The sequence below is a fragment of the Ictidomys tridecemlineatus genome, chromosome 5 (genome assembly GCF_052094955.1).
Source record: "Ictidomys tridecemlineatus isolate mIctTri1 chromosome 5, mIctTri1.hap1, whole genome shotgun sequence".
Classification (NCBI taxonomy): domain Eukaryota; kingdom Metazoa; phylum Chordata; class Mammalia; order Rodentia; family Sciuridae; genus Ictidomys; species Ictidomys tridecemlineatus.
The window spans coordinates 106,575,254-106,719,432 of NC_135481.1; the positions used below are offsets into that span (position 1 = coordinate 106,575,254).

Here is a 144,179-nt window from a genome sequence, read left to right on the forward strand (position 1 = left end):
TGTTTCTCTTTCTACACTTTGCTGCTAGCACTTTCCATACTTTCATGTCCTTCCTCAAGCAGGATTACATTTTAACGTTAAAGCAGTATGGTGGAGAAAGCAGAGAAAGCTAGACTGTTTGGAAACAGAACCAGATTTAGAACCTGAGGTTCTCTCCTCCAGCTTGGTCACGGTTCACACAAAGCATCTGTACGCAACAAGTCAGGTTCCCATGAGCTAATGTATCAATGTGTCTGTTCAAGTCCATATCTGTATCCATTGATTCTCCGAGTATTTTTCATGATTTCCCAAGCTCAAGAAGATCTTCTTAATGGATCATAAAGTGATGGGAGCTTTTAAGTTCCATTTTCTGGTTTTATAGTCAAAGCGTAGATGATTGACAGAGTGTTTAACTGAAAGGCACCGTCTATTTGTCTTGAGCTTCTTCATGTACCATTTTTGTTGTGCTCTCTGTTTTCTTTATGAAGAGCAAAGTTAGCCGTATCACTGTCAATTTAGTTTTCTGTGGTTTTGGTTATCCTTAAAGAACACAATGAGGGATAATATTTGTATGCAAGATAGTTTTGCTTATAATTTTCCAATAACTAAAAGTTAAAATGTATGCAGATTGCAATTCAAATGTGACTCACACCTAAGGTCATTGCAAAGCAAATTACTTAGAAAGTATATTTCCACATCTATTATTTCTTTAGATGATGGAGTGAGCATTTTCAACTCTGAGTTCCATTCTGTCACACATACTCTTGAACATTTTATAGGTAAAGCAGAATACAACAACAAAAAAAATGTTATGTTCTTTTTTATTAAGAGTGAGAGACAGAGGAATTTTTTTAATGTTTATTTTTTAGTTTTCGGCGGACACAACATTTTTTTGTTTGTATGTGGTGCTGAGGATTGAACCCTGGCCACAGGCATGCCAGGCAAGCACGTTACCGCTTGAGCCACATCCCCAGCCCAAATTGTTATGTTCTTTGTGGTCCACAACACTTCTAGGAATCCCAGATGTTCTTAGCATTTGCTTGTATGTCAGTATGTCAGTGTAAATAGGTGTTGGGAATTACCTCATACAAAATTGAGTTGTTACAGTATTTTAGATGGAAGATATCTGTTAATGTAGATTAAATCAGTTATATTGAAGGCAATACAAATCTAAAAAATGACCACTGGCCTTTTTTATATGCAATTCACTTAAATATTCTATATCTTTGTTTAGAGAATTAATCTAGTAGTTTCTAATGTGAGTTTATAAGAGAAATAGCACATAGAAGTAGCAAACAATGGAACAGAATCAATTGCTCTGGGCAATTCTCTTGATTGTTATACTCCAGTGCTTTTTATACACAAATGTAAAATGTCAGCAACCCATGTCTGCCTCTGCCCTCCCAGTCAAATCTTCCTCTGACCCAAAGCAGATCAGTCCATTTTCTTAAAGGCTCAACTAACCAATTGTATAATGTTGAATCCTTCCCAGAACAGACTTATTGGAAAAAGGGAAAAATTGAGAATTTCAACTGGGGCAATATTCAGAATTATGGGAAAATAAATCTAAAAAATTATACTTTTTTTTTCTTGTCAGCCTCTCCAAAAATCTAGGCATGCCTTGCCTTGATCTTACACTAAAACTCTTTTTACTATAAAAGCTTATTCTCTTTATCCCATTTCCTCTTCCAAAATAAAAAAAAGATAAAGAGCATAATGACTCTGTAATTTTAATATAATCCTACCTTTCAGGCTATCATGTTGTATTTTAAGAATTTATAGAAGAATCAGAGTTTTTCATTTTTCTGTAACAAGACATTTGGGTTATACTATTTCAGCAATTAGATTATGTGCTAGATTTCTCTGCCCTTTTCAGTGATTCTATTAGGTCTAGGAGGAGTCACATAGTCTTGGCACATATATAGATAAGTAAAGATATATAGATATATAGATATGCATAGAGGTATATGTATGTTCATTGACCATTACCCTTGACATTGATTACTAAATCAAAAGTTCATTATAGTAGTGAGGTTCTAGATCTTAACTGTATCATCTTACAAACAAAGTAAATAAAGAATTCAATCATCTTCTCAGAAATCAATTGCTACCAAATATTTTTCTGTTTCTTTCACTGGGTTCATCCAAAGTATAAATGTCTCTGAACTGAAGATTTCTTTCATTTTATTCATTTATTTATTGATGCTGGGCTTCAACCCACCCTGCCCCTAGTCCCAAGAATATTTAGTTTAGCTTTGTTTTAATTTAGCAGGATCTTTGTTTGGAACTCAAGGATCATGAAATCTTAATCTCTGATGTAGCTCAGAGAAAGGTGATGGACAGATCTACTTCTAAGTTTTTTGACTTCCTTAGAAAGTCCAACTCATACACATAATGAAAATAGCCATTGCATAAGCTGTCAATTCATAAATTATGGGGCATTCCTTCTGATCATTCTCCAGGCTCCATTTAGGCATAGTTCCTAATGTTATTTAAAATTAATAATATAATTACATTAGATGTCTGTGATAATAAATTAGTATTAGTGTTGATAGTTTAAAGCACAAAAGTTATAACTGAAGGTATTTATTATAAACTTTCATTCAGTTTGAAGACTCGAAACTGATTCATGTGGGCTTTTATTGATTAAATAAGGTATATGTAGCATATTTGAACATCAATAATGCTATTTTGTGAGAGTTTTACAGTATATAAAGCATTTCTGTATGGATTAACTAATCAAATCAGTATTGACACATGTCACATATTTGGTAGATATGGAATTTCTTTTAACAGGGAAGTTGAAAATAGTCCATGAAATTGAACTCAGATACAAAGAAAGAAAAAGCAAGCAAGAGAATTTCTGGAATAAATACAGAGTCAGCTATGGGTAAAGACATAGGCAAAAGAAAAAGAATCAAGTCTAAGTGGGAACCAGAAATTAAGGCATGATCTGAGGGCAAACCAAAAATTAATAGAGGCAAGCCTGACTCTCCTGGTCATTAGCCAACAACCCTGCAGACTGCTGCTTAAACAGTGAGGCGCTTCAGTTTCCTCATCTGCAAAATGTCAATAAAAATAAGAGTCATGCTCATTGGAAAGGACTCTTCTCCATTGGCTTGGGGGAAGCATTATTTTATATGAAGACACGAATGGTGTGACTCCACTTTGTATACAACCAGATAAATGAAAAATTTTGCTCCATTTATGTACTTTGAATCAAAATGCATTCTTCTGTTGTGTATAACAAATTAAAACAAATAAATAGTTTTTTTTTTTTTTAAAAAAAAAATTTAACCACTGGTTTCAAAGTTTCTCTCTTGGAGAGGTCTATGTTTAGAGAAAGTCCTTAACAGACTGCTTTCATGGGCGCTGACGGGAGTCCCCAGGGGATGATCTGGAATCAGATGGTCAAACAAGAGAGAGTTATGTGGCTTTGAAAATTACTTTAACAGGCCTTGGGGAGGAAGATCAGAGATAAGAAAGAGGAGCGGAGGTCAGAGAAGAAAGAGAGCTGAAGACCACAAAGGAGGCTGAGCCTGAAGAAAAAGGCAGCCCCCGAGATACTCCTAGTGGTAATAAGGATAAAAGACTGCTCAACAAGTGTGGAAAATATTATGTTTTGAACTGTTTATAGTTCTACGATTTAAAGCCCTCATGTTATTCTGATCTTGGGAACCTGGTACACACATTTTAGTTTATGAAGGGTTCTATTTGGAGTATAAAAAGGGAGAAAAAAGATTTTTCCTTTTTAAATTTTTTTTTTCTTTTCACTCTCCGACACTTTTTTATTTTTTATTTTTGTGTGTGTGCTGGGGATGAAACCTGAGGCCCGACATGTGCATGGCAAGTACTCTACCACTGAGCTACCACTAGGCAAAGAAAGGTTTTAAATATGGGCTTAAGAGTGAAAAACTTAATTATTGAGTCCACAATCTTGTCACTAGGATTCCATATTAAGAAACTAATTTCTTAACCAGCTATGTTGAGGGGGTTAAAAAAAACTTTTAAGAATTTCATAATTGTTCTCAAGGATAATGATACTGATTCTGTCCTAGTAGAAGTAAGACTAGTTGTTGAATAATTTCTATCAGACTCAGTATGAGTGTCCTCCTCTAGCATTTGAGATAAAGTATGTGTTTTTCACCCTCTCTGGGTTATAATTAATTAGCATATGGTAAATTATAGCAATCATAATGATGATAATAAGTTTTTTATTAAGTGCTGTTTATGTTCAAAATCATTTCATTTTACAGAAAGTTGGCTTCCTAACAATTCTGAAAAATCAAGTCTTCAATACTAACACAATATTCAAGTCACCTTTGCTATAGAGGTATATTACATATGTTTTAAAAAGCACTTGGAACTAGAGTTGAAGTTTCCTAATTCTTGGCTCTTCTTTGGAATTTTTTATGCCTTCAAAAAACATTAGAATGTTTTTTGAAGGCATAAAAAATTAGCTATTTGCATCTATCTCTAAAAACTGAAAAACCCCTATTGGAGAAATTCAGCTATTTAAGTGATATAAAAGCAAGTATCCTATAGGTTTGTTTGTTCTCATACAAAAATACAAAATAAAACCAATATTTAACCATCATGGAATAGTTTTCATAATCCTAGTTAACCATGGGTTAGTCAAATGGATGAAGGCATTCAAGGGCATACCTACAATCCAGACCATTAAAGATATCCTTATTGGTGATAAGTTCTGGAAAATGTAACTGTGTGATGCCATATTTTAGAAAATGAAGGATTTTCCTTAGTTTTCACTGGACTATTTTATTTATAAAGGGTCAAATTTCTTCAAATGAACTATATTTCCACCAGATTAATAGAATTTAAAGATATCTTTAGTTTATCAATACAATACCAAAAAATACTGAATGGTTTTTCAGTTACTATTTTGTGAAAAATGAGAGCATTATAGAATGGAAATTTTATTTTCAAAGAAATTAACTCTAAAAACATGGTTATATTGTTTGAGGAAAAATGAAAAGCAAAGTATCATGAAGAACAGCATGAAATGCTATTAAAGTGGCTTTCACTGATGTAGTTTTACCACATAAAATTGCTTTTCACTTCAACCATTGTCATGTTTGTCTAAGTTTATTTTGTTTTGTTCACAGAATTCATGAATTTGATCTTTCTCCCAACTGTGAGTGAGAGTATATCTGGTAAACTCATTGTCTCAGTTTCCTCAGTACAAACATAAAATTATATTCTCATGTTATTTTGCATTTAATGGTGTTTTAGAAGTTAAAGTTCATTAAAAAGTGCATAGCAGCATAAAAGGGAGAAGTGATAATGATTCTGATAATGGTGCATGCTCATAACATATTAACGATGTATGCACGTAGCACTTGTAAGCAACATTCCAGATGCACAGGAGCAGCGTGACCAACCTTGCAGGGACTAGGAAGTCAGAAAACAATACCCTTCACAAGCTGTCCAGCACTGATCTTTTAAAAGGGGAGTCATTTGCTGGGTGTCAGTGATTGTGGTGCTTGTTTCACTGGAAAGGACAAAGGGGTGTGCTTCATTTGTCCACGTTGCTGTAAAATTAAGAAACAAACCTGCATCTTAGAATTCAATATAAACAAATACAAGCAATCTCACCAGAATCACAAACAAGACGCAGAAACATTTACTCATAGAGAAAAAAATATATATATATATACATACACATATATACATATATATTTTTAATTAATATAAATGATTAAGTTGAATGACTCGTTATTTTGACAAAGAATAAGACAGATGTTTAATTTTGATATTTTTTGCAATAAGACGCATTGATGTTTTAATTGTTGTTTCCACATTCTCTTTTAAGAGCTAGATTTCAGTGTGTCTAAATGAGGCTGATGTAGACTAATTTCCCTGCAGGGGTTTGTGGTTGTGGATGAATTCCCAATGGGGGACACTTCAACTGATTACACTTATTTCTTTCACATTTAAGGGAAACACAGGAATTGCTCTCTTCCTGTTTCATTTTACTGTAATACCCTGAACAGCAATAACACATCTTAGAGATAGCTGATTTCAATGCATGAGTATTAATGCCCCAAATCATCATCATAGGTGGTCTAAGACATTTAAGCATAAGACATAATTGAAGTTGGATTTTAAATGAAAATTATAAAAAGTATTTTAACAGACAACATAATTTTTTTAGAATTGATAATAGACCTAGTTCATAAGTTCCAAAGCTTAATGGAAAGGACAAATCAGGAGAATATACTTTTCTAAAATATTATCATAAAATAATTATAATTTTAAAAACTTCTAGCTCTATAGAATTATTGGATATAAAATTCAGAGCATCCAAATTTCTTGTTAAGTTAAAATATACCTACTTGTGTACAAGAAGACATGTGTGTGTATATATGTATACACACACACATACATATATAAATATATATATATACATGTAAATATGTATATATGGACATGTATACACATTTTCAGATTTTCTAAAATTATGTGCCATTCTTTTAAAATTGGAATACTATAAATATAACTTTAAAACTCTACAGATAATTTATATCTATTAACATTATTCTCTGTTATAATACAATTTTGCCATAAAGGCCAACAAGGCTTAAATGATGGTTTCCTCCATGTGCTCAGTCATTCAAAAAACAATTTATTAGTTCCAGCCCTCATGATCATACATTGTAGGATTATTAAATAATCCTAGATATGTTTAATACAAAAAAAAAAGAAATGAAAAGGTACAGGTGCCTCAGCTTTTTAAATGGTATGTCCCTCATTTATATTTTTGGTTTCAACTTCCTAAGATGTTTTTCTGAGTTTTAAGTTTCTATTCTCCCATGCTTAAAGATTGAAACACGTGTAACGGTATTGTGTGGATTTGGGAATGCAATAAGAGAAAAAAAGCACAAATCTGATTTTATCTCCCAGCTTTTTAATGCTACTCAGTGCTTTCCTTTCATCTTCAGTATCAAAGTTAAAATTCTTCTTGTTGCTTACAGGGCCCTTCATGATGCAGGCCCAGTTTCTATATCTAGATTTATTTCCAACACTTTACCCATTCTGCGCTTCCATTTCACACAAGTTCTTTCCCTTCTAGTGTACTTGAATATGCTGTTACTCACTGATTTTGAACATGACCTTCCCTTGCTGGATGTTCCATGACTCACTTCATCCTCTCCTAACTTTATGTCTGTCTCCTTCCCTTTCCTGCCTTCCTCCTTCCTCCATCTTTAAGATCACAATCTCAATGTCACTCTTTTCATAAACATTTGGAATCATCTCCCTCTCTTCATGTCTAATTAGCTGGTCCTCCCTTGTGTGCCTTTGAAACTTACTAGGGAGCTCCCATACTTTGCACTTAGGAGCCTTCTCACTTATCTTACACTACAGCAACTGCTAGGTTACACCTGACAGGTGACCATGTACCAAGACTTGTTCAAAGATCAATCCCCACGCCAGAGTATGTGATCAGCATATAATGGCACTCAGTAATTAGTTGTGAAATAGAAGCACCAGAAATCTAGAATGACACTGTCTTATCATCGTATTTCCCATCCCCAAGCAGATAGTGGATATTCAATTGGTATTTGTTGAATGTATGGATATACAAGTAGAATAGAAGTAAAACTTTTTAGGATCTCTGTGAATAATGATAATGTCTGTGGTCTATGAAGTTTTGTTTTTGTTTTTGTTTTGTTTTGTTTCATTTTTAATGACCAGGAACTTGAGGAACTTTTCTTATATGTTTCTGAATTTCTGGCTATATTATATTATAGATGAGGATGACAAGTGCCATAAAAAGGAACCTTAATTTTTATTCATATCTGCTAATGACATTTATTCTCATCAATATTTTTGAGAATGTTAGCTCTTGCACTATTCAGAATAGCCCTAAGAGATAGATGCTTCTAAAGCATTTTAGCGGATGAAGAAATTAGAGTCCCCTTAGATGAATAGCATAGCAGGGATTTTCACCCAGGTCCAGAAGTGCAAAGCTTCTTTCTTTGGAACCAAACAATATACTGTTGATTTACTGCTAATTCAAATTAAATACACTTTACTAGAATGTGGCCAATTGAGAAGCTGTGATGAAGAGAGCTGTGTGGTGCAGGGTTATTAGAGGTCCATTATCACAACATATCCCTTTATAAAAATAGCACTAGATTTCAAGGTGGAATACTTAAGAACCAGTCTCACCTGCACAAGTTCTGTACTTTCACCCTCCAAAACTGCAAACTAAATAAATATTTTTTTTCTTCACAAAATTATCTTGCCTCAGACATTATTGTTTCCCATAATTTCTTCCACAACAGGATTTGTCTGTTTATATTTTCCCTGTGTACCTGAGGTTTAGAAATCAGAATTGATTTTTTTCAAATTAAGTATGCTTAAATATTTTAATTAGCATCATCAGTTTTAGAAGCAGGAAAGAATACAATAGGTTTGGTCCTGCCAATTCTCACATGTCATAGACTCAAGGTGATAAATGCAGAAGATTTTGATTGATGTGTACACATGTGTCAGCATTACCTGAGAATTCATGGTGAGTGAAAATCAACATATTGGTTAAAAAAAAGGGAACAGGTACCCTTTTATAAATTTTTATTTTAAAATAAAAATATGTTCATCAAAAATTGCCAAAAATGAGCATGGAAGTCTTATGTACCCTTAATCCAGTCTCTACATATATAGTATGTCCCCAAGGACTCATGTGTTAGAGAGTTGGTTCTGTGTGGCCATGTTAAGAGGTAATGGGATCTTTAAGAAGTGGAACCTAAGAGGGAATTAATAGATCATTGAGTGCCCTAACCTGGAAAGGAACTAACTCAGTTCTCACAACAGCCAGTCTTTCAAAGAGTAAGACCTACTGTTGAATGGTGTTCTGACTTTCTGTTTTGACTGTAATCTCTCCCTCCTACATTTGTTCCCAGTGTTGTGACACCATCCGTCACAGACCTTTGCCAAAGGTCAAACCAATGGGGCTGTCCAATCTTGTACTTTCACCCTCCAAAACTACAAACTAAATAAATATTTTTTTTTCTTCACAAAATTAGCTGGCCTCAGACATTTTGTTATGGTAAAAGAAAATTTATCAGTACAGTAATGAAATATTAAAAAAAAAGAATTAGCCCTGGGATAGACCAAAGTATGTCCTAATTTTATCAGTTATGCATGTCCTCATTTTTGTGTGTGTGTACCTATATTCAATGTTTTGGCATGTACAGATTCATGCAGCCACTACATGATCAAGACATGTCACCCACTGTATCATCCCATAGAATCCTTTCTACTATCCCTCTATGGTCACACTCACTACTCTCCTGCCACCCCTAATATCTAAAAAACACTAACCTTTCTCCTCTCTCTAATGAGAGGAAAATGAAAAGCAGTGAGGGTGGTAAGCTCATTGTGGGAATAAGGAGAAGAGAAAAGCTATCTTAAAAAAAAAGAGAATTCCATTTCTAAAGTCAAAGTCCAATATGAAATGTCATTCTTTTCCTCATTTTTCTCTCAACTCATCAGTCAATTACTCTTCATGGATCAAGTACAGGACAGCATTTTGAGCCAGACTGACTTGCTCTTTTCAGAGTAGTTATGTTTCAGAGGGATTCATTACCCTTTCATGACACATGTCCAAAAGAAAACCATAAAGAAATTATATCTCCAGATCTTTCCTCAAGATTATATGTAGGGCTTTAATTGTTAACTTACCTATTTATCTATCCATCATCTATCTATCATTTTAATCTGGGTATAAATACACAAATTCATGTACATATGCTTTTCACCTCTTGTTTTGCTTCAGAGACACTACATTCTTTTAACAAATAGAAAGTTCATGGCAACCCTGCATTGAGAATATCTATCCTCTCCATTTTTCTAACAGAATGTGCTGAATTCATGTGTTTGTACAGCATTTTGGTAATTTTCATAATGTTTCAAATATTTTAAATATTATCCTGTCTGTTAAGGTGATTTGTGATCAGTGATTTTTTTTACCTCCACATTGTAACTGTTTGGGGATTCCATGAAATATTACTACACCAGAAGACAAACTTAATCAATTAATGTGTGTCCTGACTGCTCTACTGTCCAAGTATCGCCCCGGTCATTTCCTTCCCCTCAGCTTTTCTGTCCACTGAAACACATCAATATTGAAGGTAGACAAATCAAATCACCTCCCAGTTGTCTCTGAATGTCCAAGGGAGGGGATATAATCATGTAACTCTCGCTTTAAATCAAGGGGTTTAAATTAGTGAAGAGCACATGTTGGGAGCAAAGAGAGGCTGAAAACCAGGGCTTTAGCACCAGTTGACCAAACTGTGATTGCAAAAGAGAAGTTCTTGAAGGAAATTGGAAGTGTCATCCAATGGACATACAAATAACGAGAAAGCAAACTAGCCTTATTCCTGATATCCAGAAAGTTTTAGTCATTTGGATAAAAGATCAAACTAGCCACTACATTCCCTTAAACCCAAGCCTAATCCAGAGTAAAGCTGTTGTGATTTGGATGTGAGGTATTCCCTGAAAATTCCTGTGGGAGGCAATGCAGGAATGTTCATAGGTGAAATGATTAGATTAGGAGATTTGTACCCCAGGTGAGTGGATTAACCCGTTTGATGGATAAACAGTTAAAATAACTACCATGCTGGGTCATAACTGGAGGCTGGTAGGTTATGAATAGAAAAGGGAGGTCACTGAGGGTACGTCTTTGGGGATTACATCTTGTCCCTGGAACTTCAATTGCTCTCTTTGCTTCCTGACTGCTATTACCTAAGCATCTTTTCTCTGCCATTCCCTTCTAACATGAAGTTCTGCCTCCCTCAGGCCCAGAACTATGGAGTCAGCCAACTACAGACTAAACCTCTGAAACTATGAGCCAAAATAAACTTCTCCCCCTCTAAGTTGTCCTCATTGGATATTTTGGTCACAGTGCAAAAAAAGAAAAAAATGACTAACACAAAGGCTCTAACTCTCTTTAATTCTGGGAAGCCTGAGAGAGGTGAGGGAGCTTCAAGAGAAAAACCTAAACCTTGAAGAGGTTGGTTTATGAGACTTCAGGAAAAGAAGTCATCTCCATAACTTGAGGGTATGGGATGAAGTATCAGATCCTGGCATGGAAGCTTCAATAAGATACCCAGAAGAGCCAGCTAAGATCATTGATGAAGATAATGGCACAATTCAACAGGTTTTCAAGGTCAAAGAAACAGTCATATACTGGAAGACTATGCCATAGTTAGAGAAGAGAAGTCAATACCTGCTTCAAAGCTTCAAATCTCTTGGTAGGACCTCATGAAATTGGTGACTATAGGTTGAAACTCATTTTCACTTATAACTTCAAACATCCTAAAGCACTTAATGGTTACACTAAATCTACTTTTTCTGTGCCTGAGTCACAGAACATCTGTTCATAGTAGAAGTTTCCTAAAATTTTTAAGTGGTTAAGACCCATTGCTCACAAAACAAATATTCCTTCCAAAACATGACGATTCACTGGCAATGTACCTGATCACTAAAGAACTCTGATGGAGATTTACAGTTAGACTCATGTTGTTTTCATGCTTCATAGCAAAACATTCATTGTACAGCCCATGGATAAAGGAGAAATTTTGATTTGTAAGTCTTGTTATTTAACACGTACACTTTTAAGGTTATCATGTTATAGATAATGATTACTAAATGATAGATAATGATTCCAAAGTAAATTGAAAAATTTCTTGAAGGGATTCACCATTCTAGATGCCACTAAAACCATTTGTGATTCATGGAAGAAGTTCAACATATCAACATTAACAGCTTGAAACAAGTAGATTCTAGCTCCCATGGATGACTTTGAAGGGTTCAAGACTTCAGTGAAAGAACTAAATGTACTTATGATGTAAAGAGCCAGATAAATAAAATTAGATGTGAAAGATGCCACTGAATTACTCTAATAAAAGCAATGCATGAAGAGTTACTTCTTATAGATAAGCAAGGAAAGTGTTTTCTTTAGGTGGAATCTACTCCTGGTGAAGATGCAGTGAACACTGTTCAAATGACTACAAAGTATTTGGGATATTGTGTGAACTTACTTGATGAAGCAATGGCTGAGGTTGAGAGAACTGATTCTAAAATTGAAGGAATAGTAAAATTCTATCAAACACCATTACATGTTAAGAGGAGTATTTCATTAAAAAAAGAGCCCGTTGGTGTGGCAAACTTCATTATTGTCTTATTTTAAGTCAATCTACCTTCAGGAACCACCACGATGATCAGTCAGCAGTCAGCAGTATTGAAGAAAAGCCTTCCACCAACAAAAATACTCTATCTCACCAAAGGATCAGATCATTCTCACTTTTGAGCAAGGAAGTGTTGTTAAGGTACAGACATTGATTTTTAGAGATAATGTCATTATACACTCAATACACTTCAGAATTGTGCAAATATAACTTCTATGTGCACTTAGAAACCAAAAATTCATGTGACTCTATTACAGTATTAATTGTGTTGGTCTAGATACAAACCTTCACAATATCTCTCTGTGTGTATAGATATACACAAACACAGACACACAAAGACATCCATAGACTGTAACTGTAAAAAAAATATATATAATTATATATATACAATCTACATAATATTTCAATATATGTATTCATAGCTACATACTAAATGACTGTATGGTTTGGAACAATAAAAAAATTATAGGTTTTAGAGCTCATGAACACTACATAAGAATTTCAATTCTATTCCCCACAACCTAATAAAAAATCTGAAAACTTAATTTCTTTGAATCTACTCCCTCCCCTCTAAAGTGAAAATAACAGCATTCCCTCTTATTATGAGGATTAAATGAGATGGTGCCTGTAAACTGCTAGCTAATGTAGAAATTCAAAAGAGAGCAGCCATCATAATTTTATTGTAGGAGATTCACATAGTGCCTTTGATTTCTAGCACATTTTCACAGAAGCACAGATATGAAAACATAGGCGCTAAAAATTCAATAGAATTTATGTTCATTGAGATCTGGTTTATATGGCAAATATAATGATAAAACAACGAGCCCACCATACTTGGATCACAGACAGAGCACCCTAGGATACTTACTGAAGTGCATATGCAGCATACAAAGGGGAAACCAGACAGGTTAGAGGGGGAAGAAAGAGAGAGAGAGGGAGAGAGAGATAGGGAAGGAGGGAGGGAGGGAGGGAGGAAGCCAAATGCAACAGATGAGAATTGAGCTGAACTATAAAACTCTCTTCCAGAAGTCACATTTGGTAAAATTTATCTAGGAAGTAAAGGAACCAGATCTATGCAAAGCAATGCAGAGCTTCCATGCACTTGTAGCAAAGGAGGAATCTACCCTTTGGCTTTCACTCAGTATCTAAGCACCCCAGTGATGGTTTGAAATGCAGTGCATGTACTTATCTAGTTTCCCAGTATACAGAAGATTAGAAGTAGAATTTTCATGCAGGATAACTTTTATTGCTAGTGGCCAAGGTTTTGAGAGCAAAAGAAAAGAGGACCCATTAAAATCAACTGTTAGAATCCCCAAATAAAATAAGCTGGGGCGGTTTTGTGTAACAGTAGCTACACATAACATAACCCTTTCTTCTTAAGTCATCAGCATATTAGAAACAACCCAGTAACTTCTTGAAATGGTGGGTTGAGTCATCCCAAAACAAGTTACATTATGCTTACTATCTCTTTTGACAAAATCTAAGTGTAAAATGCATTGTTGGATGATACCATTAAAATAATCAGCATTTCTTGAAAAGACTTAGAGTTGAATAGTTGCATAGTGGGGGATTACTTAACCTTTATGAGCTAAACTTCCTTATTTTTTTTACATCCACATGATAATATGTACCCAGTGAGCTAGTGGTAAGTTCTAAATAATATAATAATTATAAACATTTCTGGTACCTGTCTGGCACATAAGATTGTAATTGGTTAAGTTCTGGTTTTAATTGGTTAATTCCTGCTTTAAAAGGATTTGTCTCAGTTCTTTGGAACATTCACTTCTCATAAATTTACTATGGTGAAAATTACATTAGCAATTATTTCTTTTTTTTCTTTAAAAGGCAAATAGTTTAGTGTGAAGACATTAACATATGTTTTAGTCTGCTAAACTATAGTATGTCACTCTGACACAGGGGTTCTTTCAAAATTCACAATTCCTTTAAGAGTTGAAGAACAGCACATGGAGAAAAGCACCATTTATTTTTCATGAATACAAGATGTGTGCTGGATTTATCAGAGAACTGTGGAACTCAGATTCTCTCGTTGTTAATTCATCAAGCCTTAGTAGCGGGAGTTTTATCCCACAAAACAAATAAATATATAATGTGCATGTGACTGCGCATTATTGTCTCACTTTGTGTGATGCACTTTGGGAATGAACATTTATTAGGAAAGAATAGGATTGATATTGATGTTCTTGGGAAGCATATATTTTATTTTGGATATTGAAACTTCTAACTTCATGTATAGAACTTCATTCATGAATGCTATTGACTCTCTCACTGAAAGTAATCTTTCTTTTTTGAAAATGAAAAATAATTTCCACTTCCATTATATCCTTTCAATTCTACTGCAACACAGTGTTGCTAAAGCACATCTTTATTTTTACCCATTGCCCTATCAACATCGAGTTTCTGCAATATCTTTCACACCAAAGGAATGCAAAGTATTTGAGTGAACTTATCAATGACTTAAATTCCTCCTTCTGTTCTGGTGAAAATGAGGCAGGAGAACTTGCTGTTGGTAGTTAAAGAAAGTTCAACCTGCACAGCTTTTTGCAAGGAATCAATCTCTCAGCTCAGTCAATGAACAAGTCAGGTCGCTGAACCTGTCTGCCTCTCCCAGGCTCTCAGACTGATCAGAAGACTGATTCATAGATAGTTGGCAGCCCATCTCCTTTATGTTCAGTCATGTCCTACCACTTCTATTTACACAGCATACACACGTGCATGCACACACATATACAGTTATTGCTCTTCCTGAGCATCATATACAGTTTAGAAATATGCCTTTCACTAGTACCTATTCAAGAAACTCTATTTGACTGTCTATTGATACTGTTAAGAGATAATCAAGTGACTGTAGAACTTTCTTCCTTTTTTATGGATTACAAAAAAAATATGAATTATTTTTAAATATCCAAAAAAAAAAAGGTACATTAGGAGATCTAGCCAACAGACTAAAGCCAAACTGGAGCTTGGGAGTCAAGGATAATCTTTACAGAGAGGACCTGGAATGCTCAGAAGCAAAGAGAGAAGTACAGAGCCCAACATATTTTAGACTCAATAGCATGCCAAGGATTAAAGCTACTAAGGCAAAATCTTCTTTAGCAATAAGGAGCAAGCATAAAGCCAGGAAAATGTTTTTAAAAGCCCGGGAGTTAAGAATTGAGGGTGAAGTGTTAAAGTAGAAATAAAATAAATGTGCAGAGGACCTTTGATATAGGCAAAGCTGAGAGTCTCTGTGTTGAGTGCAATGAGTTTTATGACACCTTGATATTTGAGAAACCACCAAAGCAGGAAGGTCTCTGTACCAGGTAACTTTCTGTTCCTGTAATACAATGAGAAAATCAACTTATAAAAGAAAAGACATATTTTGGCTCTCAGTTTTGGAAGCTTCAATTCACAGCAAATTGGTTCCTGTGCTTATGGGCCTGTGGCAAGGCTGCACATCATGGTGGTGACTGTGGTGGGCAAAACCTTACAACTTGTGTCCAGGACACAAAAAAGAAAGCAGAGGCTGGGGGAAATCAGTGTCCCATACTTCCCTTTGAATAAGCACCCTCAGTAACCTGAAACCTCCTACTAAGGCCTGCCTCTTAAAATTGTACCACCTCCCCATAGTGCCAAGGACTGGGAACCAAGCATTTAACACATGAGACTCTAGGAAATGTTGTATCTCAAACTATAGCTGTCAATTCTAGCTTGTCTTCACTTTGCTCCTCTGAAGTAAGTCACGAGATCCCCATTATAGAAGAACACTTCATATTTCTAAGGAAAAGAATTAACGCTGGGAAAATTAATCTAAACCAACAGACCTCAGTGAGTTCCCTTCGGCGTCTTATCCTTAGACCCTACCCCTTTTTGTCTAATCATACTCCCCAGCAGTTGCGTACTTTTCATTAATCCAAGGTATAAAAATATACAAAATTCCATGTTTCTTTGCTTCTTCATTTCTGAAGTGCCCCCCAATAATGTGAAACATACATTAAGTAAACTTGTGTACTTCCCTCTCGCTTATCTATCTTTGTTATGGGAACCTCAGACATGAACCTAGAGATGGGTGAAAAGGAATTTTTCTTCTTCTGCAGATGACACCCGTGTAGAGCTCTGTGAATGTCTATATAAAGAATCCTGAAGTTCCCTGATTGTTCAATAGGCAAAACACACAAGCATAGCACATATCCTAAGAGCACACAGCTCAATGTCAGCACATTACATTAAGCTCATTTTTTTACATTATTCCTCTGAACTTTGAATATTCCTCCGCCTAGGAATTATTTTGCATTGTTAGAGATTGAACTCAGGAATATGTACATGGCAGGCAAGCTCTGCTCTCAGAAGGTCTGCATTTATTTTCTCATTCATCTAATACTCCTGTCAAAATGTGAACTTCAAGGGAAAATGTTCAATGCTGTCTTTAAAATCCAGTTGAGGACACAGAAGGTTGCTGAAGTGGCTTTTAGTGTAGCGAGATGATCATCTGGAAAAGATTTACAAACCCTGAGCCAACAGCAGAGCTAAGTGACCTGACAGTATAAGACCAAGTCAGGGAACTGAAATCATGGGAGGTGAAGGGACCTAATTGTACCACTTGATAAAATCCAGCTGCTATCCTTCAGCAAATATTTACTGTACACCCAGTTATTTTCAGGTAGATGAGGAAATAGAACTTGTTGTGTTTTCATGCTGGTGGTTGGTACATTCTTCCTTTTATATTGTGTGTTCCTAAAGAGAGAGACCCAACTTAACCTAGCACTCTTAGCACCATTTATAATGAATATCATGTCATACATTCCAATTTTCAAGGTGGTGCTTTCAGGAAAAAAAAAAACTTTTTTTTTTAATCAAACACATAAAAAAACCTTTTAAGTGGATCACTAATATCATTTTAAAATTATCATTTGGGACTTAAAAAGAACAGATTATAGAAGAACATAAAAATGCTTGGCATTAAATATCTGAACTACAGTAAAGCATATGTTCAAAATTGTTAAGTTAAGCAATAATTAAGTATAGAATGACACATATATTTTAGTCAGGAGATTTTACTAATCCCATATTTTTTTCAAAATAACTTAGGGGTGGGGCAGGACTAGCATAAGACAGTGCAGGTCTGAGAGTCTGGAATGTGCCAAATCTAGACTTGTCTTTATTTATACATCCTTATCCACCTACCAACTGCTTCTTAGCTCCTGATCACAAAAAAAGATGCTCGAGAGATGTGTTTTCTTCCGGTCCCACTATCACTGAAGCCTCTCCCTGAATGGGTGAGGGACTCAAGCTTTCCTGCATCCCGTTCTTTTCCCAACCCTCTTGAAATGGCTTTGTCCTCCCTCCACTGAGAAGGCTCCTAAAGAGGCCAATGACTGCTTGTGTTTTGCCGAACACCCGTTATTCACAGCAAAGAACCAGGATCTCAAACCAGATTCTACCCATAACTTCGAATACCCAAAGTTGTACCTAAAACAGGTTGCTGAAAAATGGGACTCCTTTCCATTTCCAATGTTATAATGTTATAAATAGCACATAGATGCACTGACAATTACATATTGGTGATTGAATTCTAAAGCAAGACCAGTCTGTACCCGCTAGGGGTACCCCCATAGAGTAAACAGAGCCTGAGGATGAATTTGGGAGAATAGGTAATATTTCTTCACATTCAAATGCAAAATATTGATGATTCCAAAGGATAAAAATGAAAAACATAGGCAAGCGATAAATTATACCTTCTATAGGAGGCAGAGCGCTAAGATTCATATAAAGAAGACTTGGGAAAAAATTAGCAAAAATCTCAATTGGAAGATTGGCAAAACACATAAATAATTAATACACAAAATCAATAAAAAAAAACTCTTGTTCAGACTTACTAGTAAAAAATGAAAAATAGGGCTGGGGAAATAGCTGAGTTGTTAAGAGTACTTGCCTCACATGCACGAGGTCCTGGGTTCATTTCTCAGCACTGTGAAAAATAAAAAAGAAAAGAAAAAATAGGATGGCTTATTACATTGGCAGTGATCTTAAACTTTTTAAAACTTCATGTAGTGAGGAGAATGGGGAAAGAGCACCTAGAAAGTAGCAGAAATCTCATAATTAGAAATTTGAAATACATACCCGAAACTCTTAACATTATCCATTTCCATTAATATCAAATTTTACTTTCTGGGAATATATCATAAGAAAATTAATTATAAATGTACACAAATAGAGAAGTGGAAGGAAATTTGTGGTAGCACCTTTTTATTTTCTTTTTTTTTTTTTTTCACAGCTGTTGGCCACCCAGGTTGCTGGGAACACTGACAAGACATGGATCACCATCTCCAGGGAGACCCTGACCCACAACACTTAGGTCCTTTAGTTGCTGGCTCTAAAGTTTTACCCTCTAGGTGACCTGAACTTGCCCACTTGCTGCTTCCCTCCAACACTGTGAGTGCCACACATGGTAAGCTGCTAGGCTCTCTTTCAGAGCAAGAGGAAAATAAATGCTCAGCCTCTCCATACAACCATCAGGTTTCCATCTTATCTAGGTTACATCTAAATTCTGTGTAACTAATCAATATTCCTAGAATCTGCACTCTAGCTCACAGTCACTACCCAGACTCTAAGTCCATTCCATCACCTATGATGCACTGAGCGTTCTTACTCTGATGCATTCTCTAATATCTAATTTTTCTTTCAGATCATTTCATCAAGACATTGAAATATTCACCCCAAATCAGACAACTTTATGTCTCCAAACTCCACTTCAATTTAAACTGACTATAAGTCCACAATGCCTCTCCTGCAGTTTTTCCAACACAGTCTGACCTTTCTCCCACATTTTAGGTATTCTGGATTGGCAGGTGGTAGGTGGAACATCCTCTTTCTGGTGTAGCTCCTTATCTTACTCCTGATGGGACAATGCTCAGTCTTTGATAGGATTTTTCTATATTCCTCTTTATTATTCTTCGGGTTGTGCTCTAAAAGCTGGACTCTGGAAGCAATGGATTCAAATTCTAACTGCACCATTTAGTATATCCGTAACTTTGAGCCTCAGTTTTCTCAACTGTAAAAGAATAAACATGGAGTTACTACATTGCCAGGGAAATTTTAGGGAATCAATGAGACCATGCACATGAAGTACCCAGTGTACTCTATGCTCTCACAAATGTGTAGTAAATATTATTTACAATTGTCATTTGTAGTCAAACTTCCACAAACAGTTGTTTACACTTGGTATCTCCCTGGTCTTACATCTCTTTTGTTCTTCAATGACCTATATCATATATTCTACTCCAACATTCTACTAAAACTCCCCTTAAGATTGCCTGAGACCTTTGACTAATTAACTCCCTTAATTCAGTGATTATTCTCAATTTTTATCTAATTTGATCTCTCAGATGTCTTGAAAATATTCCTTCTTTTTCTTTTTCTAATATTATCTTGCTTTGTCTTGTATTATTACTAAACCTTTCTATTCCTCAATGTCCCTGACCAGAAATGGAGATGTTACTTAAAAGGTGATTTTTATCTCACTACCCTACTAAGAGCTTATAGTTCTAGAAAATAATTAATAATAATTTTAAATGGAGCTACCCAACTGACTACCTCTTCAGACTCTGATGAAATAAGCATAAAGCCAGAGGGCCAGGAAAAGAGCATCTGCTGAGGGCACATTTCTTCATTTTCAGGACCATGGGCACAGTGAGTTGTGAGATAAGAGTCAAGAGTTTTTAATTGTGCAATGATGTATAATAAAGCATACAAATGTAGTGGCACAAAACATCAGGTCTTTATTTGTTCAAGACAGTGTGGGTTGGCAATCTGGGCTTTGCTCAGCTGGCAGACCTTCTGCTGGTCTCACCTGGGGTTCACCATGTTGTGGTGTCATCAAGATGCTGGATGGCATGTGATGGTTGAGAGAGCCTTGCTCAGATTCCTGGTGTTAGTTCTAGTCTTCTTCAGGTCATGTTACTCTGCATGGTTTTGCATCCTCAAGAAGACAAGCCCTGACTTCTGAACATGACAGGACTTGGGCAGCAAGAGTAGGAGAGCTAAAGATATGGGTTTTCACAGGCTGAGGCTCAGACATACCATCACATCTGTAGGATTCTATTTATCAAAGCATGACTCAAGGACAGACCAGACCCAGGGGGATTAAATATTGTTCCTGGTTTGTAGAAGTGACAAGGTAAATTGCAAAGAAATGCATCCACAAGGACAGGAGGAATTGTTTTGGGCTACTGTTGCATACAATCTATGTCAATGCCATTTGATGGAGCAAATTTTTTTAAAGCATAAAATAAAAGGCAGAGAATTAGAAAGAAAACCAATTATTATAATAACTCAGTTATCAAAAGAGCTAAATATTTTATAGTCATACCAGTTCATTATTGTAACCATTATGGAAACGATACTTAGGAGTGACTCTAATAACTACCATAATTTCAAATTAGTAATGAGCACTATATATTTTGAAATATTGGCAACAACTGTAATGTAGTTTTTGCTTTATGATTTTTATTGATTACAAAGGCACAGTACTAACACTATGATGGCTTGTTTCCTGCATTCATAATGGCAGAAAATGTAAATTTTCATTGAGAAGTTAGAGAAAATGAAAAAAAGGAGTTTTCTTTTTCTCCATACATGAACCTCTGATATCTAAGGACCCCAGTGAATTGGCTTGCTTTACATACTTATTCTTATGTATGTGCAATGTTCTGTGTTCCTTCATTAGTAAATAAATATTGAGAATACCAAAATCTTCCTTGTGTGAGATTGACACTCAACCCATTCACTCCTGCCTCCAACAAATATTGCTTGGATTTTCATCATGTGCCAGGCTCTATTTGTTTTCTACCTGAACATGTGGGGGAGGAGCAGTGGGCTAGGCAAAGCCCTGGCTCTTCAGCACACACTCTTTAGCAATTGTGATCTTATGGTGAATGAACAAATTTATCCTGCTATTAGAGCTATTATTTAAGGATTGATTACAGAAGTTATTATTTAGTGCTAAAATAGGAGTTACACATTACTTAGAACAAAGCCTTCTACCTAGAAGATGCTTTTTTTCACTTTTTGCATGAATGAAGAGCTTTTCTTTATATCATAATAGTCATAATATTAACATTTCCTAAAGTGCTGTTGTGGTTCTTCTTCCTTCTCTATATAAAATAATTCAAATTATTTTTCTATGTGATGTCTTGATCAGCAAAAAAAATAAACAGAATATATTAAGTGGTTAAAGTTCTTCTAGACAGAGATATTTTCAATGAATACTTGGTGATTAAGCATAATGTAAGCATACCCTATGATGTTTATCAGTAAAAATATATCTAAAGAGATTATTTATATAGGTGATAGGAACGCAATACTAGTCATGAAACCAATTTTTAAATCACTGTTGAATGTAAGATTGCACCTGTTAAAATAGCAATTTTCTGTAAGGCAGTTTCTGTGTTTACCATAAAATAGCAGTAGCTTGATCTTTGATAGAAGATGAAATTGGATTTTCATCCAAAGAGACAATAAATAGTATCATGCTCATTTTCAGCAGGTCCCTCTAGTTGACCTCATTCCTACACACTATTCCTGTAGAGTAATAATAGGAAGACTTTTTATCATTAATCTTGTCTTTTTTCTTAGAAGACAGTAAATCCCATTTTCTTGTGTACAGTCTCACCCACAGTCCTATACTTTGGTTAAAAGTTGCACAACTTGGCAAGGTTGGTGGACAGAGCATGTATGAGGCTAAAGTAGTCAGTCTCTGTTAACTCTCAATTGCGTAGTCAGACCCACCCTTTAATTCAGACTTCATGGCCCTCTTATTGACCTCTTCCTTTTAATTCAATCCATTTGCCTTTTTCTAAATTTGTTGTCTTCCATCCCTTCATGATTCTGTGGTCCATAACCCCACTTAAACCCTTAATAGCATAAAGCACTGGATTTCACTGCTATTTTTTCAACATATACATTTTAGATTGTCTTTATTCCTGCTGAGTCCTGACAGGTGAATTATGGATGTATAATAGATAGAATGTACAATATTGTACAATCTGAATTACAAATTCTTTAGTAGAGTAGATGAGTTCTAGCTTCTGCTGACTCTTTAGTGCCTCTTTCCCATTCTACTGAAGTTATTCAACTTCTGTCATGCTCATCCAACCTACACTTCCTGTTGTGATGCTAAGCATCTAAACATCTTCCCTAAGACATAAAGACAACAGATTCATTAGTCAACAACTCCCATCAGATCCCTGCAAAGACTTCTTGGAAAGCTCTCTTTTATACTTCTACCCATTGGACAACCAAGGATAAGAATGAGGTTTCGCCTCTTCTAGCTCCCAGACCCATCACTTTGGGTCTAGATTTACAGCATCTCTAGACTTTTGTGGGGAATGTCCTCCCCCATTGATTTTCTCTTTCCTGCAGCTGCAACCTTTCTCTCTCCACAGGAAGCTCTCCCTTCACTATGAACAGAATAATTCAAAATTATTCAAAAGCAAAAGCAAAAACAAAAACAAAGAAAAATCAAGCAAAATAAATAATAAATAAATAAAAGACCAAATAAACCAAATTTTTTCTTGCCTCATAGTCCAACAGCCTTCTCACAAACTCATTCCTGTCCCATGTCCACCACTATTCCATTCAACTATTCAATAATGTCACCAACATGCTGACTTCTCAACTTCTACTCTTTTTATTCCTCATCTTCTTTAAACTGCCTTCCACATGGAATACTTTTAAGCACCCTGAATTATTCCAATATTCTCTCCACACCTTGTTTTCTCACATGTTCCTATCAGATCTTGGCTTCTACATTTACACTTACACCCTAGTCTTTACTTCTCTTTCTCTTAGCTGACTTCTCTTTGTACACTTATTGAATGCTGTTATGCCATGTTCACTCCTTTTTCATCTATCTCTGAGTTTTTGATCCCATATAAGATGACATAACTCTTGCCCAATGCTAACAGGTTCCAAATATTTTTTTTCCTATTTACCTTCCTATCTTGGGTTTCTCATGGATTACCTTAACTGGTATATTACAGAAATGCCAATATCAACCCATCCAGGAAGAATCCAATATCTTACTTCTCATTCCCATTCATGTGTCATGTTCCTAAGGTGCTTCTTTTCCATTCTATCCCCATCTTACCCACAAGCAAGGTCTACCACCCCAGAAGTCCAGCATTTCTTTCAACATTTTGCCTATTCTCAACTCACAGTCACACCATTTCTCCTCTTTTCTGGAACTTATCTCTTCTTCTCTATCACCACTGTGTTGCTTTAGTTCAAGTCCCACTATCTCTTCCTTAAATTACACAAACGTTAAAGTCTCAATTCTGACAGTATAATTTCTGATCTCATTATTTCTCTTCTCTCACACTTATGTTACCCTGGAGTCTTTCCAAACCATTTGAAGTAAACACTACCAACAAGTCTATCTGCCCAGAATCACCATCCCCTTGTACTTACTACTCGGTCTTCTAAGAATTACTTATGCTTTAGTCTAGACTCTAGGAAGAAAGAAAGGAAAGAAGGAAAGGAAACCAAGCTAAAGAGGGAAGGAAATATTACCTCCTATTAAAGCCACTCTTTGCTTCATTAAGCAAACTACGAAACTTACAGTATTAAAAAAACAACATTTAAAATGGCTATTTAAGACTTCTTATTGATTTTAAATTTATCACATCCACAAAACTCTGAGCAAAATGAGAAAAGTTGTGTCTTATTAATCTTATTTTTCACAATGTTTAACACAGTGTCTGAACCATATTAAATATGCAAATTGTTACAAATAAAGAAAAGAAAGAAGAAGAAATTTGGGAGAAGTACCATGGCATGTATGTTTCAAAACCAATGGCAGCAATTTTATAATACGGTTTCCTATTTAACAGACCTCTGTATGTTACTGGAGTATCCAAAGTCTAGATTTAATTTGGGTGAGTGGAAACCAACACTTTTGGAAGAAGGTGATTGGGATAGTTGAATAAATTTTTCTCAAATTATTTCCTATGCCTGGGCACTGGTACAGTCATTAGTCCTCTGATGATGGACTTGGATTCTATTTAATTAATAAAAGAATGGGGGGGTAACCAAAATTATTTTCCAATAAAAAGTTTTTAAAACGTGTCACCTTGACCTTATTTATAGAGATCATTTTATGGAAATGTTACCCCAATGAAGAAACAAATTACTAAGTTCTCATCCTCATTACATATTTATAATCTGAAAATAAACATCAGTGAATACAAAGGCTTATAGATACTCAGACCAGCTTTATACCTTTTAATAAGGAAACATTAGTTTACATTTGTTCCAGTGTTTCTACCTGGCCATGGTGGGGAATGAGAATGAAATGCCAGAAGATAAAATTGATTTTTCACTTCTGCTAGATAATAATGCCTAACATCTATCTTACTTTTAAGATCAAGGCCAGAAACTAAGGCACAGCCTGGAGGGCAAGAAGAAAAAAAACAAACAGAAATGAAATCAAAATCAATATTAAACATTATATCCTAGCCACATATGATTCATGCTGAAGTTAATATTATAGATATAGAACAAAGTTAGTAATATCAACTTAGAATTATTTTCAAGATTAGAGATTTTGATCATTCCCATGTGCCAAGATTACATTTCTCCCTTTCTGGGAGAGTTCCAATACATTACATTGTGTGTGTGTGTGTGTGTGTGTGTGTGTGTGTGTGTGTGTGTGCACGCGCGCGTGCGTGCGTATGTGCATGTTAGAGATTAAACCAGAAATAAAAATCACATATAGGAGATGTGAAAAGTGGTTTTGTTTTAAGGTCACCTTCACATAAGTGTTAGGAAAATAATAATGATCATGCATTAAGTATCTATTGTTTGCTTAGAAAAATAAATTAAAAAGAAAGATATCTCATAATATAGAATTCAAAACTGTATGGAACATTATACCAAAATAATGATCTATTTTTCTTTGCTTTATATAAAACAAAATTCACAATGACATTAGTAGCATTGAAGAATGAACAGGGAATGAAAAATGTACATTATTTCCCTTTATGCCCTGTCCTTATAGAATCTTCCCGATTTAGATGCAGTCATATGCTTCACAGCCTTAAAGCAAGCATTATGGCCTCAGGAATACTTGTGTCAGAGCCTGTCCTAAAATGATGTAAGACTTCTCAGTGTGCTTGTATTTTAGATGGGAAATAATACAATTATAATGCTCATTGTGAACTTTAGAATTGTGAACATTTAATGTACTTTTATATTCAAAGAAAAAAATTAAACCCCTTCTCAAAATCACAGTTGGCAAACTTCCAGAAATATGACTGCAAGATCTGACTTTGAAGGGGTTATAACACAACATAAAATTCTCAATAATCACTCCTAGTATCCCCTCATACTTTCTACATGTGAAGCATTGTGCTGCAGTCTTGGGTACTTCCTGTCAATAATATGCTGCAAAACCATGATTAGCAACCCCCTTGGTTACCAAGCATTCCCATGGAGACACCAAGTCTGAGTGATGTAAAGTAAGTGGCCCAATGTTCAATAGACAGTAAGAGAACCTGTGGTTCAAATAAGGCAGTCAGAGTCTAGAGTCCACATTTCTAATCACCCCTGTGAATAATGCTTCCTTCTTATATCAATGATTTAGTTAGGATGGCAGAATTCCTTTGCATCTTAAAAAAATAAACAAGTAGTTCTCACTATTTGAATGGTGCTTTATTTTTTTCCTACAAAAGACATAACTTTACACTGCATTTTCCCTAGTTCTTTAACCTGTCTTAGTAAATTTTTTTTTTATTTTTTTACCATTAAAAAATAGAACTAAATGCTTAAGTCATAAAATGGGAAATGCACTAAAGAAAGACTGATCATTACAATTGGAAGCAAAAATAATAAGTTCTGAGGCTGAGCATGGACTCCTTCTCCTGGGTGTAAAGTGCTACACAGTTGTTCCTTGATAATCTGAGGGATATTGGTTTCAGGAACCCCTGTGGGCCCTGAAATCACAGACACTCAAGTCCCTTATATTAAATGGTGTAGTATTTGCACATAACCTATTCAATCCTCTCATATTTTTTTTAATCATCTCTAGATTACTTCTAATACCTAATACAATATAAATACTATGGAAACAGTTGTACTGATATTTTGTTTGGGGAATAGTCATAAGGAAAAATAATCCGTTGCATGTTCATACAGACATGCTTTTCCCAAATATTTTTTATCTGTTTTTAGTGGAATCAACAAAGGTGGAATCTGTGGATTCAGAAGACTGACTGCACTTGAGAATTTAGGATCATGGATGTAGTTGCCAACATATCCAGTAAGAAGCTGCTACAAACTTTAGGGTGCTCCCTGCTGAAACACCCTGATGAAGGTAAAATGCACTGCCCCAAACAAAAGGAGGAGATCAAGATGAAGAAGATTTTAAGCAGAAAATAATCACAGAAATTTCAGTAGAAATGTGAGTGCTATAATTTGAATCTAGAATGTCCCCAAAGGCCAATGTGCTAAAGGCTTGTTTCCAACAGTGGCACTATTGGAAGGCTATATAGTACCTGTTATGGTTTAGATATTATGTGTCCTCAAAAAGCTTATGTGTGAGACAATGTAAGAATTGTTAGAGGAGAAAGAAATGACTGTGTGATCAGAGCCTTAACCCAATCAGTGAATTAATCCCCTAATAGGATTAACTGAGTGGTAACTGAAAGCTGATAGGGTGTGGCTGGAGGAGGTGGGGCACTGGGAGCTTGACTTTGGGGTATATCTTTTGTATCTGGCAAGTAGAGTCTCTCTCTGTTTCCTGATTATCATGTGAGCTGCTTCCCTTTACCACATTCTTCCACCATGATGTTCTGACTCATCTTGAGCCCCAAGGAATGGAGCCTGCTGTCATTGACACCTCAGAAACCCTGAGCCCCCAAATAAACTTTTCCTCCGCTACAATTGTTTTGATTAGATCTTTTAGTTACACAGCAAAAAATAAAGCTGACTAAAACAGTACCTTTAAGAGGTGGGAGCTGGTGGGAAGGCTTTCAGTCTTTGGATGTGAGCCTTGAAGGGTATCCTGGGACTCCCTGACCCTTTTTCTTACTCTCCTTTTTGCATCTTGGTCACAAAGTGACATATGTTGACAAGAACTGCCACCATGATTATGAGGCCTCAACCAAAAGACACAAGAAATAGGGCTGATCTATCATGAGCTAAAACCTCCAAAATCATGAGCTAAATTAAACCTCTTCCCTTTATAAGTTGATTGTCTCTGGTACTTTTTACAGTAACAGAAAACTAACAGGAATAAATGGAAACAGAATACCTTGTCAGGAAGCTCTTCCAGTAGGGCTAGAATCCGTGAGCATCCTCACCAGGCTGCCCATTGCACTCCAGGTCTTGACTTCACATCATAGAGCAGTACCTTCCCCGAATGGCACTCTGGCTCATGGAACAAAAGTGCTCATTATTGAGTAAATGTGAAATAATTAATAGGCAATCAGAATCACTGAGAAACAGCTCAGAAAATTGAAAACTTTGCCACTTAACTTTAAAAGTCCTCTGTTTCTTCTACAAGCCGAGTTTGCTCAGCTGTTGCTCTGAACCACTCATCTATGCACCCCACCCTCACCCAAGTTTATATACAGAAACCTAAACCCCATGGGGATGGTACCAGGAGTTGGGGTCTTGGTGAGGTCATGAGGGTGAAGCCTGTAAATTGAGATTAGTGCTCTTACAAGAAAAGAGAACAGAGAACTTGCTTCCTCTCTCCCTGAAGCCCAGGAGAGAGTTTCTCAACAGATAGGGGATCTGTTAGTATCTCAACCTGATGTATTCTCACAAGAGTAATATATATTCTCATATTTTCCTATAAGAGTGATTTCCCACTTTCCAGAACTGTGAGAAATAGATGTTTACTGTTAAAGCATTCTATGACAGCAGCCCAAACTGAGGAAGACAGGTGGCCATCTGAACTGTCTTTGTCTACAACTACAGTGTGGTCACGTTGGTCATTTTAAGTGCTACTATGAGCACACTCAAAGAGAAAAAGGGAAATCAACTGCCTTTCCCTTTAAGGTAGGAGCTCTTCCTCAAAAAATTTTAGTTCAATTGCGTGCTCTGTGACATTTTACATGACAAGTATACCCCCTCCCAAAAAAAAGAGGCTGCAAAGAGGGGAAAATGTAGATTCCAGTACTATATAGGCCTCCCCGATCCTGATGCTGTTATTTATAGCAGCATTTTGTTGAAATTCCCTAAGCTGCTTCTCTTTCTGTGAAACTGGTATTTGAGAAGCGCTCCAGGGAGAGGCTCCCAGGCACCTCAGAGCTGGCTGGGAGATTTGCACAGACAGCTCCCACTGGTGTCAAAGCCCCCATCTGGGTGCACAGTGTGGATGCGTCCTCTGCTCATCCGCCCAGTCTGGATGTGAATGTGTGGAATCTGGAACACACATGTCAGCTTTTCCTCTCAGAGGGGAAGCACAACCTGCGGGGAATGATGAGGAGGGTGTGTGAGAGTGTGTGTGTGTGTGTGTGTGTGTGTGTGTGTGTGTGTGTGTGTGGAAGAGCTGATGAAGAAAGATCCTAGTCAATTTTCCTGTTTCAGTTGTATCCAAATGATGTTGCTCTTCCTTGTTACCTTATCTTGATGGTGGATACCAGTTCCCTATTGAACATGGTTCTTTGCTATTGCTGCTGCTGCAATTTCAACTGATATTCTACTGGACAACACACCTCACTTTCATTTTCATTTTCACAGACTCCCATGCCCTGATTATAGAGAGAGAAGGGGCTTCAGAACCTCACACACAAGGGTTCAGACACTGATGCCCCGTGGTCCATCATTTAACCATATTTATTGAGTCCCTCCTATGTATCATACACTGAAAAGACATGACTATGTGAGTCTTGTTTTTTTTTTGGCATTGAAGTTATAATGAAGTAACAGAAAATACCCAAGTGAAGACACAGCAAGGTGCAAGGGAGAGCTCAGGGCTCTGAAGGAAAGTAACCTAGGATGAACAGGGAGGCTACTGAGAGGATGACCCTTGAGCAGGGACCTGAGAAGAAGGTGGGCCAGGGGAGCTCTGAGCAGATTGTGCATCAGATGAAGTTGATGGTCCCTTCCTGTACCAGGAGTGGGGTATTCCTGATGAGGAAGAGTGAAGAGATCAACGAAGGTGAACAGATGGAGTAGGAGGCACCGTGAGATTAGGTCACTTTGGCAAATCACCTTTGAGCTTTAATTTTTAACTAAACAATAAAAGTACTAATACATAATTTGGAAGAATTTACTTTAAGATCTACAGCAAATTTTTCCATGGGCTTATTATATGCCTGGTTCAACATAAGAGAGCTAGTTATTTTTCATGGTTATCCTCCCTCTCTACCCTCTGTGCCTAGTTCTGTACCTCCCTAGGCACCTGACATGAACTGCACTTACCAGCTTCCTCTGCAGACTGACCACAGGCTTGGGAAGGAAGTGGAACATTTCTTTTCACCTCCAGTATTGCTGCTGCATTTCTGGCAATAGCTGCACTTTCCCAAGTACCAGACTCTTAGAGGAAGTCCTTCCTCCATGGTTTCAGTTTTTTGGATCTTTCAACACTCTTTCCCCTGGTCAGTCAACTTTATGGATGGCAATTGCTTTCTACAGTTGACCATCTCTGAGAAGCACCTTTCTTTGTGTTTGCTTTGTTTGCGTCACAAGCTCTGATCTCAATTCTGTAGGTAACATTACCATTACATTTTCTTAATTTGACAAAATTATAATTAACCTAAATATTACTTCATGTACTTATCTCTTTTTTTGTAATGTAAAATTTCTCCTCTCAGTGATTTTCAAAACGAACATACATTATTATTAACTAGCTACCACATTCTGCTGTAGAGCTGTGTGACTTCCTCATAAGAATACAGATTGTTAAATTTAGGGCAAGACAAGGTAAGCACTTTCCTTCAAAATCATTAATTTAATTATACCTTTTGCCAGCTAATGTGAGATTCACAGGTTTCAGGAATTAGGTATGAACCCATATTTTGACGGGTTCACCATTCAACCCACCATACAATGTCATGAATTTGGGTTCTGATTTATCTCCAAAACTTTAAGAGAATAAGGCTCAGTCTGAAGATCAGGATTAAATGTTGACAAAGATAAGCAGAACATAGTTTGCTTTTCATAGGAAATAAGGCAAATTAATATTGTATAGTCCCTAAACTTCCATGTGTTTATCTTTTCAGGTGATGGAGCAAGACACTGTGTTATGTATAGCTGGTTTAACACTGAACAACCCTGCTTTTGTATCCTAACCTTGACCTTCTTACCTTTTCTTCCATTCTAATCCCTTTTAATCCCATCTCAATCTAGGTGTTAGATTGAGATGCATTTGTTCATTTCTTCAATTTCTAAAAAAAAAAAAAAAAAAAAAAAAAAAAAAAAACCAGCCACACCATAGAATCCAAGAATGAACTCTTTCTACTTCTTTACTCCCAAAGAGTTTTTGCCTAGCAATGTAAAGCATATTCAAGTCATTTTCAGAATTTTCTGGGGAAAAAAAATAGGAGGGGACTAGAGAAAATGTCTTGCTTTATCACCTGAAAAAGTAAATACATGGAAGTTCAGGGACTATACAATATTAATTTATATCCTATGTAAAGCAAACTATGTTCTGCTTATCTTTGTCAGTATTTAATCCTGATCTTCAGACTAAGCCTTATTCATTTAAAGTTCTGGAGAAAAATCAGAACCCCAATTTCATGATGACACTTCACACATCATCAAAATTAAAAAAATACAAATTTTCTAAAATATCTATACTTCTATTCTGAAGAACCCTATCCAGTAGTCCTCTTTTATTTTCAATCATACCATGAGAAATGTATTTGCATGACATGGTAAAAAGAGAAGGATCTGATTTTTCAGCATTTCTTCTTCCTCAAAGGAGGTAAAGGAAGATAAAGAAAGCAGTTTAACCAAAGCTTTTCTGGCCCTCCACTTCCTGTTCTGTTAAATGTAGGGAAAAGGAGCTGTTGTCTTTCTCCCAAATAGAAAGCTTTTATTCTATACTGACCTCAGTTTGAATGCTGTATCTCAAACAAGTAAATGATACTTTTCTTGAAAAAAAAAGGCTTTTATAAAAGTTCAAAATATTAAATTGCTCTAAAATTGATTTTTAAAAAATCTGAAGAAATAGCTCTACTATCTTCAGGCCAACATTTGTAAATTACTTTACCTCTTCTTTAAGAATTCAAAGGAGACTAGTGTTGTTTGTCTCCTTTCATTTGGCTTCATTTCGATCTCCCACTGTGCACTGTAGGGGTAAAGAGCACCATAAAAAAAGGAAGAGAAAATAAACCAGATGATCAATCAGAGAACTGAAGCAGAGGGTGGCTTATTTATTTATTTATTTTTCCCTTTAACCCAAAAATCCAGGTGCTAATTATTCTGCAAACCTTCCTGCACGTGGCAAAGGGATAAAGATTGAACAAAGCTTGATACGGTGAGTGGATGAATGAATGAACAAACAAACAAACCAACAAAATTATTTGTTTGAAAGTTTCTTCATGATTTCATCCTCAGCTGCACAGGAAACTTTTAAAAATTTTTCTGATGCAACATCATCTTTTACAATTGCTTTTGAACAAGTCCTCAACTTTCTCATTTCAGTTCTGTCTGCCCTCTGTTCCCAGTGCTACTTCTTGTAAGAACTGTTACTTCTCCAGAACCCAGAAAATTATGTTCCCTGTACAAGTTTTCAAAATAACATCTCTCTGGATGCTTAGGTTTTTGGTCAGGCTGCTGGTAGCCTTCTGGGTTTAAGACCCTGTCACGGTAATTTCTCCACAGAAAACAGGTTTTGAACTGAAATATCCTGAAGCCTAATTGATTTGGTTTTTTGCTGCACAAGTGAGCAGCCCTAGGGAAAGTCATTTCATTACTACATTTAAAACTGCAATGATGATACCTACCTCCTCTCCAAAAAGATGGCATTTCAGTAAAGACCTGAAGAAAAGGAAGGAGTAAGTAGTACAAACCTATTCAATTATGAATCTGTTCATACCAGGGAAAATATAGAAAGCAGTAATATTTATTTTGAATTGCTTTCTTACTTCGCCAACTACCTCTGGCAAGCTAGAGGAGCTATGGGCAGGAGTAGCTGATCCCAGTCTGCAGTTCAGACCCTCCAGGGAGCCTGACTTCATCCACTGCATGGCTCTGCAGTCTTAGCTCTCCAGTGCTAGAGTGCTTGCTGGAGATAACCACTGTTACCCTCAGCAAGACCTTGTCTCAAAATTTTAAAAAAATAAAATAAAATAAAAGGACTGGGGATGTAGCTCAGTGGTAGAGCACACTGGATTCAATTCCCATAGTAGTAGGAATAATAATAAAAATAATTGTTCACTCTGACATGGATGACAGTATGTCTTGAATCAGGAAAGAATATTTGTATGCTCAAGTTGAGTCTGTAGAAAATATAAAAATAAGTATAAGGAGTGACTTTCGTGTTATATTTGAAATACTATAAATGTTCCTTGGAGAATTATCTACTTTCCTATGTAAGATTTCTTCTCAGAGGTGGTCTCTTGTTGCCTGTCAAATCTCCAGGGCCAAGGAAGTGTCAGAACATAGTAAACCATCAACATATTGTTCATTCATAAATCATTTATTGGCTGTCTATTACGCAACAATTTTTTTTCCTCGGCCTTAGGATATAATAGTATAATAACAAAAAAACAAAGATCAGAGACAATGCCCTTGTGAGGCCCATACTCCAGTTCATAAGAGTATAAGGGTAAAGCTGGGTGCAGGGGCACACACCCATACTTCTAGTGATGTAGGAGACCGAGGCAGGAGGATGGCAAGTTCAAGGCCAGCATAGGCAATTTAATTAGACTATGTCTCAAAATAAAAATAAAAATAAAAAACAGGAATGTAGCTTAGTGGTAGAGCATCCTAGGTTCAAACTCCAGTACCACAAAAGGAAAAACCAAGAAAAAAAAGTAAGTGTGAATATTAAATTCTCCTTTTCCTTAGTTCGAGGCACCTTATGACCATTGTTTATTCTGAACTTATCACATATGACCATTGTTTATTCTGAACTCATACCTCTGGTACCCACATTTGCTGATAATGTCTTCCCCCTGCCTTCCCATTAGCTGTGTACTGTGCTCTTACAAAGTCAATGTTCTAATAGAGGAAGACAAATAAGAAACAAACAGATATATTTAATGTGATAGTTCTATGAAGAATAGCAAATAAGGTTGAGTGACAGATCCTACTTCCGAGGCAATGGCTAAGAAGTCCTCTCCAAAAAGATGGCTTTTCAGTAAAGACCTGAAGAAAAGGAAGGAGTAAGTAATACAAGCATTTGGGAACAAAGCAACAGTAAACTCACAACCTCATAGGCACTAGCATGTGTGAGACTATCAGTCAAGAGCAAGAAGATATCCATTCTTCCAAAATGAAATGGCTTTACACAGGGAAATTGTAGTATGAAAATAATTTCTAAAAAGCATTTCCAGATTAGGATTGGTTCATGTCTCACAGTGACTGTATAATAAATGCATTTTATTATTGCTAAAGCATAATTTCCCAAAAAGTAAATTCCTGACTCCCAAGCAAGTATGAAATGAACCTTTGTCAGAGACAGTATTCAATTCCTTAATTAATAAGATAATCATAGTTAAGAGATTAAGATTGATTTAAAGAGTATTTATGGAGCCAGGTATTCATAGTTAATTTAATTTAAAGAAATAAGGATATGATAGCTGGAGTAGATACAAAACTGGTTATTGTTCTACAAGGCAATAAACTGAAATTTGGGATACTTTTTTTCTGCTAGAGAAAAATTCTTTTTTTATCTCTACTGAAAATCTGCATGTTAACATAGAATTTCACTAAATTGAGATCTTTAATAAATTCTAAACAAGGCATTGGGTAGGTTCATTTGACTTTATAACACTGGATGATATGCCATGCACCATTTGCCTTACTTACGTCAAAGCTTTGGATAGATTTTTCTTAATACAATCTAATTTTCAGGGAAATATCTTTAAAAGAATAAAGACAATATGTGCACGATTATGTTATATGTATTAGTTTCAGCCATCAATAAAGTTTGAGCAATGTGAAGGTTCATATTCATAAAACTTAGTTGAATAAAGTTCTCCTTATCCCCCAATAATTCTACTGATGCAGTAATCTTTTTTGTTTGTTTAAACAAGTTTCGGTTGGAATTTGTCTCTTCTGCTGAAAGCACAGTCTTCATTGGTAGCAAACCAAAGCTCAGAGGGACAGCTACTTGAGTTCATTTTGTTCCAGACTTTGACCCAGTTCTTACTTAACAATTCACTTCTTATCCCAAACACACTACTTGACCAGGAGTTTTTTTTATTGCTTAGGACTAATTAATTCTACACTGACCCATTCATTTCTTATAGACCCAGATTCTCTGTAAAGAAGTGCATAGGAATTCTGCTCTTCTCATTGAGGATTGTCTAGGTCCCAGGTCTTCCTAACTGTGCAAAGGAAGTTAAGAGAATGAAAGAGAGCTAAGCTTTTGTATATTTCTGATTTTTTTTTTTAATGCAAGCACATTTCCCTTTCCAGCTGGTAGCATCCGCCCTTTGGTTGCTTCCTGGACAGTAGTACACACGCTAGGAATGAAAAACATTTCCCAACTTTTTCTTGCAAGGGATTGGTAGAGGTCACAGGTCTTCAGTGACTTTTATCATATCACTGAGAGCACTTCCTTTCTCCCTGTCTTCTCTTACTTCATCAAATGCCTGCCTCCTCCTTCATTGTTTACATATCAAAGACATGAAGGATCATAAGGAAACAATTACCCTCTCATGTCAAGGGGGTGGGTGGAAAGCGTTACACCATTAAAAGTGAGGGTAATCATTAACAATTACTCTATATGAATTGAGATGCAATTTTATTAATGTCTATCCACCACAGAGATTTATAAGCTTCTGCAAACTCCCCAAATAAAGGATAATAACTAGCTTCAGCAACACAATAAATTCCATCACCAAAAGTAACTAACTCCTCTCTTTAGACACAGCTACTCTGTTCAATCCAGGGCTAGATTTGTGCCCTGCAGCAAAAGAGCTATTCCTCAGGCAACATTATAAACTAGGCCTATTCCTTTGACCAGGCTGCTCTGTGAAGTCATTTGCAATCCATTTTCTTTTAATTGGAAACAAATTAGTACTGTCTGGAGAGAACAATGTGAACATTGAACCACAATCTTTTGGTGGAACACACTACAAACGGAATGAGGAATTTTTTTTTTAACACTTCCTTTTTAGCTACAACTTTCGAGCCTCCTATTATTTTATGTGGCCTCTAGGGTTCCACTACAAGCAAGCCATTAATGCTAATGTGAAAATCTTGCAATGTTTGGAATAAATTAAGTGCATGCCCTACCATAATTATTTTACAGGTATTACCTCTTTGCTGGCTGGGCTGTGAGCAGAGGCCAACAGGAAACTTTTTTAATCATCTGGTAGACATTAAGCTGAAAGCATCCCTGTCTGTGCCCATTGCTTAAACTCTGTTTAGTAAACAGAGCTAACTGCTCTGACTCCTCTTTGAAATAAGTATATAAATAAAAGGCTGCCACCGCTGTGTGTATTTTCATTTATGAAGCTTCTAACCACTGGGTTGTGCCACCATTAAATGTGTGGGCTTTGGAAGTGACTTGTGCTGAGGATAAATGTCAATTAGTGCCCATGGGACAGAGGACCAGCCAGCTACCTACTGCTTCAAGAACATGACGATCCCTTTATAGCTTCTACCATTCAAAGGTTAGTTTTCAAAGGAAGCTGGGGTTAGGTAAGACATCAAAGCTTTCTTTTACTTAAAGACCCTGGCGTCAGAATAACCAAAAGTCCTTCTTAGACATTCAGATTCCTAAACTTCATCTTGCCCCTGACCTTCTGAATCAGCATAACTGGATATGGACCCCAGATTTGACATTCTTAAGCACCCCAGGGTGATTCTGATTCACAGGGGTGATTAGAATCACTCACTGATGAATCCTTAAGCACTTGGAATCACTGGGTGATGTCTCTTATTCACCTCTTTCTCCCCAGCCACAGTCCCCCGAGTCTTAACTCATTTCCCAGACTTGCTCTGGAACAAGGAGAAGGAAACTTTATGGTCACATTCAAGGCATATATTTAAAGGTTGCTTTATTACAAATAATAGTTTAGCCAGTTTTGTGTGTTAATCTGGAAATATCAAAGCCAGGTTGGTAAATCATTTAGAAAGAATTAAAAGATTTATCTCCCCTACTAGAGAGCAGTTGTAGTATCATACACAGTAGTCTGAGTGGATTAACACCTTAGGGGGACATAAGACACAAAAATAGTAATACTTATGTGATTCTCAGAAATGCTATCATATCTTGCTTTATCAGAATACATCAGAACTCTGAAAGTGCCTTCTGAATCAGCTTGTAACACCCTGAAATTTCTGATCCAGGCCTTGGGAGCTGTGTACCTTCACAGAAGGAGAGCATGACCCTGCTAAGCATGCTGAGCACTAACTACTGGTTTCCACCTCTATTAAGTGCTAACTATCCCTACCTTTAGGATCTGAAAATTAGGTTGGCCAAATTATAACATATGCATGTATGAGTATATCATAAAGCATTTCAATTTTATATATAACTACAATGTACCAATTTAAAAATAAATAAATAAATAAATAGAAGGAAATCCAACAGAATAGAGGAAGGGGCTTGCGGGAGGTGTTAGAGGGAGGCAAAGGAAGAAGGTAGTACTGGGGCTTAAATGGGGAAACCTTTGTTATATGCATTCATGAATAGATCAAAATGAACTCCACTATTATGCATAACTACAATGCACTGAAGATAAAAATAATATGCAAAATTTCCCCCAAAGGCTCACGTTTAGAGAGATATCATTTAATCCAGGACAGTAGCTTTTGTTTTAAAATCTAAGCATGTAAAAAATAATGCAATGTGTTCTTCACCTGCTACAGCAAAATGGGATCATTTCTCAATTATCACCTAGGATATATATCTTATATATTTCAAATAATTTTCATTATATTTATTACTAAATTAGTGTTTTGTGTGGTTTTAACCCATACTCTGGTATGATTTTCTGACACATTTTAAAATACATAACTGATTATTCTGGAAGATTAGGTGGAGTTGCTGATATGGGTTCAAATTTTATTTAGCTTTTTAAATTCTTAGAAATTTACTGTGACACTGTAAATTTAAGGGTGCATAAAACATCAAAAGATCACTGGACTTACAAAATCAACAAAGTACCTACATATTTCAACTCACATTAATTCTAATAAAGCAAAGAAACAAGAGGCAAAAGTAGTTTTTTTTTTTAAGGGTAGGGCAACAAGTTTTGCTTAATGTATTTTTAACTGCTTTTGTAGAACAGTTACTAAGAGAGAGCCTTTTATGAACTAACACAACACTTTCATTTCTGCTTTCCAGAAGCAGGAGGATGTGGACTCTTTTGCTGAACTTGACTTTGGAATTCAGCCTTGGCGAAACTAGAACTCTCACCCTCCATATCATCCATGACAATGATTTCTGAATGAAGAACATGAGTCATTGCAGAGATTATGAAGATTTACTCTGCATTTTCTTGTTGTAACCTAAATCTAATTCCTGAATTCATGAATACTAAAAAGGGCAGTGACTTTAACTAGTACCTGTTGTGTTATAGCTATGAATTGAGCTCACCAAGAGACTGTAGTCAAAATTTCATGCTACTCTTTGGAGAACATAAAAATAATGTATTTGGATGTTGAAATTTTTGTGTACATTTATGTAAATAAGGTCATTCCAAAAATTAATCCCCCCCTCCCCTCAAATCACTTCATTTGGCAAAAAAAAAAAAAAAAAAAAAAAAAAAATCCTTTCTAAAGTAATACAACCTGTTTTGGAAGATAGATTCTTGTCTTTACCAGGTTTAAAAACATCAAATAAAAGAATGGTTATTATACAATATGCAAATGGTAGGGAATGCCATTTATTCTTAGGGTTACTGAATTGATCTCATCATTTACAAAGATTATAGTAAAAAGATAATACATTAAATTTGAATGAATCAGCTTGGTATTACAGTTATAAGAGTGGGCAGAACTTTCTCTTTCATAAAAAAATTTTCCACTGATTCATTTTTTTTTCCGATTCCCAAAGTAAAGGGGCAAAGAAACATCAGGAAAGGAAACACCCAGCCCATTGCACTGACATTTGTTTGTGTTTTTCCTGCGTTGTGATCTCCCTTTGCTTGGGGAAACTCAGGGCTACACGTCTCTTGACCCCTGCCTGGCCAGCCAACCGGGAAGGGAGCTGGCCCTCATACTGTTGGTGCCAGGGTTTCAAACACTGTCTCTTCTCTTTCCCATGAGTCCAATAAGTGCTGTCTTGTTGAGTCATTTGCCCACTCTCACAAAAGAGGCCTGGTTTCCTTTGAGAGAGATATATACCCTGATGTCCCCAGCAAAGTCAGATTTGGTTCACAGACTATGACTCTTAGGACTGCGTACCCACACACACATACCTACCTAACTCACAAATGTTCTTTCTTCCCGACTCTTGCTGTCTTGACTTTCAGTTTATTGTTGCTGTCAAAAGGAGATAAGCTTATGTTTGTTAAGATTACTTCCTGAAAGCGATCCCATTTTGAACTCATTAAATAAATTGTAACTTTGAAAAAATATAAGACAAAGATTATTTTTGTTTCTCCCTTCCTCCTGAAGTGGTTTGCATTAGTAGAGTTAATAAAATTTCTTTGGTCAAAGTTGTATGTGACTTTTTTTTTTTATCTTCTGTGATTTATATGATAAAGCCACTTCTGTATTACACTTCCTCCTGGTGTCCAGACTTCTCATTACCTTTGAATCACGGTACAATCTCCTAACAAGTCTGAAATTTAATTAGAAACACGACTTGCTTCATTATGAGCAGCTCTGAGGTCCAGCTCTTTTCTTTTATATCTGATAGTAGCTGCCATTAGACTTTAGCCTATTTCATTTATGGGCAAGTATTTCAATTGTTGGTACAAAGGTTCAAATCCATCAACCAAAATATTTCTTAAGAATCTACTGGGTATCCAGAAATCTATTAGCTGATAAGAGAGCAAAGGAGTATAAAAGACTTATTCATTGACCTTGAGGATATTAAAATTAAATAGATAAAACTATTGAAATACTTAAAAGATGGATTTTTGAGTATTTTTTTCTCTAAATGTCATAGCAGTTTTGAGATTTTATAAATTCACACTGGGAGAGCAAAAGAAGAATTTGCAAAGATTTGAGTATTAAGTTGAATTTCAAGATGCTGGGATTTGAATGCATCAAGTTGTGAGGGACAGAAATAGGATGTGAAGCACAGGTTTCAGGTGGCCTCACCATCCTGTGTTGGAATCTGCTTGTCTGTGAAGGAAAGTTGTGCAGGAAACATTGAGAACCCAGGCTGAACAGGCAGTGTTGGTCTAGTTTATGGTGACTTTAAAACCTGGAAAACCACCTTCAATCACGGCCCCTTTCACAGCTGAGTCCTACAGAAGCAGATGTCAAGACAGAGAAGTGTCAGGCATTTGTTGAAGACAGTGCCTTTGAAAGATAAAGAGGGTGAGAGAGCAATAAATAGCAAGAAGATTTTGCAACCACTGTGGAGCTGACACTTGCGGAAAACGAAGGAGGAGGGAAGCTTGTTTAAGAGGAGCCCCTGACTACAGCACACTTCTGAATGTCCCAGGTATCTGTGGAAGATCCCACCTCCCAAACATTCGGAATAGCAGTGTCTGGGTGCACGTTCATTGTCAGAGAGCTGCCGGGCCTCAGCTCCAATGCTGATGCAGACCCTGGAGGAACTGGAATCTGCCCACTGTCAGCTGGCTGTGTCTCCATGGCAAGTTCTCTAATAAGGGCCATCCTCCTGGGGCAGCCAAGGGCTGTTGCTACCCTTAACTGCTATTAAAAACAGGTCTAATCATAGTAGGTGGGATTACAGCCTCTGCACACTGTCTCCAATTTACTTTCCTGAACACCAGACACACTAATCTCTCCCAGCACAAAGGGTTTAAAAATGTCCCTGTTCCCACGGTTCTGGATAGACCCCTTCTCCATAACTGATAGAGGCCAGGAAAAAAAAAAATCTGATGAAAAACTTAATGGATCCAGAATACAAAATTTACAGCATTGGCTTGACATTAATAAATATTTCATTAAATGTCTATTCTATATAAAATTGTTTCATCCATGTGAAAAGTTTAGTATCTCTGAACCTATCATTATGTCTAAAAAGTTTATAGGTTAGACTCCCTCATTCTTTTAAAATTTCCATAAAATGCGCAACAAATTAATGAGAAGTCAAATTCAAAGTTAACCAGCTACTCTTAGCCAATTAATTCCAAAATCAAAATTTTACAGCAAAAAAAAAAATGTATGATTAATGTGGTTAACTGGTACATTTTAATATTTTTATATAATGAGTGAAGGGACTTCCAAAGTGCCTACAGATTAAAAGATTCTAAAATAGCCCAGTTTCAGCAAAGAAGATTCTGGGACAGATAGGAGGCTGTAAGCCACTGTTTTCAGGCATCTGTCTCTTTCACTGAGGGAGTTCCTCTTTATTCATTTATATATTGGGATGTGAGACATATATCTGTGTAGCAAGAAGCAGGCACTCTTTAGGAAGTGCAGAGATAGCAGTAAACTATGAAAACAATTTTTAAAATTTTTCAAAAAGGAAATTTCTGCAGGTAACTTAAGGATAGTTACTGGTTACAAATAAACTAGTATAATAGTCTTGAGACAGTGATAAGTACAACTGAGAAAAATAAAGCAAAGGAGTGAGGGAGAGAGCTAGACTATTTTAAACAAGGAAGCCAGGGGAGGACTCACTGTAGGAGATGGAAGAGAGAGACTAGGAGGTGTCATGAGAAAGCCTTGGGTATGCTATAATGAGATTCCTGATAAATCCAAGAGGAATATGGAGATGCATGTAAAGCAGTTGATGTATACCTGCTTGGAGTTCAGGGCAAGGTCTATGCTAGAGATATAAACTTGAGAGTCATGTATATATAGTACTGAAAACCATTCATTGGATACCTGTGTATTGAACATCAACTGTGGCATTTGGGATGTATGGTAATGAACTATCATGGAGTGGAATACATTAAAATATACACGTTATTTACCTACTGTGATGGTAAATTTTGTATGTTGGCTTGGCTGAGCTACAATGTCCAGGTATTTGGTCAATAATTGTACAAATCTTCATTATTTTGTTTTTGTTTTTTCCGGTACCAGAGATTGAACCCAGGGGTGCTTAACCACTGAGCCACAACCCAACCCTCGTTATATTTGTTATTTTGAGACAGGGTCTGGCTAAGTTTCTTAGGACCTCCCTAAGTTGCTGAGACTGGCTTTGAGCTTGTAATTCCCCTGCCTCAGCTTCCTTAGATACTGGGATTACAGGTGTGTGCCATCTTGTCCTGAGTAACTCTTCCTTCAGTCTCCAGCCTCTTGGTCTTCCCTGCAGATTTTGGACTTGCCACATTTCATTGTCCTAGATAGATAGATGATAGATGATAGATAGGAAGATAGATAGATAGACAGATAGATAGGGACACACACATGCACACACTTGCTCTGTTTCTCTGGAGAACCCTGACTAGAGATAAGGAATAAAAATTAAAACTGGGAATAGGGTACAGTGAATGTATCAAACCTTTATGTGCAGTGGGGGCCAAGAGAAGTTTACTGTATTGACATTTTTAAAAACCTGAAGGAGATCCTTTCATCTTTGGAGATGTGTTTACATTACCCAGAGCAGGGGTCAGCAATAATTATTGTAATGGATAAGATAACAAATATTTTTGGTTTTGCAGCCCATGAGGTCTCTATCACAATTACTCAACACTGTGATTGTAGCACAAAAGTAGCACAGACAATACAAATAAGTGTAACTGTGTTCCAATAAAACTTTATTTACAAAGCAGGCAAAGGGCAAAATTTGAGCTATGAGTACAGGACCAAAATGCTTGGGACCATAAATATTTTTGGAGATTTTCAGATTTGAGAATATGTGCTTATCCATAAAGCTATTTTGGAGATGAGAAACAAATCTAAATTCATTTATGTTTTATGTACCTGTTAAACATATAAGCTGAAGGGTTTTTTTTTTTTTTTTTTTTGTGTGTGTGTGTGTATATGTGTGTATGCTGCTAGAGACAAAACCCAGGGCCTCATGCAAGCTAGGTAAGTAGTCTTCCACCGAGCTATACCCCCAGCCATTGAAATTTAATACAATATTTTTAGAGTACATGCATTTTGACTGCTACCTGTTGCATGAGGTCAAGTGTGGCATTTTTTACTTGTGTACCAGGTTGGTGATTTAAGTTTTAGATTTTAGACCACTTTGGACTTTAAATTTTTGGATTAGGAAGGCTCAATCCATAGTACTTTGCAGTCCTTTCCCTGAGAGTCAGCAGAGTGAAAGACAGAGCTCTGGGCTACAGAAGAAGTTACCAACCAAAGAAATGAGCTGGCATAACAAAGGAGGGGAAAGCCAGTGGGAGAATCAGAAAACCAGGAGAGAGTGTATCTAGAAGAGAAGAAATGTAACATTCTTCAAGAAAGAGTGAATGCTCGCCCAGCTCAAAGACAGCTGCAAAGGCAAGTAAAATGTGACCTGACACTTGATCACTGAATTTAACTTAAGATCTAGCTAACATTGGTAGGATGCCCACATCTTCTAGTGTAGAGATAATCATGCGCTCCACATAGATCTTTCTTCAGGACTGACATAACTGCCCTTCTGCTATGGAGAATTTCCACTATTTATGGTTCATAGCTGCATCCCTCAATAGAAATGCTTGTCTCTGTAAGAAAGTTTGTCTACTAAAGCCATGTCACCACCTAATAGGGAGGCACAGCTGTAGTGTGGACACAAAGGCTATCCTCTGGCTGAATTTGGGATGGCAAGGAAGGTCCAACCCAGCTATGGAGATTTCCCATAGAATTGGTTGAATGTCCCACATACCCACATGGAGCACCCCCAGCTGCTCAACCTGGCGTTCTTCTATGTCTTACAGCTGTGTGTCCTGGAGCATTCTCCAATACCATCAACCTTCTGTAGGAAATTTCCCATTTCAATGTCTGTTTCTCTGGAATCCAATCTGTGACATAGTGTTTGTCATGGTGGGTTCGTTCTTACTATCCTAATATAATTGTACCCATTTCACTAGCAGATAAACTATGCACAGATAAACTATGCACAAGCTAGATAGGAGCTATCTTCACAAGAGAAATTTGGTGGCATACCAGACTGGTTGGGAGCTTGGGAAGATTTGAAAAAGAGGAACCAGAGGACAGGAATTGTATATGAGAGTATAGATCATTCTTTAAAGAATCTTTTCTCAATATAGAACAAAATAAATCAGAGGGTCAGTGCAGTCAAAGGAGACTTTTGTTTGTTAAAATGAGCAGATATATGATGTATACTTTTACTAATAGGAATGATCTAGTGAGGAAGGGAAAATAAATTCTGTAGTAAGGAGTGGACATTAGTTATGATAATTCCCTTGAGAAGGTGGTAAGTATAGGAGAGAATTCACAGGTAGAGGAGTTGGACCAAGATGGGTTCATAGCCAGTTCTCCACTATGGAGAGCAGGTACAAGGCACCACCTTGGGGATGCAGGTAGATGGGACTGTGGGGACATTGTTCACATCTCTTTCTCAGTGTATTAGGAAGAATGATACTGCTGTGCTCCAGAATTATAGAATAATCCTGCATTATTTTAATCCACCAAGTTTGTAGTAATTTGGTGGAGCAGAAATGAGCACCCCGACTTTCCTAATCCTATAGTCCCAGAAGCAGAGATGCAGTAAACACATGATCTTATTCATATTCCTACAAGTGGTTTCACAGTTGTTAAAATTATTTTTAAAATATTAACTTTATTTAAAAATAAACCAAACCAACAGAAATCAGTGGTTTGAATATTCACTTCTTTTGTATAATTCCTCTTGCTCATCATTCCAGTTTCCTGAATTTCCTCCAAACCAGGAAAGGAAATAACCTTAAGCTCACGTGTTTGGGAATCAGTCATTGCTTGAATTTGATTTCTGAACTGGATTTCAGGGTCTTTGCTCAAAAAAAAAAAATGAGCCACCAGTTCTCATGGATTCTTAATGAGGTAATTTATAAAAATGACTTAGTCCAATATATCTAATGCACACAGTGAGCACCACTGCTGTTGGTCCCCTGGTGTTTCCTGTGTAAGCAATTGGCTAAAAGCATTGGTGATCGACTAAAACTACTACAGGATTCTACAATGAATTTTTATAGATTTCCCCCCAGAAAATACACCAAATATTGTAGTCTCAGCGTATTCAAAATCTATCTCATCTCTTTTCCCTAAATCATGGATTTACCCAACTGATAAAGCAGGATGAGACCAACCTCCTCTCCCAAGTACCCACATTGTGATGTCCAGAATATGTGTGAATATGTTATGGTAGCTTCAAAAGGGAAGAGGAGGCAGCAGATAGAATTAAAGTTGCTAACTAGCTGATCTTAAAATAGTGATATTATTTTGGATTATCTGAGTGGGCCTGATGTAATCAAACAGATCCATGGGAAAAGAAGAATAAGGCAAAAAAGGAGAGTCTGAGTCTGAGAGATGGCAGAGTGAGGAGGCTCCAGTGGACCTTGCTAGCTTTGAAGGCAAAGAAAAAGGGCCTTGAGCCCCAGAAAGCCAGTGGCCCCCAGAAGCTTCAAAAGGCAAAAGAAAATATTCTGCTCAGAGTCTCCACTAAGAAACTCAGCCCTGCAGACATGGGATTTTACCCAGGTTAGATAGTAACTGACTTCCAGAATTGTAGGACAACCCTGCATTATTTTAATCCACCAAGTTTGTAGTAATTGGGTGGAGCAGAAATGAGCAACCTGACTTTCCTAATGCTGCTGCTGCCATCTCTGGAATGGAAGGAGTGAAAGATTTAGCAAGGGAGATCTCTCCCAATCTCTTCTTTTTCCTCCCATAGCTTAGAGTTACCTGGGTAGAGTATTAATCACCTTCCAAAGTTTCCAGGTCTCTGACCTGGCACTCAGAGTCTTGAGATTCCTGCAACAACTGATTTCCCCCCATTTTTTACTCCTGATATTTTATCTGACTGGGATAATTTCCCCCCATCTCTCCGCCATCAAAATTCCATCTCTCTTGAAATTTGTCATTTTTTGAATATTCTTTGTCCTCATCCTCACTCTTAAAGAGGAATCCCCTCCCAAAGTGCACTGAATATTTAAATAACCACTTAATAAATAAAGGTTGAATGCATTAATACCCAGTTTGCTTAAAAACGAGCTGTGTCTACAAATCCACTAGAGGTTACAAGTCTCAAGAGTTTCTAAGATATTTTAACAAGGAGCACAATGATTATGTGTGTGCTTTTCCAGCTGGTATTTGAGCTGAAAATATATAAGATGAGGTGATTTTCAGCATCATCTGGTCTACAAGTGATGATATTTAGGTTTTATTTAATATCTTTGTTTAAAGGCTTAAACACCATGCATTATAAAAGACTCACAAGTAGAAACTAAGATAGTTAAAAGAAAGAAGTATAAGGATTTTTTTTTTAATCAGTGAACCCTGAATCAGTAGAGGAACAGCAATGTGGAGGAGGGTAGTTAAAGAAACAAAGTAAACAATTAAAGTATGCAAAATGTTGAGATTAATCTCTGCAGAGGCCCATTTTTCATGTCAGCAACTCAAATAGCTTTCTTTCCCTCCCTGTTTGCAAAAACTATACTTCCTAGGATGGTTAATAGAAATTCAATTATCATGATTGAGTTTAAATTTGTAGACATTCTGCTACTCTGAACTCAGATGTTAATTTGTGTACTTCAATGTATTTGGCTTAAGTGTGAGATGATGTAGAACTTCCTGGATTTGGATATCTGAGAGGGAGCATAATTAGACCAAATGTCATCATAGGATGTTTGAAGAGATTGACTAGTTTGGCTGTGCTGGGAACTGAGATTAATCTGCTAATGGAGGATGCCCTGTTGTGTATTCTTCACACCTTGGTGCTTAGGGGACTGGCCCACCTATCTTGTTAGACTACTGGGGAAAGACACTGGTTATCCATCATTTCCTTAATTAGTTGATAATTAGGGAAGCCACAAGATAAATACACTGTCTTATTCTGGGAGCAGAGAGCAGAGACTTTGGACAATAATGGGAAATGAGAACTAGCTACTGAGTATCTTGCTCATTAGGACCTGTGTTCACAAACTCCCCCTGGTTCTATCCCTCTGCATTTTCATGTACTATCCCCGCAGTGCTCAGGAGTAAGCAAGCTTAGAGCTCAACCTTTCCTTAACTAAGCCGTCCCCTACTAAAGGTAGCCAGTTTGTTCTTCTGATCATCATTATCATAAAAACTGCCATCATGGTCATTGCCAATGTCAGGATTTGCAGAGTACATGCCATCTGCATGCCAAGCCCTGCTCCCAAAGTTAGCTGAAGTCTGAATAATTTATTCTAACAAGAAGATATCAAACTGTACCAGGAACTGTCTGGCAGCAAAGAGGTAAATGGCACACTTAGTCAAACGTTGCTAAATAAAGTTCAGATCCTGATATTTACCTCCTATTATTTAGAAAATCAATTAACTTCTTAATGGCTCAATTTTCTCATCTATACAATGGAATAAATGATATAATCTACCTCGTAGGCTTCCTGAGAGTTTAAAGAAAGAGTTGAACAAATAATCAGATTTCCTAGCAAATATCTAACGGTCTATAAGTATAGGGTAGTTTTCTTATTGTTACGTGCAGGAACAAGGTCTCACCCATTTTTGTATCATTGAATCCAGATTCCTTTCATTCTAAGAATCCTTGATATTTGTAAATAGAAAGAAGGAATAATTGTAAATACTAATAGATATCAATTGACTATGATGGGATTCTGAATAATGGCTCTTGAAAGATGTTCATAGCCTAATCCATGGCAACCAAATATGTTAGTTTATGTGGTGAAAGTAACTTCATAAATGCAATTACATGAAGGACCTGGTGATTAAAATTATTTAGCATTCATTTAGAGATTATCCAGGTGGACCAAATGAAATCCCAAAGATCCTTACAAAAGAAAGGCAAGAAATCACAGTCAGAGAAAGAGAGGATAGGAGAAGTAGAAATTGGAGGATGAGTTTTGGAGATGAACAAGGGCAAGCAACCAAGTATTGAGAGCAAGTTAAAGAAGCTAGAAAAGGAAAGAAAACTGATTCCCCTCCAGGGCTCCCTGAAGAAGTACAGTCTCGCCAGTGTCCTGATATCAGAATGTGTGACTTCCAGAATAGTAAGATAATTAACCTGTGCTGTTAAGCCAGGAAGTTTGCAGTGATTTGTCACAGTACCAATAGGAAATGAATACTATCAGGTTTTAGGAATCATGTAGAGTTAAAAAGGAGAAAAGAACTTTCATTTCCAACTCTCTCTGAGTAATTGTTAGTCTTCTCATGCATCTTCTGGCCCAGCCCACTCAAATTAAAGCTACTGCTGAAAATCTGATTTAATCATTGTTTATGGCCTGGAAAATAATATGTGTTGTTGCATCTTATCTTTTAGATAGCTATTTATATTCACATGGACTTACTTCTTTAAAAATTTATGATGGCATTTGGATTCAAGTCTTTATAGTCTTCAAAGGGAGTCCTCATTGTGAGAACAAAGGTGTTGTTTAAGGGCGGTGTTTTTGGTGGAGCAACTCTCTAGGGATTGGTTTGACAGGCAGTCTCAGGGAGGAAGATTGCTGTGAATGACAAAAATGATTAAAAAATAAACACTTCATTCAACTAGTCACAGGGTCTGTATGAAGAGACTTATAATTTGCAGGTATTTGATAGCAGGGTTCCACCCTTCTACCAAAGCAATCTACAAACTGGCATGTGTCTGGTTGGCATGGTGCTTAACCGAATTGAGAGGATTACTCCAGAAACATCTCTCAAGAAAATTATTTCCGTGTGGGTACAAATCTTGTCTCTCAGTGTGCCTTTAGAATGAACTGCTAAAGAATCTTAAGTGATTTGTTTCAGCACAGACCCCCCACACACCCATCCCAGCCTATTCTTGACTCTGAACATGCAGTAAAATTGGTGGATTGGTCCCTAGACCAAGCACAATAGGATAGATATCAACTCTGTCCCCTGTGATCCCAACTCCTAGTATGTACTTTTCCAACACCTTGGGAACAAACAAGTTCAAATAATCCCAGATTTTTCCTATTACTTGCAGTCTGATTTCCCCACACCTTTCTTACTTAAACATGATTAAAGAAGCAATTTCTCACATAGTTATGTTAGCAGTTACAGGAGTATAGGACTCATTTTAAAATGGCAGCACTCAAGTTTTGCTGCAACTAGAAAAATGGGAATCCAAAGAAAGGAATTGGAAAGTATGACATAAATATTATTTCTGTTTTAAAGATGAATGAACTAAGAGCTCAAGAACTCAGAGCTTCTGAGGTCAAAGTCAAGATTCAAACTCTGGGTGATATGATTCTCAAACGTTAGTATGCAGCCCAACAGTCCATGTTGTAATTCCCTTCTCCATGACACCAAAGGGCAAAGTAACCTGACTTGGATGACCATTACAAGGGGAGGATATGGTGTGCATTGACCAGACCCCACAGAACCCACTAGACAGATGCTTATAGCCAAGTGAGGTTAAAAGTATTAAAAGTGAGCTTTTCAGAGGAGAGCTATTGTCTTAGTTTATTTGGTGTTGCTAATTTTAAAAAGACATATAATTGGAAACTTTATAAGGAATAAAGGTTTGTTTCCGCTCACATTTTTGAAACTGAAAATTCTAGGTTCCTGTGGTCACATTTGGCAAAGACTTCATGGTCCATCAGAACATGCAGATGTCATTACATGCCAGAAGCGTGTGCCAGAGCGGTGAGTGGTATAGGCAGAAAAAGTCAAATAAGTGACATGACATTGTGTCCTAATAACTCAGTCTCACAGTAACTACTCAAGTCCCGTGAAACCCAATCCACTTCCACAAGACCAACAATAACCTCTCCAGAGGGTGGTGCTCCCACAGCTGAAATACCTCCTCCTAGGCCCCACCCTCCTAATGTTTTGAACACTCTCAATTCCATTTCACTATGACCAGCTTTCCAGCACGGGGATCTTTGTAGGAGAAAGCACAACCAAACCAAGGTGCAGACCAAGGCTGTGTTGGTAATGTGTTTTATTTAATAATAGAATAAAATAGGTGAAGATCCCAGAGATAAAGGTCAAATTCCAGTGCTATTCTTGGGAGCAGTGAACCCTGGAACCACTTCAGACCCAGAGCTGGATTTGAAAATCAGCTGTGTCTCTTGGTAGCACTGTGTTGTGAAACAATGTATTCAACCATCTTGCTGGCTCCATTCTCTCATCTGCAAGGCAGGATCATGGGGTACATCCTTTAGGTTTATTAGGTGGAGTAACAAAGGGAGATACTTTAGCACAAGAACTAAGATACTTTAGCACAAGAACTAAGCGCAAGAACTCTCTGGCATTCCCACCAGCAAAAATATGCACACAGGGTCCTGGAAGGGACAACAGTGCTAGTCTGCCCCTGGGCCAATTCCTGGGCCTTCTGACCATCCTAACTTAATCTCACTTTAGTACTGAGGACCCTGTGGGGGAGGTTCTCATTTCCTTTACTTCTCCTTCACAAAACCTGGAGGACCTCAGAGTGTCAATTTTATACCTTTGTGAAACTCTGGATGCATTTAAAAACAACTCCAAAACCAAGAGAAATCACAGAAATGTGTAAACTGCAAACCCCCAGTCTGTCTGTCTACACTGTGATGACAGGAACAGATCAATACTGTCTTAACTGGGTTGCTGAGTTCCCTGGGCTCCAAGAACACAGTTCACAAATGGAAACTGAAAACATTACATCTGGTCTTTTCTCCCAGTATCTCCCCTTACTTCTTTGAAAAGATTACATCTAATTTTGAGACATAAATAACCTGGACAGCACAGCAGTGAAAAAATAATGAACTTAGCTCAGTCCCAGTTCACCTAAGGCTCACTGCACACATTATGTTAAACTCATAAAATATCATTTTATGGTCTAACTTTAACATTCTGCTCCCAGAATCTGAGTGAGGGGTGTCAGTAAATAAGAGGAAAACTATTCAATATGAAGGCAAAGACATAAACATCAATAGCATTTGATTTATAAATCTCATGTTAGGCAGGTATATTTAAAGCCAAGAGTTCTAACATCACAATAGACAATTACTTTTACCAATATTATTACAAATTGTAACTCATTATTGATTCTCTATTTACATGTCCAAAGAAAGAAGTTTTCTTCTTTCTGATATAGAAGTTTGAGGTCTAATCATATAAGAATGTGTAATATCCAATTGAATTAATAGTATTAATAGACTTGCTTAATGTATAGACTCAGGCATATTGTGGCAATTTATTTTAATTTTTCTTGTTTCATTGCCTGTTTATTGTCAATGCGCATATACAATATTTCCAGGAGCTCAAGAAAGAAATGTAAACATAATTAGGTAGAATTGAAGAATGATCAATCATGAGAAGAGCAACTCAGGATTCATAATTTTCTCTATATAACAAATGAATTCAGATTAAAATGTCTTTCGGAAGAAATCTTGTGTGATATTGGAAGCAGTTATATTGTATTTAAATGTTGTATTTAAAAAATTCAACATTGATATTCTTCATTCTCTTTTTTTTCACATAAATAATATAGTTGGTGAAGACTACTGTTGAAATACAGTAATGAATTCTGAGCTACCTTGCGAAACAAATGTTATATAACTTATATAACTTATGTGTTATTTAAATTACCAGTTAGATATAAATTAAAAATGCTTAAGGCTTTTGTAATTCCTTTAATACTACTAAGTGAGTTAAAGCTGACCAATAATTCAATTTAACAAACATTTATTGAGTGCTTACTATGTGCCAGTCTGAGGGAATACTCTGATGAATCAAAAGATACTAAGAGTCAAGAAGGTAACAGAGAGCTGGATGGTCCAAAGAAAAGTTAGCATAAAATAATATATCTAGTTTGGGTTATTCTGCCTTCTAAGTAATATATTAAGTTTTATAGAAATAAGTAATGACAACCACTCACTTACAGTTATCTAATCTATTTGACAAAACATTATTCAAAAAAAAATCAGTCAACAGACCCAGATAGTATATGTCAAATAAGCATTATACTAATGAAGTATTTTAAAAACTGATTGTTAGGAACAGAGAAAGGAATACAAATTTGACCCAGTACAGAAACAATAAACTGTAGGATTTTGAAATAGTCACACACCTAATATTTCACTTAAGCATCCATTTATAGGAATATAGTTTCTAAAAGGTATGTTTGTCCTTAAACAAGTACTCATATTCATTGGAAAAATTCCTTTCTCTTGTAAAATCCCATCTTTTTTTCCCATGTGGATAACAGCTAATTTTCAGAGTGGTTTCTTAAACCCCTTAACAAAGTTATCAAAGCAGATACATTACATTTCCTTGATGTTTGCTATTCAAAGATTGTTCAGTGATAGAATTACAGTCTCCTTCTCTTCCAGACATGAAAAAACATTCTTGCAAGCTGGATTAAAAATCCAGATAAAATAATAATACTAATAATATTTTCTGCATCACATTAGTCTCCCAGCTGTTCTGTTGGTTATCTGGCCTGAATGACAGCAAACAAAGATGAAATGCACTTGAAATGAATAACACATGTTGGGTGTTTATCTCATGCAAAGTGGGCCAGAAGCACTGGGGTTTATTGCTATGACTTTAATAGAGAATTCTTTACATAATGTTACATGAAGTGGCTGGGCTAGCATATACAGTAATTGGAAGAAGGATACATGTAAAAATAAACTCTCCTGATGTTATATATTAGATTCCACAGTGGTCTCGGGGCATGTCTGATGATCTTAATTCATTTAGTGTGCTGGGGCAATTCATTGCTTAAGCTTATATCCTTTCAGTGTATATAAGCTCACTACTGGCTCACATTAAAAAGGAGCTTTGTAAAATGTTTCTTACAAAAATAAATAATTTGAGTACCCAGATATGTAAGAGCTTAATTCTCAAGATCCGGTATATTTAAGATTCACATTCTTTGGGCTTTCAGTCTGAAGCAGAGGAAAAAAAAAAAACCTTCATTATGGTTAAGATATCTGGATTTATAACCAATGGGAAGTGTTTTAAGATTTCTCTGTGCATGCTGACCATGGTGATTAGAATTAGTGGATGGCAGAAAAATCACTGGAAATATGAGCCATTCAAATTAAACATCATTTCCGGATATTTGAAATGACTCATATATGAGGCCATGCTTTATATCTGCAGGCTATGTATGCATTTTTTATTGCTTTCTCTGATTTCAATTTGATTCCAAATTCTGTTTCCATCAGGATGAGTACAAGAACACACACCAAAAAGCCATTTCAAGTAGGCTGGAATTTGTCCTGGTGTGTCAAGAATTGTTCACTGAAAATTTTAATTCTCCTGAGTAGATAAAACAAATGCTGCTATTAACAGTCTAGGCTGTAATCTGAATTTAAAGAAAAATATTTGGATTTCTTTCACAAGGTTTAAATTTTTGTTTCCATGATGTTCATGGTTTATAGAGTCAGTCTTTTCCTTTGTGAGTAAATAAACCTCTTGGGAAGTTTCTATTAGTGTAGCAGACCAAAATGAAGAGAAAAATGAGAAAGCAATTATTTGATAATTATACCTACATCTGGCCCTTGGAAAAACTAAAAAGCAAACACAACCTACTGTCCATCTATTACTCAGTTTTCTCTTCTTACTCTTCTCCAAAACACTCTGTTCACTTGAATCCTCCCTTGTTCCTCTTCCCTAGGGCTCTCATCAGCTAATAGAGGATTTGGGCAAATTCTTCAAGAAATCTTTTGAAAAGGCAGAGCTTATTGTAAACTCTTGGCTCCTGCAGTTATGACCTATGAGCCATAATCAACTTGTAAAATTAACCACAATAATGTAACCCATTAGAACTCAATTAAAGAGCAGTATGTTCTATCTAGATAAACTACCTATCAATTGCATTTCTGGGCTGGGAATTAAGAAAAAGGGAGAGAAATTGTGAGTGATAAAAATTGTTGATGTAGCTCAAAGAACATGAAATGCTTGTCAATGTTATTATACAGAAGGAGACAGCTGTATTTTTCAGAGCCCAAGACTCTTAAATACCACTGACCTGCTCAAAAAGTGGCTTCAGTCTGGCAGTTTATCTTCAGGATGAAAGTGGTCAGCGTGATGTGTTAGCAAAGGTCACTAAGAGTGTTTTTATATCTGTCATACATATGTAGAGCATGTTCTCAGGTTTACACTTGCCCTTTAACTCCCAGTACAGGAAATCTGCTGCTAGGAAAGACTTGTAAAATGTTTATGACATTTAAGCCATGCACAAGATTTCTTATTCAGGAAGAGTGAGCTATAAAATTTGCATATGGCATCCAACATTTGGACCCCAAGTCCCATATTTGACCTAAAATCTGTGCTAATCAGTTGCTACATCCCAGAAACATTTGATTATGCATGCAATGTTTCTCTTTGATACCAAATGCCATATTGGTTAGGTCATCGTTGTTCTCTGTTGTCGAGTTAGATAAATTATAAATTATATAATCACCCTATCTTCTTGAAGTCCATCTTGTCATTAACATGTATAAAGGGCTTTTTACTCTGGAACATAAAAAGTTTTGTTGCTTAGAACTGCAAACTTACTTCCAGAAGAAACTATATGAAAATATCAAAAGAACAAGACTATGCTGGGTGCTATGCCAAAACATCATACTTGTATTTCATGGGCTTGTATTTCATTTCCATTAATGTTTGGCAATCACATTTATATTTATTTGAAACCAAACACTATTATATAGTAAAAAAGTGATGGTGAAATCTTTAGAGGAAGAGACTAGTGGGAAGACATGTGCATGAAACAACTCTCAAATATCCCTTGAGTTCTCACAAGAGGAGCACTATAAAAGGAACAAGCCTTGCCCCTCTCATCCACTCTGCTTCTGATTGCAGATATAATCACTTCCTTGCTTTCCCACATACTTCTAAAATTGCTACCCATGACATAAAATGAGGCAGCCTCTCTCATCACAGAGCCCGTACTATGCCATTTGGACTTTGTACTTTCAAAACTTGTGAGCTAAATAAACCTTATTCATAAGAAGCCTCTGTTAGGTATTTCATTGTAGTGATGCCAGGCTATTATGACCATCTTCAGAAACAGGGAACCCAGGAATAAATATCAAAAATATCAATAACTCATTTCAAATCATAAAATGTGATGTTGAAAAAAATACATCAAATATTAGATAGTAACAGGGATATGAGGAAGAGGAGGTGCTCCCTCTAATTAATTTCCTGAGTAAATTCTCCCAAGTTGTCTCTTTTCAATTATGTGATTAAGAGAAAAATCTACCAGAGGAAGCAAAGTGAAAAGAGGGAGTCAGTGCTCCAAATTGTCGCCACCTAGAGGAATGGTTCCTTGTATAAATGCCTGGCCACTAAGATTCTATTGTCCTCAAGTCATTTAGGTTTCCTGGACCTGTTGGCCCTGATGATAAAATCTGGGTGATGAAATTGGATGGTGCACAGTTTATGAATATTAGAAAATAGAACATTTTTAAAAATCTCACTTAGAATAGGGCTGAAGGTTTTTGATCTTCTGGATTCCATTTCATATGTAAATACTAATTAGAAGCATAGATTTCAGTGTCTCTGGTAGTCAGGACAATAGAAGACAGACTAGAAAGAAAAACATAGATAAACAAAGTTAAAATTGGCCTGCATAGGAGGGTCTACCTTCAATGATTGTACTATCTATTAAACATGACATATTCAAATATGCAACACTACCAAAGAAATCCTAAGGAAGTGCACAATGAATTTCCAAAGTGTGAGAAACAACTCCATCAATTGAAGAGCATATCTCTGAAACTTAAAGATTTTGATGAGATTCTTAAAGGAAGACCAAAATAGAACTGAAAACTTTGAATAGCTCAAGCTCTGGATACAGTCTGCCAGGTTCTAATCTGAACGTGACTGCTCTGAGTCTCAGTTGTATCTTCTGCATTTAGTTACACAGTGGCAGTTGCACAGGATTCAAGGACTTAGCAGATACACAGAAATTTCAATAGAAAATTTCTTATAAATAGAAATATTGACCATTATATTGATATTGTAATTCCGGCTTTAGAAAAAGTTGTAAGCAAAGTATGTACTAATTCTTGCAATGTAAACAAAGTTCAAGGTGTTTCAGAAAGCAAGAATTGCTTTCCTAGAACTTGAAGGAACAAAGCATGCACTTCTACTCAACATCTGGGGACTCAGACATACTTGGAAGATTTACATTCTTATATCTCTCTGTTATTTCTCCTCCCATCCAACACATATATACTTAAAAAATAGCCACTTAGTTGTTATTGATGGGAGTGTGGGGATGTTAATGCATTCTTTATGCATATTTGAAAAGAGCAAAGAGTTGAGAAAGAGTGCTCCCAGCATTGTATACTACCATTGGCATGAACGAAAGTTACATTCATAGGAAAATACAGATTTTATGAGGGACACAATAATCAGTGAAGAAACATGGTTCAATTTTTACCATTCATTCAATTTTATATTCATTCCAGGTGTTCATTCCAACCCAGGATCTGGTACATAATAAACACCCAGGAAAAAAAACAATAATGTTTGCTTCTGCTCTGGATTTATGAACCCCCCATTTGAATTCCAAGCACTGATGGCTGTCAAGTAGAACAGACATCCCCAAATTCACTTAAGTAGTTGACAATTACAGAAGCTTGATCTGTAAGGTTCTGAATTGGCACGAGGAGTCCTGTTAGCATTCAGGCTTTAAGCTTCTGAGTGCAATAAGGGAGGATGTTTGGGGAGATATATAACTGGGTTACTCTGTTTTTCGTACTCACCTTTGCAAGAATAAATGTCAAAAGACATGCTTTCCAGTTCCACCAGAGTCTGTGCATGTATGTGTGCCAGCATCTGTACCGTCTGGCAGGGAATGTGACACAGATGACCCTTGCTTGGACAGCCAATCATGAGAGCTGGATGTTCCAATTAGGGGTCTCCTTCAGCTACTAAGATTTGCTCTGACTTGGAGACTGAGCTTTTCAAAATTTAACCACATATATTAGCCTCTGGGTTAGGAGCCTCAGAATTCCTCCAAACCATGGCTTTTTTGACTTTGACACCTCTGATATTTTAGACCAGAGAGCCCTTAGTCATGGACGTGTCCTGTGCACTCTGTTTGGCAGCCTCCATGACCTCTCCTCTCTAGACATCAGCAGCACTCACTTGTGGTAGCCCAGTGTGCCTTTGGACATTATCAAGTGTCTCCTAAGACACAATATTGCCCTCCTTCCCTGCTCGGAGCTGCTTCTCTGGGTTGTTGAGCTCTGAACTTCTGCAGCGAGGTGACCTAGTAAAAGTTCCGAAGCCACAGCTGGCAGCTTCAAGAGGGTGTTTAGAAGAGATGTTGACAAAGACAGCAAGAGTATCAATGATGAATGTCAAGTGTGTTCAAAGAGCAACTAGAAAGATGTGTGTCTAGAGTCAATTTAGGATTAAAAGCAGATTAATTGAACTCACCAGGAAAAGCGTGGGAGTGGGATGTTGCATCTTCCTCCCCAAGAAGGGAGAACCCAAGTCTTTTGATGGGAGTGGAGATGAATCCTTATTTAGGATAACCAACAAGATGATTGAATCAGGAAACTGGGTGCTATATCAGCCTCTCTGCTTTACCTTCTACCTCATACCTTATTGAAAACTGTCTGCTTTGTGTAGCTCCCTTCACTTTTCAGTCCATGAGACAGTGAGTATTTGCCAGTAGGCTGTAAAAATATGAGCTAAATCAATCTTTTTTTTTTTTAATTTGGAGCATAATTTAGAAAAAGAAACTGAATTTGACAACTGGAAACTGAACAATGTGGAGTCCATAAACGGTTGGGTCAACTCAATGGCAAAGTTATAAGGTAAAAATTCTATCCTGTTTTATTTAGTGTAGACCATGAGCCTTTTGGATTTCTGAAAACAAAGTGCCCAGCCTCTCCTAGTTTGCATGTGCTTGTGGCCTTGCAATAATTCCTGTTGCATGTGTTAACTTGGGTGTGTTCCTGTTCTTTATAGTTTAAAAAAAAGTGTCTATCTTAGAAACTATACTTTTATCCTCTTCATGGAGAGTCTGCTTAAGGAATTGGTAAGCAAAGCTCACAAAGGTTTTGCTTGAATAATTTTACTGATGTCAGCATTAGCATGAACACGTTCCTCCCTGTTATATCACCTTCATCACTTTAAAACTGTCAGTGTTGATGCTAAAAAGGCAAGTATGACACATATTTGTCAAAGGCACTTATTTAATGGTGACCATAAAGTATATGTATAACATTAATTTTTGTATGTGTGTTTCCTTAGTAAATTGAGTTGGAAATAAATACTAAATTATGTGAGTACACTGCAGTGAAATGTTATTCCAAAGAATTGCTTTTATTTCACCTGCAACCTTCTGCCACCATGACTTAACAAATTAAATTAGTCATGGTGATGTGAGGTAGAACTGCCTTTTATAGGATTGTCAATACCTAAAGCTGGTGGTTAATGGGACATTTGTGACCACCTTGTTTGTTGTGACAAATACGTCACTGTCTTTTCCATTCTGGCTTCTGGACTGTTCCATCAGCTGCCATTTAAAAATATCCATTTACAGGAGAGTGTGAGTGGTGATGTGTTCCTCATGTGGGGGCTCAAATTAGAAATGTTCTCTCAGCACTGGAAGAGTATGGGTTTAAGGAGGGTTCTGCATAACCCAAGTTGTGCAAATGTTTCCTCTTCTAAGGGAACATATGCTGCTACTGTGGATTGATTTATCTGAATTGCTGTACGGCATCCAGAGGCGACTCACCATCTGGGACAACACAGATATCCTTCTGAAAAATAAATGTGGTCATATTATTGCAACTGTTTCATATTGGAAAAACAACCAGAAACCTATAATGGGAAAAATATCATAGAACTTCACATGCCAAAAATAAATAAATATATTAACTAATCAAACAAAACATTCAAAGGGGACCCCTATGTGTTCATAGCCTTATGATTACAGTCTGCCTATTTCCTTCCTTTAAGAATATTAAGAAATTAGGAAAAACAGCCATAGTTATATGAATTGGAAATTGAAGTTTTTAGTGTGTGGTATGTATTTTAAAATAAGGCTGGTTGAAGCCTTCCATGAAGAGAACTGGGTAAATTGTTCCACTGATTAAGAATTACTAGAAGAGAGTTGAGAGAATTTCTTCCTGTCATCCCCCTGAAATGTGTCTGTCCACTTAAGTTCACTGTAATGTTATAAAGGAGAGACCTGACATAACAGTAATATAACTGCCTTATACATAACAATACAGTTGAACATTGCATTGATTGGTGTGAACAAATGAACCAAGATAAAGGAACTGCACCTACTATTTTTGAGTCTGCCTTGGGTACTTCTATGTGGATTGCTACCAAAGGGAAGAAAATGTCCTTAAGCACTAAATCTTTGATGTGGCTCAGAGGTTTATAAAGTAGCTGGTATCCCAGGGAACATGCAAGTTGATCACAGAGTTTGAGAAATTATGTATCAGAGTTTCAATTTGTATTTACTTACTCATATTCTTTTAACATTCTTAATTTCTTTTCTTGTATTTAATATACTGTATTTCCCTCATCCGTGGTTAAGCTTTATGTGGTTTCAATCAACTGTGCTCTGAAAATATAAGATGGAAACTCTCAGAAATTATTTCTAAATTTGAAACTCTGGGTAGCTCTGAGTAGGTGACGAAATCTTATGGTGTTTTGCTCTGCCAGACCTGAGATATCAGTCATCGCTTTATCCCCATATCTATGTTGTATACTCTATCTACCTGCTAGGCACTGATGACTTCTAGGCTGTTAGATAGACTGGCTTGGTACCACAATGCTTATGTTAAAATAAGCTTTATTTTATTTAGTAATGGCTTCAAAACACAGGGTCATGATTCCTTCAAGGCAGCAAGGCATAAGACATGGCAGGACACATTAACTCTAGTACTATGTGGCAAAGCTACTGGGTGTCTAGATAATCACAGTGTACACAGGGTCCATTACTATTCACTCTTTCAGGCATCCATTGTGGGGCTTGGATCATATCCTCTGTATATAAGGGAGGACTCCTATAATACATTGTAATGTGGGTGCTTTCTCTCAATGATGGCTTGAGTGTATATAGCACCAAATGGTCTATCCAGAACACTGTTATAGACAGTCATATGATGACCCTACTAACTCAGAATATGAATGTATCTAGAGATAGGGTCTTTAAAGAAGTACTTAAGGTTAAATGAGGTCATTGGGATGAACCCTAGTTAAATTTAACTGGTGTCTTTGAGAAGAAGATTTACATTAAACAGGGATGAGAAAAGGGGAGGGGAGGGGAGGGGAGGGGAGGGGGGATAGTAGAGAAAAGGACAGACAGCAGAATACATCAGACACTAGAAAGGCAATATGTCAATCAATGGAAGGGTAACTGATGTGATACAGCAATTTGTATACGGGGTAAAGTTGGGAGTTCATAACCCACTTGAATCAAACTGTGAAAGATGATGTATTAAGAACTGTGTAATGTTTTGAACGACCAACAATAAAGTAAAAAAAATAAATAAATAAATAAAAATAAAATATATATATATAAAAAAAAAAGAAGTGGAGAGTAGAATAAAGATGCAGATATGCATGGAGAAAAGATGAGATGAAAGCAAAGAGATAAGGCCATTGTCCATGAACCATAGAGAGGTGCTTCAGAATGGATAAACCTGGCTGGAACCTTGATCTCAGATTTTCAGCCTCCAGAACTTATAAAAAAAAAAAAGAATTTCTGCTGTTTAAACTACCTGGTATGAGTACTTTGTTATGGCAGCCCTCACTGACTAATACATATTTGTTGAACATATGTTTTAAAAGCCACTCCAAAATGTAACCACACCAGAGAAGCACCACCTCAGAGAATTTAAATTCTTTTAGTGCAAAAAGTAATAGGAAATAACAGCCATCAACATTTTAGTGAATTTCCTTCTGGTCATTTAATATTACATTTTAGTATTTTTCCTATTATTAAACAATCTTATTAAAAACATTATTAAGGCTGTAAAGAATCCTTCCATAAATGCATTTGAACATAATCCCTGGTTTAGACTTAAACTTTTTTAAATGTCTTGTTACAATTACAGCCTCAGCTATAGTGAACTACTTATTGTATAAATTCTTACCAAAGTGCTTTATGTATTTAGAATGGAATCCAAAGCAAATATTTACTAGAACAAAGATTATGAAATAAATTTATATAAATTTTCAGCTTTTCTATTGCTTTCTAAAAAGTTTTCTATTAATTTCTACTTACCACAGCAGCCTTTGATAATACCTGCCACAGTCACAGAAAAATTAGGTTCATAAATGTCCTTAAAATGCAATTATTTATGAGTGAAAACCAGTGTCTTATTTTATTTATAAGATTAGCCAATTTTATTTTTTAGTTATTCAGATTCACTTTGTCTATAATCCAATTTCTAATTATATTTTTAACACTTGCCCTATACATAATGCTGCCATCTAGAAATTACTCCAGTTTTATTTTCTTTACAATATCATTTCCTTTTTTCTTATCATATTATAATAGTTAGACCGTTCACAATAATATTGAGAAGTGATGGATGACAGCCACCTTTGCTTTATTCATTATTTTTATTAATACTTTTATTATGATCTCCTATAAATTTCTTTTGATGTATCATTATTAAAACTCTGAATTAATTTAGGCCATAACTGACTTTTATTCTTTTAAAAATTTTTTTGATAACTGTAGATTCAAATGCAGCTATACAATATAATACAAAGAGATCCCTCATGTCCTTCAGGTTTCCCCAGTAGTAACATCTTGTATAACTATAATGCAATATCACAATCAAGAAAGCAATATTGATAGAAATCACTAAACTTGCATGACTACTTTTTTTTAAAGTAAAGGAATACTATAGAATAGAACAGAATAGAAACTCACAGATTGCTTTGCATATAACAAGAGTAAATCTTTTCACCCATTACTTATGATTCTATTTGTTGGTCTAGTAGTAATATTTTGTACCATATTGAGGAAATACAGATAAATTAGGGCTGAATTGAAATTTCATTCCTCAGATATACAGGTATGTAGTTATTTCAATATGTTTAAGTGATTACATATGTTAGATAATTTGCAGTTAAAAAAAAAAACTTTCAGTAACAAGCCACTTACGATTAAACTGATGTGAACCACACACAAATCATTAATAATCTGCTAGAGGGATCTGGTCTACTCAACACCTTTTATCATTGAATCTAATGAATATTTAGAAGGAATGATACCATATTTCATTAAAACCCTAATAGTTTAATACTAAATTAATGGCTATAATTCATTAGACAAAAATGCAACAGTAAAATAATCAGTCTTAAATTTAGCTGGGAAATTAATCAAACATGGTCAGAGGGTCAGGAAGGTAATGGGGCTGTGACCAGATCAGCCCCTTCCCCAAAAGCAGGAGTGTAACACTTGTGTCATTTATTTCACGCCCAATTTCATGTGAGTTAATGCTCAAAAGAGGAAATGGGATCAGGAATGTGGATTGAAAGTCTACAATTCAAATACTCTAAGTAATAGTTGTAGGAAGCTTATTTGTTTGACCAAAAGAGAGTTAAATAGTCAACGGGATTTCTGTTTGAATTCTGGATCTGTGAACATGGACAAATTCAAGACAGTAAATTTGAGGTACAAAAGAGGATACTACTGGGAAATTATATGCGAGAGTTCTTTGCTTGCAGGCAATGGGAACACAGTGGTTGACAGAAGCAAAAGAAGGAATTGGAAAGATATCAAGAGACTGGATTCAAGGAAGCCTGGGGTCCAGCGGCAACTGCAGGAACTATCTACTTAGCACACCTGCTCAAAAGTGACTCAAAAACCCCCTAATTATCTGCTTTATTGTTTCGTCTTTGTTATCTCATTTCATATGATTTAAATTCCTGAGACAGAGAGTCCAATGGACACAGCACGTGTGTGTCTCTGAGCAGGGAGAGGAAGCACCTGGTGAATAGGCCTGCTGCAGCCTCTGCAGAGGGAATGAGGAGCTCTTGGCTCCCTGCAGCACCATGCCTGTGGACAAGAGGAGAGAAAAAAAAATACTTTCTATTAGGAAAGGATAACTGGCAGACCAGAAAAACAATGGATGTCCATCTCAGAAAAAAATAAATAAATAAATTTCCAATATGTAAGAATACCCCCAAATAGAAGGACCTGCCAACATTTTACTCAAGTGAGTCACTGAATCATCTGCCCCAGTTCAGCTGAACATAAAGTACATCACATATGTGAATGCTGTGATCTGACTTAGATGGTGTATATTATGGTTTCTTGGGTAAACGATTCACTCAATGATTGAATGACCTCTGGGATCAGTTCCAAATCAAGCTTTCATGATTAATAGAAGGCAGCAATTAAGCACCTAATTTGCATAACAGTTATACCGTTTTCTCTTGATAACATATTGGAAAATAATTTGTCCTTTGAGGCTGAGAATATGTTTTTTGCAACCAGGCCTTAGGAGGAGTCCAAAGATTCAGCATAGAAAAGAAAGTAAATTACCAAAGCAATCACTTTGGAGGCCACTTACAGAATTTCTTTGGGCTTTGAAGTAACTAAACTTCTAATATCAAATACTGGCTATACAACCATATTTGATATCCCCAACTTTGTATGGACTACTTTTAAAAAGAAAAACTCAATTTATAAAAATAAGAATTGTCGTAAGTAGCATGGTCAGAATATCTAAAAAGTTTATTACAAGTTTTAAGGAAATGACTTAAATATCTATTTCCTAAACTGGTAAAAGTCATTGCATCCAATAATACAGCTTTATAGAACATGTGTACTGCTGTCCATCTAAATTGCATCTGAATGCTTTATTTAAGGAAAATAAGACCTCATGATCCCCTTTTTATGAGCTAGATGCTTGTGGATTTTGAGATGTGCTTTTTTGAATAAATAAATCAGGAAAAGAGGTCTCTCAAGTAGATTATATTACGTATCAACTTTCTATGACCATCATTCAGTTAAATGAATTTTTATTAGCAGGGATCTATCTCAAGCAAAGGTGAACGTGTGTATGTCTCTCTGTGTATTTTCAGTTCAGATATGAAATTTAAAACACAGGTTATTATTTGTTTCTGGTTGAGTAAAGCAACTGGTTGGATTTTTTTGTTTTGGAAAATTTAAGTTAATAATTCCACTTTCAGTGGTGCATCATGAATACTTTGTAATCAATTCTAAAAGAGTAGCCCCAAGGCACTCATAATGGATATTCTTTAATACTACAGATGGCAAAACAGCCTGTGGGAACGAGTCTGGTGGGCATTCTGTGAAAGCCGTTTCTGTCTAAATGAATCCAACATGACAGGCTGGACAACTATAACATTGAGGGCTTCTGGAAAATTTCTCACATTTATGTCTCCTTTTTGCTCCCTTTACTGATAGTTTCATAGATTGAGTCGACAATGTGTGTCTTTCTAGCTCAAGGGGAATGGTCAAGGATAGTCTGCATTTACAATGAAATTCGATTACGATGCAAAGGGCTCAAATGAGTAGTAATTTGCTTAACAGAGTGTAGCAAATTCAGAAAGAAAGATGGTTTTCAAAAAAAAAATCAGTTCTGAATACATAACTGTGTCCTGCTACAGTTAATTCCTATACATAAAACTCCTAAAGCTATTTGACGAATGACACAAGTGGGGTTAATTCAATCAATGTATTCAGGAAGCATGGCTGTAATACACCTTGTTCTACAGTCTATACTTCTTTTAAGAATTATTAACTTCATTGACTCTTATGAACTCAAAACAAAACCACTACCACAGATAGGTTCTTATAGATAGCACTGAAGTATTTAAAATCCAACAAGCCTTGAGAATTATGATATTCTGTTTTGGATATCATGGATCAATTTGATGCTATTACATATGATAAGAGGAGCAGTGATTGATTGGTGTAAGAATCCAAGCTATAGTAGGGAGTCACCCCAGATCTGAAATAGATTGGCTCTATTAAAGGGTCGTACTCTCATTGAGATTTAGTAAAAAGACACATGAGAGTAAGTATGAAATCTTACTCATCTCTCAATCTAGATATCCCAGCCTGTTTGGCACAGAACCTTTGTTCATAAGTGTAAGGGGTATTAGAACTGAAATTACTCTCAATTAAAGACATGCATTTCAACTCTAAGTAATCTTCTCCTGAAAGCACCAATTTAGACTAGCATAGAAAACCTGAAGGTATTTCCTTGTGGCCATTATGTGCTTATAAATGGAAAACAGTTTAAAAATAGGGAATCCAGCCAGACTTAAAAGTGCTTCTGATTTTGCCCAAATAAACAGCCGACAAGACCACACATGCTTTTCTCTCTTGTTGTAGGCCTTGGCTTTTGTGTCTAAAGTCTACTGCTAATCAGGTACAGTAAAATTTCATTAAGTCAACGAATGTTTATCCTAAAATAATAATTAGAAAGAGTTCTTATCTTTTAATCAAATTGAAACCCCAATAAAAATATTAGATCATATAAACCTGGCTAGCCTGTAGTATTTTTTTTCAACTCACCTGGTTTGAATTAATACTTTTTTTCTTAAGCTGATAAAATGCTTCATAGAATATTTCATAGAAACTGACATTATGATTACAGTAGTTCTTACCAAATTATAATATTAGCAGTAGAATATCTCCTATGTTTGGCACGGATGGGTCACTGAAATAAGCACATTGGTACATTTCTTTGTCTTAGAATTTTCATAAGTCTCAGAGGAAATAACACAGGTACATAATATTTTATATAAAGTATTATAATTGTCTTTGGTTATAGTATTTTATAAGATAAATGTTTATCCCTGAATGAAAATCTGGAAAATTCACTGAGATTTTTCTGATTTCTAGACCATATGTTACATATTGCTTTAGGATACCATTATATTTGCCTAATTTTTCTACCCCTATGCAATCCAGGAAAATAGTCGATCCCATATAATCTCTTTTTAGTATTGAAATAATTATTGCAGTTTTCAGAAGAACCTTAAATACAGAGGAGAAAATTGCTTTATGAAAATTAATGAAATATTTAATCTTAAATTTTTCTAGCTTGATTCTCATCGGAGCACTTGAATCTCCCAGGGAACTTTTTAACAACAAAGACCCCTTGGCCTAGGGCTGGGGTTGTGGCTAAGTGATAGAGCACTTGCCTGCCTAGCACGCGTGCGGCACCAGGTTCAGTCCTCCACACCACATAAAAACAAATAAATAAAGTAAAAGATATTGTGTCCATCTACAACAATAACAAAAAAAGACCTCTGGACCTTACTCAAAGCAGACAAATTCTTGAAGGGTTGGTTGCAGACTTTCATATTATTTGAACCCCTTCAGAAACTGCTGATGACTATCTAGGGTGAGAAAATCAGCACATTTTCGGCCCAAAGAAACCAATCTGAGGATGAAACATGATGGTGATGGCTACCAGGATTTTTGCTCCTATTTCAACACAGTTGAAGTTCCTAACAACATTTAGTAGGAAAATAATAATTCTCTCCTGAGGATAAATGCCCAAAATGAAAAAAAAATTGTTTCAATTGGATGCCAATTTGTATCTGTCTTCAAAATTTAGAAGAATGAACAAAGGATCAGTCTTGGTAAATAACAGATCCAGGGATGAAAAGTGAGTTTTTAAAGAAGGAAAACTTGAATCTGACTCAGTATAAGAATGATCATGCTAACAGGTCTCAGTGAAAATAGGCTTTGCTGATTATAGCACATTCTCCATCACGCCCAGTCTGTTTGGGTATATTCCTGTGTGGATGTTATAAAGGCTCAAATTCAGAGCATGGATTTATTTTCTGATCTAGAATTCCTTACTTAGCTCTGATTTTCATAGTGATAGATTTCAGAGCACACACAGTTTCTTCTTACCTTCCAGTGTTCTTCTAGATCCCAAGAAGCCATGCTTTTGGAGGGGTTGCCTAGAGGCTGAACATTCCTAATGTTTGTGGAGAAACCGATACAATAGAATGAAATTCTTGAGATCTTGAGTATTTATTTGATGTCTTTGAGATAAACAGAATCATCTGGGCAGGCACATGTTCAGATTAGATGACCTAGACTAGCAAGGCACAAGCCACCAGGACAAAACTTAAGAGACTCCCAGAACTCAATAATCCAAACAAATATTTTAATATAATATTCAAAAACTCAAAAAGCAATGCAAGAAAAAAGATCCCTGATGATGAACATATCAACATTTCAAGTACAAACAGGATGGGTATTACTGCTGTTTCCTTTCTACCTCAGATGCCGGTGTGGCAGAGTGGGCAGCATTACTGCTCCTCACGTTCATTGTGGAGCTTTGTTGTCTCCCCTTAAATACTGCACCCAGACTGAGTGTCTCCTCATCTCACACTAGTGCTGGATCCTGGAGAAGACGGCGTAGGCAGTGAGGCATGCCCTTAACCTCTGAGTGTATTTCTGTATGTATTTGTGCAGATTTCCGTGTGCTCAAGGAGGAGACTCAAGAAGTGTGTGACCTTTTCTTCATGATTACAGCCATTTTCCTTCTGAAAGAGAATGAGCTGCAACTGTGTAACACATAAAATATGAGTCTGACTTTTAAAAATTTCATCTTTAAAAACGACTCCATTATAGCCACTTGGATGGCAGTAAATTATCACCTGTCCGTGCTTGCACAGAAGGAAGTTCATGATTGCTGAAATTCTAGTGGACAACTTCAGTCAGACCGGCTATATGCTCCCAGAAGTCAAGCAGTTAGGGAGCAAGTGGCGTCCTTTTGTGTCAATCCTTAATCTGAAGGTTCCTGCATAGCAAGCTGATTTCCAAGTCTTACAATTTACTGTTGGCTGAGTTCAATTTTGAAAAACAAAAAGTTTTTTTTTGTAAAAGATAGAACTGCTATTTTGCATTGATTGATAGAAAATGAACTTTCTACACATGTTCTGCCACTGTATGAAGGGGCCACGTTTATCATACTTCCTTTTCCCCTTAAAATGGATAATTTAGAGTCTTGTAATTTAAAGATTCGGAATATGATTTAGTAAGTGGAATTTCATAAGAACCAGAATTTCAGAACACATGTCCCTATAAAGGTACCTTTAACCTAATTGATGGAGGACTAGGTCGTTTTATGAAAAGTAGCAATTTAGGTTTCACTTTCTTTCTGCATGATTTAAATTATTTGTTCTTACCAGTAATCACACCACTTTCCTTTTCTCTTACTTGGAGGAGAATCCTTTCACAGATGCTTTATGTCTTCCTTTATCTGTCTTTAAAAGCCTACACTGTGATTTTTTTTTTAATTATGAAATGCAAATATAACATGAAAGAGCCTCCACCCTCATCCCAGCCAAAGCAGACCTGTAACCCAGGAGGCACTGTGAGCCTTACTGGGTTTCTGGGTTTCACTGACATTAAGCAAGGAACAATCTACTCACTCATTCATTTAGTGGAAGTACACTGAGTGTCTTGTGTGTGCCAGGTCCTGTGGGAGACTGAGGATGCGGATGTGATGAAACAGATTCCCCTCCATGTGGCTCTGTGAGCTTCTTATTTGAGATCCCAGGCTGTGGATTTGCACTTCCCCAGCAGGAGAGGGAAATGGGAAGTTCACACATTGCCCCTTTACACCTGTCCTCACACAGCTGTGGAGAGATGCCAGTGTGAATCCAAATGGGAAACACGTATTTTTAATGGTATAGTGTGTGTGAGGGTAGGGGTGGGGAACAACACCAACAATAAATTTTAAAGTGACCCTCATTATATTAGAATGATATAAAGATATAAATAGTTAAAAGAGTTCTCTGCTTTTCAATCCCAATATTGAAATTAATTGATCATATGACATTAGGTAAATTGCTTATGTCCCATGTTCCTCATTTATTCCATCTGTCAAGTGGGTAGATGTCAAGAAGGAAGATTAAGTCATCTCCATTGATTTTTCCAGGTATAGAATACTAAATCATATCATGTTATACCATTTGAGACTTATCAGTCTCCTATGTGGAAAAGGACAAGTGCTGAAAAAAAATTTGGGGAGTAATTTATCAGCATTTAGTTTGCAAGACGCATCCAGTGTTTATGGAATGAACAGTCATTTTGAAAGAGTCTAATTTTCCCCATTAGTAAAATCTTTCATTTTGACCCTGCTAGAGATTCAAGAGAAATGTGTTGAGTCTTTGACTACCCTAGGGTCTGTGCTATTGATATCCATTATATTGATTCTTGTGTTTATATTGGAAGACAAAATACTGATAAATCCAATATAATTTGGGATCAACATTTGAATATATATCTATAAATAGCTGGAAATTTTAGAAATAAATTTACTTCATTTTATAAATAATTTGAACTTTTTTCCTCTTTTTTTGCTTCTTTCTTTTCTGCTGGGAGAACTTGCCAAGCCTTACTTTGATAATCTGAGTCATATTAAAAAAATATTATTCCAAACCTTCATCGTATCATCTTCTTTTTAAAATCTTTACACTTCTCAACATTGTGTCAGTACCTCTGTAGGTCATTGAAATCCCTTTTGTTTTAAACAGTCTTCTTTTTGTGGATAGTAGAGCTTGTGTCCTTTCTAATCTTAAATGAGCATGGGTTCTGCTTTGGGGCCCTCTCATTCTATACCTTTGGAGCTCTTGTCCTGGATCACTTTTACCTCTTCAGCACCACTTTTGTGATTAAAGGAAACAACCGTCAGCTATCTTCAAATGGGAGATCCATTTCCTTTACTCTTCTCCCACCTCACTCCTGCCACCCTAGACAAAGCATAACAGCAGTTACCTGGCTTGCTACACAAGCCACCAGCTCAGCTTACTGCTCCTGACTTCCTTTACTTTCAATCTTTTCTGAGCACAGCAACAGCATGATCCCAATAAGTGCCTACTGAAACCCCCCAAAACCCCCAAAGGCTTAAATGACCTATGCTCACACCTCCATGTCTTGATTCTATACCAGCTTCCTAGTTTTCTCTCCTTGTATACTCTGCTCCAATTCCATTGCTGTTTTTCCAAAGTGGCTATACAAGTGCATGTCTCTGAACCACTGTGTGCACTTGCTGGTCCCTGAACCTGAATTGCAGTTTCTCCAGATCTGGGTCTCGTGCTTCCACCAGGTTTTTACTCAATAGTCACCTGCTCAATAAGATCATCCCTGAGTAGTGAATTTCCCCCCATTCCCCTTCATCCTTGCTTAATTCTTTATCCTTAGCTCTTAACAACATCTAGTCTACTATGTATTTTATTAATTTATCCTGTTTGATGTCTATCTTCCTCATTAGAATTTAAACTCTTTGTGCATAGAGATTTTTCTTTGCCCTATTCAACACTGTGTCTCAGCCCCTTCCATAGAACCTAGCACATGGAAGTACAACTAATGTTTGTGTAATAAACGAATCAAACAGTATACGATTTGTTGAGCATTTTGGAAAGTGAAATGAAACAAAAATATTTCCACATTTTTTCCTCTTTCATTGTTTGTATTTTAAATATCCTGAAAATTTAAGCTATATTTTTTTCTTACACCTCTTCACCTTGTTTTTCAACATCAGATTATACTAATTAGAAGTGGCTCCCAGTCCCTAAGCAGTCAGTCCATGATCTTATTACCCTACACTCAATCTACTAATTAGTAGTAGTATTTAGGAGTACTAATACAGGAAATTAGGAGATACAGTAACAATACTACTTAATATCTGTAAGTTAGTTACTCATCTGTCAAATAGAGAAAAATTTCTTACTCCTTCGGTTTATTGTAAAGATGTTTCATTAAAATATAGAAAGCCATTAGAGTGGTGCATGACACTAATCAAGTGACATATAACTCATAGATATTTATTGTTAGTAATATAACATTAAACATCATACTGCTATTATATAATGGTTCAGTATTATTTTTCAGCATTGTTATTATACACATTGAAGTGTCCATTATAAAGGACTGCCAAAGGTCTGCTTCAAAGTGGTCCTCATCTTTGTCCCATAGAGGATGTTTGACATGTCACTATATTTGTTTTTTATTTTTTAAAACAAGAGTTGGTAACATGAAAGTGATATCATATGCAATATGAACGAACCTTGTGTTAGGAAGCCTCCAAGATCAGTTCCTTTAATTCCTCCTTCATGGTGTTCAAACTCCTATGGGTAACCTTTCTCTCACTGGACAGGCAGGGCTGAACTGTAATCAGTAGGACACAGCAGAAGTGGTAGAGTATGACTTCGAAGCCTCGTTCACAAAATATGGCAATTTCTGCCTTGCTCTTGGGGATCAGTTTCCCTGGTGAAATACAGTCCAACAGCATGAGATCATTCAAGTAAACCAATGGAGAAGCCCATGAGGTGAAAAACTAAGGTCCCCTGTCAACAATAAGCATGAACATTTAGGTCATGATTTGAGCCTTGGTATTAGACCCTCCATCCCCAGGCAAGTCTTCCAATGACTGAATTCTCCTTCCCGCCACCTTGACGATTACCTTATGAGATATGCTGGTCAAAAAACAACCCAGTTAAGTCCGATGTGGTGGTACCCACCTAAAATGCCAGCAACTCAGGAGGCTGAGGCAAGAGGATCACAAGTTGAGGATTGCCTTGGCAACTCGGTAAAATCCTGTATCAAAATTAAGAAGGGCTGGTGATGTACCTCAGTAGTGGTAGATCACTCCTGGATTCAATCCAGTGCCAGGAAAAAATAAATAAAGCAGAATACTTTTTATTACATGTAATCAAAATGGACGATTAAATCAAAATGTAAAAATTACCCAGCCTACTAATGCTGTGAGATTGTAAGCATTCATTGTTGTCTTAAACTCATATATTTGGGGTATTCTGTCATGCACCCATAGATAACTAACACAGTCCTCACAAAGTGAATATATACAACTGAAAAGTGATAGAAATCATAAGGCAGCCAAAAGCACCAAATTCTTACCATCAGTCAAAGCTAATTGGCTTAAACTACATGTGTGTTAAATTATGAAGGAAAGGAAGAGTATGAAATGCTGGAAATATATTATAAAATTTTGAAAATGTGATTTATAATTTAGGTTCTGGTCATTTTTTCCTAGCATTTGGGGAATGGAAATTACATTAGTTAAGGTACTTTTTTTCTTTTAATTTTTGGAAACAATAGGATATGAATCTTGCAAGTTTAAGCAAAAATAATTTCAGTGGGACATTCTTAGGGTAAGTTATAGAAATTTCGGAATATTTGTACAATTAGTTCTCTGTCTGTGCCTCAGGGATTTCATCCAGAAATTCACAAGGGGTTCCTTTTGGAGGGGATTGAAAAGAGCTATATTTCTCAAATTTGGTGGTGCACAGGATTTACCAGTGTTATTAGTAAAATGCTATGCCAACTGAGGATTTCTGGGGTGTGGCCTGGTACTCTGTACTGTTAGTAGCCCCTAGGTGATGCCTGCCAATGTCACTGGTGCATGATGATCCTCACCTTGAACATCAAATGCCAAGAAAAATAATCTGCTTGCCTTTTGTCAATTAACTGCCTTTTGGTTTTCTTTTAGGAAAAGAAACCCATCACTGGTTTTCCTCTAGGAAGCTTTCCTTGGTCTACCCTCACCTCCTCATTCTGCCAGGGTCCCTTGCTCCACACTTTCATATCACTCTGAACCTGACATTTTAACTCCATCCTACTTGGCATATATATTCCATCTGTCTTTCCTATAGCACTATAAGCTGCAGATGGTAGCGACATGCCTGGTTGCTCACTGTGGTTTCCTCAACATCCAGCATGGTGTTTGGACCATGATTCAGCCAACATTTATAAATATGTTTTACACCTACCACCCAAACCCAGCTCCTTGAAATATGTAAAGAATGGTTTTTAACCCTGCCTCCACATAAGTGTCCCTGGAGATTCTTTCTAAAGTGCCCATGATAGGTTCTCACTGAAGACCAATTAAACCATAACCTGTAGTGGATGGGTCCGTGCATTGGCTTATATTTGGCTTTTTTACCTAATTTTTGGCATAGAGTTCTTTAATATCTTGGAAGTTCTTGAGTGACATGAGTATCTTTTTTACTATATTTGCTCATCACAAGCCCTATTTGACCATGCCTGGGTTTATATTAATGAGGAGACTCCTGAAAGGTACCTGTGTAGCTTTAGGACAGCATCAATTGCCTATCTATTACTCCATCCCATAACTCACCCTGTGTATCTCTCTCATTTGGCTGTGCCTATTTTATATCCTTCATAATAAAATTGTGATTGTATGCATAGTGCCTTTCCAAATTCTGAATGTCAACTTAGAAAATTGAGAAATCTGATGAAAGGTTGTGGAAACCCACAAATTTATTGTCAGTAAGATGGAAGTGCTTGAGAGGCCAATTTTTTTTTTTTTCTAGGAACTGAAATGGTGATGATCTTATAGAACTTAACCCTTAATCTTCAGAGTCTGGGTAGTTAGTGTGGGAACTGACTTCAATTGGAATCATCCCCATTGGTATTGGAAATTATTCTTGGAAAGCAGTTGGAATCAATTGATGAAAAATATTATCATTCATCATCCCAGTTATTCCAGAAAACTAGAGCTGGCTTCAGGAGACATAGATGCCATCCATGTACAATTAAGCAATACTCTATCTAATACAGACAGATCAAGACTTTCCTGGACATATGGTACATGGTTTTTGTTTCTGTTTCTGTTTTTGTGTTTTGTTAAAAAGAATTTGTAAAAGCAGTTAAGAATCTTTCAAGATTATTGGTAACAGTTAATGAAAATAACTGTATTTGTTTTGTATGACTGTTCAATAATTGTTAGTATTATTTCTCCTCTTCCCATTAGAAATTTCTAAATAAGCTAGACCAGCATTTGTCCCATTACCAAGTTGAGTACTTCGTTGGGTGCCATGATATTTACTTATCTACCAGAACTTAGCTAATCCTATCATTCTTCCAAGATTCAGAAAACTAGTTTTTAAAAATCAGCTATTGCTTTGTCTTTGCAAGCAAGAAAACTTTGCTGTCTGGTGTGTCTTAAATGTCTGGAAAAGTACCTGACACAATGTGTTCAATAAATACTTGTGGGAATGAAAAGTCTTCTGTTTTGGTGTATTAATTAGCAGAGGCATTGTTAGATCTGCTATAGTTTTTAAGAAACAAAGTAGATGTGTGGAAAGGCATACAGATAAAGAATAACTAAAAGGATGAGAAGAATTACTGCAGTCTTGTCATAAAAGGGTACATAGAAAATCTGATGTTCAAACTGGGTTTCTGAGGTAGAGACAAGGGTCCTTCCAAACAACGGGTAGGGTGTATGCTGAGAGAGGAAATAAAAAGCACTTTTTTTTCTCACTCCTAGTTCACTACTGAAGTCTTCACCTCTGGTCACCAAAATGTATGGGGATTTTTCCACCAAGAACCAAATCAGTTCTGCAGTTTCTCCAGAAAACTCTAACAAGGTATCCATTAATTCAATTTACTTCTGACACTCTTCAGCATCAGACAGTGCAGGGAGAGAGTTCAGTCTCAAAAGAGTGCCCCATTACAGGCTCCAACAGTAAGCAAAGGCTGTGACTTCTGCTTTTGACTCATTGGCTATAAATCAGAATGCCCATGATCCCCACCTTAGGTTCAATTAATTTGCTCAAGCTGACAGCGCTTAGGAAAACATGTTAACCATGTTTATTGGTTGATTAATAAAGGATATACTGAAGAATACAAAAGAACAGCATAGAGGGAGGTAGGGAAGAATAAATGCAAAGTTTCTAAGCCCACTTTAGGCATGCTATCCACCAGAAACCTTCACGTGTTCAGCTCTACAAAAGTTCATTAAAACTTTGTAATTATTAATTACACTGGTGGTCATTGCTAATCAACCTAAACTTTCAAGTCTCTTCTCAGGTTTGAGAGTGGGTGTTCAAAGTTCTAACCCTCTAGTAACATGGTTGGTACTCCTGGCAACCAAATCCCATCCAGATGCTGTCTAGGAACCCACCAAGAATTGCTTCATTAGCACAAAAAATTTCTATCACTGAAGAAATTCCAAAGGACTTAGGCTCTGTGTCAGGAACCAAGGGCAAAGAGAAAATAGTAGAATGAAAGATTGTGCTAGCACTTCTGTCTGCAAGAATATAAGTAGTTAAGTCTTTGAAACTAGAACAGAGACCAAATCTTAGCACTAAAGATATTCCTAGCATTACCATTGCTGAGGAAATTACAAGGGTTTTAGGATCCATGTGCCAGACACTATAGGCAAAGATTATTATGTATACTTTGTATTATCCTACTGCGTTATACAGATGCATAGAATATGAATAGATGAAGTACATTTCGGCAATTGCAAATATCCTGGCCTGATATAAGTGGAAAAATCATGTATGTAAAAAGATTGGATTAATGGATTAATGGTTTGGGGCCATATGGCAGAGAATGCTGAGTTTATTCTAGAATTACTGGAAGTGAGCAGGATCATAAAGTCATATGATAAACATGGTTGATATTTTAGTCAGCTTTTTCACTGATAACAACTCAAAGACCTGAAAAGAATAATTAGAGGAGAAAAAGTCTATTTGAGGGTGCACAGTTTCAGAGGTCTCAGTCTGTAGATGGCTGGCTCCATTGCTCTGAGCCAAGATGAAGCAGAACATTATGATATATGATCTTCTCTCTCACCGGGAACTAAACATAAACCCCAAAGACACACCAATGACCCACCTCCTCCAGCCACACCATACCTTACTGGTTAGGATAAGGCTCTCATAACCCAATCATTTCACCTCTAAACTTTCTTGCCTTGTCTCACACATGAGCTTCGGCAGATATAATATTTAAACCATAACATTTGAGAAAGAATAATTTTCAAATGAAAGTTTCCATGTAGGAAGACAAATGAAATATTGCTTTCTGAGGTTAATAGAGTTTAGGAGGTTATTATAATATATATATATATATGAAATGATAGGTCAGTTCCTACCTTGTTGATCGCAGTATCTACTGTCATGAAGTTAAGGTTAGCAGAATCTGACTTCTTCTGAGGAAGGGGTGGAATCTATTTCATAGCTCCCTTGAGGATGAGTCACAATTCTGAGTTAAACACATAACATTGGTAGTAGACTTCATATTTTAAGATCATATCTTATATTTTGATGGCAAAGAGGGGTTTTGTTAGCATTTGTATCTGTGCTCTGATTCAGGCCAAAGTCAAAGAAGCCAAAATATACCCTTAATTATGTCTCATATGTCCCTAATTTATAATTGATCAGTGAAATTAAAGTGTCTATTTTAGCTACATTAAGTTATGAAATCAAGAAAAAAAAAATAAGGATAAGCCAAATTTTCCCGCAAAATTATTTTAAAAGCAAGGTCTAGTGCTATAAATCAGGAATGTTCTGTACACCAAGGCCTTTCTTTCATAATATTCCGGGAAATTTCATTTGCAATCAGAGACTGCCAAAAATGATAAATACCAGATTTGATATGGTGAAAATCACCCTCTGCTTATAGAAGGTTAAAATCTTAGGCCAAAAGCTGTAATCTTAATGTTCTGGAACTCTGTGTAAAAGGAGAAAAACATGGAAAAATAGACTTTCCTCCAGGCAGTGTGATAGTGATTTTAATTAAGAAGCCAGAGCCTGTGAGGGAGTCCTGGGCTTATAAGTATTAGACTGAAAACAAATAGAACCTGAATTGAAATCGACCTGGATGAATGAATCTGTTGAGTCATCTTTCCTCCATGCTCTGATTTTTGGTCACATCCTTACAGATACTAACATTTAAAATGAGATGAATGCTAAAACATGAAAGATGGAAATTGAAAATAAAATCATAAAATGTTGTTTAAACTGAGTTTATCCGCGGAAGGACGTAGCTCTTCTGAATGCCTAACATTCTATGTCGGACAGATATATTCTCTAGAGAGAGGTCCAGTAGTACTAATAATGAATCGGCATGGGGAAGAGGCTTTACTTACCCTTCTCAGCACTGGTGAAATAAAAATATGATTTTTTTCTTTGCCTTCAAAAACTAGGTTATCCACCTTTAAAATTAAATCCTATGACTGTGCAACTGGATGGTTATAGACCTAAACATTCAGAGTCACAATATCGTTTCCAGGGAAAACTAAAACTAATAATGTTTATTATTAGATCAGTCCTATAACAGAACTAGAAGTACCATAAATTATTTTAAATAATACTATTTAGGAGCACCTATTCTGTGGTAGTTCTAAATCATGATGCAAAGAGATGTAGCATTAATTTGAGTGTTTATATAGAGAGAAACGGAGGTTCAGGAGAAATTACTATCCAAAGACACAGAGTTGTAAGATATTCTAGGTCTGACTATAAAACTCATATTCAAGTGAGTTCATTATCTGTATCTTTTATGATTTCCACTCCATATAGGATAAAAATCATGTCTATTTGCATTTTTTTTTAAAAAAAAAACATTGCACCCCAGTCTCACTCAAGTTGCATCACATCTTCTGGGGTTGGGAACATATTATTTTGTGATTTTCTTAAAATTCTGAAGACAAAATACTGTGCAACCTAATTTCCCTGTTCTCCATTACCTTTATGGAATATCATACTATAATTCTAGAGCCTCAGGTATCATCATTACTATTTTTCAGATAAAAAAATCAATATTAAATAATTTAATCTAAAATAATATAGCAAGTCATTGGAAAGGCCAGGATTTCAACTCAATTTGTCAAGATCCAAAGCCAATGCTTACTTTACAGCCACTAAATTATCTCCCTTCAAAGGAAATGAGTATGTGTTTCTGAATATTAATAGTTGCCTTAAATTGTTCAAATGGCAAACATAAATACCAGGAGTTTTTCTAAATTTCAAAATCAGTGAAAAAAAGGTCTAATATACCAAACAATGTTGCAATTAGCTTATTTTTCAAGTTGAATTATTGCCCATTGCATTGCTTTATTCTAATATGCTGTTTTTTAAATCTATTCTACAATTATTCTAGAGCGAGTGGAAAATCCTAATGCACCAAAATAAAACATTATCCATCCACAAAAATCAGAGAATTTTATTCTAGGTTTTTTTTTTCTAATAGGCTATTGATTGTTTACCAGTAAAAAGTTATCTCATTTATTTTATCTTGTAAGGTACAAACTCTTGGCATTTAATTTTTTATGGCTCAGAGATTAGGGAATTATTGGAAGGCTAACTTTGTGTCTGGGTCAAATAAAGCCTCTTTTCAATCAGGCAATATAAATTTCAGTTGTCCTGTTAGAGCCATTAAGAGAAAGGATATGAATCAAGGTTATGAAGTTAAGTATTGCTTCCCATCATCCTCAAAACTGCAAGCTGTAACTCTTTGCCAAATGAGAAAGGTCATGGTCCAGGAAAGTGTAACACTACACCTTTGCCCACACAGGTCCTCCAATTTGTGGTCAGGACTCACTCAGCTCCTTACCATAAACTCTGTGCCTTTGCCAGGGGTGGTTGGTGAGGGCCTGCTGATAGGGAAGTGCAGACCAAATGAAGACAGTGTAGCTAAGGAAAAGTAGAAAGAGAAGGTCTGATTTTCCCTGTTTTCTGGCATACCAAATCCTCTTTGGCCTGAAAGTCAGGGTGCTTGGTCTCTTGCCACATCCCTTTCAGAACAACACCATAAAACTCTAGAAGTGCACCTTTGCCCCCACAGATCCTCCAATTTGTCTAGAGGGAAATATAATAGAAGAGTGATATGTGATACATGGTTGGGGGCTGATGATTTAAACATTTGCGTTAATAACAAAAATGATAACAACTAACTTTGAGTTCAGCATTGTCCTCAGACTTTAAATGTATTAACTCTGTAGGGTCATTAAGATGCATGCTCCCCAGTGAGAAAGACATTGTCTTCTTATTCAGTTGCATCCACAGGGAAGGTATGCAATAGATATTGAGTAATTACAGCTCATCGAATCTTTACAGCACCATATAATCTAAGTATTATGCTCATTGCTTTCCTTAGTCATTATAGATAATTCTCTACCCAATGGGTACACATCTGATAAGAGTGGGATGAGGAGGCTGGACTCAAAACTCAGTCGGCCTGATCCCATGCTCTTGACAACTAAGGTATACTGCCTTCTAACTGGCTAGCTCAAATCTATTGGAAAAACACACAGTGCATAGCATTCTTCCCATTCTGGAAGGTCAGTTCTGTACAGAAGTAGCTGTTTCCCAAAACAATATCGTCAACCTCTTTTGCAGGGTCTCAAGATAATTAAGCTCATGTTGTCAGTATGTGGGAGACAACCGTGGGCTGAAAAATCCCTTTAATCGTTAGCTTTCATAAGGAAACGACAGAAGACAGAATAAAGATTTAAAGAACTTCCCAACTACACAGTGTCAAGAAAGGGCAAGCCAGCCTCTCAAAGAGCAACATCTCTTATCTCATTTATCCATCTGTATTTTAGAGACAAGCTTACTCTGTTACCAAAAACAAAAGAACCAAAACGTTAATACCTGGCTCCAAGGATTGGAAAATATTATCTAACACTTTAACCAACCCTTTGCATTAGACAAGTGTACACCAGAAATTAGTTACCTGCTGGTTTCCAAGTGTATGCCTAGGCACTAAAAATCCAAAAGTTAATAAACATGACTTCAGCTTCTGAAAACGTCACTTAAGCAGTATAGAGAAGATAAATACATCATTAAAATAGAGACACTAGAGCAGATTATATCCAAAGCAGAAAAGGAGCAAAAGGGAGAGATACACAGAGTAATCAGAAGGCATCCTAAAATAATATTCTTGAATGAGGCTACTTGTTCTTTTAACAAGCTCCACAGAGAGACTGATCATCTACTTGGTAATCAGGGGACGAGTAGAAGAGGCAAATGTGCATTTTAGGAACTTTCTGGTCATTTGCAGTAGCTTTGGTCAGGTTGACCATACATATTTACATATAGTACATTCATTTCTAGTAAATTGACACTTGAAAACAAATCACATGGCTCAGAAAAGATTTAAGCCCTTTAAAGAAATTTAAATAATATACTAATCACGATTTTAAAAGTCAAAATTATATTCTTCCCTATGTGATTAAATTTACATAAAGATTTTAAACCACAAAACTCAGCCTGGCCATAATCATTCTGATCTTACTTCTGTATATTAATCTAATACTACTTTTCAAACTATTAAGAGACTGGCTTGGATATTAAAGTCCTGGAAGTTAGTTTAATTGCTCAGGTGTTTTTTACTTGGAAAACTGATAAAATTAATATCATCAACAACAAATTAAGTTGGTTATACAAAAACTGATGTGGCAAACACAGAAAATGCCATGTCTTATGTCAAGAGAGATTTTCTTGGGGTGAAATGGCAGTTAGAAAGAGGAGAAAGGGGAAAATGGAATGAATTAAGACCTTGGTTAAGCTGTTTACACGTTTGGACAAAGGCAACAGATCAAAACCTGGTCTCTGTGGTGCTTCATGCTATATCTCTAATGCTTTAACAAAAGTCAGCCAAGTGGGAAAATTTGTCAAGCTAGTTATTTGAGTATGTAGGGGAAAAAAGCACCAGTGTTCCCAGTTGTGATAGTATTGTGAACACACAATGAGCCTCTAAGAACAAGCACAGCCACTTAATCTGCATTTCTGTGCTTTACCTGGGAAGCTCTGAGGAAAAATACAGTGATCTCTTCGCCACTCAACTTTCTTTGTCTTTCTTTCCCAGAAAGTTCTGTTTGCCTCTTCTTTGTGGCTCTGAACAAATTTTAAAATGAAGTTGTAAAAACATCAGCTGAAGAAAATGCAAACCTGGGACATTTTTATCCGAGGGAAATTGACTTTTTATTAGAAAGTATTTTCTAGTTTGCTATGGGGTATAATGGAAGAAAGAGAAGTAGAAGAAAAGAAAAAAATTGACATTACTTATTTCTTATTCAAAGCTAATTATTTCCTTCTAACTAAAACTGTATTTAAAGTTGTGCTTTAAAACTTAAAAAGTTAAGTCATGAATCTCCCTTCAATTATTGATACTTTAAGGGGCATTAAAAGACTTGAACTCATGAGCACATCAAACAGGTCCACATGAAAACGTGCGGAAATACTGGACCATTTCCTTATTCCCCAGTATAGAAGGTTCTACTCTAACCAGTACATGGCATGCAAAGGTAGAAAGCCATGGCCCATGGATGGCTTCTGTTTTTTAGGTGGAGCTTCACTGGAACATAACCACACATGTTCACTTACATATTTTCTATGGCTCTTTTCATGTTCTGACAGTAGAGTCACACAGGGACCCATCGGCATGCAAAACCTAAAACTTTACAAAATATGGCTGATGCCTGTTTGAGATGGTAGTCTATGTAGGAAGAAACTACTCTGAGTATGTTGGAGAGCTGGTACTGTAGATTCTATGTGATTGATGAGGTTATTGTCAAGCTGCCGGTCTTCTAGATCACTGCTCCTGCATTACTCACAAGTCATGCCATTTCCACTGAGCACCAAGTAGTCTCTGCTCAGTCTGCCTTCATTTATGTTTTCCTCCCTGGTGAATGCATCTTTCCTCCTTTTGCAACTCAGTATGGTCCTCTTTTATAAATGTCACTCCTCTATGTAGCCTTGAATCCTGATGTTCCCAGTGGAGCTACTTAACACCTTCTGATCATTCCTGAAGCATTGTGACCATGCTAACTTTGCCCTTACTGCATTGCACAGTGACTTCTCTTTGATTGCTATGCATAAATCCTTGCAGACAAAAATCCTCTTTCTTCCATCTGTTCCATGGTGCCAAGCAGGGGGCTAACATTTTGGAGATACTCCATCCTAAGTGTTGGCTGATGCAAAGTGAAAAATTACCATGAAGGTCCCAAGTGAAAGTCACCTATGATTTCTTAGAACCTCTTTGAGTTTCCTTAGTTTAGTAGAAAGTAGGTCCTTGAATGAATGCAACAAGGAGCAAGTAAATCATGAGAGAAAAGGAGGAGCTGAAAAGCATCCAGAGCAAGGAATTTCTCCAAAGGGTTGAAATTTCAAAGTCAAGGGAAAACAGCATGCTGGCTCAGCATCCAGAGACCAGCTCTGTAACTTCAGCATCCTATGAAGCTCAGCCCTCTTCATCAATTGGTTCCCTTCTGCTCTATATCCCCATTTCCCCATCTCAGTATTCTGGCAGGGACTATTGCCCTCTTTCCTTGCCTACACAAGTCCTAAATGCCAATTTGCCATATTCTAATGCCTGTTCTTTTCTTCTCTGCCCTCCTCTCTTCCTTACATTTCTTATCTCTAAACCTGAGCTCAAAGTGAGATTCCTCATACGGACTGATTCTTTGTTTATTCATTTATTTTTTAAGTAAGGCAATTCTGTCTTTCTTGGGGCATAAATTCTAAAAGGGAGATACAGAAATCAGTGTTAAGTAAATGCATGTACTCACATACAGTGCTATTCAAATGCTAATAAATGCCATAAGGAAGAATAAAAACATTAGAGCTGATTCTATGTGTGCTTAAGGTTAAAACAAAAATGAAAGGGAACATTTCATTAGAAAAACTGAAGGGTGGAAATTCACTCAACTATCCCTTGATGTTCCCGGAAGAGGCTTTCATCTACTTCTTTCATATCCCAGGCTCCCATGACAATTTGCAAAACCATCAGTGTTTATATTTATTTTTTTTCAATTCTAATCATTTGCCTGTTCTTAAATTTCTGTTATACTCTATTTCATTGTTTAGGTCATTTTCCAAGAATTAAGGAGTGATTAGCATTGGCTGAGTTTGAGTTTTCACTCTCATGAAAGTAGTAAACTGAATTCTTTTCTTTCTTTCTTTTTTTTTCTCCTTTACATTGCATGTGATTCCTTCTTTGAACTCCCCTTAATTCTGCCTAAGTGTGTTAGAGTTCTCGGGAGGAAAAGAACCAAAAGACACATCGAGTTATTCTCACTTTTTTTCGCCCCCAAACCCCTTGTTTTCTCAAAAGAGACTGTCATGTGAAATCAGCAATTAGGGAGTGATGATCTACTTAATGTTTATCTCCTCAGCCTGACTGCTTTGGGCTCTTTATACCTCTTTGGGGGCTACCACGCCTGCAGCTCACTCCCAGAAGGGTCTGTCAATTACTTGGCAGTCTGCTAACGAGCACTTGGGGTCTGAAACATTTAGCAGGTTTCCTCAGTGTTTCTTAAACAGGTGCACACCCTCGAGTCTAATCTGACTGCAATTTCGTCTTCATGGATGACTGATTCTATAATATAGGAGTAAAAGCAGGCACTTCTTTAAAAAAAAAAAAAAAACTAAGAAAATAAAATAAGCATTAACTCACTCTTTGGCCGGAGGATCTTATAATGATCCTGCATAGAAAAACCCGCTTTCAACTCTTACTCAAACACCTGGATAGGATATGTGCTTTCTGCTCTTCTTGCATTCTTTCCCACTTCTTCTGAAAAGAGAAACATGTCTTAGTTGTTGGAAGCAAACCTCCAAAAGCATGCTAAGATATAGGCACACCTCTCTCTCCCCTCAGCCCATCTCTTGAGGGATCCTGGGGATAGAAGACTCATATGAGAACACAGAGATTGAGTTAGTGCTGGCTTGCACACTGGATGGGCCAACTGGAGCCACCCCTGGCTGGAACTGCCACTGACAAGGCGGTATTTCCTCTTTCACTGAGCAAGGGAACACCAAGGACAATATGAACACACAACAGCCAACGGCCTTCTCTTGTACTTCAACTGAGCAAAGCTATGAAATGAAGCTGTCACCAAGAAAATTAGAGCAGGGGTTGAGGATGGCAATGACATCACCGCACCTTGGATGCAGGAGTGCCTGGAATTGGCAGCTTTCCTAGCACTTTCACTTAGATGAAACGAGTGGGCTGTCTGTCACCGGCATCTGCAGAAATCTCCACTGATTTTCCTGTTAATCCTGGGTATCTCTTAGTACCTTTGAAGTAGGGCTTGGAATTGTTTGCATACAGTTTTTTGTTAATGAAGAGTGAAAATGGGATAATAAAAAGGAAAGAGTCTTTAGACAATGAAACCTGTCATTGGTGGCTTAGCTAGTTATGCAAGTGTCTATGTTTGATAAATGGGAAACTATTGCAAGGCAATTTGACATGATATCTTGCAGATTGCAATACTTTTGCAAAAATGTGTGCATGAAATTCTACCAAGTACTCTTGATAAAATTGCAAAACTTGTTCTGATATGACCACTAAAACTGATTATTAGAGAAATAATTAGGACATATGACACGCTTTGTTTTGATAACTACTGTTGTTTATTTTTCTTGCTTTTGCTCTATCCATATGTTCATGTACTTTTTGGTGCTTAAGAACAGAAATAAAAAGGTATTAATGTAGACTTCCCAGAAAGTCATTTTTGTTGTGTAGATATATGTATGTTTTATTTAGCTGTGATAAGAGTATTTTTATTAATCTTCTAACAGGAATAGAGTTGGATTTGATTGTTAAATAAATAAATAAATAAATAAATAAATAAATAAATGGAAAGATAAAAAAGAAAATAAATAAATAGATAAATGCTAAGTAAAGATTTTCTGAATGGTAATTTCTATATAACATATAAATGACCTTATTCTGAACTCAACTTCATAGCAATATAAGCCTAAAATTAATTTTCAATAAATAATCAAAAAATGTTGCTAAAATGAACATAAAAGAATTCTCATTGCAACATTTATGACCAAATGAGGAACAACCTCTACTTAAAAAAAGTGTTTTAATTTTAGTATCAACCATAATTATAAAATTTAATACTTCCAGCACTTTAAAGATGGATTTTAAAGTAATTAATTCAGTGGAAAGAGATCTCAGCACACTGCTAACCTTATAAAAATAAATTTATATAATGTATATTCAGAAGGATGCAAATTTTAAAAACTCAAACTTGTAAAAGCAGTTAGAATAGGATGCTAGAGTAGTAAAATTATGGGAATTTTTTATTTATTTATTTATACTTTTCTGCATTTGTCATATCATTGACTGTGAATGTCATTAAATAAACAGAAAAATATCTTTAAGATAACACCCACAGCTGACAAATATGTTATATAGAAACAATGTACATCATTAATTATAGTATAAATTAGTTGACCATAATAAAAATCACCTTTAAATAAGTCTCATACTTCAATTATTAAAATTAAGCAAATGATTCTGAAATTTCGGAAATCTAATCACAAAGAGATACAATTCATAGTGTGTTTATCACAAAAGGATAAAAAGTAACCTAAGAACATAACCTTAGGTACACCAATTCAGGGGCATCTTAACCAAATTTTTTAATGATAGTAAATACACATTCATGAAATAAACAATTGTGAAGCCAGGAAGAGAGTCTGCAGCTGGGAAGAGAGTCCTCAACCAGAAACCAAATCAGCCACACCTAGATCTTGAACCTCCCACCTTCAACAACCAAGAGGAATAAATTCCTGCTATTTAAGCCAACTAGTCTATGGCATTCTGATTGGCAGTACAACCAATGCAATGTCTTAAACATGCTGCTCATTATACAGGTGAGTACAGAAGAAAAGCAGGATCTTTTTAGGAAATCTATGTCTTGTCAGAATTAATAAGTGGATTGAAGCAAGGGATAGCAAAGATGTAACTTTCTTGGAGACAAGATACTAGAATATTAGTCTCAGTGCTCTCATTTACAAATCATAAATTAACTTTAGCTGAAGAATGAAATTTATTGGCTCATGTAAATGAAAAGTACATGTTGTAACTGCAGATAGAGACGGGACCAGATGTAAAGTGGATTTAGACTTACTTATGCTACCATTTGGCTCCTCTCCGTCCAGTTTCCATTTTAGCAGACTCTTCTTCAGTGATGTGAAGGCAGACTGCTGCTTATTTTCTGAATAACCCCTAGGGAAGGAATTATAGCTTCTTTTTCCAATGTATCCCCCAAATGTCCTAGAATTGATATCCATTGGCCTGGAGACTTGAGGAACAAAGTAATACAGTCAATGAAATGAGTGTGAAACTAATGAGAAGGTTACCATGTGGGAAATGCGGGCTCAGTGCCACTGGATTCTCTGGTTGTGTAGGTCAAGTGGGTAGTCTTCTTCTATGACAAACGGGTATATGCTTAATGAATGAGAGAAGCATCAAATGAATGAATGAATGACTCAATCAATCAATCATTTATTCAATCAATCACAGAATTCATGAAGCCATGAATGAGGGAGTCAGTGAGCCAGTCAATGGGTGAGTGAGCCTAGATTAAACATAGGGATTTATTTTGTTTGAAATTTAGTTGTCGTGTCACAAACCTGCAACATCACTGATACCCATGATATTTCCATAATGGTAAAGGCAAGAAACCATTCATTGGTAAAGGGAGGGAGGCTACACCAAGAACTGCAGAGCTTGTGATCAGACACCCTGACTGCCCTGGTGCTGCCTTAGGGGACACAATTCCTTCACTCTCCATTTACTGAAATCACTTCAGCTTAGAAAATAGTCTAATAACAAGAGATCTCAGAGTGCACGCTAATGGAATATTCTACTTTTTTTGGCATTGTACACTAGAGTTAATGGACATAAAATGAAAATAAAATTAATTTCATTTTAATTTTGAAATTAAAAATTTGGCTTAAATCAAAACATACAAGATCACCCAGTGGGGTCCCAGACAAGTTAAGTGATTTGCTTGGGAATGACCTGATATAGCATAGAGGTCAAAATCAGATGGCAACGTTGGTTCTGTGGTCTCAAATCCAGGGTTCTCATTGAAAATACTATTCAAAGTACACTCAGTTAATGACTTATTTAAATAGTTTTTTTCCGGTCCTGTGGTGTATCAGAAGCATGAGGAGTGCCTTAAAATTTTTACTATGTCTACGTGAAGTCTACAGATTATCAGATTGTCTGGAGTGGAGTACTGGCATTTTTCAACAGTGATTTTAATGTGCATATAGTGCAAGTATTCACAGAGTTGGTGCCAAGAATGAAAAAAAAAAAAAAGTTCTTTTCAAAGGCTTACTCCAAAGAATCCAATAATCAATCACACTTTACCATACCCTGCTTGTATATTCAAACAGGGAATATAATTTCTACATTTAATGTATTTTCTAACAGAGATCCAGTAGAAAGCAAGGTCAACAAAATGGCTGATGATTAAGAATAATGCAAACACTCTTCACAGAGGCTGATAACAAAATGACTGAGATTTCTAAATTCCCCTAACCAAGATGCATTTTTTGCACTCCATTCTGACATTGACATTTAGCCAAATTATTCCATCTAAAGAGTGAAGTGGGCTTTAATTGTTTTAATTTTTTTTTAATTATTAGAGTCTGTTGATTATGATATTTCTCTTATTTGTAATTCCTCCAAATGTACAATGATGGCCTATTAATTCACACGGTATCTTGCTGCCTACTGACAATACGGAAGGTTCAATTTAACGTTAGTTTGTTCAAGTGCCTGGAGACACACAGGTGAGAATACATATGATCCTAATCTCTTTTCCTAAGCCACAGTTGAATTAGTATCTCACATCAGTGTATCATCTTTTCACAGTTTATCCTTTTTTCCATCAGAGTGTTGTTTCACCTTCTTAGTTCTGACAGAGGCGAAGTCGAAATGCTGAAAGCTGTTGACTATAAATGTAGCACGGAGTCACATGTATTTCAGCGGCAGACAACAAAGTCCAATTGGTTTGCCTGGGTAATGTTGCTGTTCATTTTTATAGGCCTTAATTAGAACCGATGTTGCTTTTTATCTGCAAAGTTTTAGTATAAATGCTCATTTTTGAAAAGAAGGGGGGAAAGCACTCTTGCATTTAATCAGGCTAAACAAGCTCTTTAGACAATTTGTTCAGAAATTTCTCTAATTAAAGCCTGCCCTCAAGGTAATGTGGTGATCAGATCTACCAGCGGGTATAAATTAGGGACATTATGCAATTAGCACTAAGACCACAAATGGAGGTAACAGCTGGGTGGCTGGGAGAGACACAAATAAACAGCTCCTAGGTGGCTCCTTAATATTAAGGAGTAGGTCTCCTGTAAGAACGTGCTGTGGGGACTAATTCCTTTAGCTCAACTAAGGGCACATTTGTCTCTGTGTTCATGACAAAAGATTAAACTTTAATATCTTTAAAACATTGTTACCGATAAGAATGTTTAGCTTTAATTTAGGAATGAGTCTTGGTTTCTATTTATGTGAAACCTCCTGAATATTGCTTAAACTAATTTTACCCTGGTACAAAAAAAGTCAGGAGATCAAGAAAAAGATATTTCTATACTAACATAACACTCCTTGGGAGAATTAAAAGGGAGAAGGCACCGGGCGTTTTGTTTTATTTTGTTGTTTTGCCAAGAACAAAGATAGGGCTATATGATTCTCCATCTGAGTCCAAGTTTGGAAATCAGCTCATATAAAAATAATTTGGATTATTTTACATATCTATTTTATAAGATTTTCCTAATGCTGAGCTGTATCCCTCCCTCCTTACCCGCCCTTATCTCTGGCCTTGTTCTATTTTATTAATTTAGTTTTTCTAAATTCAGCTCAACTATCATTGCTTTAAACAGCTTTTGTAAAATCCTCTTTGTGAATTAGCTGATGGTCCTTTCTGATTTCCGATTTCTCTTCTCACCGCTAACATCACGGTAGTTATTCACACCTAGTGTGTCCACGATGCCAGTCAATTTTCCAGAGGCCTCTGAGGGTATGCAACACAGGTACCAGGGCGTGAATGGTTTCCTAACAATACTTTGATGTTGTCTTGAGCAGCTCAGAATTGAGGCAGAATATGCCAAAGCGTTTATCCTCAGGTTGCCAACGTGGGTTGTTCTTTCTAGCTAATAGAGTGGGGCCCAAAGTAGATGAAATCTTATGAAACATGCTATGGTTGGAAGAAATTCATTGTTTAAAAACAATGAACACGAAGTTTTAATCCTTCTGAAAAGCAGGAAGTAGTTAATTTATTGGTATTTTTGGTTATCAGATATTGCTTGTAAGTAACATTTTACATCAAATAACATTTAAATCTCAATGGAGAGGGGGCACAGACAAACATCGGAGCTGTTTTTAATTACGATTAATTTAACAAGCCTCATTTGGTCATGGAGCCATCCTCTCTTGCCCTGTGCTCTGGAACACCCATTCACACGAGCTGGGGTTTCAGCTAATTATTGTAGGTGAGACAGCCCCTGAGGGGCATGAAGATCAAACCACTCAAGCACAGTCAGCTAGTTAGAATGTTCCATAGAAACTATGGCAGAGAAACTCAGGACAGCAACTCCCACTTCTGTGGTCCAGGCCTAGTCCAGGGCCTTTTTCCTAATCCAGGCCTCTTTGTTAGTGTCATTGGCTCATTTTGCTAAGTTAGTAGGGCAATGACATCCAACCAGTGTTCTCTACAGCCACAATATTGGCATTTGGGGTCAGATGACCTTTGTGGGAAGGGTTGTCTATACATGGTAGCATTTTTACAGCTGTCCCGGCCAGTAGCATCCAACAATTAGAAAAGAGAAATATCTCCAGCCAGTGAGATGTTCCACACAAAGCAAATTTACTGCCCCCTGTCTTAGGCAAAACACACATGACGTGCTATGGTCCAGAATGTTTTAACATTTTAAGTTGTAAGAGAGATTACTCAAAAAGTTTAAACCTTGTTCTTCAACAGAGCTGATCTGTTTCTATGGACTGTACAAAACTCATTTTCATAAATTAATTAAGTAGGACTATAATGAAAATCGAAGCAAAATTTGAAGAAATATGAAATTGAAGCAAAATAAATCACGTTATTGCAAATTTTAAAAATATAATATCACTTTTTCACACTTAGAAACAAAAATGTTTGTGTGAGTTTGGAGGATTTGTGATTGACCTTACGGTAGTTCTGAAGCACCAAAATTAACTGCAGTTTTGATGCCAGTCCCTGTCCATATGCTCAGCATGACTGTGGGTCCCAAAAGCCTAATAAGGCTCTGTTCCCCAACTTGTCCATGAAAGGACTGAATGAAGGAAAGAGTTTCACATTGTCCTCTGGTTGGCACAGTCTCGTGGCTGGGGCAGAGCCCTCACAGGCTGACTTAGCCACAGGAGCTTCACTCTGACCGGATTCAACTTTTGAGATTCATCTTTGGATATTGCCATAGGCGAGCTTCATTGAAGGAGATGCTGAGAAAGAATTTGGGCACCGAGATCTTATCAGATATCAACACTTGTGAAGGAAAGGAAAGGAAAAAAATAAAAGGTGGGATTTTTTTGTTTGTTGGTTGGTTTTTTAGTCAGCATTTCCACTGCTGTGACTAAAAGACCCCACCAGAACAACTGGAGAGGGGGAAAAGTTTATATGAGAGCTCACAGTTTCAGAGGTCTCAATCCACAGACAGCAGGTTCCATTCCTTGGGGCTCAAGGCAAGGCAGAACATCATGGCGGAAGAGTGTGGCAGAGGGAAGCAGCTCACGTGAGGATCAGGAAGCAGAGAGAGAGATTCCACTTTCCAGACACAAAATATATGCCCTAGAGCCATGCCCCCAATTCCCACCTCCTCTACCCCTCAGTTAAACCCTAACAGGGGATTAATTCACTGATTGGGTTAAGACTCTCATAACCCACTCATTTCTTCTCTGCACCTTCTTGCATTGTCTCACACATGAGCTTTTGGGGGACACCTCACATCCAGACCATAGCAACTTTCCTTCCTTAGTTTGTGCTGCTATAGAAAAATGCCCAAGCCTAAATAATTTATATAGGGTAGAAATTTATTTCTTACAGTTCTGGAGCCTGGAATTCCAAGATCAAGGCCCTGGAAGTTTCAGATGTTTGGAGAGGTCTGCTCTGGGCTTTCATGATGTCACAGGGTTGCTCTGGCTTCTGGAGAGGAAGAACACTCCATGGTGGAAGGGAGAAGGGCAAGTGAGCAAGAGAGAAGAGAGGACACTGCCACCTCATTCACAAGGGACAAGCCTTCACCACCTAACTGAAAGGAAAGGGAGAAAGCAAGAGAAGGGCTAGTGAGAAATGAGGGATGGAGACCAGGCAGAGATCCACACAAAGGTTTATCTTGTCAAAACTGACACATAAAGGCCATCCATCTATAGAGTGGGGAGAGGCTCTGAGATGTTCCAGTGTTGGGCTTTTGTCGAGTAGGGGTTTGGGGTGGTAGTTGTGGCGCTATGGAATGGGCTTGGGGGTGCTTGCCTCCAAGCTAGGCGGGTGGGCAATAGCATGGGATTGGCTTAGGTGGATGGCACCATGGGGCTTTCTGGGATTGGCTTATGGTTATGGTACCATGGGGTAGGTCACTTATGGGGGTAGGGGGAGTTTGGATAAGAGGAAATTCAGGAAAGCAAAACTTATGTCATAAGATGGCGGTTAACATTTAAGATGGCCACTCGAATGTGAAATCAACACCCTACACTAATCACCTTTTGAAGCTTCACTTCTTAGCACAAGTACATTGGACATTAAGTTTCAAGGCCTGAGTTAAAGGGACATATGAACTCCACAACATTTCCCCATATAACCCCAAAACTCAGTATCTCAAATATTTCAGCAAAAAGGATGTAAAACTCTTCAGAAACAAGATACTCATAATAAACAAAACATAAGACTGAAATGTGTTCAAGGATAGAGATGAGAACATTATAATTCCTAGCTTGGAGAGGAGGGCCACTTTCTAATTCTCTAACATTTTCTAAAAAAGCAAGCAGAAGTAAAAGCTTTCAGTCATTTTTTAGTAGCTTTTTATCCAGGAATAGCACTTACTGAGTTCCTAGCTTTAAAGAAATTGCCCATTACTGGCTAATTGAACACCAAACATGGGATAGTTTGAAGGAGATGTGAAGAGATCATTACAGAGATAGAGGAAGGCTGTGCGTTGTGAATATGATACACTCATTTCAGGGAAACTCCACTAATGTGAAAACATTCAGATTACTCTACAGCCCTCACATTCATGATCTCTTCTCTAACTGAATCTACTCTGAACTTTGGAGAAGTGCCAAATGACACAGGTGAGTATGTTAAGTCCATGCATTGGTCAACACAAAGTCTCAACACTTCAAGTACTTAATCAGAAATTCATATTTAACTTGATTAATTCAGATATTTTCAAATCATTTCAAAACCTTCTTTGACTTTCAAAAGTGTAATACTCATGGTTCTATAAGAAAACTTGACTGGTGTCAGAATTGTGTCTGGTGCCTACTTGAATGTCTTACTAATCACCTCAAACTCAGCATGTTCAAAAATAAATCACTCTTCCCTCAATCTGATCCACTTCCATCTTGGCAAAGCTCCCATGATGTATTTATCTCAACATCCCACTTTGCTTCATGTTTTGGCCAACACTGCATCCATCAGGTCAGACTGCATGTGTTCAAATCCTCCCACCATAATTATGTAGCTATGTGACCTCAGCAAAGTGAGCTGACTTCTCACTGCCTCAGTTTCCTCATAAATAATAAATTTACAGTGAGTGCCTTATTTGTCATAGAAGGAAACCACCCCAATGAGTAATACAAACATAAGGATCACCTTTAAAGTCTCTTAAATCAATAATGAAACATGCTTTTGTTCCTGCCCTGGAATCTCAGTGTCATCTTTCAAATTCACGGCAGCCCCTTTGTCTTGAGTATTAGTATAGCTAAACTTCTCATACATTTCAGACAATATTATACATGTTATTATTTATATATGCAATACACGTTGTTACAGAATATATTATGGTCCAGCCCTCAAATGCACGTTTGTTTGGATTGCAGGGACTAACTCGAAAAAACATAGTAACTCCATGAGCTATAGCATCAAATCAGGGGCTTGATGCTTGCATTGCAAACACATGGGGTAACCAATGGGGGTACAAAGGCATGAATTCTCAGATTCCCAGCTGAATCAGAAACCCTGTGTTTCCTCCATCTCCAATGCCCTGTCCAGCACTTTGTCAACTGACAAAGCTGTGTGCCTCAGTGCTGGGGGAATGAAACACAGTACCCAGTGCTTGGCATTCATGTGACAGGGGACCCAGGCTGCACAGGTTCCAGCACCAGGTTCCGATGTTCTTGTAAGGTCCTTGCTTAGCATCTGGATAGCCATCTTAAGTGACAGCAGCAATTTTGAGAAAAAATTCACTTTCCCACCCAAGTTTCTGAGAAAGGCTCACCACTCCCTCATGCCAACCCCACCCTTTACCATCTGCATTAGGACCCGCCCTGCTCTAATCCTTGAGCCTGCCCCATAAGTGTCCAGAACCCCTAGCCTGTGTTGTCTTTCTCAGTCTATGGAGAGATGTGCCTTTGTTTGTCAATTCTGACAAATAAACTCTCCTGTGTATCTCTGCCTGGTCTCCGTCTTTCATTTCTTGCTCCCCAAGTCTCCAGGTTCCTTGGTTTCCTTTCAGTTCTAGTGTGCAGTTTGCAGGACAATGAGGAGTTTGCGCAGAGTGAATTTCTCCTGAGACAAGATCTTGTTCTATTTTTATATGCCACACAGTGAAATAGCAGAGTGGGGGCTGTGGTGAGAAGGAACACATAATTAAATATGCATAGATTATATTTATAGGCATATTCAAATAGTCAAGTAATAACACTATTATACCTAGTTTTCTTGAATTTTTTAAAAGACTAAATAAGGTAAAACTTTTAAGGACTTTAGAAGAATACCTGATTTGGGTAAATGCTTAATAAATGGTAGTAATTTAATTTCATAGTCAGGTGAAAGGTTCACTACAGCCACATAAGTACACGATCCAAGTGAGATCAACAGAAGATCCACTCTGACAAGCCAAGCCCAATGGAGAACTGTTATCAAATAAAATGGTGATGGCGCTTGTCACCTAACCTTTCAGTGTCCTGATTGCATAATAAGGACACTTATTGCTTATCTGTGATCTTGGAATCCTTGGAAGGAAAAGTTGCTTTTCTTTAAGAAATCCCCGTGGTATCCTGTGCAAATTATTTCCTTCTCTTGGGTATTGTAAGTAACCTAGAAATAGGTTCTCAAGGAAAGAGAGAATTTTTTTTTCCAATAAGCTACAACAATTCTTTTATACTCCTTATTAAGGAAAATATGCATTCTCTAATCTACCTATATATTTGTCTGTTTATTGACTTACTTTTCTTTCAAGATGGAGTCTCCAACTATAAAGATAAAACTGACAAGCTTAATAAATAATTTTTAAAACTTACTCTTAATTCTTACTCTCAACCATGTATCATATAGTTCCTCATAATTTGTCATTTTGTTCTATTGTTGATATTTACTATATTTCTAAAATTTTTACTGCCATAATTCCAGGAATGTGTTTTATATAAACCTTTGCACACATTACTAGCCAATTCTTAAATATGAATTGCTAGAAACATGATAAATGATTTAAAGGATATGGATCTCTTTTTAAGGTCTTAGTGACTCTTTCAAATTGCTTTCCAGGTGACTCCATGTAGTCCCTTCCATAGATACATGCTAATAGCCATGCCATTGTTATTTGTTTGTTTGTTTGATTTGCATTTGCAAATGAACTTTCTAAAAACCTAATGAATGTTTGCTGATGAAAAGCAATATTTTGTTGCCTCACATGCACAAGGTCCTGGGTTCAATCCCCAGTACCATAAAACAAACAAACAAACAAAGAAAAAATACCAGTATTTTGATTGTTACTAACACTTTGTTTAATAATATTTTCATAGTACTTTTCCTCCTTTTTAGGTAATTTCCTTTTATTCTTCTCCAGTTTGTTAATTAGTCCCTAAATTATTCATTGTTTATATTAATTTGTTAAACTTTTTAATGTTTTATTTTTATGAAATTTATTTTCATGAAATTTTACTTAGTAAAATCATTCAACCATGACTCATATTTTCAGTACTAAATGTTGTTAAACATATCATTATTAGATTGAAGAGCTCATGTTTCTATATTACCCTCTGTTTTCCTGTCTTCCACTATCATAGATACACAAATTTTATCACATTGAGTACAATTTGAAATTTCCTACAGAAATGTCTTTACCTAACCAGTTGTAGCTTAGTTTCCCCCCCCCCAAAAAAAAGGTAAACAAAGAGAGAGGTAAGGGAGGGAACAAGAATGAAGGAAGGAAGAACAGAAAGCAAGTTAGCTTTGTGGCTCTGACATCCTTAATTTCTTCCAAATATATTTTTTTTAATTTGTATTTGTTTTGAGCACAATCAGACTTTTTACTTTGTTGTTGTTTCTAAACAACCCAGTATAACAATTTATGTAGCATTTACATTTGCATTAGATATTATAAGCAATCTAGATATGATTGAAATGTGAGGGAGGATGTGTATATGTTATATGTGTGTGGTGTTCCACTTTATATTAAGGACTTGAGCTCACAGGGATTTGGGCAAATGAAAGGGTTCTAGGACCAATTCCCCATGGATACTGAGAGATGGCAGAACTGAGTATTCAGGAAAATCAAAATGTAAATAAAAAATTTGTTGTCAAGATTAATGAGGCAGTTAGACGTCTTCTAAGTAAACCTGCTTCCAAGTTTTCTTTTTGGTCCTTTAAGTCTAAAATAAAATTACGCAAGCAACTTCTAATAGTATCTATTGGTGTTAGCAGAATGGATAACATTTTGTCTGAGGGCATAATTTCATTGGATTCTGAAAAGAGATTTAAAATAGCAAGGTCTCTATATCACCAAGAAAAATGGTCAAAGGCTTGCTGTAAGAGACATCTTGCATAAAACCATTTTTATTCTCAAGTTCCTTTCTGGAATCCAGATTAGAATTTCCACAAGAGAAAAAAAAAATCATCTGGTGTTCCTGACCTGCAAAATACTAAAATACTTGGCTTCAGAAGTTGGGGAATGAGAGTGGTGAGGAAGTGGTTCTTCTGTGGCTATAATTGTTGCTCCCTCTCCTAGCCCAATCTGTTCTCTCTCTGACTTTTCATCTCATCCATGTGAATGTGTGAGCTGATGTTAAATACTATCTTCTGCTTAAAATTAACACCTAGTTTTTTTTTTTAATTTTATTTTCGCAGAAAATGATTTCCAGAGGGCAGAAGATATTATAAGATTGTTAGTAAGTGACTTTCTTGTCTTGTGGAATTCTCATTGCCATAGAAACCTACAACCACATTTTGTTTCCAAAGACTTTTGACTTACTTACAGTCAAAGTTGGACTGCTTCATGCCTCTGCAGGATAACAAGCAATTTGGGACTCTTTTTCTTAGCCAGGGTAAAGTTCCCGTACTAAAACACATATGGGTGCTTGAGGAGAATTATATATAGTTCATGAACCTGTGTTGGGAAGTGATGGGAAAAGGGAGAAGCAGAGAAGGGTCCAGATTGTGGGCCCCACCAAAGGGCTTGCACTTTGCTATAGGCAATAGGAAGTTTGAATTAAATTGAGCTTAAAGAGCCCATTCTGCCGCAATGTGAAATGGGGAATTTATAAAAGAAATGCCCAGAAATACAGGGAGAATCGCAGAGTTTAGAAAATAGAGTGAGGAATGGAAGAACCAAGGCAACTGTAGCAGGAAAACGGGGAATAGATCATTTCACATTGTTCTTTTGTAACTTAGAATTTCAAAATGGCTAAAATCTTTGAGATCTGATTTTAATTCACTTATGTGAAACTCAATATCTTCCCTTTCAAAAAAACAATGTAATTTTGTAGAGAGTTGAAAAACAGAGCTGTTGTGCTGTGGCTACATTTAAAATAAAAGTACAATTTAAGTCTATAACTCAACAAGGAGATTTCTTGCAAAATCCTCCTCATTCTTCCTGGTCTCAGATAGATCTGCCTTGTACTATTCATTTATTTACCTTTTATTTAGTCCATCGGAACTTTCCTTTCTGTTGAAAATGATCAAAATATGTGTAGAGGTTTGGAGAGTTAAGCACTTGAGTGAATTATCTAGATTATTCCAAGTTAAAGATATCAGTTTGCCAAAACACAGTCTACTTTGTTTTCAACATTGTAAAATTTGAGGGACAGAGAGTACCCACACTATGGCCATGTGCATTAACTGAAAGAGACCAATCTTCATTATTAGCCCAGATTATTCCTAAGATTAAGGCAATCAAGGTCACTTAAGCTTCTGAGAATCATTAACCTAATGGCATGATTGCTTGGAGTGATTCTAAACATCCTGCTCACAGATCACAATGCTTGAACACACCAATGATCCCTGCATTACTGACTGAATGGAGATTGGTTGTCAATCTCAAGCAGTTTTCAACATGAAGCTGTGTGCCAAAGGTATCAATATTCAAATGCAATGAATAAAATGATTTTTTTGTTGTTTATTTGACCCGACTGCTCACACCTAGCAAGCCCCCCCTCAGGTTGGCTTTATGTTTTCATGCATAACCTTTCATCACTTCATTCCTCCAAGTTCAAAAGGACAGCACTCATCCTTCTCCAAGAATGTTCTTTAAAAAATAGGAGGGGGAAGAATTCATAAAATAAAATCTGCATAATCGCATGTCCTGATAATCACGGTGGAAACAAAAAGCACTCTGATGGTTAATTTTTGCTTGTCAAGTTGATAGGATTGAGGGATGTCTAGAGAACTGGTGAAGCATTATTTTAGGGTGTCTGTGGGGTTATTTTCAGAGAAGATTGGCATATGGGTCAGCAAACCTAGTGGGAAGACCCAGCCTTCATTTGGGCAGGAACCATCCAATAGGCGGGGAACTCAAATGGATCAGAAACACAGAGGAGTAAAACCTTCTCTGGCTTCTCCAATATGTTTCCTCCTGCTGTTGTCCTTGGACTCCAACACTTTCAGCCATTGAACTCTGAGACTGGCACCAGTGGCCCTCTTGGGCCCTTGGGCATCACACAGGGGTCACTCTATCAGCCTTCCTGGTTCTGAACCTTCCAGATTCTTCTCTGGCTGAGAAATTTTTCAACTTCTGTTATCTTCGTGAGTCAATCCCTAATAAATCCTCTTTTATATCTAAACATTCTATGCATTTTGTTTCCCTGGAGAACCTAATATAAGAATACTGTCCAATCAAAGTCTTGAGGTTAAAAATAAATACACAATAAATAAATAACATGGAATAACAATGATTGTGGATTTCTTTTCCTCACTTTTAAAAAATGTGACACTGACTTCAGCTGATTTTCAATGCTAATTTCTCTTTCTGAAAAAAAAATTATTTTGAGAGCTATTACTTTTTTTATCCACACAGTATTGCAAGAGAAGATTATATTTAAATAGATTCAATTGGCTGTTGGGTGAAATGATTAGAAAGCCTTGGGAAAATAAATTGTCAAGTAATAAGAACTTGTCCATTTCCCATGGTGTGTGGGCTTTACTTTCTGACTTTCTGAGAATCCTGCAATTACAGAGTCACTTAATAAAAATGAGAATCACTTTGCATGCTCCTGTTTCCAAAAAGGCAAACACAGTGTACAGGGAAAGCATTTGCTTTTAGCATTTTAAATTAAATTTACCGTGAAGTTGTAATATGATTTCCCTCAAGTTCTTTTAAATTAATATTTAATATTCTGTATGTGGTGTTAAAATTTGGTTGTAATATAAGCTTATGAAAAGATAATGGGAAAAATAGAAATAAAGTGTTTGGCAGTCAGCTTCCCTCTCGTCGTCTTCTTTGAGCATGAGCTGTGCTGAGGACACAAGAAGCCCTGCTAATATACTGCTAAAAGGAGCTCTCCTTCACCTCTGTCACCTCTGCGCCAATATGTGGCTCACACATGGGCTGAAAGCAACAAGTCTCTCATCATTAGATCCACTGAAAGACACAGCATAAGAAAAAGAGCCCTAAAGTAATCTGGAAACTAGCTTTCAGTTGGTCTAAGAAGACTCTTGATGGGCACCTTTATCCTAATTGTAGATACAATTTGTTGCTTGAATCAGTTTAAGTTGGAGCCAACTTTTTATCCTGTGAAGGTTTAATAGAAAAAAATTCACTAAAATGAAAGGTTCTTCATAATTTTATCATGCCATGTTAATAGATTAATACTGAAAATAATGATAGGCCTACTGGATGGGTTTGGATACTTGCTAACATATGTAACTATCCATTATCTGGTTTGAGTTAAGGGAGGTAGGAATTAGATCCCTCATGTGCTAAAAGGAAGCTCACTGTCACATTAGGTAGCACATGTCAGAAATATGGAGCAGAAAGAGCTTTTCCAGGCTGTGCAGATTCTCCTCCACCCACCTAAATGAGGTTGATGCAGGAAGGCACGCATTCAAAATGAATAGTCATTACATTCTTCTTACCACCCCTGAGCAGGTTGTTTCTAATGAAGACCAATGGAATAAGCAGCATGGGAGATCATGTTTTGATAGTGATGTCCCATCTGATACTTGGCCCCAAAGTCTTATTTAAGGTCTTTTGCTCTTTTGTTGTCATTTGGTTCAGGGATGTTTAAATTCTTTATTGATCTTCCTATGCCCCTTGGTCCAGGGGTGATATTGAGTTTATCTTTGAATCTGAAAACCTGGTATGATTTCTGTAACACTCACACATACTCTCTCTCTCTCTCTCTCTCTCTCTCTCTCTCTCTCTCTCTCTCTCTAGATATGTTCCCATTGTTTTTGTTTGGAAATGAAAGAAAAATGAATGTTACAGACACATTTCTATCCATAAAAACAGATCTTTTATTGTTTGCAATTATTACCCCGTGCTTTTAATATCTCTCGGAATATGAAAACTGAGAGAGCAAGGAGAGGGCAGTGATATCAGTAAAATTGGTTTGCTTTCTATATTTGATAAATTTATCCTTAATGAAATAATGAATCTTTATTCTTTTACCTCTTTTTTTCTCTACTTTCAATTGATTTAATTCTCACTGAAACAAACTACTCAAAATGGAAATATAAGTAGAAATATATGAAAAATAATGTTCTGCCACATATATCTACACGCATGTGTGCGCACATGCACACACACACACACACACACACACATACACACTCACCATCTCCTTCCTATGATTAGAGCTGAGAATATTTTCCTGTCTCACTCCCCACAGGGGATTACATACAGAGGGGTCTGATAAGGGGAATGTGTCTCAGTCAAACACACTTGGATTTAACTGTTGGGACATCTGCTACTTCATAGGTTTGTAACCTTATACATGCTGGTTAACAACTTTAAGTTTGTTTCCTCATCTATGAGAGGGCTGTCACTAAGATGATGAAATAATATGCCTAAGGTATGTGTTACTGTTTATAGGACTTAGCTGCTCAAGAATTTTAGCAATTATTTTTTCATGAAGCATCTATGTTATTCTAAGATGGTATTCTTACTTATGGCTTCAGTGTGAATATCTTTACATAGACATGCTAATGAGCTCTAAATTTTAGGATGAATTACTGACAAAGTCAATAATGCTGCATCCTATTGCACTTTGTCTTTATAGGTGTATCATGAATGAGAAGCAGCAGCATGACACTGTAAGAGCAGCCTCAATATGGGAGAAAAGGGAGCCAAGTTTTAAATCTCTTCTATGACACCCTTTCACTGTATGAACTTGAACCTGTCACCTGGTGTTTCTGGGTCTGAGTTACTTCACCTAGTAAAGAATTGCATCATCTCACTTGGAGGAGGCAGAAATCTGGGCCAAGCGCTTGTTTTCTCTGGTCCTTTGAAGATCTGAACTTTATAGTATCATGAGTAGCTTTCCAATCCTTATTTCTCTTACTCTTCTCTTAAGATAAAGTCAGCATGGACCAAGTAGAGAGAAGCTAGACCAGCACTGTCAAATGGAACTTTCTTTAATTAAGCGTTATGTTCTGTATCAATAACATATAGTCATAGATGCCTATTTAATACTTAATGTATTGTCATGATTGAGGAACTGAACTTTTCATTTTACTTTAATTAATTCAGATTTAAATACAAAGAGCCATCTGGAGCAGGTGGCTATATTACAGGACAAGACAGGTGAGACTGTAGAAAATCATCAAGCCAGATGCATCCTGCAGGCCTACTTATTCCATCAAAATTAATTTGGTAGATTATTAGGAGCGCTCATCTATGTTAGGAATAACATGTGTGACCTCATGAAAGCAAATAGATATTTTGGACCAGAATTGAGTCACGTGTGACAAGACAGGGGAAGCAGTAACTTCCTTCAGTTAATGAAGTTTTAATTGACAATAAAATTATATATGATTATCACAAACAACATGTTTAGAAATACATATGCATCGTGGAATGGCTAAATTGAGCTAATTAACATGCATTACCCCGAAGACTTATCATTTGTGGTAAGGCCACTTAAAAGTTACACTGAACAGTTTTCCAAAGTATGATACTATAGTCACCACATAATACTGTAACTTATTTTTGAGAGTTTAGCTTCTTCTAAGATGAAAACCTGGTGGTTGGGTTTCAGCCCTCTTCTATCTTAAGTTCCTTTATCTCTAAGATATAAAACAGTAGTGGGAGAAGGGTATGTAAGGGATTTTATGGGAATTTGGAGAATTGCAACCTGTGTAGCCCCATTTTTTTGACACTGTACTGAACAATAAATGGAGAAAAGCTATTCTAAGTTAAAGCAGGCTATGTAAGAGAATATTGGAAAAGTGTGTGACTTTTTATTAACTGAGAAACAGTATTGGAAATCCAATGATAGAGATCTTAATAATTTATTTAATACTGCTATCTATTTTAAATAGTTAATATTTAATAATTTATTTAAATTAAAAACTGGATACACAAATCCAGATTGGTCATTCATAAACTTTCCTTTGTTTTTCCTGTAACTGTTTTAAAAAATTACAAAACAATCATTCCCCAGGTTTTTATGGTTTGCAATGCAGTTCTACCAGCACACTTTAATGAGAGAGTCCCATGGCCCAGAACTCCAAGCTGTTCTATCATGTTTCACAACTAAACACTCAAGGTCACTCCAGGTGAATTGGGCTACACAAAATAATCACACAGAGACAGAGAAATACCTTTTTCTTCTTTGGGTCCTGTGATGGCTTCTCTGACCTTAGGGATCTGTGGAAAAAGAGAGAGGAGCACATGCTGAACCCTTTTACTGGGAAAAAAAAACATTCAAATGAAGCAAGGGGTAGGATTACAAGGGAAAGGTGAGTGTAGCTCTACCCCTCTGGGTGCCACTTACTCCTAGGGCCACTCCCAGGGCCAGGCCTTATTATCTCAGCAAGGGAAAAGACCATCAGGAGTCATGGCACTACCACGCCACACTATAGTGATTTTTCAGATCCTCAGGGTGCATCAGGACTTAAACGTGTGCATTTGGAGTGGCTCCCCACTCTACTCTGCTTTGGTTTGGGTTTTTTACGATAATGAAAGTTAGGCTGATTTAAGTTACTCCAACATGCAGATAATTAAGAGTTCCAGAATCACAAGTGCAAATCTTGTGTCTTCCATTCTCTACCTTACTTAAAACTCTGATTAGGTGGCGTTCACTCAAAGAATCAATGCACCACCAAAAGGGGTTCTGCTTTCTAGTTTAATAGATGCTTCTGTTACTTGTGTAATACTTTGCACCAGAGAAATTCTCCTTCTGGGCTCTTGCAAGGGATAAACACCAGCCCTAACCTATGTGATTTATGGTTCTCAGATTCCTTCCCCTTCCCAACTGAATCCTATTTGTTGTAGGGTTGTTTTGTTTTTTGATTTGATTTGATATTTTTCACCTCCTCCACCTCCAACCAAGATTGCTTAGTAGAGTCTATGCAATGCAGATTTTTATTTTGAAACTGTTAGAAAATACAATTTCTGGCACAGAACTGGTCTAGGTGAACTTCTTTCAATATGGAACTTGTGGGAGTAGCTGCTGAGCATGAGAAGGAGCAGCTCTTTCCACAGTTTATTGGGAGTGAGGGTAAAGCTCATTTAACTGCGTGCCTTGCAGAGGTGAAGAAATCTGTAGCATGATGTAATGGTAAGCACTTAATGTTTTCTTCAGATTCTTCCTTGTAAACGGAGAAGTCCTTACTGGAAAATCCTTTCCAACAGATGTTCTTAACTCCAGGACTGGCATTGCTTAAGTTTAGAGTTTGCTGGGTCTTTGAATATTCTTCATGGGGCGCCTTATTCAGAAGTCTTGACTTTATGTGCAATATTTATGTTCACATTACAGTGAGACTATTTATGGTATACATTTCGACATCAGTCACAGGGTCACCAAGTTAGTGTGTTTAATGTATTGAGATATCTCTTGAATTATGCATTTTTTTCCTAACTTTCTTTTCTTCTTTTTAAGTAGCAGATAATGCAATTATGAGAATAAAGTCATAAAATGTGAAAAGGTTAAAAATGAGCTGGAATATTCACCAGTTCCAGGATATGATACACAAATATATCAATGAATATACATGTACATGTTCAAATAAATATTAAAAATAGCCATGCAGAGGTTTACTTAGATTAAAACAAACACCACAAATATATAAAAAAAAATTCAAGGACACTTAAGGAAGAAAAATATTACAAAATGGTATCCATCGATCCTTTGTGTATGATAAAAATTTCTGCTACTATATTATGTTCTGTGATAGGAATATTCTCTCTTGAAGACATGCAAAGTCAGAGTTATAGGGAAGAACTAACTATGTGACTATTGATTGTATTTTTTTGAAAGATACATGAATATTCAGAGGCTATAGCAAACATTATATTAGACACAAACATAATTTAAATCAAGTTATTAGTAATACATTGTTGGACCTATACGTTGAAAGTAGAAATCATCATCAGCTTAAATTGCAAGGGAGTGTATTGAGGTGCCTGGGAGCAGACATGAGGGCTACTTAAATTCTACAGTGCCATTTAGACAGAATTGAATGAGTGGATAAGAATTTCTGTATATGAAGTCACACAGGAGCTGGGGTGGGGGAGTGAACACATGGAATCTCATATTTTGTCCTTATGAGGGAGTCTATAGATGTTCTTGCTCCACATCACTTTCACCAAGGTTTCCCCTGACCTTCTTTTATGGGTAAGATAAGGTAGCTTACAGCCACCCTTCTGAATTCCTTAGGATTTCTAGGAAAATCTTCTGCCTCCTAAGATAGCATCAGCTCTTTCTCCTCCTTTTGCTGTGGACTACAATCTGGACGTGGATTTGCAGCAGTGAACTTGTCAGCAAGGAAGGAAGGTCAAGAAATCAGAGGCCAAACTTCTGAATCCTCCAGCCAGAGGACCACCACGGCTGACCCCTGCCTACCTCGAGTCTTCATGACGTACAGCAAATAGCAAACCACTATACACTTAAGCCCTTGCTGCCTCTATTCTGTTCATGCAACCAAATATAGCCTCTGACATAGTTCTAAACAACTCAAAAAGAATAAGAGAAAGAAAAAAATGGAGGGAGCGAGGAAGGAGGAAGGGGGAAAAAGAAAGACAGAGAGAGGGTGGGGGGAGAAAGAAAGAAAAGTAAATGAATGTGTGTTAAGTTATCCTCTTACAACCCATGAAAATACACAGTTTTCCTCCCTCTTCCACTGATGGGGTAATGAAAGCTCCATTGGTTTAAGAATCATGTCCATGCCTTGCACATAAAATGCAGTGACAGCTTGTCCTTCTGCATCCAAAGCCTGTGCTTTTGCTTCTCTGCCATATTGCCTTTGGCTCAAAATGGAGCACATTAGGTTTAGAATAAGAAAGGGATGTGTACTACAGGGCTGAGCAAAGGGAATAGTTTGGCTACTATCTACTAAGTCAGTAAACAAGAGACTGTCTACCTGTGGGCAAAGAAAGGCTCCTGTGGCCAATGGAAAGAAAATTTCAGAAGGAAGAGCAGTATGCTAAGATGCTCCAAAAGATTAGAAGACAGAGGGGTCCCACAGGGAGAACTAACAGAAGACCATGAGCAGAGTGCAAATTGCAGGTAGTAAGAATCATGCTCAGGGTTCAAGGTCGGCAGGGGGGCAATAGGAGCAGCATCAGGACTCCTCACCTGTGATAAACCTCAAAAACCTGTACCAACACTGTCCAAGGAAACTTTCTATTTAAGGGAAACATTCTCTATCTATACTCCCTGACACAGGGACTAATGGCCACATCCACATTTGAAATGTGTCACAGGCAAATGAAAAACTGAATTTTCAGTCAAATTTATAAAGCTACATGGGTTTGTGGCTCTTGTATTGGCTAACACAGTCTAGAACTCTAGGATTACAGGGGGAGATATAGACAGGCTTCAGACTGACATCAGATCATCAAAGAATGTAAATATCAAGATACAGACCACCAAGTTTTTAGGACCTTGGCAGGAACTGGGTTGAGGATAGATAGTGCAGGGAAGTGCCTGTTCCAGGCACTTTTCTGGTGATATTGAAAGCAAAGACATGCTCTCTATCGGCTTCCCTGATAGATTTATTCTCTTTCATGTATTTTCAAGCTTAATTTCTTCTTGCTTTGATATGCATAGTTAAGCTTCTCTCGTATTAAAAACAACAAATAATACCAATAATAAAACAGAAATACTTGCTCAATATCCCATCTCCCTCTAGCTACTCTTTTATCTCCCTCCCCTCTCACATTGCTAAGCTTCTACAAGGAGCACCACATAACAAGTGTTTTCACATCTCGGTTCTTTATTCATTCCCATCCCACTGATCATAGTCATCTTGCTGAAAATGGCTTCTTCCAGTAAAAATATCAATGCTGACGAATCCAGAGACACTCAAGTTTTAATCTTAAATCCTGTGTGTCGCATTTGCCTGTGTTAAACATTCTTGGAACATCTCTCCTCCCTGGACTTCTGTAGCATAATTCTCTCTAGGTCTTTCTATTCTTTCTCTTATATTTCATATATATGTGTGTGTGTGTGTGTGTGTGTGTGTGTGTGTGTGTGTGTGTGTGTATGTGTTTTGCATTCTCATTTACCTACTTTTAAACACAGGGGCTACCTAAGGCTGTTCTTAAAGATCTTGTTGTTGTTGTTTCCCCCACCACAAACATTTCCTAGCTCCTCTCATTCATTATAAAAGTTTCTATCAATACTTCCACATAATTTCGCCTCACCCACTGGTCCAAGTTTTTTTTAAAAAACATCCATTTAGTCAAGGTTCCTGACAGTGCCATAAAGTAGATATTGCTACTTCTTGCACTTTATAGATGAGAACATGAAGCTCAGAGAGGTAAAATAATTTGCTCAAGGTTGAACAGCTGGTAAGTTATGAGAATGGAAATTGAATTCTTTCACTGTAGCTGTAGGGCCCAATTTTTAGCCTCTGTACTCTGCAGCCTACATTATCATTCCAGTTATCACTCATTCTTTCTTTCTACAGCTATATTTTGTCAACATGAAGTGGCCCATGCATGTCCATTCTGATAACCCAATATCCAGTTAAACCCTCCTTGGTAGCTCTAGTCTGCTGAGAGCTCATGTGGGTGTTCCAATGTTTTCTCAAACTGAACAGGGGCAAAATGAAGTTATTATCTCCCAACCCAGCCTCTATTTCCTATCCCAGGCTGTGAGCATCACCAGCCGCCTGACAGTCCAGATTGAAATCCAGGTGATCATTTTTGACTGCTGATGGTCATTTCACACTCCATATCATCTTCTCTTTTGCATCCCCCTGTTTCTTGTCATAGTTCAGGGCTCTGTCGTTCCCCAGTGTTATTACTCTCATACCCTCCTAACAAGAAAATCTCCCTTTGTCCACCTAACACCCCTACATACACAGCCATATATTCTCTTTTTCTTTTTCATTAACTCTTTCTCTTATTTAAAAGTTCTTAACTGCTTCCCATTGCACAATTTTAAAAATTCACAAAAGCTTTAGCAAGACCTGTGCACTTCACTTCGCCCTAGCCCATCTGTGCAGCTTTGCCTACTGACCCATGCCTCACATGGCCACCTTCAGTTTCCCCCTCTCTATGCACAATGCATCTTGGAACCCTTTGCTCCTCTGCCTAGAATCTTCTTGCCTCCTGTGTGCCAGGCTTGCCTCTCCCAGGGATTCCTAGCACTCCCCCCTTGTGGCTGTTAGGTTTCCATTACACAGCTCTGCTTCCTCCCCATTACTTCAAGGCAAGGACCATGAAGCATCTTTCTTTTCCCTATGTAACACTGCATGTCTTGAATCCACAGTAAAGTGTTGACAAGGGCTGAGTGAAGGGTCACTAGGACCCTCACACCACTTTGGTTAGAAACCAGACTGGAAAGGAGTTTATAGGAAACCTGAGGTAGGGAGGTAAGCAAAGCCACCCTCCATGGTGCCCATTGTGGGGTCCTCAAGCTCTCTCTCCAATCATGGGCTTTCTCACATCTTGGAGCGGGAAATGCCCACCCTGGAGACTATTTCCTCTGGCAAGCCTTTCTGGAGCACAAGGGCGGGGCCCAAGAGAGGAAAGACCACACACACAGAAGGAGCCACTGAGCTCTGAGATTTTCATTCCTGTTTCATCCCCTACTACACCCACTTCAAGAATGTCCTTACCTCTGGCAGGAAATTCTGAGACTGGAAAATATGTGCAGGCCCCAGAAAATGTATAATTTTGTTCAAAAAGAAATTACAGTCTCTGTGCATCTTCCAAAGTACAGTGAGAGTTGGGGAGTTCTTTTCTATTCTTAGGAAAAACGTGGTAAGGAAAATGTGGGGGCTGTATTGATCCTCCACAAATAATGCTAAAAATAGTGAAGAGCACATTTTGTTCCAAAAAACATTGTGTATCTACTATGAACCAGGAGAGTAAAATGATATGAGGTTCTTCCCAGGTTTGAGTAGCAACTGTGTCCACAGCATGACTCTCCTGGTGGGCAACATATGCATGGAGCCTATCCAAAAAAAGCTAGTGCAATAACTGATAGTGACAATGAAGCTTATTTTGTATTATCCTTACAATTTGACAGCCATTGTTCTAAATGCTTTGCATAAATTAATACCTAACTCAATAAATCAACATTAAATATAAAGCCTTTTCAAAGAAATAATCTAATTTAGGTAGTTCTAGTGTTTGTACTTTATGAATGGCAAAACTAAGCCCTGAAGTAGGTAGAATCTTCCTCAAGATTCTACAGACAGCAAGAATAAAAGCCAAACACCTGAGGCCTCCAACTCAGAATTATAGGACTCAAAGAACTCTGTAAGGTAAAGTTTTCAGGGCTGAACGTGATGTTTTAACACTAACAGCTTCCATCTGGAGACTGAATCCCAACTTCTGCAGCCTTGTGTGGCCACAAATATTTTATCAGCCCATTAACATGCATCTCTTAATGTATAAGGTGGTTGACCACCATTATACATAAGTTCTATATTTTCAGTTCACAGCTGTAGAATATCTCTTTAAGCTTGCCCAAGTCAAGCCAATCTTGCCCCAACTTGGAATCATCACATACACAGCAAACGCCTTACTGTGCCTATGTTAGGCTATGTTTTAAGAAAAGAAAGGAAGTTCATCCACCCATCTATTAATCACACAGGAAGCTGTCACCATAAGTCTGGCACCATGGCTCAGGCAGAGAGATGGAAATGTGATGGGAGCCCTGGCCACAAGTGTGCTTGATGTCAGGAAAGAGTGCATTTTGGTTCTTAGACTGAAGTCTATTTTTCATAGATTGACTTCATGCTCATTTCCTGAGACTCTCAAATAAATAAAATAGATTTCTTTGTCTTTGTGAGAAACATAAACCATAAATACTCCAAAGAAATGGAAAAGAAACTAATGAGGAGCAGAGAAGACAGACATTAGAAGGGATAAAGAAAGGAAAGAAGGTCACTTTGCATGACTAATAACTAATAAAAAAAAAAGTGTGCAACATGCTTGGAGAAACCCAAAGGCAACTGAAGAACAAGAGAGCACTCTGGGGTCACACATGGGGACAAGAGTTTACAATGATGTCCAATTTCTACTTGGAAGATCCAGCCTAAGCTGGCATGCAAGATTCCTCTGGAGAAATGGATAGGATAATGTCATTAGCACTTTAGCCAGACTAGATCTGGATATTATTTAGTCCAGTGACTGGATGTGACCTAACCAGCAACACGGTCAGGCTGTCTGAGAAGATTGTTAGGAAAATCCACGGGTACCCTTTGAGAAATGTGACAGAACCCCAAATATACAAGGTGAAAGAAGTCAAAGAAATTTTAAAAAAACAATAATAATAATAGTTGTGGGAGGACCACTGAAGTGGAATAAAGGAGGTGAAATAAAACTGCTTCTGCATATGGTCTTGTTTGCTTCTTGTAAATAAGGAGCATGCAAAGGGTAGACAAGGACTGTGTGGGCTTCCGTAAAGGATTGAAGAAGGCCAAGGTCCATGGGGAAGCTGGGTGCTGATGGTAAAGGACAGATTAGAGAGGGAGATGCTCGTGAGGGAAGATAAAGCTGCATATTGTAGAGGTTCAGAATCAATTAAATATTTGAGTTTTATATTCACCTAAAAACAAACAAAATATCAGAGTTCTGTTGCCTGATCGGCTTGGAAGCCTGAAACTCTGAACAATGGACAAACATTATATGCTCTGCATTCAATTACTGCTTAGAACTCACTTTGAACTTCCAAACAAACAGGGCATTTCCTGGAGATCCAGAGAGCAGGGAGGAAAGACTCCTGCATTTCATCTGCCAGCACACCCCATGTTCCGCTTTGTGATCCCTGGGAGCTCCTGTATCACTGTCATCCCCAACCCAAGCCCTTTCCAGTCAGAAGCCCCAGGAAAATCATTCCAGAAAAGGTTCGTTTATTTTCTATGTAAACAGAATTCAGACTGGATGAAAAAGTCCTTTGCCTCGCATTTGTTTAGAGACTTGGGTATATTAAAATATGAATCATCTCTTGGTGGAATTCACATTTGAATGTAGAGCCAAGGGAATTGTTCCAGGTGTGGGGAATGAGAGGAGTGGAAGAGGGACAAGGAGACAACAGAGAGGAGGGAAAAGATGAACGAGGGAGAGAAAAAGGAAGAAGAGAGAAGAGTAAATGATGCAGACATTTCCTTCCTGTGCTAAGATAATTCTGTATTTTTAAAAAATCTTTTCTTAGTTGTAGTTGGACATAATACCTTTTTATTTTATTTGTTTTTATGTGGTGCTGAGGATTGAACCCAGTGCCTCACACATGCTAGGCAAGCACTCTACCGCTGAGCCCCAGCCCCAGCCCCGATATTTCTGTATTTTATCAAGTGTACCCTCACAACTCCTCTGAAGGCAGGTTCTATAGTTACATCCAATTTAGGGAGAAGAAAAGCAAGGCTTTGAGAAGTTATGTAAGTTTTCCAAAGTCTAATACTTAGCTAGAGTTGGAGCAGATCTCCCACCCAAGTCTATCTGCCATCAAATATCAAGCTTTCAAAATCAGTTCAAGGACCCAGAGTGGGGGTGGGGGTGGATTTCAGATGCTTTCCATCTACCTAAGATAGGTGGGCTGTTGCCAAACTCGGAGCCTACTAGTGAGTCCAGAGATGTGCCTTTCTTAATGAAGTAAAGTTTGGAAACATAAACTTTTAACTATTTTATATGCTTGATATGAACAAAGTATGGTTGTTAAAAGCATCTTCTTTTCTCAAAGTTCCACTCAATTGTCTATATAAAGGTGATGCATTTGTAGGAATTCAAAAATAAAGAGATGAGAAAAGTTCAGGCCCTTGAAGAAGCAAGAAGAGAAAGGAAGACATTTTTAAAGAAAAATGTATGTATATATCACTCACTAGTTTAAAACTGAAAATAGAAAGAACTACATTTCCAGCAGCTTCCTAGACAGGAGTCTCTGTTTCCTACTATTTGTGAATGATTAATGAATTGACCTCCCGAGTGCCACGCTGAAAACACACCAAATGTGCTTAGTTTGGCAGACGGGAATAGGAAGAACTATTCGCACAGAACAAAAAAGGCTGCTGTTTGCCAGTAGCTATTAACTCAGGGCTGTATCAACACTTGCGCTGTTAACAATGATCTTATCCAAAGTCTATTCTTGTAGAACCTCGGGGGTTGAAGAAATATTTTACTGGCAGCATCCCTAAGCCTATAAGTAGCAATATGTTTTGACAGAATGAAGCCACACAATTCTCACCTAGTCTTGGGTTTACTTTCTTAAAAGATCTTCTGAGGCTGGAAATAAAAAGCACCCCCCCCCCGCCCTTCTGCAGAGAAATAAGCTTCACACCCAAACCCTGATGATCTAACTTCCTTACATTTTTCAGTATTCACAGATTCTCTAAATTTGTACCATCTAGGTTGCTGAACCCAAACCTCACACACAGATGAGTTTTTTTTAAACTCAGACATTGAACTGCATTTTGTGGTCAAAAGATCACCTCTGTTCAGTGACCAACATTTCCCTATTGTTAGAATACCTCCACTTCATCCCTGTTGCTGGAATTTAGTTTTGAGAGAAACTATAAACCTCTACTTAAATTGAGAGTGCTTTGTTCTTGAAACAGTGCCCACAGCTAGAAAAGAAGAAAATTGTGTGTAGTGGCAAACTAAATCTGTACTAGACACTTGAAACAATGGCCCAGAGCACAAATTTCTACTGAGAATGAATCATCCCCAGCTATTGGGTCTACAGGAAGTGGAGCGACAAGAAGACAGGAAGATAAGTGCTATGGACAAGCAACACTGGTCCCGGCAGGAAGCTCTTCCATGAGCCAAGCAGATCATCCACTCCATCTTAGGACCTATTGCTGTAATTCCCTGTTCTTCTTCTTGGGACTTGTGCTCTTTGCTCCATACACTTGTTGAACAAATGTCCACGAGTGTTTATAATTTGCTGAGAGCTCTGCTAGAATCTGGGGCCACAAAATACAGTGGGACAAGTTCCCAACCTCCAAGGAGCTCATGTCCTATGGGTGGCAAGAAAAGCAGAGTGTAAGGAAAGCTATGAGAGGAGAAGGCTAATGCTGTTACAGTACCAAAGACATGTTGGTCCCTGATCCAGGTGAGGCAGGCAGGAGAAGACAAGAAGCTTGAGGTGTGTTTTAAAAGATGATTGGAAATTAGAAAAGCAAAACAAAACTTTCAAATGTGAGGTCAAAATTGCAAAAGATGCTTTGTAAAATACAAGTGGCTCAGTGGACTAGAAATGCATCTATATGGATTCTCAGGGAGGAAATTGTTCTGGGTTGAGAATGAAAAGATCCTGAAAGGGAACTGGGAAGATTTAGATTCTAAGAGTGGTTCCACAATTTACTGACTGTATGATCTTAGGCCAGTATTCACTGTGAACACGTTACATGGTTGTGCTGACTTTAATGAAGCAGTGGTGAGGAGGGATAATACTGAGGAGATAATAGAAAACAGATGACTTACTGAGCTCCCTGCGCAGAAGAGGTGCTGGCAACTGTAGGTCTGTATCTTATAAACTACAGCCCCCAGCAACGTGGCCACTGCCACCATCTTTAACCCGTGGAAGTGACTCCCTGGTTCCACAGAGCACTGCCACATAATCGTCTTCCAGGAACCCTGCCTGCATGACCCTAAATGATCCCACTGTCACACAAATGAAGATGCTCCTCATGGATATATCAAAGAGAAAAGGAGGTACAATTTCAGGTGACAGAGGTGGCAGTCTAGAAAATTGACCTTTGAAAAATCATTTAACTTACACATCTATTTGTTTTTCCTCTTTTCAGGTAAATGGATTGCATATGATGCTCTTTAAGATTAACTCAGCTCATAGTTACTTGGTTCCTCAAAGGCAAACACTTTGGTTCAAGTGATAAGCTTTTTTTGAACACTGAATATTTGTACAGCACACAGCTAGATATTCAGAAGACAAAATGACCTGTATGATCTGCTCCTTCCCCTAAAATAGCTAAAAATCCAGAGAAAACTATGGTAAATCCATAAAAGAAGTATGAGCAATTAGTCTGTGAGTATATGAGCACGTTCAAAAACAAAAGGAGCAATTAAATCTGTTTGAGTTTGTAGGAAACATTTCCCAAATACAGCACTTACATTGGTTATTAAAAGGAGAAGTAAAAATGGACCAGTTAAAGAAGTTAAGAAAAGGACATGGTAAATTGATGAAACTTCATGAGCAAAATGTTGTTGGGAAACTGAAATACCTCAAATTTACTAACTATTTAAAAAGTGCTAATTTTTTAAATGTATTCACCTTCTAAAACGTCTGTTTGTATGAAGTGGGCTCTATTATTTCCACTAGACAAAATATCAAGGGCACAAAGAGTTTAAGTAGTTTATTGGTAGTAGGGATAGGAAGGATAAAAACTAAATTTGATCCCAGACAACCTGGGTCTGCCCTGCAGTACTCTAAACCCTGGATCACAGGTGTTGTAGGAGCAGGAAGCAGCCAAATGTGGCTAAAACATAAGGTGGAGAGTAAAGGAAGGTAAGAAGAAAAGGTTGAATGAAGCCAGTTTAGAGCTACTTCACTGTTGCGTGGGGAACATCAGTTGAGTGCAAAAGGACTATAGTAAAAATGATACGGAAAATGATAGCTACAGAGTCTCCTTGCTAAGGAGGCGTGAAGACAGGGAGTGGTGCGGGCTATGCTGTGGCAGTGAGGGAGGGACCGTGCATCTGAGAATAACATGAGAGCAGTAAATAAGTCTAGGAGAAGAGAAACAATGACCCATACTAACTAGTTATTCTGTTTTCAATGAAAGCAATTCATATGACAAGTTAATTCTCTAAATTATTAAATATCAATCAAGTAAAAAAATTAGCACTATCGACCAAACAAAAGATGCCCACTGACACCCAGATTGCAACTGGGAAACATGTGCTTTTAAAAAGAGTTGATTTCTAATTTTTTTCACCTGGTAAGCAATATAAATCTATGAGCATTTCACAAAGATAAATCCATTAGGATTACAAAAAATCAAATTGAGCGGGGAAACACCAATTAGATTATTGTAGTAAGGAAAAGATAACAAAGTCTGGGGTAGCAAGAGAGGAAAGAGAGTCCAGAGTGTAACTGATAGTTAAATCTGCCTGGTTAAAAAAAAAAAAAAAGAAGATATCAATGATAATCCAGGCTCTCTGGCTTTGGGGATTACAAGGAAGGTAGCCCATTGATGAGGACAGAAAGCACAAAAGGAAGAGCACACTTCCCGTGCAATTTGGAAAGAGTGGTGAAACATGGTTTAGGAGGCATTCAAAGGGTGCCCCACTCTTCACAGTGTTCCTATTGTAAACTGTTACTTAGATTAAGTTGCAACGGTTCCGCCAATCAAAATCGCTTTCTTTAAAACACTCGGAATTTCAAGAATTGCTAAAAAGTTTATTCTTGTGAGATTCAAGCATAAGTTAAATTACAGATAAAAATCAGCAAGACACATTTGTTAACAAGATGCATTTTATTTTATTTTATTTTTGAGAGAGAGAAAGAGAGAGAAAGAGAGAGAGAGAATTTTTCAATATTTATTTTTTAGTTCTCAGTGGACACAACATCTTTATTTTATTTTTATGTGGTGCTGAGGATCGAACCCAGCGCCCCGAGCATGCTAGGTGAGCACGCTACCGCTTGAGCCACATCCCCAGCTTAACAAGATGCATTTTAGAGAAATTTTTCATTGTAACTTTCCTTTATGTTCTGTGTCCAATCCTCTGTGTCTTTTGTGATCTTTTGATGGAGATTAATTCTTTGTCTCCACCATCATGAGCAGAAAATTCACCAAGGGGAAATGGTGTAGGATATGGAATGACTTTATTTGAAAATTCAACTTTGAAACTTTAATCTTAGTTCAGCATTACTTTTCTCATAGTTACAAAATTAGTTTTCTTGGAATTTGTATTATTTAATGATCATAATGTACATTCAGTCAGCCAATGTTAGTGTCCATAAAGGTTTTGTTGAGTTAATACATTTTAAAACATGTCATAATTAAATATAACAATAGATATATGAATGTGAATTAGAGATTGAAGTTAAATAATTTGTAATTTTTTTCTGGTTTCTATGAAATTTGATTTCATTAATTCCTTGTGTGTGTGTGTGTGTGTGTGTATACAAATATACTATCTTTACTTATTTCACAAACATTTCTATTTATTGTTGTGAAAGTTATTACGCTAGCTCGTACAGAGAAACTCAGAGGAAAAAATGAGAATTTCTGGCTCTAAGCAATTTACAATCTGATAATAGACATGTAAATAATCTAAATATGCAGCAAAATCTGCCAACAGAGAAGCTGGAAATAAATGCTAATAGGGGAGTAGGGCAGTTGTAAAGTGGATGAGTAACCAACTACCATCTCATTGACAAAGCACAGTCCCCTCTTATCTTTCTGCCATGCTGAGATAGTCCTTGTTGACTTACACAATTTAAACCCACAAGATTTCCCCGAATTTCCAGTTCTACACATGAGCACAGTATCTATTAAAGAAGCAGCCCCAGACCTGATGAATAAAAGGAGAAGATATTCTAGTAGCAATTTCCAAACAATATCAAGCACTGCTATGAAAGAGTATTGCCACTCTGGAAGGTAAGTGTGTTGGGGACATGTATTTTTTTCCCCAGATATTTCATTTCTAGAGCCGTTGGTGGCTTATAAAGTTTGCTCTTAGTGTCTGCTCTTTGGTGCCCCTGATCGGAGCATGGGAGTCTAAAGCACTCATGCATATTAACAGGGCACCTCTTCTTACACTTCAAAACACACTGTACAAGGCTACTGTTCAATTAACATCCACCCAGGACTACTTCAGCCTCTTTTATAGCCGTACCATTTGTAGAACTCAGAGAGCACCAGGCTGCTCCAGGAGCTCATATTTTGTGTGACTATGACTTTTTCACTGAGTCCAAATACACACAAACTAGGAAGACAATATTGGGAAGATACTTGCAGGCAGCAGGAATGCAGGATCCCAAAGCTCTCTTGCGCTTTGGTTGTGTGCAGGATGCTCACCCATTTGCTATGTAGTCCTGTTCTTGGGTAGACTTGGGTAGTCTTGTCCTCATAAAATGGGAAGAATGAATGCTTTGTTTTAATGAACAGTGGATGGCCTTGAAATCATAAGATAGCATCCAAATATTTTTCAGAATAGGAGGTATATTTGTAGACAAGGACATAGCAGTCATTTAGGTGACTCTCCCAAGGTCACCCAGTGGGTGGATAAAGGATTTTAATTCAAATTTCATGGATCTGGACTTGAAGCCTAATGATTGTTATGGTCTGGATACGATGAGTCCCCCCAAATTTCCTGTGTCAATGCAGGAATATTCAGAGATAAAGTGATTAGATGTTCAGAACCATAACCTAATCAGTTCATCCTCATTTGAATGGATTAATTGGGTAGTAACTATAGGCAGGTTGGGTGTGGCTGGAGGAACTGAGTCATAGCAGGCATTCACTAGAAGGGTTTCTTCTTGCCTGTGGCCCTTTCTGTCTCTGCTTCCTGGTGGCCACGTTCTGAGCAGCTTTCCTTTATGATGCCCTTCCACCATAATGTACTGCCTCATCTTGGACCCAGAGCATTGCAGTTGGCCCACTGTGGACTGAATTTCTGAAACCAGGAACCAAAATAAATTTTCCCACCTCTATGTTGTTCTTGTCAGATATTTTAAAGCATGAATAATGCATGATCTCTACTGAATCTTGTTCTTCCACTACTTTATTAAATATACAAATTTTAACCTACTTGATCCTCATTAAATCCAATGGAGTGATCCACAATGGGTGATAGGTGAGGAGATCCACTTACTCACTCCCCAGTGTAATTGCAAAAAAAAAAAAAAAAAAAAAAAATTAAAAATTCTGAAACAGACTGATATTAAGAGCCCCATTTGAAATTGAGGACAACTCTCTCAAGCTGAGAGTAAAGATTGAATGACTGCCCAGCCCTGGCCTAGAAGAGGCCAAGCAAGCTAGGACTGACAGGTTTCTGATTAACATAGCCTGGCTAAATCTACATGTGTGTATCATCTGGCTTTTGTCTCTGTAAGTTAAGCTTCTTCTGTAAGACACATGGAGAGCAATTTAGCTGCTTATTCCCAGATTGACCCAACTACATGAGGTTCATTTTTTTCTTTTTCCATTGTTTGCCTAATGCTTATGCAGGTGGGTGGCCAAATCCAGCCAGCCAAGATCCAGGCAGGCTCCCTGGGCTAGGCTAACAATTCTATGGTGCACATACCATTACTATGTTCTTATTTTTACAAACTGAAGTATGGAGAAATTTAATAATTTTTTTGCAAAGTTATGTAGAAAAACTTAGATTTTAGTCCGGTTGGCTGATTCCAGAAAATAACTTCAGGATAGGAATTGGGGATTATATCTAAGAATGGGGGATACAGTAGATGGGTGCTTCATCTCACCCAAAGAGGCTAAGGAGGGAACAAAATAAATGGCTATAGAAATCATGGATGCACCTGAATTTCAAGTTTGTCAAGGTAATGGGTATGCAAGGATCACATAGACCAGATATTGGAGAGAGCTCCCTGGAGCAGGATTTTATTATGGCTTTGGAGATTAATTGGTCTCCAGCTAGGAATGGTCTATATTAAATAGTTATTTCTGGAAAGCCAGTGGCTGAAAAGGGAAATCACAAATGTCCATGAACTGGGTACTGGAAGAACTTCACAAAGGAAAAGGAAAAGTGTCGATTTTATACACCTCAAAAAATGGAGTTCCAAAAGTCAGCATAAGACCTCATTCCAAGCCCCAAAACTTTCTTTATTCCTTTTCCCTTCCTCCTCTGGTGCTTGATTGGCAAAGAGGTAAACAGAAAAGCAAAGGCATCTGAACCTACTTGGGGAAGAAAGATTTCGTTTGAAGGAAAATATGAAAGAAATTCTTGGTATCTAGGATTGGACTTTTTAAGGTACTGAATAGAAAATTTGTTTTCTTTACTTTAAAATGACCACAAGGCCTTTAATTTCCAAGAGTGATCAGAAGAGTCATTGCACCCTCCAATGTGTGTTCTGTCAACAAATAAATTTTATTAAAATGAATTTTAAAGAGACAAAGTACGACAGAAAAGCAATTGCATTTTGATCATATCTCACAAATCATGTCAGATTAATATAACTGTACATATAAACATATTTGCTCAGCTCTTTAAGTTAATAACTATCTGTTATAGGAAATAATCATAGTTCTTCAATAACAAAAAGATATTTTTTCTTTCTTCTCCTTTTCCACCTAATACGAACTTATTTTATATTGGCAGATACAGTTTATATTAAGTTTTTAGGATATTTTAAGAAATTGTTTTAAGACTGAAATAAAAACACATTGCCACAAGTATGTTTATTTTCTTAATTTATGAAAATATATATAATACTGGTTGGAGATTCATTCTACTGCAACTCATTATTTACTGTTTTATACATGGAATAAATATCTCAAACATGCACCACTTATTTTGCAATAAAGTGATGGGATAGTAGATAAATGTAATCTGACAAATGAAGAATACAGTATCTCAGTACAGAGAACCAGAAATAAGATTTATTTTCTCTTTCCTGAACAGCCAGTAGCTACTTCTGTGACCCTAGAGAGATACAAGGCGATTCTATAGGTCAGTTTTCTCATATGTAAGTTTGAATTGATAGAACTCTGTTCTGACCACCTCAAATATAAAGCTTTTTATTCGTTTATTTTAAAGCATATTAGCTTTATCTATTACCAAGGAATACATGCTGGTAACACAAAAAAATATATTAAAAGGAAAATGAGGTTAGTCCCCCATATGTATTCTTAATTTGGGCTGATATGAGAGAGAGTTCAAGTTTTCTTAGATATGCATCAAGATATCATCTACGTACAATAATCATTTGCAAAAGAGGCTTTGTTTTTATGTAATAGTATCCAGAAATACTGGTTGAAATAAACAAATAGCAAAAAGCCAAGTGACCACTTGGAGATTTTGAAGTTAAAACAAACAAAGTGATCATAGAGTAAATTTTACTAGTCATAAGAATTTTATTGATTTGCTTTTCCTGGAACTATGATAAGCAAGCAAGAAAATACTTAAATACATAGATTGTCACTGAAAATCTCTCTGAACTTGGCAATAAAAAGGGGAAAAAAATGAAACTGGAAAGGAAGAAGAGGAGAAGGGAGTAGATGGAAAGGAGACCATTACTCATTACTTCACATATTTTGAATGGTTTGAATATTTTTACAAAAAAATACCTTTGGTATAACATAAAAGAGAACAGAAAAGGAGAGAGTCCATAAACTTTCTAAATTTGATGTTTAGGTGGCACACAGCCAAAATAATGCATCCTTTTACCTGAGAAGCTACAAGTGAATAAGTCACATTAAACATGCAGATGTTTGTCCTTTGCTGGTACCATGTTTACTTTAAAAAAAAATACATGGGATTTCTCTAACGGGAAATTTCCCACACACAATATATGGATTTCTAGCTGCCTTCACTAATCAGAAAATTTGGGGTAAATACTGATCCAGTTAGCACATGGCAGCTTATACTGGTGAGGAGATTTATTGCAGCGGAGTGGGGTTTTGGGGTCAGAGTAGCGGGTTGAATATTAAATCTGCCTCTCACTGCTTGTATGAACTTTGGCATCTTACATCTTAAATTAGCCTTTTCTGCAAATCTCAATTTGTCCTTCACCACAGTGTCAGAGAATTCTGCCAGTTAAAAAACATAGCAGAGGAGCTGGCATGTAGTGAGCTCCCCATAAACATTTGTAAACTCTCAATAAATATTAGTAAGCACTCACTAATATTAACTGCTTTGGTTATTGTACCTTCAGTAAACCTTAGGAGGAAAGGGAAACATTCAAGAAAATTATTAAGAGCATATGATTATAAGTCCCAGAACCAATAGAAATGGAAAATGCTACCTGGGTTATTAAGAGAAGAAACCATCAAAAAAGGGTCATCAACCAGGTGTGGTGGCTCATGCCTGTAGTCCCAACATCTTGGGAGACTGAGGAAAGAGGATCACAAGTTCAATGTCAGCTTCAGCCATCTATCGAGGACCTACGCAACATAGTGAGACACACACAATATATGTGTGTGTGTGTGTGTGTGTGTGTGTGTGTGTGTGTGTGTGTGAAGAAGGTCTGGGGATGTGGTTCAGTGACTCAGTGCCTGGGTCTCAATTCCCAACCCCCCCCAAAAAAAGAAAAATTTAAAAAGTGGCTTCAGATAGCAGTGATGAGGGCAATAGTTTTTAAAAAGGTAACTTTATATTGTAATGATGAAAGAAGAATTAATGATAAGGAAAGGAAATGAAATACTCAGTGATTGATTATCAAGCAGCATAGAAAGGAGAAGAGAGGAGAAGGAGAAGGTATACATTGGGACATTAATTTGGGGAGAGTTTATAGAGTAAGGGAGAAAAAAATATGGCTAAATAACTAAAAGGAAAAAAAATACCCACAAATTCCAAAATAAGTGAAACTACAGTTATAAAAGAAAAGAAGGAAAAAATGAGGAATAAATGTTGTGCTTCCAGGAAAGTGAAGGATTTGTGGATGATGTGGGGTGATGGAGAGAGAAAAGAGTTTCTGTGCCAAATTTTGAAGATTAAGCAGGATAACCATATGCATATCACAGCTAGAAAGAAGATGACAGAAGCTGATAATTAAAGCACTGTTTTTGGAACTTAACTAAATAAACTTGTTTTACTGTGAGTCCAGATATTGGGAAATAGCTGTACTGAGAGTGTAACTGGAACCATCACATTAGCTGGACAGGGCATGTAGACATTGGATACATGAATGAACCCTGATCCAGACGATTAGGCATGCAAATTGTGGTGAAAATGGGAGAGTTGATGGTATAGCATATACTGCAGCTGCCTCTTGACCCCAGCCAATGGCACCAAGAAATATAAATGGATAGGTTACTTAAGGATGTGTCTCCTTTCCTTAAAGAAGAAAAATGGTCACATTTGGAGAGAATGAAAGATTGATTTAGGAAAAAAAATTGAAAAAAATAGAAATAACTAAATCTAATCAAAGAATAAAAATACATAGAATCAGTCTGAAGTAGATTTGGAATTTGCATTGTTTCTAAGTACACAGTAAGACTGAAAAGGCTTATAAAGGAGGTCACAGGTTGATTAAGGTTTATGTGTAAGAAAAAAGTAAAGCTTACCTTTTCAAATCATTAATACTTCTGATAAAGAATGGATGAATTGGAAATGCATTGGGAAGCTGAACTCATTTTCACAGTACAGAATGTTGTTCAAATTTCAGAGGTGAGAAGAACTTGGCTCCTGTGTGAGGGCCTCAGAAGAATATTAGAGAGGGTTCTGGGAGATGATCTCTGGGAAGCTGTGAAGCCCAAAGAATTAGTAACAGCCAAGTCACTTTTAGTATCAAATTCATATATTCATAGCAGTGAGAAAACAAAGGGAAGAATTAGAACACAAATCACATTTGGTAGGATTGAAATGAGAGAAAGAAGAAAAGGTTTAAGGCAATATTTAGGTCATTTTCTACCAATACCTACCTATGTTTATGAACAGAGCAGGGAGTGGTAGTTTCAGAGATCAAAATGGCAAAGGGGTATGGAAAGGGAAATTGAATTTTTAAACTGTTTCAATTCTTAGGGAAAGTTTTTAAAGAAATGACTGGAATTCTGACCCAGTAAAGATGTCAAAGATGAAGAATTCGGTGGTTGAATGTTAGATCTCACTCTACAACATAGAGACTAGGTAACAGGAGAGTTGATAGTGTCCCCAGTCCCCCTATTCTGATCTTGAACAGGACATCCTAACTCAGTTAAAAGATCATGGGAGTAAAAGTGAAATAGATAACACAAGCCAGACATAGTAACACAACCCTGTAACCCCAGTGACTCAGAAGGCTAAGGCGAGAGGTTCACAAGTTCCAGGTCAGCTTCAGAAACATAGAAAGGTCTTAATCAATTTATCAAGACTCTGTCTCAAATAAATAAATAAATAAATAAATAAAAAGGGCTGGAAATGTGACTTAGTGGGTAAGCATCCCTGGGTTTAATTATTTAATTCCTGTTAAGACACACACACACACACACACACACACACACACACACACACACACATACACACAGCTAGTACAATTAGAGAAAGACCTTATGGTATTTTTAAAGAATGCTCAGGAAGGTATCAAAAGTAGGAAATCACTGTACAAACATCACTGTGCTGATGAAAATGATTTTGCTGGAAAAGGTGCCAATCAAACAAAGTGCATGAGACTGTCAATGTAGTCTTGGGTAGGAAGGTATTTGTAAGATCAGATTCTGGATTCACGACAAAGGAGAGCATGCTAAGGCTACTTTACACCAGTTAGGTCAAGAAAAGCTTGTATAGAAATCGTATGTCAGATAAGTGGAAAACACATATTACTGAGTCTACCACAATTGCCCTGGAAAGAGGGAAAATAAATTATATTTATAAGGGACTGCGGCGGAGCTCTTTGCTATGCACTTATATGTGAAACCTTTAGAATTTTTTCTAAGGAGGAAACATGTCTTATTTGAAAGAAAATGGATATAAAAATGGAAAAAAAATAGTAAAAGAGAGACAATGATAAGGTAGATGGACCCAGCCGTATATTATGCAGCTGACATCATTCTGGAAACATTGAAAGCAAAGGAGATGAGAAATTTTAAAATATGTGACAAGTATACAACAAAGTATGGAGAAAGGTGCAATACAATAAAAAAGAAGAAAAGTTATATAAGACTGCGCAGGGTGACAGGTGAAGTTTATGTCTCATATTATTCAAATTCCACTACAAGTTGTAAAATACATTATCATCCGCGTTTTACAAATTAAAAAGTAGAGAATTAGGTAGTTTAAGAAACATGCCCAAGGTCACATAGAAAGCAAGTAGAGGTGGAATTCAATTCACTGTCTGTCTTACTCTTGAGCTTTTATCTACACACCATTGCCTTTCCAAACAAAGACATAAAAGTGAGAAATAAAGGGAAATACAATTATATTGAAGCTGTATAGTTGAAGGATGGGAGCATTGTCTGTAGTGCATAAGGCTGCAACAAATTTTTTAAAAAGGAAAAGAAAGAAATACTGGCATGATTACCACTCACTTGTCAGTTAAAAGAGAATACAGTATTGTGCAGAGGCATGCCTGACCACGTGAACACTTGGGAGTTGAGCCATGTGTTAAACACCCCTGCTAACAGCACGAACTGAGATTTTTGAGCTTGAGTTCATGTTAGGGAAATATCCTTTTCCAAATAATATGTAATTAAAGTGGATTAAGTATTACTTGACTTCCCTTTTGTTGCTATTCAAATATATCATTGCCACTCTGCATAATTGAGCCAGCAGTTATCATTAAAGTATGCCACTAGGAAGCTTAGGAAAGACCAACACCCTGTCAGTACTCCAAGATCACTCCGGGGACAATATACCTGGAGGGTTCTCATCTCTTGAAAAAGACTGGAAAAAGGCCACATTCGAGGATTCACATTGGCACATAATACCTTTTTATTTTTCACCTGATAAAATAGTGCCTATAATTTGGCTGTTAAGAAACACTGTTTTTTAAGTTCCAGGGTGAACATAGTATAAAAATATAATTTGTAAGATAAAAATTTACAAAGAATAAATTTTAAAACCTTTTTTATTTAAAAATTTTTTAAAATATGTAAAGTAAAACTTATACAGTTCTACTTTTGTAAATGTTTATGCATAAAAAATGATGTAAATTTGCAAGAAATACATGAATGATTGTGCAGTAGTATTATAATTTTTTTTCATTCATGCATTTTTTCTGGTTTTCATACAATTAAAAAAATGCGACTTTAAAAAAATCTAAAGAATGTATCCAAAAGAAATATTTATTTTAATTCACAATTGGAGATAAAATTAAGCTAATTATCATAATGACTGAGATTTAGTCTAAGTAATTTTTTTTATAATACAGAAGGTTCTATAACAAATTAACCTAGAATTTATGGAAATTTAAACATTGATTTGTATCCCAAGCAAAACCTTTTGGCAACAAATTCAAAATTAAATCATATGGACAAAACTTTAAAATATTATTTGTAATAGTAATAGTAATATTGGTAATAGTAATAATAGTCACAAATAATAATAGTACTAGTAATAATAATAGTAATAATAGTCATTAATCTTTACTGAGATTATTAAATGTTGAACATTTTTTTAATGTTGTCCAATACTTAACTCTCTTGAATATTTATGTGATATAAATAGCAATAATTGTCCCAATTTTTAACAGAGGAGTGCCTGAGCCAATGCCAAAACTGTTTTAATAACATCCATGTAAATAACATCTATGTAAATTAACAATATGTTTGCAAGAATAATGCTCTGTGATCAGAAATCAGGTAGGATTATTATTTATCAAGACTTTTTTTCATCCATCAGTTACAAATCATGGATGATCTTGAAATGATTATTTCATTATATATCGAAAGAAAATTTGAAAATATTTCTTCTTTCTTTATTGAGATAAAATGGTTTAGAGAACCCATTACTCCGATTCATCATTCTTAAAAAAAAAAAAATGCATTGACCACCTGCAGTGAAATCCTCTGGATTCCAGAGAAAAATCCCAGACCTGTGGCTAAGGAGCATGTATTGTTAAAGAGCTTCTCAGAGATTTCTGCAACTGACTTCTGTTTTTGTTTTTGCTTTTAATTGGAAAATGAGACATTAAAAACAATAAAAACATGGATTTTAATCTTTATTTTCTATTTTGACCCAGTTGCTTTTTTATTAGTCATTACAAGTGAGATTCTCAATGCCAATTTATTTACTTAAATATTGGCCCCATATGTTCTTAGTATTCATCTTAGAATCCTAAGACCTCAACATTTCTAATTTTCCCTTTTCATTTTTTTCCCTTCTATATCTTTGAAATTGTTAAAGAAATCATGATGGAGTCAGGAAGCACCTCTGATAACTTGGGCCTATCATTTCTATGTTTGGATTTAATTTAAATTCTCACATCTAATATCTAGTGCCTATTCATACAGCAGCAGAATCACATATTCCCATATGGCAGAATTTTATTTGCCCTTTCAAAGGATATGTTGATCAAAAAGGCTATAATGGGGTGGGGGAGAGACCAAATCCCATCCTTCATGGGAACAACCTTTTATTGGGAGAGGTTTTTTTTAAAGTAGAAAAGTAAGTAAATATAATAAAAGGAAAAGGGCATAATTCTAGAATTATGGAATAGGAGAAGCTGGATCAGATAGGAAAGGGCTTTCAGAGGAATCATTTTAGCCTACACATTAGTGAAGTAGGAGAATGAACCATCTAAAGATCTAGGAAATTGTGCTCCAGTAAAAGGACACAGAAAATGGAAAGGCCCTCAGCAGGAAGGGGTATGGCTTATTCACAGAAATCATGGAGATGAAGTGTGGTTAGAACACTATGAATTAGAAGGAGATAGAAATCCAATGAGCAAACACACTCGGGTATGACATTGCACCATATGGTGCTTAGATTTCATTCTGAATGTGATGGAGCCCATTGTTGAATAAGGATGAGTACTCATCTTATTTATATTGCAGTATCATTTCAGCTGTCATTTAGAGAATTAATTGGAACCAGGTAAATCTGTCAGTAGCATATCTCAGTCTAGGTGACAGAAGACTGTGACTTAGTTTAGGTGTTAGCAGACTAGATGTCCAGACATGGTCTGAGTCTGTGTGTATATGTTTGCCTTTTAAAGATAGAAACTATAGAATTTGATTATAGATTAGATAAGAAATGTGGGAGATAAGGAGTAGTTATATATTCCTACAAAGTTTTAGATCCATGTATTAGATGTTGGAGCTACCGACTGGGACAGGGAAGACAGGCTGATGGTAGACTCAGAAGTTCTGATTGGGACATGTTGAATTTGGGTACCATGTAAACATTCAAAGGGAAGAGGCATCTGACCACGTATATCTGAAATCAGGAAGAGAACATAGTAGAGATGCTAATGATGTGGGTGGAGGTAGAGAACAATATGTGTCAATGGAATGACGGAATGCAAGCTCATGACTCTGGATGAGATCCAACTAGCCTACAATATATGCCTTAATGAAGAAATGAAAGATATATGTGGATTGGTGGTCAGCAAAGAACTTGCTCAAGCTGGGTGCAGTGGCGCCCGCCTATAATCCCAGCAGCTTCAGAGGCAGAAGCAAGAGGATCGCGGGTTCAAAGCCAGCCTCAGCAAAGGTGAGGCACTAAGCAACTTAGTGAGATTCTGTCTCTAAATAAAATACAAAATAGGGCCGGGGAGGTGTCTCAGTGGCTGAGTGTGCCTTAGTTCAATCCCACTAACTACCCCCCTCCAAAAAAAAAACTTGCTCAAGCTTGCTGTTCTATGGCAAAAGTTTTTTTGCTTTTTTTTTTTTAACTTCCTGGAAATGACAGACCACAGTGCTCTGACAATGGGACCACCATGATTTGCAGAATAAAGTGCATATGTTATTGTAAAAGAATGAGAATATTAATGTTACCTGAGATTTTCATACTGCCTCCTTGAAAAAGGCAATTATTTTCCCTCTTTATCAATATAAATTGAGATGTGAATATATTAGCATCCTACAGTATGAGATTCATTTTCAGCAGCGAGCTTCAGTTAATCCTAAGAGGCTGGCAGATTCACTTATAAAAACAGGTGGTACAATTGGGAAGAAAAACTGCCCTTTTGAGTAAGTGCTTTATAAAGGCAATTAAAGCAGAAAGATGTGTTTATGGGCTTTCACCCTTCAGAATGTCTATAGATCAAATTTATTAAAAATGTAATTTGGAAGAGAAGCTGGCAATACAGTAATAAAAATAAAAATGAAACTAATTCATCTTAGAAGTATGTGGTGCATTTAGCACTAACCAACCTAAAGACTTTGTTATCCAAATACAAGTAGAAATTGAAAACTGCTTTTCAATTCCAAATCATTTTGATCTAGAATGTGGCTGATGTTTATATGACCACATAATAGGTTATTCTAATAGTGCAAGTTATTTGATTCAGTGCAGAAAATGAAGATATAATTTGTGTACTTTTGTAACCTAAACCAAATAATCTTTAGAGACTATTAAAAAAATCAACTCAACATAGTCAGAATCTAAAAAAGATAGACAGGCACACTATTTAAACTTAAAGGGATCTTAGTGGTTTAAAAGACAATGATTTTTATACTCTTAAACTTTTCTCTGTTTTGCAAAGATACTTGCTCTTTATTTTACTTAATTGTTTTAAATGAACACTAGGGTTGATCAGGACACTAGAAATATTAGATAGTATGGGAACTTAAATAATACTATTTCTTAATACATATCCTTATATTTAAAGGAAATAACTCTATCTTAAGAAAATAAAATGTAAAACTTGATTTTAGTTCAAGAATAGTGTCCTAATGGATTATTTTATAGACTAGAACGTACTGTTCTTGAAGGAGTAACCACTCTCTTACTACCATGTGATGAAATGAATTGAGTGGAACTAACTTTGGATAAAGTGCTTCTCTATCCTGGAAGGAACTGGAAGGTTGCAGACTGTGTTCAAGTAGAGAATGTTCTACAGTGTTTGAAGTAGAGAGGAAGACTACCATAGATTGCCACAGTCTTGCTGGGCACAAAATAACCGAGCCACCACAAAAGCCTTGTAGATTCAAACAGCAACTCTTTATTCCCGACCTCTCACCGGCACTCTACACGCACATTCTGGGAAAATCCACCCTCCACCAGGCTCTGCATACCAAATACCCTCTGAATCCCTAGAGAACTCAAGGGGAACTCAAGGAGTGGGCACCTGAGACATCAGGATACGCCCTCTTCCCAGCATGATCCACCCTAAACCCTAAACCCAGATCCACACTAAACCCAGATCCACCCTAATCCCTGAGCAGGGTCACCTTTCAACCAAAACTCTCAAACATCCATGCAATGTCACTGCAAATGACCTGGGTCCAAGGCAAGCCCATTTCCACAATGGAGAGTCCTCCCTCTAAGCAACATTGGGTACGCTGACAAAGAAATTGTCATGCGTCATTCCTACTTGGCTATGGCTCTCAGCAATAGATGGAGTAAAAAAAGGTGAAGAGATAAAGGCTGTGTGAGATCCTCCTAGTGGGACCGGTTGGGAGAGGAAGGACAATCTGACCACCATAGCAACTTTGCTCAGGGTCCTGCCTATCTTCCCTTTGGCTTTGACTTCTCAGGATCTGATACTGCTCAGAAATATAAAATCCCCTTATTTCCTTTCCTGCATCCTTTAAACATTCCTAATAGATTATACTTTAGTGTCTGAGGACAAAGCATATCCCCATTTTCAATATATTTAACTCAAAAAAATATAATTAAAAAAGCACACAGAGAAAATAATGATTTCAAAGAGTCCTTATTATCATTATCATATTAGCCTACCTGCAGGGAGCTCTCCAAAATGGAAATGGAAAGCATTTGTGTTAGCAGAATTTCATCATGGACTCACCTTTCAAACTCTGAAACATCATCATCTTTGTAATCATTAAATTGCAGTTAAATGATATGTGGACATAATCATCCCCTGAATCATTTATTAATAAGATTATTCTTAAAATAAGTTTATTAATTATAGCTGAAAATACTATGTATTTATCAATATGTTAATCAGTACAATTCATTAATGATACTTAGAAAAATAACAACCCCAAATATGTAAATTAGATACAGTATTTTAACTTTGTTTACAACTAAACATATACACTCACATGCATACACACACACACACACACACACACACACTTACTTCATGTACACATTGCTGCAGTTTTCCCGGTTCCAGAAAGTGATTATGGTGTGCAGAAAACCATAGAGTGGTCCTCTTTGCATAAATATCTGCTATACTACCACAAGAATTAGAGGAAGGACACTAGAGGAAGGACATTTTAAAAGCAATAAATACCATCCAGGTCACCACTCAGCTTCATATTTTTAGCTATAAAAATATAAAATAAAATCAGAAGGTTTTTATGAGATGAAGTGATTTTCCATCTCTGGGAAAAGGAGAGGAATAACTGATCTCCTTTGCGAATGTATTTCACCAATGTCTATATAGAATCTGACAGTTACCTACTGCACAAACTGTATCCTTTTAGGAATGTAGTAAATTTAAAGCTTTTTCTGAGAATATGTGAGCCAGAGACATGATAGCAGGAAAAGTAACAGGTTGAGAAGGAGTTTATTTAAACTTCAATGTCTGCTTAACAGTGCAAACCACATCTTTGCCTTCAGGAAGTAGATCTATCAAAGTGAAGATGAGCCCATAATGTGTTCATATAAAAATAAGATGGAATCTTCTATTTATTTGCATGTTATTTTAACATGAAGTTTAATTAAGACAATAATATTGATTGCTAAACTTTTGTTCACTATACTAGTATCAATATGCCTAAATACATTTGAGATTTAATAAGAGTTGCAATTTTTTAATCAAATGTTTTCTCCACCTGCGAATATGTAGAAATAGATGCATACAGATCATGGATAGATCATATATGTACATCCAGATGGATATATTTTAGGTCCACATACACATTTATCTATATGAGTGAAGGAAAGAAAATTAGCAATTTTTTTCTTCCATAAAGGACCAGATAGCTAATATTTAACATTTTGATGGCCATATGTTCTCTGTCATAACTTTATTTATTTGTGATGTACATAAACAATATGTAAATGAATGAGCACAATTATGTTCCAACAAAACATTAATATATGGACACTTAAGAATTACCATGAAACATACCTTTTTTCCCAATGATTTAAAAATGTAAAAAGTCTTATGGAGGAAGAGGTTTCAGGGCAGATTTGACCTGGAGGTTCAGGTTTGCAACCTTTAATATATAACAATAACCAGTGGTTATTTTTCATCTCAAAGAATCTCATGGCTCATTGTCTGACTAAAATCTTATTCTAATCTGCAATCCTCTCTAGAGTAATTATGAACTCTAAAAGAGAAAAATAAAATTTAGTTTAGAAGCAGAGGACTTTTTAAAAGAAAGTGTTATTGCACAAATTGGAACACAGCCAACACAGAAAAACTCACACCTCTACTTTAAAAGAAAGTGCAAAACAAGAATATGTCTCAGCTAAATGCTCCATTATAGGATAAGTTGGGATGTATAATTAGTCAAAATAAGATACCAATATTTTTACAGTATTGCAAACACAGCACAATGTTAATTTTCACATTGTAACTTATGTGCAAACAAACTGGGTTTGTCTTTAAAAGTAAGTGTTGCTTTCCTCACAAAATCTGCCTTGGATAATAAATAAGAATTCCACTTAAAAATTGAATTTTTCATATGTGACAAATTTCAGAAATATGAACAGAAGAAAATTATAACACTCTCCATTAAATATACAGTTTTGCATATGAAATTTCTTGAATCAATGTGGGAAAGAAAATCTGAATGCCCAACTCTAGCAATTTTTGCAAAAGACTGAATGGATAAATATGCAAATGCTTCTTTTGTAGACTTTATTTGGTATTGTGATCACTGACACAAGGTAAGCAATGGAATTATTTCTCTTTCTAATTCCTGTTTCCTAATCAGAAATTTGTATTGGCCATGCAGTTATTTCAGGAAAGTGTTGTAAATTTTGCTTCTTATTAAGCTTGATATTGTTCATATTATAATATTTTTTGGTGATGAAATGCTATTTGAGATCTGAACACTAGCATCTATGTTCAAGTATTTCTTCTCATTTTTCTCTTTGCCAGAAGGAGTTAGCAATGTGTCAGTTAAGTATAAAATCCCTTTCTACAACCTATTTGTCCTGCTAAAAATTTGGGTGTATCAGCTATTTCTGATCTTTCATAAGCAATGGCATCAGAAAAGTTTCTGTTCCCCAAAGAATAAAAAGAAATATCTCTCTCTCTCTCTCTCTCTCTCTCTCTCTCTCTCTCACACACACACACACACACACACACACACACACACACACACACACGGGTGCTTTTTCATCTTCCCTTTGTTCTTCTGCTACCCAAATAAAAGAAAACACTTAGATGATCAAATTATAATTTTATATATTTAAAAAAATCTGTAAAGCAACAGAATGTGGTAATCTATTCAAAAACTATACTAAAGCATTGTCCATAGCTTCTGCTTAAAAAATGAACAGACTGTGGGCTTTAAATAACCATTAAAAAGTGTTATATTCTCTTTGAACTCATAATATAAATCCATCTTTACCAGAGAAGAAAATGGACATAATTGAAGACAAGCCTTACATTTTCCTAAGCATCTTTGAATTCCTGTTTATCCTAATAAGCTCTAAGACCAGTTAACTTTAAAAAATAAAAATAGTATGGTATGAATTATGAATATACATACATAAAAATATAAATATTGTTATGGTTTGGATGTGAGGTGTCCCCCACAAAGCTCAGATTCACTCAGGGCAGGGACACTCAGATATAAAATGATTAGACTGTGAAAGCTGTGACCTAATCAGTGGATTATTTCATTTGATAGTTAAATAATTTGAATGAACTACCAGGTGGTAACTGTAGTTAAGTACAAGGTAGCAGGAACAGATATGTCAGTAGGAACACGGAATTGAACTATATCTTGTCCCTAAGTCTACTCTCACTCTCTCTAATTCCTGCCTACCATGAATTGACCATCCTTCCTACAACATGACCTTCTGCCATGATGTTATGTCTAATCTCAGACCTAGAGCAATGAAGCCTGCCAACCACAGACTGAACCTCTGAAACCAGGAGCCCAAATTAAAGTTTTCCTCCTCTAAGTCATTTTTATCAGGTATCTTGGTCACAGAAACAAAAGAAAACTGACCAACACAAATATTAAAAAGGTGAAACAACAAGACCAAGGGAAAAATGGTATAATTATTGAAGATGTTAAATAATTGATATCAATTTTGTCTGTCATGGGCTAGATTTAAATTTATTAATATGATTGCCAACATCATGGAGATTTTCTGCTTTATAAGTGAGCTAAGACCCTTCACTGCACATTGATTTCCATAGGATTTCTTTGCTAATGCATTGTGATGTGCTCTCCCTACATTCATAACAGTCTTCAACACCACCTCAAGATGGATTGCAATTTGTCATCCAAAATAGCCTTAAACAAAGTTTTGACCAGGGAATTTGACCACAGCATCACAGAAATGAGATGTTGAGGTATAAATGTTATTTATCATGCTCCTATAAATACCTTTAACCTATCAGGCAGAGTCCAAGGTGCATACTTCCCAGCAAGTATATAGATCACTTCAGATGAAGTAATCCCAACTTGACCTGGGAAGCACATTCAGATCCTCTGGAATCCCTAAGAAAGGTCACAATGTTTATAATAATAGCAATGATAATAATTCATTTCACAAATATGTATGGAGCAGCTATTATATATTTAATCAAAAGACTGCAATAATTGCATTGTAACCAATGAGTTGCTATGACTATTATATGAATTCTGTTTCTTCTTATTGGGTATTAGCCATATCCAGTGTCTTCCACAGTATCTGACCACAGGCTTATTGCTAGCACTCTAGAATCATCCATGATTGGATAAGAGGCTATGATGATGACATTACTTTTCATGTTGATAGAAATCCTGGTGTGTATACAGGATGCCTACTCCAGAGAGGGGATTTACCACATCTGAGAGCCTCAAGCCATTCCTGACTGAATAAATGTTATTGGCAGAAGGAGCCAAAGCTGCAGGGAGCTTGTCACATCAGTGCCTGTAGAACTGCTAGTATCAGGAAGCTGGGGAGTCGCCCTCAGTCAGTGACTGATTGGGAATTGGTGTGAATTTCCCCAGCTGCCTCACCCCTCATTTGGGATGACTCAGAGCACACAGGATGCAGGAGAACCTGTCAGGACAAACTCTCACTGGAAACCTGCTTTATAGCACATGTGTCCTTGAATTCCCCTGGCTTTCCTGGGCCTGCTACACTTTCAGGATCCACATCCCAAACACAGAACTTGAGTTCCAATACTTGCCTCTAGTTCCGCTTTACTCCTCAGCAAAACCAAACTAAACTAGGAGATTTCTTAAAATATCTTTGGAGATATTTCATCTACCGATAATAACTTTTTTACTTTTATCACAAAAATATACCTATTTAAAGTAGGAAAAAAAAAACGTTTGAAATGGATTTTTTTTCTTCTAAGCAAAGGAAATAAAAGGCATGCCTGGATATCTAACCAGTTTTCTTATATCAGTATGCAATCATCAGGGACAAGTGAGAAACTAAGGAAACCACAGTGAGTTTAGTCAAGAAATAAGTTCACTTCTCATGAAGGACCCAAGTTCAGTCAACCATTTGCTACTAGGTGATGTTTTTATATTCATAGCAGGGAAAAGGTCTCTACACTTATTTCTGTTGCCCAAACATCCTAACAGCCATTTATGAAAGTCTGGTGCTGTGGATTCGCAGGAATCAGGCAGGACACATCAAATGTTCATAAAGGAGCACTGCCCCCACAGCTGGACAATTCACACAAATTTCTGAAAGTGCATTAGAGATATTGAACTCCAAGTAGAAGTTCAGGTGTGCTCAGAAGGAAAGAGTGATCAGATATTCCTGAGTACATGAATGACTTCACAGAGGAGGTGGTCCTCATCCTCAGGATGGAGGGAAATGTGGATGTTTGTTAGATAGAGGAACCGAGAGGGCATGTCAGTCAGAACAAAGAGCACAAGCCACAAAGAGGCACAAGCAAGTGTCTTCGGGGACCAGACAAGTCATTAGGACTCAAATACCTGTGTGAAGGAGGGTTCTCAAAAAGCTAGAGTGAAGAGATTGGCAGGAGCCAGAGGTGGAAACCTAAGAGCTGAGATTTTATCCTATGGGCAATGGGAGCCAATGGAGAAGGCTGAACAGAGTAAGAGGGCATAGTAATGTTATGTAGAAGGGGTTCTTCAAGAGCAGTGGGAAACTAAAACTAAAGGAAATGCTATGATCCCCATGTCCTATGATGCAGACGTGAAGAGCAGGAGTGGAAAGAACCTTTGGCACTTCTATACCTGTTGAGAGCCACAGCCGAAGGGGCCCCAGCAAACTTCCAGCTGCCAGCAAACTTCCAGCTGCCAGCTGATGATTGGCTCACAGCGGCCCTAGCAAACTTCTAGCTGCCAACTGATTGGCTCCTCTGCGGTGATGCTCATGGGGGACTTTTTTTGGCTCCACCCACGTGACCCAGCCAATCAGCCTCAAGAGCAGCAGGAGTTGGGGAGGTTGAGAGGCTTGTGGGAAGCAGGTGGTGGCAGTTGGGCTCTAAAGGTTTTCCTGAATTGCTGTGTGGTTTGGTGTGTGTGTGGTTCTAAAAATAAAGTTTGTTTCTTTTGACAAGAGGCTCCTGAATTGTGCCTAGCCAGACTGCGGCATATACCCATCTCCTCAGACACATGGGTGCAAACACTGATAATCCTGTACCTATTTGAATAGGCAAGCTGGAGATCTGGGATGGGGATGGGAGGGAAAAGAAGAGAGGAGAAGAGGAGAAAGAATGAATCTCCTTCTCCTGGAATAAGCTGGGCCTGCAACCATTTGTCTCTGCAGTTCCCCTTCTTCTCATAACACACCACTCACTTCCCCACAACATCCCTCCTCCATCCTTAGCCCCAAAACACATTCCTAAAAATCTTTTGATCTGCAAAGGATGTCCAACCTTAGGAAAAACAAGGATGTGTTTAAGGCTGAAATTCGACTACACAGATAAAGATGATAATGTTATTTTTACTAGATGTGGTCAGGCTTAGGGCCTGTGTGTGTGTGTTAAATTACTAGATGCCACTCACTTCAGTAAGTTGCTCTATCCAACCACTTCTGTGCCCACTCTCTCCACTAAGACTGAGCCTGAGAGAGAAAAGAAAGATCTTCAAATTCCCAAGCTCTGAATATCTATCACTAATAATTTCAAATAACATACATGACATTAGACGTGTGTTATGCTTTCAATCTGATTTTACATCCAAAATACTTCTACTACAAATTGCCATAGTCCAGTGATCAGTGATCAGCAATTGTAGTAATTCAGCTTCAGCACCAAACTATTTTCCCTTTTCAAATCACGCAAAGGCAATACCTTCCCCACCTTGAGAGTCACAGATGTCCATGATGATGACCTGCCTGAAATAATGTCATCAGAAGTGTATGGATCTCGCCAGAAAACACACAAAATGAATTTTAGCCTATGGTATTGCTTTGGGATAAACTATCAGGAAATAAAAATAGTTCTTCAGCGACTGTACAAGAAAATACGGAGGAGATATTTACACCCAGCATCTATTTCCCCTATCCTTTGTCATCTCTCTTACTGCCAGTTTAATTGTCAACCTGTCTCTTGAGTTTCATACCTTTTCCAAATGTGTTTTCCCCTCTGCCTTATCTCTTCAAAGCCATCAGTCACACAGCAGATTTGTAATGAACTTGCTCTCTGCCAAAGCAAAAAAAAAAAAAAAGAGTGACATCATTTTCAAAAAGGGGGAGATCAGCACTTTAATCTCAGTGAGATAGAAAATAGAACAAAGGAAATGCCTGGCAGAACTAAAAGGGGAAAAGACAGGGATGGGGCACACTCTTTCTTTGCTTCTCTTGGCTTTGTCTGCTGTGCTTTAGAAATTTGGAATCCATTTGTTTTCCATTCTCCTGGTATCCTGCTGGCCATGCAAGATCTTTGGGGGAATAATTATCCAAAAAAAGAGGTCAGGGCACTCCCCTCCCTGCTTTTGTGAGTTTGGTGGGATGGGGCAAGCATAGAATATTTCAAAGCTTAACAGAGTTTTGACATAGATGCAGATTTCAAAATGTTAATGTTTAAGTGGCTAGCTCATGAATCTAGCCAAGCAGGTGTAGTCTAGCTGTGTGTATATTAAAACTAAAAGCATAAGGAAAAGAGATGACTATGGAACGAAGAAAGAGCAGGAATTTTTTTTAAAAATCTCTAAAGATCCCATCAGACTACATTATAGACATGTGAATCAAAGGTAATGTGGAAATCAGCACAGAAGGCTCAGAGGCTGAGATATTAAAACAGCTGTTTACAATAACTTGGGATATGTAATCAGAATTATTTTATTAAAAAAAAAACATGATCTTCCAAGACAATCAAGTTGAAAAGAAATGTGGGTTCTCTCTCCAATTCCTCTGGAGCCATGTGCAGGAGATTATCAAGCATGTACTATTTGTCAGAGAAATGTGATGAATCACCCTTGATAAAATGATAGCAAACACTTTCTTTTGAAAGTGAAGCTGGTGTGGAATTAGACATGTGTGTTTTAATGGAACCTCCCCGTCCACAAGCTCAAGTGCCAAGAATGGAAACTTTATTTTTTTATTATTTAATTTAATTCTGGAATCTTTGCCTTTTTTTGTTATCAAAAATTCTTAGCTTAAGTCAGTTTTTGGTAAATTCAGTTAACTCTATATTTCCCCTCCCTCCAATATCTCCCGTATTGATCTGTCTTACTTCATTTGGTGCTTCCATAACCGAATGCCTGAGACTGGGTAATTTATAATAAATAGTAATTTAATTGGCATATGGTTCTGGAGGCTGGGAAGTCCAAGATGGAGGACTCCCAGATGGTAAACCCTTCTTGATGAATCATAGCATGGCAGAGGGTATCACATAGTAAGAGAGAAGTAAGACGAGCAAGAGAGGGCTGTGCTCACTTTTACAACAAACTCGCTCCTGTAACAATTACAGAAATAGGTTCATGAGAACAGAGTCCCCAAGATCTAATCACCTCCAATGGGTTCCACCTCTCAATACTATTGCATTGGGAAATAATGTCCCTCAACACATGAACTTTGGGGGACACAACATGATCCAAATTCTATGGATTTTCCCGAGAGTTGCATCCCTGGCATGAGCCTCACATATCTAATCTGTCATCTACTCAGGTGCGTACCACCCCACCTAGTTTCCGATCTTAGCCCCTCTTTTCTTGCTCCAGCAACTCATTTATTTTCCTTGGTTGAGATTACTCGTTTTCATTTCAGAGGTTACCCTGAGTCTCTAACATCATTACGGTGAAAGAGTTTTAGCACCCGTGGCCATTTATTAGCAACTTTCAAATCCCTCAACATGGTGGAAAACCACAAGAGACTTCTGGAAGTTGTTCTGTTCTACTTTACAGTGAATGGAAACTTGGGGCCACTCTAGGACTGTTCCATCTCCCTAGTTGAACAAGCCATATTTTCTATTCTACTTCTGCCATGTAACTCAAGCAAGGCAGGGGGATGGGAAAGTGGGGTCTAGTCACTTTTCACTTTTCCCATTCCATTCAGATATGGAAGGCACTTGTCCATACATGTTCTCATACATCCAGGTCCTAACCAGCAATCTAACCTGGCAGAGAATGTGGCAAAGCTCAGAGCCCACACAATTTCAATAAACTGTTCTCCTTGAAGGCCCACCCCTTCTCTCTCAACCTATCTATATCTATCTATCTGTCTATCTATCTATCTATATCTATCTATCTATATGTATGTATATCTATGTAAATGTATCTATATATCTATGTCTATATATCTATCTATATCTTTATCTATCTATCTATGTATATCTATGTATGTATATATATAGTCTTCACTGTGATTGGAAAACAGAGAAAAAGTTTGCCTTCAATGTTATATGAAACCCATACCATCCTGCTATGACTTCTAATATTCAAAACTTCAAAATTTCCTACAAAAACAAAAATTTTCTATTTTTAACAATTGTAACTATAAAAAGTTTTTAAAGTTTATTTTGAAAATTCAAAAATCTGAGTTTAAAATTTCTTTTAGCCTACCAAAAAAGAAAAGCCCAGGATCAGATGGATTCTCAACTGAGTTCTACCAGACCTTCAAAGAAGAACTAAGACCAATCATCTTCAAATTATTTCATAAAGTAGCAAAGAATCATATGGCAAGAGAGAGGATTAAGGAAATCAAGAGAGGGCTGCCCTCACTTTTAAAATAAACCTGCTCTTGGGGCTGGGGATGTGGCTCAAGCGGTGGTGCACTCGCCTGGCATGCGTGCAGCCCGGGTTCGATCCTCAGCACCACATACAAACAAAGATGTTGTGTCTGCCGATAACTAAAAAATAAATATTAAAATTCTCTCTCTCTCTCCCTCTCTCACTCTATCATTAAAAATAAAATAAAATAAAATAAACCTGCTCTTGCAACAATTATAGCAATAGGTTCATGGGGGCAGAGTCCTTAAGACCTAATCACCTCCTATATGTTTCACCTTGCAACACTGATACAGAAAAAGCATTTGGCAAAATACAACATCCATTCACGTTCAAAACACTAGAAAAACTAGGGATAGCAGGAACATACCTCAACATTGCAAAAGCTATCTAGCTAAACCCAAGGCCAACATCATTCTAATGGAGAAAAATTGAAATCATTCCCTCTAAAAACTGGAACAGGACAAAAATGCAACCTTTCATCACTCTTATTCAAGAGACTCTAGCCATATCTAGTTCATATATAAATACACATCCAGTTTACCTCCACATCATGTACAACCAAAAGAATGGGAAGTTATATTCCATGTGTGAGTAATATGTCAAAAGACATTCTTCTGTCATGTAAAACTACAAAGAACAAATAAATAGTTTTTGAAAATCTTCTTTTAGTATTTCTTATGTACACACAAAAACACACATATATATTTAGTGCATACACATGTGTAATATGGGTATGTGTGTATATACATATATATATCCTAAATTAAAGATGAGCAGTTTTTTAATAAAATCATATTTTATTAAAAATATTTATAATCATATTTAAAATTATTTCAAAATATCATTTCTTATCCTTATAAAGCTTTGCCTCATGAAATGTGATTCTTGACTAATTTTCTTGCCCTCCTCCAAAAAAATAAAATAGAATTTGGTACTTTTTTTTAATCCACTTCTCCAAAACAGTAAGTTATGCAAAGGCAAAGTAGACGATATATCCAGAGTAGAGAACTCTGTACAAAGTACTCTCTACTGAGTCATCCTGGACTCCGTAGATACATCATATGATTAAGCAAAACTATATATCCAGGAGAATCCATCCATTAGCTAAACAGCATGCTTTGAACAGGTGCCTCTGAAGGAAAGGCTTTGTCCAGTTGGAGCCCTCAGAGCCTCTCAGTGATCTGCACTGAGGCACTAAAATTAAACTTTAGTTATTCATAGGCACTTGAGTTAAAAGATCACATGGAGTCTGGCCAAATGGACACAAGATGAGAACATAGAACACATGGACACAGCTGTTGCTGAGGAAAGGGAGTGGGGAGAGACAGAAAGACACAGCACAAGAGGAACCAAATTCTGAGAAGCACAAAAATCACAACTGCAGAATGGAAGTGGGAGACTGTAATCAGAACCTCGGATCCATGACCTCGGATCTCCAAGCTCTCTTGGACCTGTTTGTTGTCTTGTTTTCCTCTGTGGATTCTAGCTGTAATCAACACAGAACATAATATATCTTGTATAAATTTGTTTGCTATTTCCATGCACACACATGTGAATTCACACACATGATCTTAAAATCTGTAAGAAGTGATTCTTCATGTGTTTTGCTTACTGGTGCACCCTTAGCTGCTAGATCAGGTATAGAAATTTCAATAAATATGAGTTGAAGGAAAGAGAAGAAAGAAGGAAAGTAGTGAAGGAGGAAGGGGAAGGGGGAACATAGGAAGAATAGCTACAGAATGATGACGATTGCTCTCTAATTCCCCAGACACCTACCCGGCTGCTAGTCCATGTGTTCCTTTCTCTTGACTCACTTGGATGTGTTTCTCTTATAGTCAATCCTTCACAATAGCTGATGTAATGAGTAATCCGGGTGAGTTTTAGGACCCCTTTATTTCAGACAGTTAGAATAACAATCATCCTCCTTTTAAAATATCTTTAAGCTTCATGGAAGAGCAGATCATATGGTGGCCACAAGTTTATTGCAAAAGCATTACAGAGAGTGCTGGCTTAGGTAGCAAAGAGAGATAGTTAAAACAAAAATTTTAAAAAATGAAAAAGTAAAAAAGAAAGAAAGAAAAAGAGATGAAATGCAGCCACTGGGGGACAAGAGCAGAATATCTAGAAGCTAAAGAAGCAAGTGAGTTTTCCTTATCCAATGCCAGGGCTTTTAGGGCACTAGATGGTCAACATTGGTTCCCAAATGTCAATGATCATATAACCCAGGCACTTGTTCATAGAGATGCCCAAACCAAGTTCCCCCAAATTCAAATTCAGTAGGTATGGTTGGGGCACCGGAATTATTTGCCAGCACGCTAAATAATGTAAGTGCAAGAAGCTGTTACGTTCAGATGTGAGATGTCCTCCAAAAGCTCATGCGTGATACAAGGCAGCTTAGAGGAGAAATGATTGGATTATGAGAGCCTTAACCCAATCAATGAATTAATCCCCCTGATGGGGTGAACCTAGTGGTAACTGAAGGCATGTAAGGTGTGGCTGGAGGAGGTGGGCATTGGGGGTACCTGCCTTTCAGGTATATATTTTGTATCTGCCAAGTGGAGTCTCTCTCTGCTCTCTGATCACTATGTGAGCTCCTCCCCTCCATCACACTCTTCCACCGGGATGCTCAGCCTCAACTTGTGCCCTGGGGAATGGACCTGACTGTCTCTGGACTGAGAACTCTGAAACCATGAGCACCCAGATAAATTTTTCCTCCTCTGAAATTGTTCTTATCAGGTCTTTGCCTCACAACAGCAAAAAAAAAAAAAAAAAAAAAAAAAAAAAAAAAAAAAGCTGGCTTAAAACAATGACATTCTTAATACACATTTAAAAAAAAACTCTATTCATTTGTATCTCTTAAAAGTATCATGTTTCAAAAACTTTTAACAATGACCTCTATTTTTGATTTCCATTTGTCTCTGAATCCAACATGCCCTTAGAATTTTAGAAATTAAAAGAGTTAAGGAATGGATGAAATGAAGCAGGTGAAATTCTTTTTCTTTTTTAATTAACTAGGTTCTATGTTGAATTTTCATTTATAAAATATTCTACCGTTGGCCCTCTGTGGGCAATGATATAACCAATTAATTGACCTGCCTGTCAAAACTTGGAATATCAAACTAGGGGACAACATCATGAGTCAGGACACTTTGCCAGGTTTCCACAAGCGATACTATTTTACTACCTTAACCTTTACCCACCAATTAGTGTTTTGATAAATTTTCTGACAACTAACTAGTCTGATATCTCTCAGTTCTCAAATATATTTTTTTTTTCTGAGATAAGTTCACTCTTTGACAGTTTGCTGGGAATTCTCAAGGTCAGGCCAGTGCACTCATGAATTTAAGGTAAACTCTTGGCTTTAATAGCCGTTTTGCTTTAGGAACAGAAAGGTCATTGCGTGAGAGTTGGAAATTCATTAAGATTAAGATAAATCCTTATAGTCCTTTCCAAAAAATCTCCCTGAAACAGACATCTGGATCTGAGTACCCAGAAAGGTTACTTAAGTTCCTGGTTAGGTTGTATGCTAGACCTATGCTACCTATGCTTGGGCTCACTCAAATCCCACATCTTCCAGGCTCTCCCAATCCTGCCTCACTTTCCTACAAAATGACTTGCTGAGAGGAAAGAGTTAAGTCTGCCTTTGGAAAGCTGGGCCTGCCTCTGAGGAGGTTGTTGTTCATAGCTGCCTGCCTACTTGATGAACAGTAGTATACTGGGCTTCTAGATAGAGTTATATAGAGCGAGATCAAATAAAGAAGTACCTCCCACTCATAGTGAGAAAATATACAGCCTTTTGCAAAATGTACAAAGGAGGATTCATAGACTGGAGAGGAGTTTTGTGTTCCCCAAAACAGAGCATTTCATGTAGGAACTTGAGAAGATGGAAGATTCAGTTAAGGCCAGGCCATAAAAAACAAAAGACTAAGTGAATTCATCTTGTAATTTGTTTTATTATCTCAGGATTTATAGAAAGCCGTTCTACCTAACGCACAAATCTTTTTTAGTTTTGTTCTCTTCCTTTTTCCTCCCCCTCTGTTCTAAACTTTCAATGATAGGTGGTCTTGGAAACTGCTGAATTAAGACTTGGCAAAGTGAAGTACTATTTTTTGGCTGGTCCCACAGCTCAAACAGTCTCACAAACTATACTTCACTTTTGTCTGAGAGACCAAAGGAGACACAAACTCACTCACAAACACTCAAGAGTGAGATAGACACATACACAGACATGCACACCAACACACACACACACACACACACACACACACACACACACACACTTCACCCCGTCACACTTCGTTTGGGAAAGCACTGCTTCCATTGCTCCACAAATTCCTCCTCATGCCCCAGTGTTTATGTAACCTATCAGGAAACAAAAACCAAGGTAGTATTAATTCATCTGTTGTGGCCCTGGGGATTGTACTCAAGGGTGCTCTACATCCTCAGTCCTTTTTATTTTGTATTATGAAACAGGGTCTCACTAAGTTGCCCAGGCTGGCCTTGAACTTACCATCTTCCTGCCACAGATTAAAAACTCTGTGGGATTACAGGCATGCACCACCAGGCTTAGTAGGATAGTATTTATTTTATATTGAAGGTTAAGAATTATCTATCAACCTACAGTAACACCCAGTAGGTATGCCATCATGGCACCCTAGTGGAAAATAATACTTTTGCTGATATTTACAATTTAAAATATTGTTATGAAGTTATTGCTTATTCATTTTATAACTATTGATTAAAAACTTACTATGGGACTGAGGTTGTGGCTCAGTGGTAGAGTGCTTGCCTAGCACATGTGAGGCACTGGGTTTATCCTCAGCACCACATAAAAATAAATAAATAAAATGAAGGTATTGTGTTCAACTATAACTAAAAAAAAATTATTTAAAAAAAAACTTACTATGTGTCAGGGACTATTCTAAGTTTTTGGAATAAAAGCAAAGATTTCCACCTCATGGAGATTATATTCTAGAGAATCATGCCATTTAAGACCCATAAGAGTTTAAGTTATATGCTTTATTTTGGAGAAACATGACCTAAACCCAGAAATTTTAATCCAAAATGCTGTGCAATTTCTACTAGAAGATGTTGCTTTGCTCACAAAATCAACATCATCGTATGTATCATCATTATTAAAAAGAAGAAAAAGGAAAAAGGAATGGCATGAACCTCAGTGAACCTTCGTGCCCTAATCTATGCTAGGAATCATAAAAGTCTACTAATAATTTTAGTAAATAGGTAAATGGCTTAGTGGACTATACCATTAATTTAACTAGCTAACACAAACATTCCAAGGAAATACTCAAGAAGGAGCCAAGTAATAGAAATTCTTTATAGTATCTATGGAAAGTATACAATGTGGCTTTGCATATACTGCCAAGTAGTTGTAATTAATTTTGTTTGGCTGTTCTCTATATTGAAACTGGGATCTAACGTAAGAAAGAATTTGTTTCCCATTAAAAACACTGCTTAGTCTCCACCTGAGTGCAGTATATTTTTAAGAAAAGTAACTGATACTATAGCTTTAATTTCCTGTACTAAATGTTGATATTTTCCACTAGATTTAGTTTTAAACAGTTTTCAAATATTTATCACATTATACTCACAGTTCAAACTGGTCAAGTTAAAAGGAAATATCCATCTTATCCCTAATTTATTTTTAACAATGACATATGAAGCATCAACTTTCATCTTAAAGTTGGCTCAGCTTCAAAGTTATATTCTGACTAACTCTGTAAGCAAGCTATTACGGTATGAATATATGTATACTCAGTGCAGTATACATGATATTCTTAAACTTGTACAGAAACTCTTATAGTATTGTATTTTATTTGCGTTCATGTGAAGAGAAGTCCATGGGATTATTAAGACCATTCTCAGAAAGGGTAAATGTTGGCTCCCTTCCTTTTCCTAATGTTCTTCAACATTTGCTATGCTTTTATTTGCATGCTGAAATCATTACTTGGGTTACAGTTGCCACATTAGTATTAAGTCTTTAGCTTGTAACAATGCAAAGACCTGTAACACTGTATTTTAAAAGTATAAATCTGTGACTATAGATTAGTGGTGGGAGGGAGCATTGAGGTAGGGGAGAAAGGTAAACTCTAACAATATGCAAATGGAAGTAAGAAACTTAACTAAAAAAAAAAAACCCAAGTCACAAACATAGTGTACATTCATTTAAAAATTATAGGTTAAAGCTTGAATGAAATCTTTTCTAGAAAAAAATATAACTTCACTTCTATTTTCATGAAATTTTTTAAGTTAAAATTACAAATTATGGGCTGGGGTTGTGGCTCAGTGGTAGAACGCTTGACTAGTATGCATGAGGCACTGAGTTTGATCCCCAACACCACATAAAATAAACAAATAAATAAACAAACAAAATAAAGTTTTTAAAAAATGACACCATGATTAAAATATATATACACATAAATACATATATATGTACATATACATATATATATGTGTTTATATATGTGTGTGTGTGTGTGTGTGTGTGTATGTTATGGAGTGGCACATAGCCATGATCCCTCAGGAGACTGGGTAAGGAGAATTGCAGGTTCAAAGCCAGTCTCAGCAACTTATGAAGACCATAAGCAACTGAGTGAGATCCTGTCTCAAAATCAAAAATCAAAAAGAGGGCTGGGGATGTGGCTCAATCCCCCAGTACCAAAAAATAAATAAATAAATAAATATTCCCACCAATAGAAGAAAATTGTTGAGCACTATAAATCTGAGAATTCTTCCTTTATATTACAGTGTTCAGAGTGGTGGAAAATATATAATGCTAAGATACATTGATATACAGATACATATAATAACAGATCTTGAGAGTGTATAGTCAGAATTATTAGACATTTAAATTTTAAATACTCTGAAAGGTTGTAACCTTATAGAGTATGATTTGTAATTAACTTACAGATATTAGACTCTTTACTAGCCTATTCGATGATGTTTACTGTCAGGGCATTGTGCTCTGGGCAGGACATGGGATAAAATCATCCACTGATTATTTTAACTTGGGAAACTAGATTAAAAAACCATGATCATGGAGGAGGATCCAAGAGGAAGGCAGCATTCT

The 144,179-nt window shown here is 36.8% G+C and overlaps 3 long non-coding RNA genes across 7 annotated transcripts; all 3 read right to left on the reverse strand.

The window, feature by feature from the left end:
* Positions 1–4,915: 4,915 nt before the first annotated feature.
* Positions 4,916–28,085, reverse strand: LOC144377911 (uncharacterized). The gene is made up of 3 exons (XR_013439193.1): positions 27,499–28,085; positions 18,124–18,159; positions 4,916–5,531 (listed from the first exon to the last, which is right to left on the reverse strand). It is a non-coding gene; the product is annotated as an uncharacterized LOC144377911 (long non-coding RNA).
* Positions 28,086–31,017: 2,932 nt separating this feature from the next.
* Positions 31,018–58,941, reverse strand: LOC144377910 (uncharacterized). The gene is made up of 4 exons (XR_013439192.1): positions 54,929–58,941; positions 47,855–48,010; positions 38,748–38,807; positions 31,018–31,488 (listed from the first exon to the last, which is right to left on the reverse strand). It is a non-coding gene; the product is annotated as an uncharacterized LOC144377910 (long non-coding RNA).
* A 2,098-nt stretch (positions 58,942–61,039) lies between these two features.
* On the reverse strand, positions 61,040–75,708 carry LOC144377909 (uncharacterized). 5 transcript variants are annotated; one of them, XR_013439190.1, is made up of 6 exons: positions 75,380–75,708; positions 70,977–71,052; positions 70,523–70,722; positions 69,076–69,206; positions 66,352–68,090; positions 61,040–62,505 (listed from the first exon to the last, which is right to left on the reverse strand). It is a non-coding gene; the product is annotated as an uncharacterized LOC144377909 (long non-coding RNA). The 5 variants fall into 5 exon arrangements; XR_013439189.1 differs by having other exon boundaries at positions 66,352–67,292; positions 67,884–69,206; XR_013439188.1 differs by having other exon boundaries at positions 66,352–66,992; positions 67,107–69,206.
* Between the last annotated feature and the right edge of the window lie 68,471 nt (positions 75,709–144,179).